The 144,179-nt window shown below is 40.1% G+C and overlaps 2 protein-coding genes and 3 pseudogenes across 2 annotated transcripts in view; 2 read left to right on the top strand and 3 right to left on the bottom strand.

Annotated features, from left to right (window-relative positions):
- Positions 1–15,655, bottom strand: part of Znf350 (zinc finger protein 350) — a 21,263-nt gene extending 5,608 nt beyond the window's left edge. The window contains exons 1-4 of the mRNA XM_020184019.2: positions 14,122–15,655; positions 5,136–5,315; positions 3,625–3,751; positions 3,269–3,358 (exon numbers count right to left, since the gene is read on the bottom strand). Coding sequence (XP_020039608.2) covers positions 3,269–3,358; positions 3,625–3,751; positions 5,136–5,150 — 232 coding nt within the window. The 5' untranslated portion in view covers positions 5,151–5,315; positions 14,122–15,655. The remainder of the gene's footprint in view (positions 1–3,268; positions 3,359–3,624; positions 3,752–5,135; positions 5,316–14,121) is intronic.
- A 13,058-nt stretch (positions 15,656–28,713) lies between these two features.
- LOC109699356 (uncharacterized) lies at positions 28,714–39,890 on the bottom strand (annotated as a pseudogene).
- A 5,360-nt stretch (positions 39,891–45,250) lies between these two features.
- On the bottom strand, positions 45,251–103,815 carry LOC109699364 (uncharacterized). Its single transcript, XM_074058137.1, is given in 12 exon segments — positions 45,251–46,558; positions 46,560–47,444; positions 55,957–55,965; positions 68,585–70,254; positions 74,388–74,480; positions 74,743–74,869; positions 91,958–91,986; positions 97,312–97,404; positions 97,679–97,805; positions 99,427–99,627; positions 102,939–103,060; positions 103,523–103,815. Coding segments are annotated over 10 exon segments (3,372 nt in total). The 5' UTR covers positions 99,442–99,627; positions 102,939–103,060; positions 103,523–103,815; the 3' UTR covers positions 45,251–46,234.
- An 8,260-nt stretch (positions 103,816–112,075) lies between these two features.
- On the top strand, positions 112,076–113,263 carry LOC109699365 (uncharacterized; annotated as a pseudogene).
- Positions 113,264–126,140: 12,877 nt separating this feature from the next.
- On the top strand, positions 126,141–140,007 carry LOC109699360 (uncharacterized; annotated as a pseudogene).
- Positions 140,008–144,179: the final 4,172 nt, after the last annotated feature.

The following is a 144,179-nucleotide window of genomic DNA, read 5'->3' as shown; positions in this document are numbered from 1 at the left end:
AAAAATAAATAAATAAAAATTAAAAAAACAATGGAATCAAAGTAGGCATGAGTTATGCCCTGATCATAATTTTCCTGCTGTTAAAAATGTTTGAGTTAAAACATCATCAATAGCTACAGCAAGGTAGCAGGATATAAAATCAACATAGAAAAATAATTAGCATTTCTATACACTAATAATGAGCCAACTGAAAAAGAATGTATGAAAACAATTCCATTTACAATAGCCTCAAAAAAAATCAAATACCTAGGTGTAAACCTAACAAAAGATGTGAATGACCTCTACAAGGAAAACTATAAACTTCTGAAGAAAGAGATTGAGGAAGACTATAGAAAGTGGAGAGATCTCCAATGCTCATGGATTGGTAGAATCAACATAGTAAAAATGTCTATACTCCCAAAAGTAATCTACATGTTTAATGCAATTCCCATCAAAATTCCAATGACATTCACTAAAGAGATTGAAAAATCTACCGTTAAATTTATATGGAAACACAAGAGGCCACAAATAGACAAGGGAATACTCAGTCAAAAGAACAATGCTGGAAGTATCACGATACCTGACTTCAAACTATATTACAAAGCAATAATGATAAAAACAGCATGGTACTGGCACGAAAACAGACATGAAGACCAGTGGAACAGAACAGAGGACCCAGATATGAAGCCACACAACTATAACCAACTTGTCTTTGACAAAGGCACTAAAAATATACAATGGAGAAATAGCAGCCTCTTCAATAAAAACTGCTGGGAAAACTGGTTAGCAATCTGCAAAAAACTGAAACTAGATCCATGTATATCACCCTATACCAATATTAACTCAAAATGGATCAAGGATCTTAATATCAGACCCCAAACTCTAAAGTTGATACAGGAAAGAGTAGGAAATACTCTGGAGTTAGTAGGTATAGGTAAGAACTTTCTCAACGAAACCCCAGCAGCACAGCAACTAAGAGACAGCACAGATAAATGGGACCTCATAAAACTAAAAAGCTTCTGTTCATCAAAAGAAATGGTCTCTAAACTGAAGAGAACACCCACAGAGTGGGAGAAAATATTTGCCAGCTACACATCAGACAAAGGACTGATAACCAGAATATATAGGGAACTTAAAACACTAAATTCTCCCAAAACTAATGAACCAATAAAGAAGTGAAATAAACAGAACTTTCTCAAAAGAAGAAATTCAAATGGCCAAAAAGCACATGAAAAAATGCTAACCATCTCTAGCAATAAAGGAAATGCAAATTAAAACCACACTAAGATTCCACCTCACACTTGTTAGAATAGCCATCATTAGCAACACCACCAACAACAGGTGTTGGCGAGGATGCAGGGAAAAAGGAACCCTCTTACCCTGTTGGTGGGAATGTAAACTAGTACAACCACTCTGGAAAAAAATTTGGAGGCTAATTAAAAAGCTAAACATTGATCTACCATTTGATCCAGCAATACCAATCTTGGGGATATACCCAAAAGACTGTGACACAGGTTACTCCAGAGGCACCTGCACACCCATGTTTATTGCAGCACTATTCACAATAGCCAAGTTATAGAAACAGCCAAGATGCCCCACCACTGATGAATGGATTAAGAAAATGTGGTATCTATACACAATGGAATTCTATGCAGCTATGAAGAAGAACGAAATGTTATCATTCGCTGGTAAATGGATGGAATTGGAGAACATCATTCTGAGTGAGGTTAGCCTGGCTCAAAAGACCAAAAATCGTATGTTCTCCCTCATATGTGGACATTAGATCAAGGGCAAACACAGCAAGGGGATTGGACTATGAGCACATGATAAAAGCGAGAGCACACAAGGGAGGGGTGAGGATAGGTAAGACACCTAAAAAACTAGCTAGCATTTGTTGCCCTTAATGCAGAGAAACTAAAGCAGATACCTTAAAGCAACTGAGGCCAATAGGAAAAGGGGACCAGGAACTAGAGAAAAGGTTAGATTAAAAAGAATTAACCTAGAAGGTAACACCCACGCACAGGAAATCAATGTGAGTCAATGCCCTGTATAGCTATCCTTATCTCAACCAGCAAAAACCCTTGTTCCTTCCTATTATTGCTTATACTCTCTCTACAACAAAATTAGAAATAAGGGCAAAATAGTTTCTGCCGGGTATTGAGGGGGTCGGGGGAGAGGGAGGGGGTGGGGGCAGGGGGGAGAAATGACCCAAGCCTTGTATGTACATATGAATAATAAAACAATAAAAACAAAGTCTGAGTTAAAAACTCATCACAAATAGCACCGACCTTTCAACAGAAGAACTGTGTAGGCAGGGAACATCTGAGGTAATGTGCAGATAGTCAGAATTTCAGATGTGCAGAAGTAAAGCAGAATGCAAACCTAGAGGGTTTTCTTGGAGGGAAGATGATTCTACCCCCTTCCAGATATTAGGAACTTAAGGTAGATGTTATCAAGATTAGCAAATTGAAAAAAATTAAGTTTATGCTAGATAACACCAGAAAGATGTCAGTTTAAGAGTCTGATGTAGAGAACAAAAGGAGCTTATTAGAATAAAGGAAAAGGTGAAAAGTGAGAACAGATGAGAAGATGGGAAACAGAGCCTTTAGGGAAGCTCAGAGTGAGAAGAAAAGCTCTGGAGGTCAAGGCCTGCTGAATCAAGATCACCTCAGCACAGGACCTGAGCTGGGATGGAGTCAAGAACAGAAACAGCAGTACCTGAAGGGGAGGAAGGCACAGCAGTCACAAGACATGGAGCATTCAAAGTTTCCTCTTTGGAGAAAGGTCAAGAAGATGGAATTTCATAGCACAGGGAGAAGGGTATGAAGAAGAAAGATATTTGGGATTTGTATAAAAAAATTATGCAAACAAAACATCAAGATGTGGAGTAGAGCTGGGCACCGGTGGCTCACACCTGTAAACTCTAGCTACTCAGGAAGCAGAGATCAGGAGGATCATGGTTTGAAGCCAGCCCAGGCAAATCATTCATGAGATCCTATCTAAAAAAAAAACCAATCACAGAAAAGGGCTGGTGGAGTGGCTCAAGGAGTAGGCCCTAAGTTCAAACCCCAATACCACAAAAAAAAAAAAAAAAGTATAGCAGTAGGAGGGATTAGATCCAAGAAGAAACGAAAGTGAGTATTTTCCTTTAAATATACCCTTGGAAAAAAGGTCTCCCATTGAGAGATGTGTGGAGGCGTAGCTCACATGACTTCAAACCTTTCACAGCCATGATGCCTACTTTGACCAAAGTGTGGTATTCCCGCATTCCCCCAGCCAGTTCTCTCACCAGACTGGGTTCCGCAGCAGGTTTCACCATCTGTCCACAGTTTTCCTAGGAGCAACCTGGAGAGGAAACTAGGCTCGCTGGCTTGATAACCTGTTCATGGGGAATAACAGAAGTCTTCGGCTCAGCAAACTGGGATGGAAGTGTATTCTCTTTTAGGAACTAAGTGGTTTATGTCTGCAATGCAAAACCTTTCCTCAGAAGGGGACATATTATGCCCTATCGTCTGGGGTCCAGAGAGGGACTGAGAATCTACCCCCTAGAAACACTACAGGTCCTCTAGGATCTGTCAGACTCTGAGAAAGGAAAGGCCACTGATGGGGGGCACCCTTTGAGTGATACAGCGCTGCTATCCATACCCACTGACACCAGGCTGCTGTAGTTCTCCAGCATCACATCTCGGTACAGGTCCTTCTGCTCAGGGCTCAGGAGCTGCCACTCCTCCCAGGTGAACACCACAACCACATCCTCCAGGGTCAGCAGCTCCTGTAACAACACGGCTCTATTAAGGAAGTGATCTCCTTGTGATGATATGGAGGAAATGTTAGTTTTTCTGTTTATTTCCACTGAATCTGCCAGTTGCTTAATACATTGTGGAAGTAAAATTCTAATAAAAAGATCTGTAATTATACAGATTCCATTATATCAGTCATCCATCCACTCATCTAACTAGAAGTTTACATAACGTGTAGAAGTTACATCTTCTACTGTCACTACAAATTCCACCCCCAAAATGAATAGATGCTAAAAAAAACATTTATAACTTTCCTTTCTTTTTTTTTTTTTTTTTGGGTGTACTGCGGTTTGAAATTAGGGCCTCATGCTCACTGTAGCCACATATCCCCAGCCCTTTTTGCTTTAGTATTTTTTTCAGACAGGGTCTCACACTTTTTTTTCTTTGTTTTTGGTGGCACTGGGGTTTGAACTCAAGGTTCCAACCACTCCACCAGCCCTTTTGTTGGTGATGGCTTTTTTTGAGATAGGGTCCTGTGAACTATTTGCCTGGCCTAACTCTGAAACACAATCCTCCTGATCTCTGTCTCCTGAGTAGCTAGGATTACATGCATGAGCCACCAGTACTCAGCCTGGGTCTCACACTTGTGCCAAGGGCAGCCTTAGACCAAGATCCTCCCACTTATGCCTCCTGAGCAGCTGGAATTACACGCATGAGCCCCCATACTCAGCGTTAAATCTTCTTACTAAGCTAGGTATCACATACACACCCATACATCATAAGTTGTTTAACAATGGGAATATCTTCATAGAAATGAGCCGTTACACAATTTTGTCTTTGTGCAAACATCTTAGAGGCTATCTTATACAAAGTAAGACAGCTATGTCATCACTCGCAATATAATCTTATGAGATCACTGTGGTATACATAGGGAAGTTTTAGTCTGTGTGTGCGCACATGTGTGTTATATGGAAGGAGGTGGCACAGTGTACACCTATAGTCCTGGCAACTTGGGAGGCTGAGTGGACAAACCTGGACAACAGAGTAATATTCCCATGTCAAAAAAGGAAATGGAACAGACAACAAAAAGACTAAGTTGCTAGGCACTGGTGACTCACATCTGTAATCCTAGCTATTCAGGAGGCAGAGATCAGGAGGATCACAGTTCAAAGCCAACCCAGGCAAGTAGTTCCTCAAGATCCTATCTTTAAGAAACCCATCACAAAAAAAGGGCTGGAGTGGCTCAAGATGTAGACCCTGAGTTCAAGTCCCAGTACCACAAAGAAAAAAAAGACTAAGTTATTTCTTAGTTCATATTTTATGAAATCTATACTTTTCATATTAATGGAACTAAATATTTAAAGGCCTCTACAAAGGAAATAAAGGAAAGATTAAAACATACTAAATGTTGGTTACCTGTGCCTGGATCATTGTTTTCTACTCTCAGAAAATAGCTGGCCACTGAGATGCTCTAGATCCACTTTAAGTTGCTGTTCAGAAATCTGCCTTCAAGCCACTGTGTGCCCAGAAATGCTATCTCTCCAGTTCTGTGATTTCCTCTTTCGTGTGACTGGTTTGCTCCTGAGGAGTTAGGACCTAGAGGTTGACGAGAACCTAAAGTTGAATGGTATTTCCTCTGGGACAGGTACTGTCACTGTTCTTAGGTACACATCTTAACACAATGTGCCAATACTGTTAACTATCCCTGTATTTGGTGCCCCATCAGATTTTTATCTTGGTCCAAGCAAGCCTAAGATTCTGAGTATAATAGAGGTATTCTTTTATTCTGTGGATTAAGTAGGGTGACTTAAGGAGTAAGGGAAGTGAGACCTACAACAGCACCAGGCCTCAGGGGCAGGTAAGTTTAGGCATCTTTAATATCCTTGTGGGGTTGGAGGATAAAGATGAAATCCAGCCCAGAATGCACACAAAAACCATTCTGGGGTCAACTATTAGTCTTAATGGCAAAGCAAATCAATAAAGCTTTAAGAAAACAACATAGCAGAGTGAATGTTATTAGAGCATGGACAGTATTTTAAACAGCTGACATAACTGACACAACCACTCTGGGAAAGTCTGACATCATCTATTTAGACTAAGGTCACTCGTGCCCTATGATGTAGCCATTTCTCTCCTCGGTTTACACAATTAGGTCTTTGTTTCCTTCCTTCCCCCAAATAAGGGCACATTTGAACCAGAAGATGTTCATAAGATTTTCCATAGCAGCATCATGCATAATAATCCTAAGTGCAAGCAACACAAACGTAATTAATAGTAGGAAAATCTGCTATATATTCAAATAATGGAATGAGATAGAAAAATTACCAGCTTTGGCCCAGCCTGCAAGATGTTTTCATTTCTAAAGGATTGCAAAATACAAGCAAAAAACCATGCAAGACTATTACTAGCAATGGTTAACAGGAACTGCCATGATTCATACACATCAAACAAGATTCACTAGTAAACTGCAACAGGGATCACCTGGCCAGGACACTTAATGAAATGGACATTCTAACAGCACAGTTACAGTGTAAATGTACACCAGGCATATAAGCAAAAGTGTCCCTACTATCTATTAAGAGGCAAGTGTGGGAGGTGGCAGATATTTTCTCTAAAGGGACAAATGCTACATATTTTTCACTTTGCAGGTCATGAAGGTGAGACCGAAGGGCCCCTGGAAACTTCATTATGACCTCCCTGTGATCTTAAAGGGTGGAAAGCAGGAATAGTAGGATGGACAAAAGTAAGAATGATGTGAGGATTAGAACCAACCAATCAGAATGTTACAGGTACAGCCAACCAGAATGCTGCGTTCTACACACCTAATTAGCATACAGGTTTGAGGAACACCCTGGAGAAAATGGATAAAAGCCTTAGACCATATCACTTTGGCACCCTCTCTTGGGACCTCCTCCCCATCTCTAGGGACTTCACTCTTGCACTTTACACTTTTTTATCTCAATAAACTCTCCCACTTCACTTGCTTACATTGTCTATGAAGTGCCTGAGACAAGAACCTGGAACTCCAATCCTCCCTCAGGCTAAACACCTAAGCCAGAAAGGTTGAGTGAAGGCATTTGGTCTTACACAAATCTCCCATTTCACAGGTCTCTGTCAACAAACACTCAGCTCTGACTCTGAAGCTTGCAACCAGTCACAGACTGATTCCTAGTAAATTACTCCCGGATTAAAATGTAGATAACATGATTTCAACCTAGGGCCAAGTTGCATGCTTACTGTTCCAGTAGCTGATGTTGGAGCCTCAACCCTACCTCAGCAAGGACTAGTATGACTCCAATGCTTCAGGTCTGTTAGAAATAAGACTTAGGAGTCAGTCAGCAAGGCAAAAAGTTTTAGTTCTGCAGAAGGGTGTGTCACCAACATAAATCTGATAAGCAAGCACACCAAGCAGGAAGTCCATTTGGGTTTTCTTCCCTGGCACAACACTGGCCCCTTCTCCTATTGGTAGCAGTCAGGGTTCACAGTCTTTCTCTATTAACTATAGATGAGATCTGTTTTAAAGTAGATTTACTTGGGAAAGGGTAAGGTTAACACTTAACATTCTGGGAAGCCACCAGTTAAGCAAGCATAACGAGCCGTTGTTTTAAAGTGGATTTACTTGGGTTGCTATTTCTTTGATGGAAAAGACAAGTTATCCTTCACAGATCCCACAGCCTTTGGAGCAGACACTGCCCACACATGGCGCCTTCGTTAAAATGAGAAACCTGAACCTGACATCTCATGTGATGCTCATCCTCCCAGCTCCAACACCACTGAGCCCCACATTAAATCCCAAACCTGACTCAGACACTGGGGTACAAGCAGAAGACCTGTCACCAGGGGATGGGTAAGAAGGCTCCCACAGCTTCCCAGTTTCCACACAAAACCACAGGTCCTTGACACCCACAAATATGAAAAGCATTTCAAGGTGTCTCACAATAAGGACTCTTGCTAGGTATAACAGAATAAAATATAAACAAGGTGGGGGGGTGGAAAGAGACAGAAATATTTCCTCTTCTCCACACGGGAAATGGGAGCAAAGACTCAAAATGGTGGCCCCCATCTCTTAGTCTTATACTGGAGAGCTGGGTGAATACATGTGGTCGAAGATAATGGGTCTGGGTGGCTAAGATGGCTGTTAAAACAGGAGGGGTTTGTCTTGGCCCACCCAAATCACAGGGACAATAGGTGTTCTTTGGAACGTCCCTTTGTTAGACAGACATGATCATGCTCCACCCATCCAAGGATCCTGGCAGCTTGTTAACATCTCAGAGAGGAAAGCAGAAGCAGGCAGCTCCTCTTTGTCTCCCAGTTCCTGTAACTTACCATTTAAAAGGAGATGGGAGGGGGCTAGTTGCTCTGGCTCGCCAGTCTTTACGTCCTTGTTCGAATGTCAGAGTCTGGCCCTCTAAATATTTATTAAATAATATCATTTCCCTGTCTTCTCATCTATCCCTCATGCCTCACTGCCCCACCGCCCCCCAAAAAACTTTGGTCCCTTTTAATCTTAAAAGGAGTGCAGCTTCCTGCTGAGTTTGGGCGCTGCCCTACCTAAAAAGGAAACCAAAATGTTGTTTCCCTATCTTAAATTTAGGAGGTGACAAAGAAAATTTAGTTGGCAGAAAATTGATGGGCTGTCAGGATCAGGACCAGGAGACATCAAGTTATTCTTTTACTAAAAGAGAAATCAGTGACAACCATTCTTTAAAGTACAAAAAAAAAAAAAAAAAAGCCTTTTAGGTGGATAAGGCTAATAGGATTTTAAGAAGAATTATAAAACATTAAGGAAATGTATAAAGTCTATAGATTTAAATACTGAAAACACCTGCCATCCATAGCAACAGCACAGTAGATTGAGAGCTTCTATAAAGATGGCAACTGTATTCATCTGTTGTCTGTTTTAGATGGCAACAGTTAAGTCACAGTTATCCTGTGAGGATGTTTTTTCTGTCAAGTGGGTGCTATTAAGAGTTAGGTTGTTATGAAAAATCTTAACATGATTTTTGTCAGGGGGGTTCTGGATTGAGTAATTTACACTAGACCTCACATCACATTTAAATTACCTGTGGAGTCACTTCATGTGACTCTGCAAGGGTAAGTTGTTTACAGTGCCCACCACTGTTATAATATGCCCATGAGCAAATGTTATAGCGTAAAAAGCTATACAGTACTAGCCTCATAATCAAATATAGAGAAATTTTCATCTTTGCTGAAAACGAATAATACTCCTTGAACTATGGCTCCCCTAAATACTTTTTCTGTCTTACAGCTGGGATAACCTTGGAGGCCTTCAGGGGGAAGAGGAATGCCTCCCCAGGTCTGAGTGCCTTCTACCCTATACCAAGTCACATTTGCTTCTCCATGGTCATAAGGAAATAATTTTGGTGGGGGCCCATCATAGCAGAGGCCCCAATTTTAAGAAGGCCCATTCTTTTAGGGACAAGAGTTAGCTCCCCAGAGTTACAATGTGGCTAGACAATTTACCTTTGGTTGGGAGATCTAGGCCTTTTTATGGAGAGGTCCAGTAGTTTGCAGACCCCAAGAATTTAAGATCAGCTGCTTGTTGCAGGAAGGTCCCACAGTTTGAAAAGGACCTTAAACAAGCTTAGAATTTGACATACTACATTCAGCTATAGAGAGAAAAATTTTATCAATCTCCAGCATTTAATGTTTCTACCCTTTGCAAAAAAAAAAAAAAAACCAAAAAAATAATAATTGATGCACTAGAACCTCTAATTAAATTGTCTACCCAAAATACCCCACACATAAGGACCCATTCTTTTTAACCTCTTGGCTTTACTTGGGAAGGGTTGGCAGGAGTGGCTCCATTTTGCTGTTGGTGTAGATACAGGGTCTCACATAGTTTAGGTTGGCCTGGAACTCACTATGTATCCTTCTGTTTTAGCCTCCCAATCACTGGGATTACAGATGTACCACCATGCCCAGTGTGACTTTATTTTTATTTTGTAAACTTTTCTTTTGTTTCTCAACAGTTTTATTTTGAAGATATACATTGACCACTCTGGTTTTAATTGTCCCTCTTGGCTGGGATGAGATCCCTGAATAGTCTGATGTAATCATGATTCTACATCGGAGGACAAGTGTCAGATGGGTAGAGAGTCAGTGCCAATAAAAGCCCTTTTTACCTGGCCAATTTAAAGCAAACTGAGAGGTTTAGAAGTGGCTCATAGGCTGGGCTTATAGGATGCTCATTTTTAAGTTTAATTTTTTGCTCTGTAGGTAATGTGGTGGCATTTTTTTAAAAAAAAAATGCTACTTTTGCAAAATGTCAACAGAGAACAGTAAGTTTTATAAGGAAAATACAAAACAAAACCATTGAGAGCAACTATTTAAATAGACAAATGTTTGAGAAATAGATACTTTTCTAGAGATGTTTTTGGGGAGTTTGACTATAAATGCCTTAGAGAAGGATCTAAACTATAGATGACAAAAACTTACAACAGTTATCGTTAGAATGTTTTTAAATATTTAGCAATTGAAAAACCAATTTTTATTTCATACAGCATTTTAGGATAATAATTATGATGGGAAGATTAATTAGTACCATTAAGCTCTCAGCTCAAGTATATATGTAAGACTCATGTTTTAGTGTAAAAAGATGACATAACATACAACTTATTAATAGACTAAATCCCCCCTTTTTAATTTTGCCTTTATAGTAAATGAATTTTAAATAAGTTACAATGTTTTTTATTACAAATGTACTTTATGGGTGACCAATGTCTAATTCTTAAAGTGGCACTGTTTTTGATTTCACAAATCACATACTTACAGAATGTAAGACAACAACAATTAACATCACAGCTACAGGGTTTTTTTTTTTTTTTTAATCTTTTGAGTAGAATTGAGAGTCTTTGGCTGAGTACGATATTGTGTAGCACTAACAAAATCAAAGCTTTTAGATCTCTTACAAGTTTAGGGAGACAGTGCCAGTGCCCAAGAATAGACTCATTTTCTACTGATCCAGTGCAGGTCACTTTGTATTAAAGTTTTATAACTATAACCCTGTAGATTTTATATAATTTTAACACTGCAGACTTTTGTATAGCATTTAAATGAAGTTTAAACATATCACCCACACATTTTTAGGGTGTTAAATGTATTAAAATCACTGAAAAGACAAATATTAAATAAACTGATTTTAGTTCAAGCTCAGTTTCCTGGGGAGTCAAAAGCTTGATAAATTCTACAAGCAATTAATTATCTTGGTAAAACATAAAATCTCTCCTATAAGCCAGTTTTTAGTAAATATTACTAAGAGAAGAATATTTTAAAATTAGATGTTAGTTTTATATTAGTTTACAAAATTTTGACTTTAGGAAATCATTTAGTTAACCTTTTAAATTATACCCATATTATGGGGGTAGGGGGCATAAAGGAGAACAGTAGATGGGGTGAATTCAACTGCAGTATATTTGATCTATTGTAAGAACTTTTGTAAATGCCACAATGTACCCCCACTCAGCACAACACTAAAAAAATAAAAAATATAGCCATATTAATTAGATAAATGAACCTTACGAGTTTTGTCTTTTATATACTTAAGACCTACTCATAGATTTTGCTACCTTTTAAACATTGAGGTTTTGTCCCTTTTTATTTTGGAGCAAGCCTTTAGAACAAACCTTATCCTACAAAAGTCCTTTATTTAAAAGTCATTTTCTTCTATCTTTAACTTTTTTTTCCCCAAAAACATACCCATTACCTTTTTTTTTTTGGTACTTGGGTTTGAACTCAGGGCTTCACCTTGAGCCAGTCCACCAGTCCTATTTTTATTAAGGTTTTTTTAAGATAGGGTCTCATGAACTATTTGCCCAGGCTGGCTCTGAACCATGATCCTCCTGATCTCCGCCTCCTAAGTAGCTGGGATTACAGGCGTGAGCCACTGGCACCCATTACCTTTTTATATTTTTCTTACTTGCTGAAATATTTAAATTTCTATTAAATGTTTAACAACTTAAATAACTGTTTCTCCAATAAAGTACTTTTAATATTACAATTTAATGAAGATCTGTGAAGATAACAATCTTACTTCTTTAAATGACAATTTATAAAAACACACTTGCTAGTTGACTCAAATACTTTGAGTAGGATCTGAATTATAATTTCAATAGAATGAAACACATTAAGATCACATATATTTTAGCAGTTTTATATACCTTCATTTAAAAATAATTTTCACTGTAATTCTAAATACCTAAGTTACCTCTTGAATACCTGTTTGTTAACCTTGAATATCACATTAACAGCAGCTTAAAAACCATTTTGAAGGTGTTTACATACCCATACACACACACAAAAAGGTTAGGCATGCCAAAAAAAATCCCCAAAACTGTCAATTTAAGAATGCATAAGATGAGCTGGAATTCCAGGAGCAAATTAAGTTTTCCCCAATACTATTCTAGACTCATTTTGTTAGAGGCTTATCTTGGTGGGCAAAGCAAAAGTAAATCTCTAACAAGACTGTTTTTGTAGCCTTTGGAGTCTTAGCCTCCATTAAGTCAGTTATAAACACAAGACCAACAGATATACACAAAATAACACATAATATCAATTAGCATGCACTCTCAGAAAAACCTTTCCAACCAGAGGTGCAAGTTAGAATCTTCCTTAAGGTAGGGTCAAGACAGGCTCAGGGCAGCAACAATATAAGCCCAGGGCCTTTCACTTTTTATGCAAATTACAGGTTTTCCTTAAACTTCTTATTTTAGTATGTAACATCCCTTTCTAGCTAAAGACTAACACAGAATCCAAATTTCCCTATTAGACAAACCGCAGAATATCAAAATTAATAAAAGTCCAAAAGTGGTTCAAAATACCAAAGTTGCAATTGGAGTTGTTTAAGGCCCCATTTTCAGGAGACCTAATGTTAGATTTGGCTATATATTATTTTTCTTACTCCTTCCAGCCTAAAAATTTTACACACTTAGTATGACCCTCAGTGCAGTAAGCAGAGCTCATAAAATCCTAAGGGAGAATGACCAGGACTGTGCTTTCTCCTATACTGTCTCAATTTGTGCCTGGAGAAGAAAGATAGAAGGAAGAAAAGAAATGGAGACATGCATAGCTGCATCATTCACTGGGAGATTGTGGAAGTTTCTTCCCCCTCTTTCCTATGTACCCTGTCCCTTATTCAGAGCAATTAATCCATACTCTTACGGACCGATGTCCCCTCACACCTCAATGAATATGATCAGTAAACCTACAGTGATTTTTATGGAGGCATCCCATCCTAATCATGCCCTTCCCAGGACTTATTGCTGGGTCCTGAATTTTCCCTGTCAACGAGGGAGTCCATATTGCGATCTAGGAGCAGAATCTTAACTTATAATAGCCTCTGTTAATATTTAAAAGACTTTAGATTCACCCCAAGAGGGTGCTTTTTAAATAATCTCTAATAGTAGTTTACCTTGGACTACAGGATCCTAGTTTTGGGTGCAGAGCTGACATCCTATATCTTCCTCCAGAAAAACAATACAGGATGTCAGAATTTACATGTCAGGTAGGGAAAGGGTCAGGCTATTGCTGGTGAAAAGGGTTACATCTCCATTGAAACTGGTGATTTCTGGCTATCTTGGTAAGCATGGAAAAGGAAGGATGACTTCGCCCCTTGAAAAATTTATTTAATCTTGAATCTTATAATCTTGAAAACCCAAATACCTTTTGAATCCAAAGCAGAACCCAAGAAGGGGGCTGTCCTTGTTGCCTTTTAGTTAATGCAATAACCTGAAATACAATTTTATATCCACCGGACACTTAAAGGAGATAAAGAAAAACTTAGAAAACTGAAATTCTCTCTTTGGTCCCTCCAGCCTGTGCACACCTGTGGCTGAGGGTGTGGGTTTGTAATCCTGAACATGTGGTGCTTGGACCAGGACACAGGTCAGCAGATGGGCCAGTCCAGGACTGCCTCCTGCAATGACCTGGACAAGACCTGTTTCCTCTCCCAGTCTAGACTTGTCTGTGATAGGAAAAGCGGTCCCTCTTGAAACCAAGACTTTAAGAACCAAACTGTTAGTAGAATTTAGGCAGATTTAGAGGCTTAGAATGAGGCGGAGGAAAAAATCCAGGAGGCTGGAGCAGAGAAGCAGCTCCAGTCCTCAGCCACGTGCTATTTAGATTTCCAATTGATTTTATGTTTTAACCCCAGGGCTGTGTGAATCATTTGGGAGGCTGAGAAAATTGACAATGGGACTTGAGCAGGATTTCTCTCCCTTCCCCGTTCTCCTCGTCTATTTTTGCTTCTGTTGTCCTCACTCGGGTGGCCAATCCAGGAAAGGTGACAGGAGCAGCTTATGGAGCAGGAGAGGTGAAAGAAACCACCACCATGGCTAAATCAGATTTAGAGAGAAAAGTTTCCCAAGCTAAACGCTTTCCATACCTTGTGAAATTCAACTCCTGGCTGGCTTGTCAATTTATGTCCCTGGAGCACCCATGAGGGGGGCTTCCACAGCTTCCCAGGTTCCAGGCAAAATCACAGGTCCTTGAGATCCATAAACACAAGAAGCATTTCAAGGTGTCTCACAACAAGGCATCTCAAAAGGTTGAGGATTTAGCAAAGAATTATTTTATTATAATAGGATAAAGTAAAGACAAGGCTGGAGGGAAGAGAAAACATTTCTTGTTCTCCACATGGGAAAAGGGAGCAAACTCAAAATGGTGGCCCCCATTTCTTAGCCTTATACTGGAAAGCTGGAGGAAAATATGAGATCAACCATATGAATCTGGGTGGCTGAGATGGCTGTTAAAACAGGGAGAGGGTTATCCCAGCCCACCCAAATCACAGGGACAATAGGTGTGCTTTAGAACCTTCCTTTGCTAGACATGATCATTTTCCACCCATCCAAGGATCCTTGCAGCTTGTTAATGTCTCAAAGAGGAAAGCAGGCTGGCAGAGTGGCTGAAGAAGTGAGGCCCTCAGTTCAAACCCTAGTACTGCCAAAAAAATAAAACAAAGAGGAAAGCAGAAGCATATAGCTTCTTGAAGTCTCCTGCTCCTGTAACTTAGCATCTACAAGGAGATGGGAGGGGGTTGGCTGCTCTGGCTCTCCAGCCTTTACTTTATGATTATTTATTAAAATAATAATTTCCCAATCTCCTCATCTATCTCTCCTGCCTTAGCATCTACACTACCCATGTGCACTGTCTGCCCTCCCCCTAAAGAAATAAGGTAAGCCCTCTGCTAAGGAAAAAAACCAAAACCTAAAACGCACTAGTGCAAAAGAACCTTCAGGCTAGACTGGTCTGACTACATAAGGAGTCGAAGGCCTGCTTGAGCTACATACCCAGGCTCTCTTTGAAAGAAAAAAACAAAACATTGACCAGATTTCTCCACACCAAGAGCCTAAACGTTGCACTTCCGCGAACCGTTTGCACAAATCCCGGTCTATTGCTCAGAGTCTAGGTCCGCCTACGGCAGCCGAGGAGGGTGTAAAAACATTTGAAAGTGCACCGACAACCAGCATCAGCAAGCTAGTTAATATGGCCACGCTCAGCCCACTCTGTCAACTTGGGGGCGGCCATGTTTGAGTATTGCCGTACTGAAAGCAAATTGGCAGGCTTGAGAGCCAATCGCCATGGAGGGACGGAAAACCAAAAAACCAATGAAATTACCTCATTTCCCAGCACAACCGCTCCCGCGGAAAATGGGTGGATTTCCAGAGACTCAATATGAAGCGGGCAAAATTGCGGTTTGGGAATATGTCCGATTTTTTTTTTTAAAGTTTTACAAGTAGGAAATCAAGTCTGGGTTTGGCAGAGAACCGCTCCTGGGAAAGGAAAAAGTAACGTGCGGAGAAAGGAAACCAATCAAAGCCTCAGATGGAAAATAGCCTCAGGTGGAAGACGGCTTACTGGAAGTGTTTTTTGTTTGCTTTTTTTTTTAAGAACCAAAAAAGAGCCTGTGCTGCTGTGAGAATTGTACTCACCTGGCCAAACTCAAAGAATGGACTCTGAGACACGAAGCACAGCGAAAGCAAGACTTTAATGACAGCCTTGGAAGGCCAGGTGTCACCTAAGCAGGAACACCCAGAACATTTTCTCCTGCGCGCAGGTCCCTCTCCCGCTTCCTCATTGGCTGAGCGCGGCGGGGCGTACAATCTCGTTTAAATTCCCCGTCAATTGACCCGCCCCTAACATCCTGTTTGTCTTTTTCTGCGCGTGAGCTTTGTCACCTACTCAAGCTGCTATGCCAGCAAGCAGCCCGTAATTTTCCACTCAGAGTTAAATGTCTTGTCCTGAAAAGGAACCACCACTGACTGTATTTTCAACATTGGTGGCTCACACCTGTAAGCCTAGCTACCTGGGAGGCGAGATCTGGAGGACCAAGGTTAAAGTCCAGCCTGGGTAAATAGTTCTCTAGACCCCCATCTCCAAAAATAACCAGAGCAAAATGGACTGGAGGTGCAAGCATGAAGTTCCTGAGTTCAAATCCCAGTACCACACACAACAACAAAAAGATTTTAGTAAACTAGTGCTATATTGTTGCAGGAGTATGCTAGCTGAGATACAGGACTCTTGAGGCAATTAGCAGAAAGCAACATTTTATTGTGCCAGCACAGGCTCAGTGGACTCATATCCAAAGGCTGAGCCCCAAGAACAAAGGGTTCTCACCGTATATACCCTCGCAAGCAGGTTAAGAAGCAAAAAGCAAGGTTTAATCCATATTTGGTTGTATTTAATTTTATTGGCTATACATGACTTTCCCCTCCCTGGTGCTACTTGACCTTCCTCATGTTCAGATTTCTCAGGTTTTATCTCTGCTCTGCCATCCCTACCTCCCTGCTACTTTCTGAGGACTGAGGCCTAATCTGTTTTCTTTTGATCCTCCTCTCTGCTACATTATTCCCCCCTGTGATGCTCAGACCCACTTAGGGTCAAAGAACATCATCTTAATTTAGGGGTTTGTATTTTTATAACATCATTACATGTAAAGCCATATGTCATCCTTTTCCCAAGCCAAATGGTCTCCCATGTTGGTACCCCCACAAGCAAAGAATGAAGTGACATTTAGTGTCTGAGCAATAGACTCAGCCAGTGAGAGGAACTCTCATGGGTAACAGTTACTAATTTGAGGTGTATCAGACTCTCAGGGTCAAGACCCTTTTATCTATTTTTATACTAGTTACTTTTCTCCATGTTTAATCAAATGGCTTAAGTACAGTGAAAATTACAGGGTTACAGGGGCCACAGGTGTAGTTAGGGACAGCTTTCCCTTATGAAGGAGGGCTGCATATTTAGCCCTCTGTTAAAGCAGATCAGTAGTAATAAGTAGTAATCATGCATTCTGCTCAAAAGAGATAGAAGAGAGCAAATAAAAACCTTTCACAGTAAGGTCAATCAGTGAGGGTGGTTTCTGCCAAGCCTATAGCAAAGACTAGGGTGAGAACAATGGCAGCAGATACAGACAAGGGGTGACAGTGAGATAACTGGTGTGAAAAACATAGCCTGTTTGTCCCGTTGGAGAGTTGACTCCTCAAACTTCTGCCATGTGTAGACTAGTCAGCTTCCAGTAGTGACTAGCGCAGGGCTGTCATCCATTGTTCTTGGTCCCCTGTTGTTTCCTGGGAAGCAGAGTCCTGCCAAGGGAGGGCTGTCAGGTCCAGAGGGTGATTCTAGACAGTAAAGCCAGAAGGTCAGGTGTCACCTAAGCAGGAACACCCAGAACAACATTTTCCCCTGGCGCTCAGGTCCCTCCCCCGCTTCCTCATTGGCTGAGTGTACAATCCAGTTTACAATCCAGAAATGCATTCCCATTCAAGAGAAGCTGACTTGACTTGACTGTGGTGGATTCAAGGAGCAATCACTGCTACTTTAACTATGGTGGGAGTAGACAAGATAACAACAAAAAGGCCCCTCCAATGGGGTTTTAATGGTTGGACAGTTTAGTTAGTTAGTTAGTTTGTTTGTTTGTTTATTTTATCCAGACAGTATTTTTTTAACTGAGTAGAATTACCTTGGCGACAATATACTGTTAGTATATATGTCCAAGAACTAACAGAACAGTATCAGTACCAGTAACTTTTTGTTACCATGTTTAACTAAATTTTGTATTTTAGAAGGCTTGATATACTTGTAAAACATAAATATATTTAATATATGGGAACAGCAACAGCATCACAGCTCTATAGAGGTTATATATACACGTTAGTTTAGTTTTTGCTCTTGAAGTAAAACCTTAGATTTTTTTCATCTGTTGGGGGAAAGAACAGTTTTAGTAAACAGAAATAGCCCAGTCACAGACACATATAGGGTACCAACTGTATTAGAATCACCCAGGACAACAGTTGTTTAACCATGAGGTCATCTAGAAAGTTTTATATAAACTGTTAGAAAATAAGAGGTATGGAAGAGGCAGAGAGATGGCCCAAACACCTGTACAGGGCTTATTGTTTAGGCAGGAGCCCTGTGGAGGGAGACCTCAGCAAGAGAGCTAGAGCCCATTGCCATACACAAGCTTGGGCTAGATATAGGGGGCTAGTGGAAAAGTACCAGGAAGGTCACTAAGGGATATTGTTACTGGGCAACCAAGAAAGGTAAGTTGTAGTTAGGTCACTGTCTGCCCAACTCTTCTTGGCATCTATCCAGGAAGATAAAGGTAAGCCATCTGCAATGGGGGAGGGGAATCTAGTCCCAACATGGCTGGCTTCATTGTTAACCCCAACATAAACCAACTCTTAAATGAACATGACTCAGTTAACTTAGTAGTTAAAACCCTGACAGAAATCACCAGAGAACACAGGTAAATATTTATGGGGACTAAGTGTGGAGTTAGGAAACATAGTGGCCAAGAATCATGGCTCAGATGTTGATAAGGGAGCACATCCCAGATTGTTGACATTAACATATGGCTCATGACATACAGCAGGATCCCACCCACCTATAGTCAGTGGAGCCCCACTAAAATAACAGGTCCAATTAGGACATCCGTGGCCAAAAATTCTCTCCATTCAACATGTGGAAGGAGTAGGACTAACACCTTCATTCTGTTAAGTCGAATAAAAACTGGAGATCTTGACTTCCAGTGTAGTGTTTCTTTTTGAATTTTTTTTTAATCCTATCTGGCTTTACATAAGTAAATCTGTCTCAACCCTTACATCAGTGCAGCAGTACTCCCTGTGTTCAGCTGCCTATTGTTTTTCTGTGTTTTAATAAACTCTTGTTGTCTTGCCAAATTTGTGGATTAACCTGTTGCACCAAAAACTCCCTGACAGTTATCTTGTCAAAACAAAAACCATTTTAAGAAAATTTTTTGTAAACGTTATCAAAAACAATACAATATTTTAAAGATAGCCTTGTTGTTATGAGCTTAGAGAATTAAGTTTTTAGTTTAACATCAGTACATTAAAATTTGACCTTATAAAACCTTTAATGTAACTCTTGGATTTTAGTTAACTTAATCACTTACATAAGCATCTATAAGCTCCATCTTTTTATGACAACTTATTCTGTATCATTATGCAACTTATTTTGTATCCACTGGGGGAGCTTGTCTTTATCCGTTTTTTCAAGTATTTTTTAAATCCTCTTATTGTAAAAAATCATATATTTAATATCATGTTATTTTTGAAATTAACTTATAAAACCTTTTTATATTTATATGGAAAAACCGTAAAGAAAGCAACCTTAAAATTTTTTTGTATAAAAACAATTTATAGAAAGCCCTTTTGTTAATAGACCCCTGTATTGTAAGAGAGAATTAAATTTCACATAGTAATTATGGCAGAATGAAACAGGCGAAGGTCATTTAATTACCCAAATTCCTCTGCAGGCTGTGGCCTCCCTTTTCTTTCTTTCTTTTTTTCCCTCTGGTCTGAGCTGGAGTGTTAACCACTGAATGCCTGTATCCTAGTAAGACCTGATTGAAATAAGTTTGAAAACCTGTTTTCTTAAAAAGTAGCAGCAGAACAGAGTAGTAATTTTTACACTGACTCTATAATAAGAACTGTTCTCAATATGTTTACATATCTTTAAAACAAATACCCAGGTTTTTTTTTTTTTTTGGGTACCTTGAGTATCATATTAACCTTATACCAGTAGTTTAAGAACGATTTTGAAGATGCTTACATACACACACACGAGATGGATGCATAATCTGACCAGCCATTAGCAAGGGAAACATAAACATCTCATGACTGTCTCAATAACAGACTAAGCTTACTGCACCAAACTTTTGGAACAGTTTCTTTGCTTTGTTTTTTTTTTTTTTATTTTACCAGCAACAGTTATTCCTTTTCCCACCCTTTTAGGTACGTTCTCCCTGTTTATGCTCCCTAGAAGTAAAGGTGCCAGCAAGTTTAGTATTTCTGGCATATTTTAATAATCCTAAACTGTTTTTTATTTACTTTTTATTTTTAAGACATAAAAACTCAATTGAAGAAGTGTATTAAACCTTTCATCCTTTTCTGTCTCTAAACATTTTATGACATTTTTTCTTTCTCTCTCCCCTCTTTTTCTCTCCTCTCTCTCTCTTCACTTCATCCATGAAGACCTCATCCCAATGTTGTTTCCATTTCTCCATTTCCCCCTCTCTACATTCACAACCCTTTTGTAATATTCCTTTTCTTTCAAGTCAGACCAGATCTTATGTATCAGTGCAATTCCATTCTTCATGTGTTAATTTTTGTAAGTGCTCAGTTAGTGCTGAGCCTCAGTCCTCCTTCAGGAGACCCAATAAATTACTACCTGAATTTAAATAAACAACAGAGTCTGGTTGAAGACCAGTTTTAGCCTCTTGGCTTTTCCCATTCTCCTGGGTGTTAGGGTTTTGGGTTTTTTGTTGTTGTTGTTTGTTTGTTTGTTTTTACAATAGTCCTGTAAACTTCATTAATCACAGTTTTATCTAGTGACCCTTCCATGGGCCATCCTACACCAAAAGCAGGCCAATCTACTTTACAAAGGACATTTAGCTTGTTAGGAGTTAACTCCGTAGTCTCCATTAAATCCTCTTTTAAAGTTATTAATCATACACTCCAAGGGAGTGTTTTTAATCTGATTTCACTCATCTCCTCCTGTTACCAGACTATGAGATAGACACAGAGCGGGAGGGAACTCCTCACTCACTGTGTCTCAGCTCACATATTCATATACTCTCATACTTCCATACCACTCCCTGAACCTGAGAGACATGGTTTTACTCCAAAAATGGTGGTTACTAGGATGTCCCTTTGGGAGGTGATCAAGCTCCCCTTCTGTCTCCTGGTGCAGGCCTGAATTTGAACCCCAGTTCTTACCAGTCTGATGAGCGGTGCTTCCTTCCCCTTTCTGGATCCTGCGGCTCACTGGGTTCTGTTGTGGATCTGAGGCTCTCACCCTGACTCACCAGGAGGAGGAATCCCCCTCCAGATCAATCTGTCTGTTGGCACCCGGAGGGATCTTCTCCTGGCAGTCTGGGGGGATGCACCCCAGTGACAAGGGAGGTGATAACTCACCACCTCTGCAATCCCAGATGAGCCCCGCAAGAAATGTTGCAGGAGTTTGCTAGCTGAGATATGGGACTCTTGAGGCAATTAGCAGGAAGCAACGTTTTATTGTGCCAGCACAGGCTCAGTGGACTTATGTCCAATAACGGCTGAGCCCCAAGAACAAAAATGTCTCACCTATATATCCTTGCAAGCAGGTTGCAAAAGCAAAAAGCAAGGTCTAATCCATGTATGGTTATATTTAATTTTATTGGCTACTTTACCCTAGTGCTATGTGACTTTCTCCTCCCTGGTGCTATGTGACCTTCCTCATGGCTCAGATTTCTCAGGTTTTACCTCTCTGCTCTGCCATCCCTACCTCCCTGCTACTTTCTCAGGGCTCAGGCCTAGTCTTTTTTTTTTTTTTTTCTGATCCTCCTCCCTGCTAAGCATGAGTCTGGCTGTCACAGACTAGGAGAAAAGAGCAGATGGGAGAAGCACAAGTTATGATCAGAGTTGGGTTCTTTGGGAAAGGCCACAAAAGTGAGACCAGTAAAGTACTGAAGCAGGATAGGTAGAAGATGGGGAGATAGGAAAATTATTTTAATAAATATTTCAAGGGCCAGACTCAGGCATTGGAATGAGGAAGTAAAAACTGAAAATCCAGAGCAGCTATCCCCCTCCCATCTCCTTTCAGATACTGTTACAGGAACAGGGAGACATAAAGGAGGTACCTGCTTCTGCTTTTCTCTTTGAAAGTTTACAAGCTCCTAGGTTCCTTGGATGGGTGGAAAATACCATGCCTGGCAGAGAGAAGTTCTAAAGCACACCTATTGTCCCTGAGTTTTGGATGGGCCAGGATGACCCCCTCCCTGTTTAAACAGCTATCTCATCTACCCAGATCCATTATCTTTGCCCATGTATTCCATCCAGCTCTCCATTATAATCTAAGAGATGGGAACCTCCGTTTTGAGTTTCTACTCCTATTTCCTGTATGTGGGCAGGAATGTTTCTCTCTTTTTCTTCCATTTCTCCATACTTTTATGCTGCTATACTAAATTTCTTTCCCAATAAACTTTACTATTATTTTTACTACATCTTTTGCATCTTGCTTGAATTCTATTCCTGCCAGATGCAAGAACTGAGGTATTTTTCTGGTAACAGGGCCAAGGGGAAGGAGAACCAGAACTGAGTCCACAAATAAGGCTCAGAATTTTTGACACAATTCAGTGGGGACAGCTTTTCAGTAACATCACTGGATAACTGGACATTTATATACATAAAAATGTTTTAAAAGTTTAATGACTGAAACTTATGTTTAAAAAATAAGTAAAAGTAAGTCAGGCAGGCACGCTACACCTATGATCCCAGCTCTCAGGAGGATCAGAAGTTCAATATCCAATACAGGGTCTGAGGGAAGGGTAAAGAAGAGTAATAGAGGGTGTTAGACTGTAAAGTACAATATAGCTGGTGGAGTGGTTCAAGCTGTAAGAGCACCTGCCTGGCAAGCATGAGGCCCTAAGTTCAAACCCCAGTGCTGCCAAAAAAGTACAATATATTTACAGGTAAATTACCAAGGCAAAACCACACTTAAACAATGAAGGACAGGAATGTAAAATGGGTCATGTTAAGGGGAAGACACTAGCGGGAAGGGGAGAATAAATGAAGAGGGTAAAGGAGGGTGAGTATGACTAATGTATTTTCTTTCTTTTTTCTGGTGGCACTGGGGTTTGAATTCAAGGCCTAATGCATGCTAGGCAGATGCTCTACCACTTGAGCTACCCCACCAGCCCTGTTTTTTTGTGTTTGTCTGAGGCTGGCTTCAAACCTTGATCCTCCTGATCTCTCTAGGATTGTGAGCCACTGGTGCTCAGCTTGGCTACAGATGTATGATTATGGAACATTGAAACCTATCATTTTATGAAAGGGGGTGGGGAGGGGGAGAATTATGGAGGGGATGAACCAAACCAGGGTAGAGTATATGTATATATGGAAATGTCACAAAGAAACTCCCTGTAAAACTATCATATACTAATAAAACCTTTTTTTAAAAAAGTTCAATATGAAGAGATTATTGTGATTCTGTTTTTTAAAAGGTCAAAATGGTCATAAATCTAAATATATATGATGCATAGCATTGGTATTTAGCAATTGTGGGCAGTTTCACTTTAGCTCCTCCTCAGCATGTAGACACTAACACCTGACCATGAAATTTCTATGGTTTATTTTTGCAGACGAAGCATTATTCACAGATAGCCAAAGGTTTTCTTACTAATACCCAGATTGCTCGGTGACTGAACCCAAATAAAACTCCCAAAGTGTACATTCACATCCATTGCACCTCATGGACCCTACTGGCCTCACCCTGAGAATCCACATGCACAAGCAGGCTGATCTGGATACAGTCAAGTTCTTAAGACTCCCCTAGCAGCTGCCAAAGGCAGAACTCATGACCCTTCTGGTTCCAGCTGTGGTGTTTCAAACCTTCCTTGGCCATCGCCTGGGAAGGTGAGAACCCAGAATAGAAGCTTCTGATAAGAGCTATAAGATGCTTCTCCCTCCCATGACTCTAAAATAAAGTGGCCATGTCACTTCATAGAACCATCATGGTGTTTCTTACTCGAGTGGGTCACTCAAGTGGAAATAAATGGAACTGTCTTTGGGACACTCTGGTACCTTTTCCTTTTCCTTGTAAGAGATGGTCACCCACACTGTACTGACTGAGAAGGTTTTCAGAGGACAGAGCCAATCTAATCCAGATGAGTGGGTCTGAGCTGTTAGACATGACAGCCATAGCAACTGACACTTAAAAGAAGTTTGTGTGAGGCCCGTGGCTCACACCTGTAATCCTAGCTACTTAGGAGGCAGAGATCAGGGGGATTGAGGTTCAAAACCAGCTCAGGCAAATAGTTCATGAGACACTATCTCAAAAAGTCCCATCACATGCAATTGGAGGACATCATGCTAAGTGAAGTAAGCCAGGCTCAGAAAGACAAAGGCCACATATTTTCTCTTATATGTGGAAGATAGATGCAAAAGATAAAACATATTCACAAAAACAAGCATGATCATATACAAACTAATATGTAGAACATGCTCATAATAGTGGAACTACTCTACGGAACACAGGGAAAGGAAAAGAGAATGACAGAGTGTCAGTAATATTGTAAAACATAACATCTGTGAAGGTAGAGGATATAAGGATGTATACTGAATGCTGCTGAAAAATAGGCGGTGGGAGGTAAAGGGGTCAGGGAGAGTAATAAAAGGGGTTGAACAGACCAAAGTAAAGTATATCCACAGCAGGGATACATTGAGAAACCCCTTTGAACATAACTCAAATAATGAAAAACAGGACTGTAAAATAGGTATAGTGTGTGTATGGGGGAGTACTAGTGGGAGGGAGGAGGATGAATGAAGCAGATTAAGGTGATGGTAATGGTTGACGGACTTCATATACCTGTATGAAATAGGGCTAAAAAACCTCTTGCAATTGTCTAATTGGGGTGGGGAATGGGTTGAGGGGGAGAGACGATGGGGGCAATGTAACTAAAGTACAAAATAAGCCTAATCAGAATTGTCAGTATGAATCCCCCCATATAATGAATATATCCTAATAGAATATCTAAAAAAAAAAAAAGACCCATTACAAAAAATGGCTGGTGGAGTGGCTCAAGGTGTAGGACCTGGATTCAAACTCCAGTACTGAAAAACAAAAACAAAAACAAAAAATCCAAAGTTTGTGCGACATAACATGCCTGAGGATGGACATGGTGGGTAAGTCTGATCTGGGAGGAACTGGATTAGTTGTTGATTCTAGGAAAGGAATGAGGAGGTGAAGATGAGAATAAATGTACGTGATGTTCTGTGTGATGATGCCTAGGTCATCTCTTGGACAATAAGACTACATCAGTGACAGCCCTATCTATTCCATTTGAGGCCTAAGGGGTAATGGAAGCCATCCTTCATTCAGCTCAAGCCAAGCCAGCTCAGACTAAACAACGCACCCTTCAACCTGCACAACTGAAAGGATTAGTACATGTTTACTACTGTGGCTATTAAGTTTTTTGTGTTAGCCACTTAAAGTTTGTAATACTGCAAATGCTAACTGATACAATCATGGAGATCGATCTCTCTCTCTCTCTCTCTTCTCTCTCTCTCCCCCGCCTATATATATATACTTGTAGGTAATTATATAAATGACAGGTCATCTCTTCATGAAAGCAGCAAAAATAACAGACTTGAAAATAACAGATACTGTTAGTATACATGAGGAAAATAAGGGTAATAGTTGTGAATAGAAATGAATAGAAAAAGAAAGAACATTCTGCATGACAGTGTGCATAGCAGGAACACAGAAGGAAAAAATTATAAATGCACATGCAATTCAAAGTTCTCAGTGGATGTAAAACAATTACTTATGGTCATTCAAGGCTGGGGTTGTGATATCAAAGTTGACATAATTCTAACTTAAGCAATTCTCAGGAGTTAGATTTTGGTTTGTTGTTCTTATCATCTCCTGTTTGGCTAAAATCATTTGACTCTTGTGACAGGATATTTACCCACTGGTCTGTGGTTCCCAGATTCCAAGGTGACTACAGGAGAGAGTGGCTCAGAGCAAAGGAGACAGATGCAAAATGGAGGCAGAGATGCCTTATCTTAATCTAACTTTTAGTTAACTGTAGGCCCAGGTGAGAAGCCAGTGCATTTTAGTAAAAGCAGTTCCTAACAACGTGCTACAAATTTGACTTTTAATGAAATGTCAATAAAAATCCCCAAAGCAGTTTTTATAGACACACACAGGCTTTTTCTAAAATTTACATAGAAAAACAAAGGAACTAAAATAAATTAAAAGATTTTGAAAGAGAAAGCTGAAAGAATATGACTATTCTCTGACTATAATCACTGTAGTGTTATTTGTGAAGCTAAAGACACACATCAATGGAATACAACAGGCAAAAATAGATATTAGAATGGACAAGTAGTTTTTACAAATATGCAAAATCAATTTAATGGAAAAAGGACAATATTTCCAATAAATAATGTTGCGCCAACTGGACAATCATAGGGAAAGAAAATAAACTTTAATCTTTACCCTACATACAAAAAGGGACTCAACATGTACCATCATTCTAAGCATTAAAAATAAAACTTACATAATCTTTGTAAGATACAGGTGAAAGTAATCCTGATACAGAGTAAGGAATACTTAGATATAACAGCAAAATCACAATCCATGAGAGAAAAAAGTGAGCTTTATAAGTAAAATATTAATATCAAAATTACATTAAAGTATATTAAAATACTTTAAGGAAAAAATAAACCACATCTGGCAGAAATATTTGCAAATGATATGCTCAACTTGTATTCAGCATACATAAAGAGATCTCTAAATGCCATACTATGCAAACATCCCCACTGAAAAATGGGCAAAAGATTTGAATACCCACTTCATTAAAGAAGATATTTGGGCAGCAAACAAGAACATGAAAAAGTACCAGTTTAAAAAATCAGTAAGGAGGGCTGGCAGAGTGGATCAAGTGGTAGAGCACCTGCCTGGCAAGTATGAGGCTCTGGACCACCAAAACAAAAACAAAAACACAACAACAACACATTAAGGGCTGGAGGTGTGGTAGAACAAGCATGAAGTCCTGAGTTCAAACTCTGGTATTGCCAAAAAAAGAAAGAAAGAAAAACAAAACAAAAAAAGAACCATTAAGAGAGCCAGGAATGGTGGTGGCTGCCTGTAATTCCAGTACTCCAGAAGGCTGAGTCAGGTGGATGGAAAGTTCAGGGCCCATAAGAGTCTGAGGCCACAAACCAAACTCTTCTGTAATTAGACAAGTGAAAAGGTGAGCATATGCAAGGCCTTTGTACAACAATGTTCACAATTTCATTTGTAACAGCAAAAACCTAGAGACAACCCTAAAGTCCTTCAGCGGAAGAATAGATGAGCAACTGTGATATATCCATATCGCATATTTTTATTCACCAATTCAGAATAAAACAATACTGATACACACAACAACTTCAATGGATAGTAGGCTAATTTGCTTTCAGTCAAATAGCCAAGTTAGGGCTGAGGAAAGGGGCAACTACAAAGCAGCATTTAAGTTTGTGTTGATGCAATCATGACTGCTATAGTGGTTACATGAGCCTATATATATGACAAATGTTTCTATAGCATACGTTAAAGGTAATCAGGGCATGTTAAAACTGGTGAGAGCCAAATAAATTCTGTATTTAACAGTATTGTAGTCATTTTACTTTCCTGTATTTGATCATGAACTGTGGTTATATTAAGTGTCACCTTTGGGAGAGGCTGGGTTAAGGGCATTCAAGTAGTCTAGACTATTTTGATTAAGCAATGTGAATCAAAATTCATTTCAAGGGCTGGTAGAGTGGCTCAAGTTGTAGAGTCCTGCCTAGCAAGCCTGAGGCTCTGAGTTCAAACCCCAATACTAAAAAAAAAAATTCATTTCAAAATAAAAACATAGTAAAACACTGCATTTTTACTAATTGCACAAACCACTTGATGCTACTTATAACTTTTGTTAAAGACATCTGAATATGTTCTTATAAATCATTCTTTTGGAACTATTTCAATTATTCTGAAAACACTTAAACTTAGACTCACAGAAATGCAAGAGTTAATCATCTCATGAAATGAGACAGGCACAAAAAGACAGGTGTGATGTGTATTTTAAAATGTAATCCATGATGGGAAGACCAGTAATAGCTTAAAAATTTGTAAAATCAATGACAAGGCAACTAGAAATGGCTCAAGGTACCCTGTCCCCAAATGCACATCAGGTGTACTATCTCTTAAGGACATTATTTGAGGGCTTCTTTCCTTCATTAACTTCTGTGATATTTTGCTAAAGGTCCTCCACATTGACCATGTCCATAAATGTTATTTGCTTGAGCGCCTGTCAAATGATAAGACAATATATTACAGAAAATCATGTCCCAGAAAAGTATTTCTCTACTGCAAATGCTCTCAATATTACTGAGGTCTTGATTTCTGGGTCAACGTTTTCCCATAATTATAACTCTATCAACTGGCCATTGATGATCATTTATAATAAGGTGCAAAGGCTTTCCCAGTCTGTCACATTGATGGATTTTTTCCCGGTATATACTTTTTAGACATACAATATCTGGAAATATTTTCACCAACGCTATTATCAGTTGTTTCATACATGCTTTTTTTTGAAATGTCATACAAAGTAACTGATCTCTAAATACACCACCATATACTCTGCACTCATTAAGATATTCTTCAAATGCTATCTCTAGCAATAAAGGAAATGCAAATTAAAACCACACTAAGATTCCACCTCACACCTGTTAGAATAGCCATCATTAGCAACACCACCAACAACAGGTGTTGGCAAGGATGCGGGGGAAAAAGGAACCCTCATACACTGCTGGTGGGAATGTAAACTAGTACAACCACTCTGGAAAAAAAATTGGAGGCTACTTAAAAAGCTAAACATTGATCTACCATTTGATCCAGCAATACCACTCTTGGGGATATACTCAAAAGAATGTGACACAGGTTACTCCAGAGGCACCTGCACACCCATGTTTATTGCGGCACTATTCACAATAGCCAAGCTATGGAAACAGCCAAGATGCCCCACTACTGACGAATGGATTAAGAAAATGTGGTATTTATACACAATGGAATTTTACGCAGCCATGAAGAAGAACGAAATGTTGTCATTCACAGGTAAATGGATGGAATGAGAGAACATCATTCCAAGTGAGGTTAGCCTGTCCCAAAAGACCAAAAATCGTATGTTCTTCCTCAAATGCGGACATTAGATCAAGGGCAAACACAACAAGGGGATTGGACTTTGATCACATGATAAAGTGAGAGCTCACAAGGGAGGTATGAGGATAGGTAAGACATCTAAAAAACTAGATAGCATTTGTTGCCCTCAACGCAGAGAAACTAAAACAGATACTTTAAAGCAACTGAGGCCAAGAGGAGAAGGGAACCAGGAACTAGAGAAAAGGTTAGTTCAAGAAGAATTAACTTAGAAGGTAATACCCATGCACAGAAAATCAATGCGAGTCAAATCCCTGTATAGCTATCCTTATCTCAACTAGCAAAAACCCTTGGTCCTTCCTTTTATTACTTATACTCTCTTTTCAACAAAATTAGAGATAAGGACAAAATAGTTTCTGCCAGGTAGCGAGGGGTAAGGAGGGGTAAGGGAGGGAGAAAGAAGGGAGAAATGACCCAAACATTGTATGCACCTAAGAATAAAATAAAAGTTAAAAAAAAAGGGCAAAATAGTTTCTGCTGGGTAGCAAGGGGTAAGGGGGGGTAAGGGAGGGAGCGGGGGGAAGGGGGGAGAAATGACCCAAACATTGTATGCACATATGAATAAAATGAAAATTAAAAAAAAGATATTCTTCATAAATACTATAATATCTGAAGGGCCAAAATTAGCAAGAGGCTTTCCCAAAATGACTACCTGTGAATGCTCTTGTGTTTAACAAGGATTGACAAATGGGCAAAAGTTTTCCCGTAATTGTTACACCCATAAGGCCTGTCTCCTGTGTGTTTTCTTTGATGGACACTGAGCCCTGATTTTGTAGTAAAGGCTTTCCCACATTCATTGCATTCATATGGTTTCTTTCCTGTGTGAGTTCTCTGATGGGTGATGAGATCATTTTTGCATAAACAGAATATTCCACATTAAGTATATGCAAAGGAAGTCTTTCCTGAGTGAAATCTCTGATGTTGTATGAGGCATGAAGGATTTTCCAGTCACTGCATTTGTGTGGCTTCTCTCCAGTATGAGTTTGCTCATGAGTCCCTAGAGTAATCTTCATGGTGAAGCCCTTCCCACACTCACTGCATACACACAGTTTCTCACCAGTGTGAATTCGCTGATGTGCAGTGAGCGTGCTTTTCCCAGTTAAACCTTTGCCACATTCACTGCAAATATAGGGTTTCTCTCCTGTGTGAGTGCAACGATGTATGCTGACATGACTCTTCTCCGTGAAGCTCTTTCCACATTCACTGCATTTATAAGGTTTCTCTCCCATGTGACTTTGTTTATGTCCTATCAGCTGCATCTTTGCTGGAAAGCCTTTTCCACATTCGTGGAACTCTGAGTTTGCTGATGCATGATGAGATCACTCTTCATGGTGAAGTCTTTTTGACACTCAGTGCATACGTGAAGTTTCTCTCCTGTATGTGTCTGCTGATGTCTGATGAGGGGGCTTTTCAAACCAGAGCCTCTTCCACACTTGTTGCATATATATGGTTTTTCTCCAGTGTGAGTTCGCTGATGTACAAAGAGACAGTGCTTCATGGAAAAGGCTTTTCCATATTCACTACATGTATACAACTTCTCTTCTGTGTGGGTTTGCTGGTGTGTTATAAGACTGTTCTTCAGTGTGAAGCCTTTCCCACAGTTATTGCGTACAAAGGGCTTCTCACCAGTATGAGTTCGATGATGTGTGATAAGACGCCTCTTCTCAATAAAGCCTTTTCCACATTTGCTATATATATATAGGGTTCTCTCCAGTATGAGTTTTCTAATGTGTAGTGAGACTGAACTTTGTAGGGAGGGTTTTCCCACATACACTACATCCATGGGGTTTTTCCTCCTGTATGGCTTCACTGGTGATACATGAGTTAACAATTTTTGATGAAGGTTTTCCCACATTCAGTACATGTATACAGCTTCTCTCCCATATGAGTTTTCTGATGCATATTACGTTATGATTTCTTGAGGAAGGATGTGTCACATTTGGTGCATTCATATTGTTTCAACCTTGTGTGACTTCTCTGATGTTCCACTAGCATGAACTTTCTGGAGAAGGCTTTCCCACACATACTGCATCTATGAGGGTTTTCTCCCATATGGACTCTCTGATGATCAGTGAACTGAGACATCTGGATGAAGGTCTTCCCACATTCACTGCATAAATGGGCTTTCTCTGTGCTGTGAGTTCTTTGTTGATTATTGACCTGGGACTTATGGATGGTGGGTTTTGCACTTACAGGGAATTTAATTTCATTATAAAATTGTTCTTGGTTAGCATGGACCAAGGATTTCACATCTCCTCTAAACTCAGCAGAGTTCTTTAAGTAACAGCTTCTATTCTGGTTTTCAAAATGTATGTTTGATTTTAAAGGCTTTTCACAGAAGTAGAACACATGATAACTTTTGCTTTAATGGAAAATCATCTTTGTTCTGATTACCAATTTTTCCAAACGCTTTATGTTCCTGGCATTGTTCCACACTCTTTGGAGTTGTATGATTTTCCAAATGATGATGCAGAGGATCATCAGCTCCTCTGATTTCTAGGAAAGAAGACAACAATGAATAATTTCATCATCTTGCTTCAGAATAAAATTACTTTAAAAATGCCTTTGTGAAGTGGCTCTTTTGATAACACTGTAGTAATGTAAAATAATGGGTTTTTTTGTGTGTGTGGGACTGGGGCTTGAACTCAGTGCTTCTTGCTTGAAAAGCAGGTCTCTACCACTTGAGGTGTAACTCCATGTATACATATCCCTTATTTTACCCTCACTGGCAACACAGTCATATAAACACACTAAAGGGAAAAAGCATAAGTGTACAAACAAAGGTAGATAATTCATGCTAGGCACCAGTGGCTCACACTTGTAATCCCAGCTATTCAGGAGGAAGCGATCAGGAGAATCTAGGTTCAAAGCCAGCCTGGGCAAATAGTTCAAAAGACCCTATCTCAAAAATACCCAACACAACAAAGGGCTGCTGGAGTGGCTCATGTGGTAGAGTGCCTGTCTAGCAAGTGTAAGGGCCTGAGTTCAAACTCCATAACCACCAAAAAAGAAAAAAAAAGGTAGATAATTCATAATTTATACTATTTTGTCTGCTTTGTAAATAGGTCTTAAAAATAAATACACAGTTAAATAAAAAAAGTACTTTTAGCCGTAAACACCAGAATTTGGCAGGACACCAGACCACAGGACTACATTCATTTTTTCTATAAATATTTGTTGAATATCAGCTATAGATGAGTAACTTTGTAGTTTTGTTTGTTTTGAGAAGTTTTTTCATTGTACTGGAGACAGACCCAGAGCCTTGCACATACTAGGCAAGCACTCCACTGAGCTATATCCCCAACCTTGTGTTCATGATTGCCATACAAAAACATATTCCTAAATTGGGCACTGGTGGCTCATGCCTGTATTCCTAGCTACTTAAGAGGCAGAGATCAGGAGGATCATAATTTGAAGCCAGCCTGGGCAAACAGTTTGAGAGACCCTATCTCAAAAAAACCCTTCACATACACACACAAAAAGTGATTCAAGGTGTAGTCCCTGAGTTCAAACCTGAGTACCACAAAAGACAAACAAACAAAAAAAACCCATATTCCTTATTTTCATATAGGTTAGTTCTTGGAACTAAAGGAAATAGGAATTATGGAAAAAAGAATTAGCAAGGGAGCAAAGAAGTAACAAATGTAACTGCAATTTGTTAAATGTGGTTAATAGGGCAATAGATATATAGGAGGTGGAGGAAATCAGGATCTAGCTAAAGAAAGCCAAAGTTCACTAATGGACTCAATAGGACAAACATGAAGAGGGTAAATGAAAGTAAAGATACAAAGATGATGCCAAATTACATGGCTTCAGCCACCAGGTGGGGAGAAAAGCCTCAAATCAAATAAGAACTATTATTGCAATCTGGAAAGAAGGAAAAATCTGGCATTTATTATAAAACACAAAGTTTCAGATGACTACTGCATATACTAGAACAAACATGAAGAAAATGGTTGAGTATATAAATACTTAAAAAGACATCTGGAAATAGCAATGTGGATGTCATCAGCATATACAAATTATTCAAAGAAAAAGTACTGCATGGGCTACACATTGTGGTGCCTATCTGTAATCTTAGCCTCAGGAGGCAGAGGCAGCAGAATCATGAATTCAAGGCCAACCTGAGGTACATAACGAGGCCATGTCTCAAAAATAAAAAACATAATTAAAAAAGCAAAAAAACCAAAAACACAGGCTGAGAATGTGGTTCAGTGCTTTCCTAGCATGCCCAAGGCCCTGGTTTCAATTCCCAGCACTGGGGAAAAAAAAAATTGTATTTGCAAACTTGTAGGAAAAAAAAAAGGTACAAATGCATGGCATAGGATTTAATCACTCTAATATTGTGAGTTTTAGAATTTAAGCTCACCAAAATGAACTACAGTGATCAGGTATATACCTGAACAAGTGTCTCAGCGTGATGAATAAGAATATGACAGCCAAAAGAAAAAAGAAAAAAAAAGAATGTGAGAGGCCCAAAACGTAAATCTTAATTGTTCTCAACACAAATAAACAAATAAATAAGTAAATAAATAAAAATAGGCATGAATCTCAACTTTGTCTTTCTTGTAGTGCTGGGGATAGAACCCAGGGTCTTGCACATATCACTGAGTCATGTGTACCAATCTCAGATTTAGTTGAAGGATCTATAGTCAAGACTCAAATTAAAAGCCTAGCTGGTTCATACTCTCCTACATTCTTACACAAAGAGGGTGCAATGATGTGCCATAAAGTGTTAACTCAGCAGAATTGGGTTATTCCATCCCTGCACATTCTAAAGAAAGACCTGGCCTTCAGTGGTTCCCATAAGATAACCTCTGAGTCCCTGGAATATATGTCTGATAAAAGTCCTTTCATGGCTGAGGTCTTTGGCTATACCAGATAGTTTATGCTAGCAATATGATTTATGATGAACTCCTGTTAGTGAGGCTTTCCATCCCACTGTGTCACTTTGACACTGGGGGACTAGAGACACCAGGTTTGGTGAGCTTCTTGAATTGGCAACACTTCAAATGTGTTGTCAAAGACTTGCTGGAAAAGTTCAGCATTGTGTCACTGTTTACTTCACTAACAGAAGACAAGTGAAAGCTTACACCTAGTTTCTCCTGGATACTTCCTTACACACTTTTCATTTGAGGATTTCAATTTGCATTTATCTATCTATCTATCTACCTATCTATCTATTACACTGGGTTTGAACTCAAGCCATTGTACATGCTAGTTCCAGTCCTTTTGCTCTGATTATTTTAGACACAGCGTCTCTCTTTTTGCCTAGGCCAGCCTGGACTATGATCCAGTTTATAGCTCAAGCTATCACTGAGATGACAGGTGCCACTACCACATGCAGCTTGCTTCTTTTCCCCAGTACCACGGGTTGAACCTAGGCAGGGCCTCACACATGCTAGGCAAGTGCTCTACCAGTGAGGTACACCCCTGGCCTGGTGATCTTAATTTATATTGTTTCACTGTCACAAAATGTATTCAGAATGTTTAAAATGATTAAAATGGCAATATTCCTCAAATTGGTATACAGACGCAATACAATCCTTATCAAAATTCTAGTAGGCTTTTATGTAGATCACTCATAGACTGATTCTAAAGCAAAAACTGAAATTTAAAGAACTCAGAATAGGCAAAACAATCTTGAAAGAGAAGAACAAGCTGGAGGACTCACAGGTCCCAATTTAAAATCATATTACAAAGCTATACCAATCAAGACTGTTTGACAGTATGCCAAAATTGATTGTGTTCAATGAGGTAAAGGTTATACAACTAGGTGACTACACTAAGAAAACCTCTGGATGGTACACTTAAATGGATGAATCCTTGGAGGGACATAATTACGCAAAAGAACAAAAGCAATCGTATATAAAATAAAAAGGATGCGTGCGATTCCAGAAGAAAAGAAGGGCATATTTCTTCCACATTCCTACAAGGAAACAGAGCTCTTACATGGGCAGGGAGGGATGTGGAAAGGTTGGCTCTATGTCCTCAGACCCTCTCACTGCTTTGTCTCTGGCTCTGAGTGAGAAGTACATCACTTTGGTGGCTGCCCACTTTGCTGGCTTCTAACTCACCTGAACAGGTTGGCCATGGCTCCTCCCCTCGTTCCAACTTGGAGAGAGCATCTGGTTTGCTGCCTGGATACCCTGTTCATGGTAAATGTAGAAGATTTAGACAGGTGGAACTAGGCTGGGGTAAGTTAAGAGAAGGGAATACATTTTATAGACAAAAGTTTCACATCTATAACTCCTGGCTTTTCTCTCAAGATAGGATGTGGGGCAAAAAAAGGACTTGAGAGTACTAGAGGTGCTCTAAGGAGACAAGCAGCTGAGTTAGGAAAGGCTACAAATGTGCACCTGCTGAGTGACACATGGCCGTATCCTCGCCCACTGACACCAGGCTACTACAGATCTCCAGCATCATGTCCTGGTACAGGTCTTTCTGCATTGGACTCAGCAGCTGCCACTCCTCCCAGGTGAACATCACAACCACATCCTCCAGGGTCAGTAAGTCCTGTAACAACAGGATTGCACTGATTTTTAAAGGCCTCTACAAATTCATGCAGGGAATAAAGGAAAGAGTATGTCAAGCCAAAAGTAACCCGAGCTTGCATCCTGTTCTTCCGAACTTGGGAGATGGCCATTGACCTAGCCTAGCAAAAAAAGAAAATGATAATGAGTATTCTTTTAATTTTTTTGGAGGCACTGGGATTTGAACTCAGGGCTTCATACTTGCTAGGCAGGTGCTCTACCACTTGAGCCACTCTGCCAGCCCTTTTCAGTGTTGGGTATTGTGAACTATTTTGCCAGGGTTGGCTTCAAACCATGATCCTCCTGATCTCTGCCTCCTGAGTAGGTAGGATTATAGACATGAGCCACCAACGCCTGGCACTAATGAGTATTCTTAAAACAAGCAGAAAAGAAATCTCAAGCATACACAAAGTGCAAGCAGTGAAGAGGAAGTAAGGTTATATCTAAAGAATTACCAAATGGAAAAATAATAATGGTAATATCTCAAGAGGTTTTAATACAAGGCCAAGAGCAGTGGCTCAGGCTGTAACCCCAGCTACTCAGGAGGCAGAGATTGGGAAAAATCACTGTCCAAAGCCAGCTCAGGCAAAAAGTTCACAAGACCCTTTCTCAACAAATGAGCCTGAAAGTGCTGGCACTTGACTATGATAGCAGTTATGGAGAGGCACGGATAGGAAAATCACAGCCCAACGCTGACCCAGGCAAAAACATAGGACCTTATCCAAAAAATAGCTACAAGCCTGGAGACATGGTTCAAGTGATAGAGCATCTGCCTGGCAACCTCAAAGCACTGAATTCAAACCCCAGAACTGCCCCTACCCCCTAAAGAAAGTTTTAATATACAAAGAGTTAAAATATACCATAAAAGCGTATAAATTAGAAGGATGGTAAATAAGAAGGTATATCTGCTTAGTGATAGAAGAGCATAAAAGTGCTAATTACTATAACAGTTACAAAGTTTGTATGTTATTTGTAGTTTCTGCCTTATGCAACAAAATTAATAAGTTTTAAATATATATATAATTTATATGTTAAGAGATTAACAGTTTCTGTGGCAACTACTCACCTCTACTATTATAGCTCAAAAACCGCCATATACCAAAAATATAAACTAATGGGTATGGATGTGTTCCAATAAAACATAATTAATAAAAACAGGAACTAGGCAGGATTTAGTGCATGGGCTCTAGTTGTCCAAATCAGCACAGAAAAGTCATATGTCCGACTAAAGCAAGGGTCAGTAGCAAAGTATCCTAGGGCTTGGACCATCCGCTTTGTAAATAAAATGATGTGGGAACTGCCAGATCTAGTCATTGAAATATTATCTTGGGCTGTTTTCATAGTACAATGGCAAAGTTGAGACACTGAGTCTAGAAACAATGCCTCATGCAATGTAATTTGAAAAAATAATCAAAGATGACTTATGAACATAAGAAGGAGAAAATTATTAGTATTTGCCTAATATGTAGCTGTGCCTCTTTAGACAGGCGACTTTTACAAAATTTCAATAGGAAAATCCTACATTGGGCCAGGTGTGGTGGCACATGCCTCAATCCCAGCACTAAAGAGGCTGAGGCAGAAGGATAGAAGGTTTGAGGTCAGTCTGGTCTACATAGCAAGACCCTGTCTCAAGGGAAAAAAAAATCCTATACCACCCTAGAACCTACACAGGTCAAGAGTCAAATTAAAGAGGAAGACATGCCTGGAGAATAATTTAACTTTCTATGGAACACTAACAACAAAAGTATCCCTGGAAACTCAAAATTCCATTTCTAGGATTTCTGAAAAGGAAGTATTGACAAAATTGTGATATCTGAAGGATAATTTTTACTTTCTTCACTGTATTTTTCTTAAGTACACGTTTTTAAGTGAGAAAAATATTGGCATCCTACATTAAAAACAAAATTGCTGTTGGTAAGTTGTTAATGTAAGTTCATAGCTTTAAATGTTTATTGAAAAGAGAGAAACAAGGAGGAAAGGAGAGAGAAAATGAGTTACAGACAAAAATTTTAGAAAAGAAAAAACCCAGCTGGGGATTTAGCTTACTGGTAGAGCACTTGCTAGCATGCATAATGTCCTCGGTTGGATTCCAAGTACTGAAAGAAGAAAAATAAAGACAAAACCACAAATAACCTTGGAAGGCTAGCCAAAGGAAGAGATTTTAATTTCCTTTTTTGCTAATGAGGAACAGAAAATCTCACCATGAGCAACAGGCAGAAACAGGGTTGAAAAACCAGGTTCATTTTATTTCAAAGGCCAATTTTATACCATCTTATATCTACCAAACTTTTGTAAACAAAACAATGAAAAGGTTATTAGTAGAACTCTACTTAATTACATGATTGCAGAATTACATGGAGGAATAGTACCAATATCTGTTACTTTGAAATGTACTAAAATCAATAACCAAAAAGGCCTGGTCCATGAGCAGAGAGATGGACAGATGCTCAGATAACTGGTAGAGCTAGTCTAGCACAATGCTGATGGTAAAATCTAGGAGGGAGGCATTTGAGTGACAACTAAACTTCTTTCAATAATTTTATAGGTTTGAAAAATTTTCATAAGTACATATTAAGCAGAAAAAATATTACAATATTCAAAGTTTAAGGGCTGAGGAGTTGGGGGGGTACAGTTCAGTAGTGCAACATTTGTCTAGCATATAGGAGGCTCTGGGCTCAACCCCAGTACCACCAAAGCAAAAAGATTATATTTAAAAAGTTATTATGATATATATATATATATATATATATATATATATATACACACACACACACATACATATACATATAAATACATATAAATACCTAAATTAATTGCTCTTTTATTATGGAAAGATATGAGGAAACAGGAATCTACAATAAAAGTAGGTAGTCTAGACTGGAAATGAAAGGTAGGAAAACAAACTCTATAACCCATCTATATAATCATAAAATGTCCCAAAAAGTGATACCTAAATATCTTTAAACATTTCATTTGTATCCAAATGTATGCATACACTTAATTCTCATTAAGTTCACTCATACTACCACTGGTTCAAACATTAAAAATAATTTTCAATGCTTATTTTATGAAATAAAGCAAAAAAGAAAACTAGTACTATTTATGCAATTTATATGAATTATGAATATCAAGCACATAATATCTATGTCTAAAATTGAAATTTGACAAGGTTCATCTTTGAGTAACAGAACTCACCATGATTGAGATCCTATTATTTAATCTGTGTCAGAAAGAACCAAAAAAGAAACATCAACAGAAAATGCTGTAAATGTGGACAAAGTGTAAAAGCCACATCTGAAATATAACAAATACTACTTTTAAATACCTTGGATCACTGATCTCACCAAAACCTTTCATTTCAGAGGGTTCAAGAGAAAGTGGTGAGTGCTGGAGGCATGGCTCAAGTGGTAGAGTGTGTGTTGAATAACTGCAGGGCCCATAGTTCAAGCCCTAGCACCACTAGGAAGAGAGAAGAAGGGAGGTGAGAGGAAGGGAAGAGGAAGAAAAAGGGAAGGGGATGGAAAGGGAGGGAAAAGGAGGGGGAGAGAAGGAAAGAGAAATGGGAGGGAAGAGAAGAGGAAGGGAAGGGAAGGGGAATGGGAAAGGAAGGGGAGGGACGGGGGGGGGAGGTGAGATAGGGGTGAGGGGAGAGAAGGAGAAAGAGGAAGAAGGGAAGGAAAGGGGGGGGAGGAGGGAAGAAGAGGAGAGAGAAGAGGTGCCAAAGGAGATTTAAAAAGAAACCAAGTCAGGAGTGTCAGGTACCTAAGTCTGTTCCAACAGACAAGGTCTGAGCTCAACCCACCATCAGCCACGGTACCCAGGCCTCCAAAGGTGCAGCGCAGGGCTGATGGAGTGGCTCAAGTGGTAAGAGCACCTATCTAGCAAGTGTAAGTCCCTGAGTGCAAAGCCCAGTACCGCCAAAAAGAAAGAAAGAAAGAAAGAAAGAAAACGACAAAAGTTGCAGCCCATGCGCACATCTGTTACCACAGACACTTTACCACCTCCACCGGGGTAGACTCCAAAACCTAGACCTTCTAGAAACCCCTATACGTTCAGCCTCAAACAAAACCCAAACCACCTATTGCACCTGCTGACAAACACACCCTCCAGCTCACAATCTCTGAGCTAAGAGGTCAAAACCTGTAGCCTCGGCACTCAGCCTCCTTAAATCACAGACCACGTTCGCACCCTAAGGCTATGCCAAAGGTAGCCCATTACGGTCTCCTTCGGGCTCCGAGGAAATGAACATCACCCCAGACATCCTAGGATGGAATTTCACTTCCTTCCTCAAAGGCCGACGCAGCGCTCCTCACCCCTGTCCACCAACAGAACCCACTGACCCGATTCCCTCCAGAAAGCACATCGACCAGCAGGTGGCTGAAGTTACTTGCCTGAACTTCCTGTGCTTCCGGGCCCCGACGTCCTGCCTCACCGCAGTACCTGGGCTAAGAGGCGGGTCGGAAGCGCAAGGACTGCTGGGTTTCCGGCGTTTCCTCAGAGGAAGATGGCCGCGCCCTGATGCTCTGGCCCTCAAGGGGGCGGCCATCTTTGAGCGTTTAACGTACGGAAAGTAAGTAGCTGTTTTTGAGCTAGTGACCATGGATGACTAGGATGATGAAATCTCACTAAAACTATTTGTTGGCACCCAACCCATTTTAAAAATGAGTTGATGTCTGTAGACTCGAGTTTGCCCCAGACAAAAATAGCATGAGGATAGTCCCTGTCAAGGAGGCGAGTAGGCAATTAAGATGACTGCGACACCATCCTCTTTGGAAAAGGTATGGTGGACGGCACCATCTTACAAGAAGTTGAAGTATGGGTGCAACAGCACAGACTCACAGTTGGGAAAGGGAAAGATGAACCTACCATGAAGAATCTTGATTGCGTTTTTAGTGACTTAAACATTTGAACACAGAGCAGGGTTTGGAGAGGTTCTGAAGGTACAGGAATGGTGCCCCAAGACTAGGAAATGGAAACAGAAGGCGCCAAAGTTAGGTTTGGGTGAAGGGCAGTAGGAACAGGCCAGAAAAGTTCAGCGCCCAAAGCCAAGGTGAAAACCTTTGATGGAGGCTTTTCCTTTGGGTTAGATGGAACTCAGACTAAGGGCCAGAAATTAGGGTAGCAAGACAACATCAGGGAGTAAAACAACAAAAATTGGTTAATTGTATTACATGTATCAACTGCGAATAGAACTTACAAGTCATAAATGTGGATCCAACCAAACTTCTCCTATAACTGTATTGGAAGAGTGAAAGAAAACTAAATGCCTCTGTGAATGTGTGTGATACAGATGCAGAATGTCCAACCTAAATTGTTTTTTAATCAGTAACCACAAGAAATAAACAAGTCTTTTAAAAAGTCTCAAATGCTAGTCAGGCACCAGTGGCTCACACCTTAATCCCAGCAATTTTGGAGGCTGAGATTGGGAGGATCCCAGCTGGAGACCAGCCTGGGCAAATAGTTCCCAAGACCTCATCTCCAAAATAACCAGAACAAAAATGGACTAGAGATGTGGCTCAAGTGGTAGAGTGCCTGCCCTTAGTTTAAATCCCAGTCCTCCCCACTCCCCCACAAAAAAAAACCCCTCAAATGGTCCATTTTAAAAAATACCAGTCTTACTGACATTCAAATAAATGTAAAGTAAAAGTGAAACAAAAATATTTTAACAGTTAAGATTCATAATGATAGCCAGACACTGGTGGCTCATGGCTGTGTCACACACCTGTAATCCTAACTCAGGAGGCATGGATCAGGAGGATTGCAATTCAGAGCCAGTCTGGGCAAATAGTTTGTAACACCCTATTGCAAAAAAACCTATCACAAAAAAGGGCTGGTGGAGTGGCTCAAGGTGTAGGCCCTGAATTCAAGCCCCAGTACCACACACACACACAAAAATTCATAATGATAAATAATATTCAGATGATGAGGCCATGGAATAAAGATACTCTAGTGTTGCTATGCCTCTCTAAAGCTTTTCTCATCTGCATAGTGGAAATATGTAATTTTCCCACTGTACATACACTGTAATGATATTATGCTTTGGAGTTTGAATTTCTTAAGTGTTGCAACTGAGTGTTTTTAGGAGGTAGGAATGAGTGTAGAGTAAATAGATTTGCATAAGTTAGTTTATAATGTTTGGGGAAGGCATTCTGGTATTACCCAATTTAAACTTTTCATTCTTTTGAGCTAACAATTTTAAGAAGTAATTTCAGTAGAAATTATATTTATGAGAATAAGTATGTGCAAGGATATTTATAACAGCAGTTTGGATAAGGAATTAATCTTTTTAATTGTATATATTTATTCTTGCAACTTTTAATAATATCCTCCCCAAATGACTTTGACCAAGGTGTCCAATGGAACCATAGAAAGCGTAACACAAACAGGAGAGAAGTAGGTTTGCTCATTGAGACTTGGAGATTTCTCTCTTGGAGTTCTTCTAATACACTGTGATAGAACCCAGGTTTGCTTTGTAGGATGAAAGACTATGTGAATAATGGCTCCATCCCAGTGGAAGCTCAAATATATGAAAAAAACAAAAAACAAAAAAACCCAACAAGCTATATCATGTAGCACCAGTCAAAATCCGGCCTTCAACTCACACAACTCAAAGAATCAATTAAATGTCTATTGAATTTAGATGTCAAGTTTTAGGAAGGTTTGTAATGCAGTTTAAGGTAACAGATACCAGTATGAATGAACATTAGTAGGCAATTTAATAAATAAATTACTGGATGCTTCCTCATAACAGTATACAGACTTAAAAAAAGAAGAATTTCCAGACAGATAAGAAAAAGTAAGGGCTATATTGTTGAACTAAAAAATCAGAAGCCAGGGATGGAGCATAGTTGATGAGAGTGCTTGCCTAATAAGCAAGAGGTCGAGTTCAAAACCCCAGCTCTGCCAAAAAAAAAAAAAAAAAAAAAAAGCAGAAACCTTTATTTTAAAAGCCATTGGTACTGGACTTCTTTGTGTCCATGGTGGTCCCTGTCTCAGCGTGACTGAGGGGACATTTACACCTCTACCACCAGGGGTAGTTAACCTCTGATAAAATTCAGGGGTCAGCTTGCAAGGTAAAAGTCCTCAAAATTATCTAGGTAGATTCACACCTTCACCAGTTAATGAAGTGATGTCTACTTATCCTATATCCACCAAGTAAGAGGCCCGGCGTCTTACTGAACCCTTTGGGTATTGGCGAGTATGTGCTTCAGCCAGCATTTTACTTGACCCCTTACTGATAGAACCACAAATAGAGTAGGCCCTCTTATTTTAGTGGGTCCCACATTTACAGGCACACTGCAAGCCATCAAGAGGACTGTAGCATTCTGCCTCAAAGTCTCACATCCCTTATGGCTTGAAGCTTCAAGTTTCTGTGGCTTGTCATTTTTAATGACTAGAGTACATGGCAAAGGAAATGGTCAGTCTTTATTTTTGTGGTTCTGGTGTTTGAACTCAGGGCCTATACCTCGAGCCACTCCACTAACCCTTTTCTTGTGAAGGGTTTCTTTCGAGATAGGGTCTCAGGAGCTATTTCCCCAGGCTGCCTGTGACCCACAATCGTCCTGATCTCTGCCTCCTGCGTAGCAAGAATTATAGGCATGCACCGCTGGGGCCCAGCGATGGTCTATCTTCTGTTCGGAGTTTGTATTCATTATCTCACTGACACACTAGACAGATACATCACTTTAAAAAAAACTGCTATTAAAATATTATTAGGTTTGGTTGAAACTCAATGCCATATTTGAGAAGGCCTGTTACTTACTCTTCAACTTGACATCTCCATTTTAGGAAAGATCAAGTCAGAGACCACAACTAACAAGGTGGACAAGCTCTACATCACTGTCACAAAGAAATGCATCCTTCAGTTCTTCGTGAGGAAATGGCAGTTATATCAGTGAAACACATTCTATCTGTGTGCCACATGAAGGCAAGCCAATTGCTCATTGAAGACAGTATTTTAATAAGCTTCCCTAAAATAGCTAAGCATGGTTTACTATGGCTTAGAAATTTTGAAACCTGCCAGGTACTGGTGGCTCCAACATGACTCTTATTTGGAGATAAAGACTTTTAGTGATAAAGTTAAAATTGGACCATCAGGCAGCTGTCAATCCAATCTGACTTGTGTCTTTGTAAGAGAAAATTTGGAGAGAAACCACTAGGAACATTCCGAGGAAATACCATGGGAGGATACAGCAAGGAGGCAGCATCTGCAAGCAAGAGGCCTCAGAAGAAACCACATCTGCTGGCACATGCACCTTCTACGTCTGGCCTCCAGAACTGGGAGAAAATGAAGTTCTATTGTTTCAATCACTCAGTCTAGTATTCTGTTATGGCAGCACTAGCAAACTAGCACACATGCTGTATTTCTACTGACTCTGTCAGAAATCACTTATGTGTTCAGTTTGCCACACATATCTTTTTTTTTCAGGTACTGGGGTTTGAACTCAGGGCCTACACCTTGAGCCACTCCAGCAGTAGAAAAAAAAAAATCACTCTCTTTTGTGATTTTATTTTTTTGAGATAGGGTCTTGCAAACTATTTTCCTGGGCTGGTTTAGAACTGCAATCCTCATGATCTCTCCCTCCTGAGCAGCTAGAATTATAGGCATGAACCAGTGGTGCCCAGCGCCACACACCTTATTTTGTAAAATTCCTTTATGTCAACCACAGCAGTGTTGGTAATAAAAAACCACACAATTTAGGAAGATTGAATGCACCTCAAAATAAGAATAGTTGAGTATGTTACAGAACATCCGTTTGAAGAGTAGCCATGAAAATGTTCAGTTGAAGGCTGGTGGAATGGCTCAAGTGGTAAAGCGCCTGCTTAGCAAGTGTGAGGCTAAGTTCAAACCCCAGTACTGCCCCCAAAAAAGTCAGTTGAGATTTTAAAAAAAGATAACAGCTTTAATTCATAAGCTAAAAAATTCACCCATTTACACCATACACCTCAGTTGTTGTTAGTATAGAGTTGTGGAACCACAATCACAATTTTTAGACCATTTCCATCACCTCCCAAAGAAATCCTATACCCATTTCCTCCAGGTTACCTCTCCTCTGGTTGTAGGCTACCATTAATCTACTTTCTCCATATATTTGCTCATTCTCAACACATCATATTAATGCACTCAAACTAGTATGTGGTCTTTGGTTTTCACTTGACAGTGTTTTCAAGATTCATTTATGCTACATGTCATTGGTTCATAACTCCTTTTTTATTACCAAGTAATGCTGGATTACATAAATATACCATATTGACCCATCAGTTGATGAACACAAATGCTGTTTCCATTTTTTTGTTTGGCTATTATGAAATAATACCATTCCAAGCATTCTTGGACAAGTTTTTGTGTAGACATATGTCCACATTTCTGCAGTGGAATTCTGGGTCATGTGGTAATTCTATGTTTGATCTTGGAGAAACTGCCAGATTATTTTCCAAGTTGCCACAACACTTTATACACCCACTAGTGGTTTGCAAAGGTCCCAATGTCTCAAAAACTTCAGTGTCTCACACCAACTGAGTGTTCTGTCATTCAATTCTGACACTACCTAGAGTCAGTGCAGATTCCATAAACTAAAGGGCTCAGTACCACAATCTTGACCACAATGTTCACTTCATTTCTGGTGATTGTCACAAGTCTCAGGCCACCTGGACTTCTAACCAAGTGCTTATAAATTGAGTTCCCGTGACCCTTTACTCACATTCAACAATTTGGTAGAATGACTCACAGAACTCAAAAAAGCAGGTTACTTAGATTTACTGGTTTATTATAAAGGACACAAATGAATAGCCAAAAAGGTACATAGGGCAAAGTATGGAAGAGTCCAGAGCTCAGAAGCCTATCTCCATGGAGCTGGGGTGCTTGATTCTGAGACATCATTTTCACAAATTGGAAGCTATGTGAATTTCACCACTCAGTTAAAGTCTCCCCTCCAGGATTCCACCCTATAATAATTTGATCCTTTATTACCTTATTAGCATAAACTTGGTGTGATTAAATGGACCTCATTATGAATAAGCTATTCCTATCACTTATGAAATTTCAGGGGTTTTAGCTTTGTGCCAAGAACTAGGTACAAAGACCAAATGTATTTATCATACCTTAATTGTACATAACAATTAAAATTAATGTGGACTGCTGTCCACATCAGACAAAATCAGGACTGAGGGTATAGGTCAGTGGTAGAGCAATTTCCTAGCATGCTTGAAGGCCCTGGGTTTTATTCCCAGCATCACAAGTAACAATAAATAAAAAATAAATTATGGAATCATTGGCAAAGCAAGTAGACATGAGCTTCAAAGTAGTCTGAAAATGCATGCGAAGTGTATTACGGTATGCATAATGAGGTTAAACTTTTGCACTTGAACATTCATCGTTTCCATTCATTCATGAGCTCTGACATTTTGCTAAAGGTGCTCCACATTTAGCATGTCCAGAAAAATTTTATTTTCTATTTGATTTCCTGACAAATGATGAGGTGGAATGTACCACCAAAATCCTGCCATATATACAGCCATCTTAAAGTTATTCTCCAGTGTAAACTCTGACACTCATTGAGGTCTTATTGCTGAGTAAAGGTTTTGCCACAGTCATATTTATGTCAACAATGAACTCACAAGAAACCCATGATGAATCCTGAAAACAAAATCACTATCTTTCCACAGAAGGCTTTCTTATTCTTCACATTCACAGAATTTTCTCATTATACAATTTTCAGATTTGAGCTAGAAATGTTTCCACAAGATATATCCACATTGAATGTATGAGAGGTGAACCAACATGTTTTCAGTGACAGAAAATGCGAGGTAAAGGATCACCAAAGGCACTACCAAAATTACTGAAACTAGGTTCATCTCCTGGGCAAATTCTTTATTCTCCTGAGGGCACACAGATGACAGTACCATAATCACATTCCAATCTGTTAGGATCCCACTGAGGTTTAGTGAAATCTGAGTTGCCACAGAGACACTTCCAGTCTGCAGGAATAGGGTTTTTTTTTCCCCCAAGAGTTCATTTCTGAGTAGTAAGTGGTGAGTCTGTACTAAAGGAATTTTCAACTTGATTGAGTCTATCCATTTCTCTTGTGTGCATCTTCTTATGTTTAACAAGGTTTGACAAGTGAGAGAAAGCTCGTTCACAATGACTGCAGCTGTATGGTCTCTCTCCTGTGTGAGTTCTTTGATGTACATTGAGCACAGACTTTGTGGTGAACGCTTTTCTGCATTCGTTGCACTCATAAGGCTTCTCTCCCGTGTGAATTCTCTGGTGGGTAATGAGGCCATATTTGTGTGAATAGGATTTTCCACACTCAGTACATACAAAGGGAGTCTTTCCTGTATGACATCTCTCATGTTGTACTAGGCATATCTTCTGGCTGAAGGCTTTACCACATTCATTGCATTCATAGGGCTTTTCTCCTGTATGAGTTCGCTGATGTATAACGAGAGTACGCTTTGTAGTAAAGGCTTTTCCACATTCATTGCATATGTACGATTTCTCTCCTGTATGAGTTCGCTGATGTATAATGAGCGTGCGCTTCACAGTGAAGCCTTTTCCACATTCACTGCATATATAGGATTTCTCCCCTGTATGAGATCTCTGATGTACAATCAGATTGCTCTTCACAGTGAAGCCTTTTCCACATTCATTACAGAGATAGGGTTTCTCTCCAGTATGAGTCCGCTGATGTACAACAAGATAGCGCTTCATGGTAAAGCCTTTCCCACATTCACTGCATACATAGGGTTTCTCCCCAGTATGAGTCCGCTGATGTACAATCAGATTGCTCTTCACAGTGAAGCCTTTCCCGCATTCACTGCATACGTAAGGTTTCTCCCCACTGTGAGTTCGATGATGAGCAATTAGATAGCGCTTCATTGTAAAGCCCTTGCCGCACTCACTGCATATATAGGATTTCTCTCCCATGTGGGTTTGCTGATTTACATCAAGACTGCTTTTCACGGTACTGCCTTTTCTATATTCACTGAGTATAGAGGGTTTGTCTTTTGTATGAGTTGTCTGACACTTAGGGGACATGACACTTCTGAATGATTTCTCACAGTCATCACTTCCCGGTTTCTCTCCTGTGTGAATGCTCTCATGGTAAAAGAATTTAGACTCTCTGATGAAGGTTTTCTCACCTTCATTGCATGAATGGGGTTTCTCAGTTTTGTGGGTCTCCTGATGACTGAACTCTTGGAATTTAGTATCTGTACATTTTTTACTTTCACAGAGTTTAACTTCAGTAGATATATGTTCATCTTTACCACATAGGAGGGTTTTCTCACCTCCATTTAATTCAACAGGGATATTTATTTCATGTTCTCTCTTTTGGTTGACAAAACTTAATTCTGATTTCAAAGTTTTTCTATATAAGTCAAACATACGATTTTGCATTAGAAGACCATGTGATGTGCTCAGATGAACATTGTTTCGAAGTGCATTTTGTTCACTGCACTGATGCATGCTCTTCAGAAATCTTTGGTTTTTACAGTACTCTTGCAGATCACTGTCAACTTCCCTGATTCCTATGAAAGGGGAGAAAAGAATTCTTCATGAGAGTGGCATGGAATAAAAAAAAAGCTTTGAAAATGATTATTGTCAACTGAATGATTCCAGTAAGAAGAAAATAAGATGGAAGATGAGCCAGACACAGATGGCTCATACCTGTAATCCCAGCTACTTGGGATGCAGAGATCAGGAAGATCTTGGTTTGAAGCCAGCTCCAGGCAAATAGTTGAAGAGACCCTATTTCAAAAATACCCAACACAAAAAAGGGCTGGCGAGTGGCTCAAGTGGTAGAGCACCTGCCTAGCAAGCATGAAGCCCTGAGTGTTCAAACACCAGTACCACAAAAAAAAAAAAAAAAAAAATGTAAGATGAAGATGAAACAAAGGACTAGATGCAAGAAAAGAGGAATATATTTAAAGATGAACACTTAAAGAAAAAAAAATTCTCATAGGGAGAGATGAATATGTAGGGTAGAAGAGCTGGTTAGATATCTGCGGATGCTTCATAGCAGTGACACTTTCCTTTAATAACTAGACTCTAACTTCTATAGCCACTCTCCTTGCTGGTTCTGTTATGGTTTGTGTACCCCCAAAAGCACAAGTCAGAAACTGAATCTCCAATACAATAGTATTAAAAAAGGTGGGACCTTTGAGACATAATTAGGCTATAAGGGTTCTGTCCTCATGAATGGATATAATGCTGACATAAAGGGCTTGATAATACAAGGTGATCTCTTGCTGTCCTTCTTCAATTTTTCTCTTTTTTTTTTTGGTGGGGGAGCAGTACTGAGGATTGCCTTGTGCTTGCTAGGCAAGTGTTCTACCACTTGAGAAACACTCCCCAGCCTTTTGTTTTTGAGACAGGGTCTCACTAAATTTGCCTGGGCTGGCCTTGACCTTGCAATTCTCCTGCTACTATCTCCCAAGTAGCTGGGATTACAGATGTGCACCACTATGCCTAGCCTTCTTGCTATTTCTCATGCTTGCTTTCTTGCCCTTCCATCTTCTGCCATGGAATGATTTGACACAAAGGCCCTTGATGGATGCAGGCCCCTCGATTTTGGACTTCCTAGATTCTAAAATGGAGTAAAAAATTACCTCTGTTCTTTATAAATTACCCTGTCTTAAGATATTCTGTGACAGCAGCACAAAAGGAACTAAGACCCCACTTACCTGTACAGGTTCTATTCTGGATTTTATCTTCTTTTATCCACGGTTCCTCTGTTTGTTTCGACTTGGAGCGTTCATACGGTTTGGTAGCTTGATATCCTGTTTGTGAGAAAAGACACAGTGAGTTTGTCAAATGGGAAAATACTACATTGAGGGACAAAATAACTTCTCATATGCAAAGCAAAAGTTCTTTTTCAGAATAGGGGAAGTTAGACTATTTTGTTTGGGGCGAGAAAGGGAGCTGAAAATCTCACACTTCAAAATACCACAGTAATTACAAAGGTTTCATTAGGTAAGAAAGGAAAGGATAGTGTTGGGGTACTAAGTGATGCAAGTAAACTGTCTTCACCTAGTGACACCAGATTCCAATAGTTCTCAAATATCACATCCCAGTACAGGTTCTTCTGAGCAGGGCCCAGGAGCTGCCATTCCTCCTTAGTAAATTCCACGGACACATCTTCCATCGTCAGTGACTCCTGTAATAACATAGTCCTGTTTAATGGAATCACATTCTTGTTTTTAACATAGACGTATGACAAAAATTTTCCAATTTTCTCCATACAGTCTGCCTCTGTATACCTTTTTCTGATAGCAAACATCTTTAGTTTTTTTGTTTGTTTTGAGACATGGTTTCACTATGTAACCCAGGCTGGCTTGGAACTCACTATGTACTTGTCTCAAACTCTCAATTTTCTTGTCTCAGTCTTTTGAGTGTTGGGATTACAGGTGTGTTCCACTATGCCAGCTTCCTATCTTTGTATCCATACATTTTACCATTTATTTCTGAATACTTAACATATGCAAATGAGAACAAGTCAAATAAAACATTCCTACATTTCCACAGGCTTTGTGGATCAATATAAGAATTGATCATAAGCAGATTCTATATTCTGAATTTATAAGATAGTGCTCATATTGATTGTCTGAATGACAGGGTCTCACTTTGTAGGCCAGGCTGCCCACAAATTCATTATCCTCCTGTCTCCATATCCTGAATGCTGGAATTAAAGGTGTGGGCCACCACCTCAAGCAATATAGTGCTTTTAGACAAATGTAGAAGAATAAACTATGTAAGATATAGCACAAAAGACCCTTGAAGTTGATTAGGAAGATTCTGGTTAAAGACAGTTATGTGTAAGAATATTGTCCATCCCACTGGGGAGTTCCTAAGACCTAAGTGACATAAAGTATGTCACTGAGAAACTGGTCTGCATTCTCTAACAGTCAACATAAATAATGGAGCTTTTTGTGTTTCTCTGGTTGTGACAGATGTCAAGAGACATGAGACGCAATGTAACAGCTAATGTAACCCACAGGATCCCCCAGTCACATATTCAATTCCAATATTAGCCAATTAATAGGACTGCTATAAATAATATATTCCTGATCTTACTTCACCCTGATTTTGAAATTAAGAGTCTAAATTAATTTCTTCTCAGAGCCCAATTATCACAATTTATAAATAGTTGGAGTTATTTTTTTTCTTCTGGCCACACTACAAGTCCATTGGAAAACAAAGGAAAAATACAACAAACCAAAATTCACCTGAGGCTCAGCCATTTTCTTCTGTACACAGAAAATAGTGAATAACATGGAGATGACAGTATTTCTTCTATATCTGCTATGGAGTTCTCATAGTCATAAATTTTGGTGTTCAGTTAAAGTTGTCCTCTGAAATGATAATTTTCAAGTACAGGAACTTCCTCCTTCTTCCTTAATTCCTTTCCTTGATCCTTCTAGGAAGCCATCCTCTATGAGCTGAAGAGAAAATTGACTTTAATCATATATTCTATCTGGGTCCAGATGCTGTCACTGCTGCTGTGATTTTACTTTAGAAAAAGGACCCTAGTAGTTCTAACTTTTCCTTTATTTTGTGCCTCAGAGGATTTCTGGGGCAATAAAACAAGATTCTAAATGTAGGAGAGGTGGCCTTTCTTTTGTGAATTGGAAGTTGGCATGCCTATTAAAGAGAAGGTGACAAAGCACAACCAGTATAGCACATGCCTCAGAAGCAGATGAATTCTTAGGCAGACTGATGTTAGGGAAGAGAACATATGGAAGGTTACAAGGATTTGGACATTGTCTTTTTTGTGTGTGTGTGTGTGTGAACTCAGGGTCTCACACTGCTCAGCAGGGGTTCTACCACTTAAGTCATGCCCCTAGTCCTTTTTTACCAGATAGGGTCTCACATTTCTTCCCCCTAGCCTGGCCTCAGATTATTATCCTCCTACCTATGCCTCCCACATAGCTAGGGTGACATACACCAGGCATATACAACCATGCCTGGTTTATTGGTTGAGATGGGATCTCACTCACCTTTTGCCAGGGTTGGCCTCAAACCTCAAGCCTCCTCAGTAGCTAGGATTACAGATATCTGCCACACCTGGCCATTTATATCACCGAAAAGAAAATCACATTGGAAATTGGATAGTATTTTGAACTGACTAGAGACAAAAATACAACATGAAAATTAACTGGATATTCCTAATGTAGTACTTAAAGAAAACACATAACTTTAAATCAGACAAGAAAAACATCCCAGCAAAGAAAAAAAACTCTCAAATCAAAAACTTGAGAACCCAGAAAAAGAGCAACTTAAATCCAAAGCAAGCAGAATAAAGACTATAATAAAGGCAAAAGTGGAAATCTATGAAACAGAAAATGGAAAAAGAAAGAAAACATAAATTACCTAAACCAGAAATGAAAGATGTGACATTACCACTGTTGATCCTACAGAAATCAAAAGGCTTACATAGAAATGTCACGAACAACACTGTGAACACACAAATCCATTGAGATTTTCATAAACTTATATAAAAAACTTTTCTAGGCATTTGCCCATTAAATAACATTTGTTGAAAGGGAAATGACAAGATAAGAGTTAATAAAACTTCCACAAAGAAAAGGCAAGACTGAGATGGCTTCATTCTATAAAGCTAGTACGTGTTATCAACATATAACCTGACACCAAAGCCAGACAAAGGCCCAGCAGGAAAAGTAAACTACAGATCAACATCCTTCATAAACACAGGTGAAAAATATTAACATATTAACAAAACAAATGAGGCATAATATGCAAAGGATTATATACAATGATTGATAGAGATTTATCTCAGGAATTCTAAGTTAGTTTATCATGTGAAAATCATAGTGTCATTTACTATTAACACAATAAAGGATTAAAAACCACGTGACCTCAATAGATGCAGAAAAAGTATTTGATAAAATCAACTATCTACTCATGATTAAAACACTTGGAAAACTCAAAATAGAAGAGAAGTTATTCAAACTGATAAAGGGCATGCATGAAAAGCCAAAACTAACATTAAATTCAATGGTAAAACCCAGAATTCTTTTGTATTAGAAATGAGAACAAGGTTGGTTTTCATCACTTTTGTACATTACTAAAGGTTCTATCTAGTTCAATAAAACAAACAAGTCATCCAGATAGGAAATGCACAGTAAATCTGTCCTTATTCCTTACAACATGATCTTTATATACAAAATCCTAAAACAAACATGCAAAACCTCCCACAAAACCCTATAAGACTAATAAACAAGTTTAGCAAGGTTACAGAATACCAAGATACTAAATTAAGTTTTACATGTGTGTGTGTGTGTGCGTGTGTGTGTGTGTGTGCGTGTGTGTGTGTGTGTACACTAATAGTAATAGCTTTAAAAAGGTACTTATATATAATGGAATTTTATTCAGTCACAAAGAGGAATGAAATTTTGTCATTTGCAGAAAACTGGAGAACATCATTTTAAGTGAACTTAGATTCAGAAAGCCAAAAGTCATATGTTTTCTCTCATATGTGGAATACAGACCTAATACAAATACAGCAATAGGTCACACTAAGGGAAGTTCACATATGAGGCAGGAGAGTAAAACAACAAAGTTAAGAAGGAGAATATGGTTGATGTACTCTCTATACAAGAATGAATACAGAATTTTTAAACTGGTTGAAACCAACATAAGAAAGGGACTCAGGTAGAAAGAAGAAAAACAGACATGTACCAAACTGGACAACAATGCATATATACACGAAGTGCCACAAGGAAACTCCCTGTGTAGCTATCTTAAAAAAAACAAAAATGGTATTTTTTTCTTTTACAAAATTGGAGAACAGAAGGGTGGAATAGGTCCTGCCTTGGGGGGGGTGGTGCCAGTGGGAGGGAAGAAGGGAAGGAGGAGGTGGGAAAGGGTGTAGGAGAGTGAACATGGTGTTAATTCTGTGTACACCTGTATGTAAATGGAAAAATGATACCTGTTAAAATTATTCCAGGCATAGAGTAAGGATAAAGGAGAATGGTGGAGGAAGTGAATTTAAGTATGATATATTTGATAAATTGTAAGAACTTTTATAAATGCCACACTGTACCCCCACCCAGCACAACAAAAAAATGAAATTTCATGTAAAACAGCATTAAAAAGAAAAAACAAGGTAAACAATTCTATTGTGAGACTTGTATACAGAAAACCAAGACAATGTATATTTTGTCTGTGACAAATTTAAAGAGGGTTAAATAAATGGAAAGAAGACCGCAGCTGCAGCTCAGTGGTACAACAATGTCCTAGCATGTGTGAGGTCCTGGGTGCAATCTCCAGAACCACAAAAAATACATATATGTACATATGTACAAAACACACACACACACACACACATAAATATATATAAATATATATACATATTTAGAGAGATTCAATGTAACCTTCACCAAAATTGCACCAGGAATTTAATAAATATCAAAACTGATTCTAAAACTCATAGTAAAAGGCCAACAACCTAAAATAGTCAAAACAAATATAAATTGGAACAAAAGGAGTGTTTATATTAATTTATTGCAAAATTTACTATAATGCCAAAGATAGAAGTCATAGCAACAAACTAAAAACTGCTTTGGGCTTCATAAACAGTAAAAATTGCTCTTTAAGACACCTTAAGAGAAATGAAAATATAAGCCAAAAAACTGGGAGAAAACCTTTGCAAAGCACAGAACTGGTAAAGGAAAGACTTGTCTTCAGATTCTGTAAAGAATTCTTAAAAATCAGCAATAAGAAAATAAGCAATCTGTGTAGGAAGATGGCTTAATGAAACATACTGAAAGCTGTAGAATAGGCAAAGGTAAGGGAGAATAATTAAGGGAGTTAATCTGACTAAGGTACAGCTGAAATACCACTGTGAAACCCTTTTTGAACAATGAATATGGACTTAAAAATGAACAACAGGATTGTAAAACAGGTGCTGTTAGGGAGTGGGTACTTAGGGAAAGGAGTGAATGGAAAGGATAAAGGAAGTTGAATATGGTTGATGTACTTTACATTATATGAACTAGAACAATGAAACCTGTTGCAATCATTTTAAGTAGGGGGGAGGAGGATGAGGGAAAGAGATTGTGTGGGTGAACCTAACCAAGGTACATTGTAAGTACACACAGAAATGTCACAATGAATGGCCCTCTAATATATGCTAATGAAAATGCTTTAAAAGAAATACCAACCAAGAGAAAGTTGGCAAAGGACTTGAACACATACTTCAACAAAGAAGATAGATGGATGGCAAATAAACACATGAAAAGATGCTTGAAATCATGAGCCATTATTTGACATAAATCAAAACCACAAAATACTGGTCTACATCTATTCCAGTGCCTAAAATAGCAAGTATTAGAAAGGCTGTGGAGACCCCAGAATGCTCATATGCTTCTGGTGGGAATACTAAGTACAACCATATTGGGAAATTGTTTAGCAGTTCTGCCTACCACATACTCTAGCCATTCAACTAGAGATTTGCCCCAGGAAAATGAATGTAACTATGAAGACTTTAACATGAGTATTTACAGAAGCTTTATTTCTAACTGTCAAGCTTTGTGAATACAAACACCCACCATTCAATAAGCTAATAATTCCTCATAATGAAACTCATTATTTTGTATAATAAAAAATAAATCTTACAGAATGACTTGCTATCCCTACAATGGAATACCAAGCAAGAAAAAAGCAACTATTGATACAAACATGAAATGTTAATGTCCTAAAATATTAATGTCAAGTGAAACATATTAGATAAAAGAGTACATACTGTATGATTCTACTTAAATAAAAGTTCAAGAATATAAGCCAATCTGTAGTAATGAAAAAAGGTATCAGTACCTCCTTGGGGAGGGTCAGATAACAGAGATAAATTAGAAAGAGGCACAAAAAGCCACGCAAGACAGTCCACATCTGTAACCTCAGTACTTAGGAGACTGGAGGACTGGGAGCTCCAGAACATCCTGGACTACAACAGTGAGACCCTGTCCCAAAGGAAAAAAAAAAGAGGCACCAAAAACTCATGGAGGTAATGTGTACACTTTCTTCACTGTGGTGATGGTTTCTCAAATAGTACATATCTAGACAGATATATCTACATCAAATTTACTCATATGTCTGCTTTAAGTATGTGCAGTTTATTGTCAATAACTCAACTGAAAAAAGGAAAAATGAAGTGATAATTGTAACATACACTGACGTAAAAATATGCTCAATTAAAATGGCCACAAAAGGCTACATATTTTATGATTCTGTTTATATGAAATGTTCAGAAATTGCCAATGTACAGGAGCAGAAAGACCAGTGGTTGTGTGTGTCTGGGTGTAAGAGCAGACTGAGTGCTAGAAGCCCAGGAAATTCTGGAGTAGTGAAGCAAAAGCTTTACAACTGGATTATGGTAATGGCTGCACAATTCCAAAAACACAATTAAAATAACTAAAATGTATATATATACTTGGTGAATCTGAAACCTCAATAAAACTTCAAAAGATTCTTTTTCTACAATACAAAAAAGAGTGAATGAAAAAGTACCAAATGGGACTGGGTATGATACAGCTCAGTGGCAGCACATGTGTTAAGTGTGGGCAACATATATTTAACTACAAAAACATGTCAAGCAAAAAGTTTATTAAGAAATAAACACAGGGAGGATACAAGATGGCGACCAGGGCACGGAAGCAGAAAGCCTAACCTCCATGAATCCAAAACCTCCCTGAGAAGTTGGAGCCACACCTGGGTAACTCTAAGACTGCCTCTAACCAAAATAATAACTGCCATCACACTAGGTGCAGGAAAAAATTCAAACACTGACCCACAAATCAGCCTTTAATTGCACCTAACAGCTGCTACCCACTGCACAGCCAGCAAGATGGCATTCAGAAACCCTTCTGTCCCACGGTGATTCTTTTTTCTTTCCTTCTCTTCTCCTCCTCCATCAAGCAGAAATAAAGCACCAACTACAATCAAACCTTGGACACCTGAACCCCTAGACCAGGGAAAGCTTCCCCACAACATATTACAATAAGAAAATATGGAGGCTGCCACCGCCACGGCCACTGCCGTCGCCGCAGCTACCACCAGCTCCAAAGCTGCCTGTGAGACATTCGACAGAACAAACAGGTGAGGGCCACGTGTCAAGTGGAATTCCCCCAGCCACCATGGGGATAAACCAGCACAGCCCCTGGACAAACTGTCTCTCCCCTCATTACTGTAATTAGCACAATAGCAGGAAGGGCAGGAATGCTGAAAGTGCACCCAAGAAAACGGGAAGGGCAAGGAGCTAATCTCAATGTGAACTATCAGTAAACAAAAACTGGAAATGTAGAAAGGCAGAGTGGGCAGGTGATAAGCCACTCCCTGAAGCAGGGCAGGTAGCAGATCACAGACCTCATCTCCTGAGCCAGTGAGCAGCACCCAAAGCCAAACTGCCCAGCAAAAGTGAAAAACAAACAGTGAACCATCATAACACACTGGCAGCAGAGGAGGCTAAGGAACACTGAACCTGCCCCAGAGAAAGGAGTGAGGCAAAGAAATAAACCCCCCTAGCAAGGAAATCCCAGTAAACAAGCACAGTGAAAAGCCACCTCCAAAGCAGGGCAACTAGTGGACTACAGAGCTGACCTTCTGAACCTGAGGGCAGCATTCAAACTTGAACTGCCCCACCTCACTGGGGAAGGAGCTGACCAAGCAGCTGCAGCTAAAGGGTAACACAGCTATCAGCTGGGGAAATCAATAGCTCTGACCACCCTGCATGATCTGGCAAAGCTACTTAGCATCAAAATTTCAATTTAACTGGTAGACAGAAGAACAAAACACTACTCACAAGCCAATCATCTGATGAGACCACTGCAGAGCTTCTGCTTATATGCCAATACCAGCAATGGATGTCAGTGGAGTAACTCCAGAAATTAAACTAAGACTGAAATTCTACTGTTCCTGAACCTGGTGTTTTTCTTTTTTTTTTTTTTCCTTTGTGTGTTTTGTTTGTTTGTTGTTTCCAACTGTTTTTTGGGTTTTTTTTTTGTTTTTTTGTTTTGTTATTGTGGGTTTCTATTTTTAATTCTATTCCTATTAACTTTTTTCTTTCTAGACTTAACGATCAACTTAACAATCTTCATCTTGTCATCCCTATTCTCACCCCCTTTACTCTCCCTCATTCTCCTGTGCTACAATCCATTGCTCTCCTGCCCAACAACTCATTCTGCCCCTTCTCACCCACTCTCCCCTGCCCTCACCTTCCCTTCCCATTCTCCCCAAACCTGTCACCAGACTACCCCTCCCTACTATACACTCATCACTCACTGACAAACCTACTATACCAACTTTACACAACCCCAACCCCTGCAATCCCTGACACAAGCACCCTCCACTACAACAGAAATACACCCAAACACACACAAGGACCACAAAAACCAGCAGCCCCCTGCACTGCTTTCCCCACTCACCTACCCCACCTCCTGCCTCTGTTCAGTGCCACCCTATCCAACTCCCCAAATTTCTATAGCTAGCCTAACAAACGTTAACACCCCAGCTCTTACTGTTTATAGATATTACCACTAAGGATTCTTCTATATAACATATAAACTATGGGTAGGATATTAAACCTGTGAATTAGGTATTACTAAATTACACCCAGACCAGGGATAGTAATAGCACACCAACTTAGCTAAAAACCCAAAACAGTCACAAAAGAAAAATTAGATCAAGGGAAAGAAAACAGGTGATTAAAACCACCAACTAGCCTATCAAGAAGAGTTGCGCAGAATCAAGTGGAGTGATGGGAAGAAGAAAAAGGGATGGAAACCACAAAAAATAATTTAATACAGGATTCAGAGGAAAATTAAGAAAATGGATACCCAGTTCCTGACTCCAACAAAACAAAGATAAATGACACCAAGGAACCCAGTGATGCCAACAAAAATCCTCAAAGAAGATATCCTGCAAGTAATCACTGAGAATTTCATGGAGATACTAGACATGGTTAACCTAAATGTACAAGATGCACTCAAGAAATTTCAAGACAACAAAAATAAAAGGATACGAGAAGACACAGAAACAAAAAAACGAACTCATAGAGCCCTAAATAAACACCAAACTGAAACAGAGAACACTATAAGTAGATATATGAACCAAAGATGAAAATAGAAAATATTAAAAAGGAAGTGACCCATGATATGGAAAACCTCAGAAAAAAAAGTCAAACAGAAACACAAAACACAGTAGAAGGCTACTCCAGCAGACTGGAACAAGTGGTAGACAGAATCTCAGCACTTGAACATAAAATAGAAATTAAAGGAAAAACTGTTAGTCAAACAACTCAAGACCTGCGAAAGGAATATACAAGAACTCACCACTCACCGACTCCATCAAAAGACCAAAAGTGAGAATCATGGGCATTGAAGGAGAAGAGGTCCAAGTAAAAGGGATTCATAATATATTCAATAAAATAACAGAAAATTTCCCAAATATAGAGAAAGTTATGCCCATTCAGGTACGGAAGCCTCCAGGACACCAAACAGACTTGACCAAAACAGAACTTCCCCATGACATATTATCATTAAAACAACAAGCACAGGGAATAGAGAAAGAATATTGAAGTCTGTAAAAGAGAAAAAGCAAGTAACATATAAAGGTAAACCCATTAAAAATCACAGCAGATTTTGCAATGGAAACCTTAAAAGCAAGAAGAGCATGGAGTGAGGTATTCCAGGCACTGAATGAAAATAACTTCAACCTTAGGATATTATACTCAGCAAAACTACCATTCAAAATAGATGGAGCAATAAAAGTCTTCCATGATAAGCAGAAACTAAAACATTACATGACCATCAAACCACCACTACAAAAGATTCTCCAAGGAATTCTGCACACAGAAGATGAAAGCAAACAAAACCATGAGAGGACAAGCAGTATCAAACCACAGGAGAAAAAAAGACAAGTAATCAGAGAGTAACATTGATTTAGCTGCACACAATCAAACACTTAAACAACAAAAGCAAGTAAATGGCAGGAGTCACCACATACCTATCAATATTAACGCTGAATGTCAATGGATTCAACTCCCCATCAAAAGACACTGGCAAACTGGATTAAAAAGGAAGATCCAACAATCTGTTGTTTACAGGAGACCCATGTCATTGACAGAAACAAACACTGGCTTAGGGTGAAAGGCTGGAAGAAGATTTACCAAGCCAATGGCCCCAAACAACATGCAGGAGTATTAATACTTATCTCAGACAAAGTAGAATTCAAACTTACATTAATCAAATAAGATAAAGAAGAACACTTCTTACTAATAAAAGGGGAAATACACCAAAAGGAAATAACAATTATCAACTATATGCACCCAATCTCAGCACACCCAATTTCATCAAACATACTTTAAAGGACTTAAAAGCACATATAGACTCCAATACTGTGGTAGTGGGAGACTTCAATACACCACTATCACCAATAGATAGGTCATCCAAACAAAAAAATCACTAAAGAAATTCTAGAATGAAATCACACCACAGATCAAATGGACTGAGCTGATGTCTACAGAATATTTCATCTAACACCTGCACAATATACATTCTTCTCAGAAGCCCATGGAACTTTCTCCAAAATTAATCATATCTTAGGAAACAACGCAAGCCTCAGCAAATATAAGAAAATATAATCCCCTGAATTGTATCTGATCACAATGCATTAAAACTAGAAATCAACAACAAAAACAACAGCAGAAAATATGCAAACAATTGGAAGCTAAACAACGAATTGCTCAATGATCAATGGGTCACCGATAAAATAAAAGAGTAAATTAAAAGGTTCCTGAAAATTAATGAGAATGAAAACATGACCTACCAGAACCTATGGGACACAGCAAAGGCAGTCCTAAGAGGAAAGTTTATAGCCATGAGTGCATATATTAAAAGGACAGAAAGAGCTCAAATAAATGACCTAATGCTCCATCTCAAACTTCTAGAAAAACAAAAACAAGCAAAACCCAAAACAAGCAGAAAGGGAGAAATAATAAGGGCCAAAATTAATGAAATAGAGACAAAAAAACCATACAAAGAATCAACGAAACAAAAAAGCTAGTTCTTTGAAAATATAAATAAGACTGACAGACCACTAGCAAATCTGATTGAAATGAGGGAAAAAACCCCAATGAGTAAAATCAGAAACGCAAAAGGGGAGATAACAACAAACACCATGGAAATCTAGGGAATCATCAGAAACTACTGGAATATATTGGAATATATTCCAATAAATTTGAAAATCTTGAAGAAATGAACAAATTTCTAGATACTTATGACCATCCAAAACTGAACCAAGAGGACATTAACCCACTAAATAGATGCATAACACAAAATGAAATTGAAGCAGCAACAAGGAGTCTCTCAAAAAAGAAAAGTCCAGGACCTGATGGATTTTCTGCTGAATTCTATCAGACCTTTAAAGAACTAATACCAACTCTCCTTAACTTTCCACGAAATAGAAAGCACTGAATACTGCTTAAATCATTCTATGAAATCAGTATTACATGCATCTCAAAACCAGACAAAGACACATCTGAAAAGGAAAACTATAGGCCAATCTCCTCAATGAACATTTATGCAAAAATCCTCAATAAAATAATGGCAAACCAAATCCAACAACACATCAGAAAGATCACTCACCATGACCAAGTCAGCTTCATCCCAGGGATGCAGGGGTGGTTCAACATATACAAATCTATAAATGTTACACAGCACAATAATAAAAGCAAAGACAAAAACCACTTGATCATCTCAATAGATGCAGAAAAAGACTTTTAAAAGATTCAACTCCACTTCATGGTAAAAGCTCTAAGAAAACTAGGAATAGAAGGAATGTACCTCAATATTATAAAGGCTATATATGACAAACCTACAGACAACATCATATTTAATGGAGAAAAACTGAAACCATGTCCCCTAAAATCAGGAACGAGACAAGGGTGCCCATTCTCCCCACTCCTGTTCAACATAGTCCTGGAATTTCTAGCCAGAGAAATAAGGCAAGAAGAAGAAATAAAAGGAATAAAGAAACTGTCAAAATATCCTTATTTGCAGATGACATGATCCTATATCTCAAAAACCAAAAAAACTCTATCCCAAAACTCCTAGACATTATAAACAGCTTCAGCAAGGTGGTGGGATACAAAATCAACTTACAAAAATCATGAGCTTTTCTATACACCAACAATGAACAAATTGAGATGGACTATATGGAAACAATTCCATTTACAATAGCCTCAAAGAAAAAAAAATCAAATACCTAGGAGTAAACTTAACAAAGGATGTGAATGACCTCTACAAGAACAACTAAAAACCTATGAAGAAAGACTACAGAAGGTAGAAAGATCTTCCGTGCTCATGGATTAGTACAATCAACATGATAAAAATGGCTATACTACCAAAACCAATCTACATGTTCAATGCATCTCCCATCAAAATCCCAGTAACATTCATCACAGAGATTGAAAAATCTACCCTAAAGTTCATGTGGAAACAAAAGAGACCACGAATAGCCAAGGCAATACTCAGCAAAAAGAGCAATGCTGGAGGTATCACAATACCTGACTTCAAACTGTATTACAGAGCCATAGCAATAAAAACAGCATGTTACTGGCATAAAAACAGATATGAAGACGAATGGTACAGAACAGAGGATCTGGATATGAATCCTCACAGCTATGCCCATCTTATTTTTGACAAAGGTGCCAAAAATATACATGAAGAATAGACAGCCTCTTCAACAAATATTGCTGGGAAAAGTGGTTATCTGCCTGCAGAAAACTGAAACTAGATCCATGATTATCACCTTGTCCTAGCATCAATCAAAACGGATCAAGGACCTTAATATCAGACCCAAAAGTCTGAAGCTAGTACAGAAAAGAGCAGGGAATACTCTGGAAGCAATAGGTACAGGCAAGGACTTCCTCAATAGAACCCCAACAGCCCAGCAACTAAGAGAAAGGATAGATAAATGGGACTACATGAAATAAAAAACCTTCTGCACAAAAAAAGAAATGGTCTCTAAACTGAAGAGACTACCTACAGAGTGGCAGAAAATATTTGCAGGCTATATATCAGACTGATAACCAGAATATATAGCAAGCTCAAAAAACAAAACTCCTCCAAAATCAATGAACCAATAAAGAAATGGGCAGCTGAACTAAACAGAACTTTTGAAAGGAAGAAATTCAAATGGCCAAAAAACACATTAAAAAATGCTCACCATCTCTGGCCATAAAAGGAAGGCAAGTCAAAACCACAGTAAGATTCCACCTCATCCCTATTAGAATAGCCATCATCAAAACCACCACCACCAACAAATGTTGGCAAGGATGTGGGGAAAAAGGGACCCTCATACATTGCTGATGGGAATATAAGCTAGTAGAAGCACTTTAGAAAACAATATGGAAGCTTCTTAAAAAACTAAACATAGATCTGCCATATGATCCAGCCATCCCACTCCTAGGGATGTACTGAAAGGAATGTGACTCAGGTTATTCCATAGGCACTTGCACACCCATGTTTATTGCAGCACTATTCACAATAGCCAAGTTATGGAAACAGCCAAGATGCCCCACTACTGATGAATGGATTAAGAAAATGTGGTATTTATGCACAATGGAATTTTACTCAGCCATGAAGAAGAATGAAATCTTGTCATTCGCAGGTAAATGGATGGAACTGGAGAACATTATCTTAAGTGAAGTTAGGTAGGCTCAGAAGACCAAAAATCATGTTCTCCCTCATATGTGGACTTTAGACCTAAAACAAATGCAGTAATATTACTGGACATGGGTCACACGCTAAGGGAAGAACACATACAGGAGGAACAGGGAAAGGTAGGAAACCCAAAATTTCAAAGTGTTTGATGTGCCCATTGTAGAGAAGTTAATATAGTGACCTTAAAACGACAGAGGTCACTATAGGAAGGTGACCAGGAAGTAGTGAAGATGTCTGGTAGAGATGAACTGATTGGGGTTATAATACACATGTGCAATGGTTATAATACACATGTGCATGGAAGCAAAGCTAAGAATCTCTCTGTATAGCTATCCTTATCTGAAACTAGCAAAAATGCTATGTCTTTCTTATTAACTCTTACCTCTTCTCTTCAACAAAATTGGAGAAGAGGACAGAACAGGTTCTGCCTGAAAGCAAGGGGTGGGGGGAAGATGGCCCAAACAATGTATGCACATATGAATAAATGAATAAATAAACCAAGAAAAAAAAAGAAATAAACACAGGCAGAAATGTTTGGAACCCTCCTCTAACGGAACCTCCTCTAACAAAACAATCTCAACACCTCTTTATGTAGGGGTGGAAGAATTTGTATTACTGAATCATTGTGGATATTTTCCATTGGTGCTACTCACATTAATTTACATGACTCAAGACACTCATTCACCAATCTGTGGGGGTATTTAAAAATGTATAAATATCATCTCCTTTGCAAATATGCTCATGATGAAAAATTAAGTGACAAAACTGTCCTTATGTGTATACAGATTATTGTAAGCAAAATTTAAAAAAAAAAGGGGGGGGGGAAGGCTCACATTTGGGAATAGAACAGAATATAGGTTTATAATGAGATATTTTTATATTGGTCAGAATGACCCTACAAAGAAATAGCCAAAAGAACTATATTTTAGAGGCAAAAGAACAAAACCTACACATATAATGGCAAACATATAACTAGACCACTTCAAAACAAACTGAATTTTGGGGAAACCGTGAAGTGATGTGGAGAAACAAAAACGTTTCTAGTAAGGCCCATGAGAACTGGAACTTGATGGAGTGAATTCATGGGAAATGCAGCCATTCCCGGATTCAAGGTTTGAGCCTGAAGTCACCGACCCTCCAGAGGTCCTGGACCCTCAACGTCATCCCTAACCCCAAACTCGTCCAAGAAACCGCCATGGTGTCGTCCCTACCGCCCGGCAAACGCCAACGCGGACGCAAACTTCCCAGATTTCACATGGACCCACACCCTGATAGCGACGGTCGCTTGGCCGATCATCTTTTTTCACTTATAGCCAAACGCCTCATCCCTAAAGGCTAACTTCCTCAGTGACTGCGTTCAAACGCCTCACGGGCGGCGAGCCCACGTCCCGATATCGGCTCACCTGCTCCCGTACCGCGGCACACACATCCGGCAGCTGCAGATCCCCGTCTCCCCAGCGAAACTACTTCCGGTCCGGAAGTTCCCTCCGCGGTCGTGCGTGTGGTGTGTGCGTGTGTATTTGTGTGGGGGGGATGTTATGAAGAGAATCTCAGATCGTCGCCGGAAGTCCGAGTTCCGGCCGAGGGCCTGGCTAGGTGGAGTAACAAGGCCACGCCCATCGTGACGTTGCTAATGGGCGGGACCACAACGGCAGAGAAGAAATTGAAATCACTCTTGGCCACCTTGATGCCTTTCTCTCCTGGTTACGAAGGACGTTTTATAACGCTATTCTAACCGAGAACGTTTTCACAGACCAGTGCCTGTCCAAGGCCGGCAAAGCGTCAGCAGCGTCCTGTTCAATTTTCGTTTTTCGCGGGGGTGGGGAAAGATGGCGTCGCCCACGTGCACGTAGTACGTGACGTTCTAGCCGAGCACCGTGGGGGCAGCCATCCTGGAGGAAGGCCGTTGTCCGTATGGCAGAGATGACGCTCTAATGCAGGACAGGTAGAAAGATAAATTAGGTTTACAGACGTCCATACGTTACAGGGAGACGGTGCTCACCGACATGATAAAAACAGGTCTGACTATGACAGAGAGGCATTTCAGAATATGAAATTATGGGAATGCATAAACAAATTCGAAAGAAACGCACGTTTTAGAGTAAATGCTGCTCATGAAGTGTAAGAGGTGTAATTGTAGCAGATTTAAGTAGGTATTCCATTTTTGGAAGACTACCTAGATCCAATTTAAATTTTTCATTCTCTTCGATACAGCAATTCTAAAATTTTATTTGCTAAGCAGCTTTTGTAATTAAAACATGGGGGACATACAATGACTACTTTGATAAATTGTGGAACATCCACTCATGCATAACAGTATATACCAACTAAAAAGAACGTACAAGTGCAGTATATAAATAAATTATTCAGAGGACAAAAAATATAATGTGTATATATATGTTATGATACTGTTATTGGAACAAATAAACTTTATCTTTTTGAAAATTGTGATTGGCTAAATAAAACATTTGGATTACGTTTGGGGTTGTCTTCAAGGTAGAGAATGTCTTTTAAGTTTTTACTCAGAACAAATTCCAATTTTTGCAATTCTCATTTGTTAACATAAAGATGTCAACTTTTAAAAGTTTTAATGACTAATGATGTAGAAGTTCACCATATAGTAACTATAAAGTAGATTTGACCCATATTTCATAAGATATATTTACATGCCTTTGAAGATATGGGAGGAAGATACTAATTCTTGAGTCTTAATTACAAATTAAATTTTCATTTTATGTTTTCTAATTTCTATACAGTACGAATTGTTTAATTTCCTAAGAGTATTATGTTCTCACCAGAACTAAATTGCAGACCCATTCATCTACACTACAACAATCTGAAAAGTAACTTCAGCACCTGGTCCACCAGGACTCAGGGCAGTCCATCCTGGGACTCTTAATTGGTTAATTCCAGAAACAAGCTGACTGGAACTTGTGGCAGGATTAGCAGGTTCACAGGACAAGTAGAGGGGATCCAAGGGCCTCCTTGGGAGAGCACATGAGACTGAGTCTTTGCTGGAAAAGTATCTGTCCAGAATCTATCCTGTTACAGTTTGGGAGTAGTAATGGGAGGATTAATCCAGAATTTTGGGCAGAGATGCTTAAATTTAATATAGATCAGAAAGTTCTTAGAAATGGACTCTTGGGTCCCAGCCTACTAAGTTCTAGGTCTGGAATGTGACTTGGGATGTTGTCTTCTTTTACAAACTTTTTAGAGAATTTTGAGGCAGGAAGGCAATAGGAAAACTAAGGCCCAGTCTTGTACTTACAATTATTATACCTCCCCTCAGTACATTTAAGTCTTGGCTCAAATGACATCTGCCCAGAAGCCTTTCCTAAAAAAATCTTGCTAAAATAGATCTTTAATTATAATCTATGAACTTAGTAGGCTTTGTATTTCTTCCTAGCACTTATCTTGGGGTTTGAACTTAGGGCCTATATCCACCAGCCCTTTTTTTTTTTTTTTTGTGGTACTGGGGTTTGAACTCAGTGCCTTGTGCTTGTTAGGCCTAGCACTTATCTGAACTGAGCTCTACTTTATATTTAACTCAAGTCTCCTTCATGCTCTACCATCACTTTACCTGCTTTGTTCATTGATTTGTACCCAGTGTCTATAGCACTGCCTGGCATAGTTTAGAAACTCAAAAAATTTTAGGGATGAATTACTTAACAGAGTTGTGATTGAATTCTGCCACACACTATAAATGACCATATTTATTTTTGCTATAAAGAGGGCCCACCATTTATAAGGTGGATCAAATATCCTTAATAGATAAAAGAGAAATAACTGCAGAGAGAAGAAAGAACAGAGCTCAGTTCCTAGGAAAACTTAAGAATGCTTTGGCCAGTAGACCTGCTCAAAAAGAATTGATAAAGGAAGCGAGGTGTGGTGGCACAGGCGTTATTCCAGTATTCAGGAGGCTGAGGAAGGAGGATTACAAGTGTGAGGCCAACCTGGGCTACACAGACCCTGTCTCAAAACAGAGAATTGATAAAAGAAGTGCTGATAGATGAAAAGGAACTAATGGAAGGAAACAAAATATCAGAAATGAAGAAAAAACAACAAAGAGTTATATATATGTAGATAAATATACACATATATATATGCTTTTGAGTTTTTCAAACTTTGATAATTGGAAGCAAAAATTAGATATTGTACAGGGTTCTTGGCAGAGATGTTGAGCATCATTTGGCATCAGGGAAACATAAGTTAAGGCCAAGACTGTGTACCACCACACAATAGGAAGGCCATAATAAACTGTGCCAAGTGCTAAAAATGGCATAGAACAAAAGAAGTGCTCTCATGGCTCGTGGAGATACAGATTACAGCCCCTACTGAAGCAACTTGACAGTTCCTTATAAACACAAACTTACCACAAGAATCAGAAATTGTTCTCTGTGGTGTTTACCCGAGAAACCAAAACTTATGTTTATAGAAAATTAGGTATACAAATGTTCATAACATCTTTATAACAGCAAAACACTGGAAATAAGCTTGGCATGGTGGGGCAAGCCTGTAAACCCAGTATTCACAAGGCAAAGGCAGGAGGCCAGCATGGGCTACATAGAGAGCACACACTGATGATTTATTGGTCTGTCTTCCCACAGAAGGCTTTCTGAGTTTCTTCATTTATATTTATTTCAGTATACAGTATTAAGACATATAATTATTTAGAAATTTTCCTTCAAGACTTTCCTTCCTCAAATGTATCAGAAGGTTTTCTACATTTGACATACAATGTGAAGTATCACTGAAGGCACTAATATATCCTCTATATTCATTAAATTTCATTCCTATGCAAAATGCCACAACTTCCCAAGTATTCATCCTTTTAGTAACAGGCTTCTCTATGCTAATTATATTTACATATGCTAGGAGCATACTGACACTTGATGAGTTCAACATACTAATGTGGTTTGCCCCTGCATGAGTTTCCTTGTACATAGGGAGTTCAGATTCTATGCAAAGGATTATGTACTTTGACATATAGTTTGTACACATTACAATATTTTAATGAATTTTGACAAGAGGAAAGTTAATCCCAATTACTGAATCCAGTTTCTTCTCTCTTGTGTATGAGTTTGTTAGTACACATTGGGTGCATCAAAGAATTCAAAGACTAAGACTTTCTCTTACTGATTGCATTAATTGTTTGTCTCCTGTATCAATTCCCTGATGGACAATAAGACAGACAGTGTGCAGTAGAATTTATGTATACATAAAGGAAGTCTGTCTTATGTGAAATCCCTGGTGATGCACAAAACATATTTTCTTCCTAAGGACATGACCAGGTTTGATGCATTGTTAGGGTTTGTTTCTATTATGATTTTGCTGGTGTACAATGAGATTTCTCTTTGAAGAGAAGCCTTTTCCACATTCACTGCATATAAAGGGTTTCTCTCCTGTATGAGTTCGTCGATGAACTATTAGGCGGCTTTTGACAGTGAACCCTTTACCACAGTCATCACATGCATATGGTTTCTCCCCAGTATGAACTTGCTTATGCAAAATGAGCTCTGTTTCCACAGCAAAGCCTCTTCCACACTCATTACATATATAGGATTTCTCTCCTATATGAATTTGCTCATGTACGATAAGATAGCGTTTCATGGTAAAGCCTTTTCCACATTCATTACATACAAAGGGCTTCTCTCCAGTATGAGTACGCTGATGTACAACAAGATTGCTTTTAAAGGCAAACCCTTTCTCACATTTACTGCATACATAGGGCTTCTCTCCAGTATGAGTTCGCTGATGTAGCACCAGTCCACTATTCACAATGAAACCTTTCCCACATTCACTGCATTTGTAAGGTTTCTCTCCAGTATGAGTTCGCTGGTGTACAATCAGCCGACTCTTTAAGGGAAAGGCTTTTCCACATTCACTACAGATATAGGGTTTCTCTCCTGTGTGAGTGCGCTGGTGTATGATGAGCATGCTCCTTACAATGAAGCCCTTTCCACACTCACTACACAAATATGACTTCTCTACTGTATGATTTTTCTGATGTACAATGAGATTACTCTTCCTGGGAAATCCTTTTCCACATTCATTGCATACATAGGGTTTCTCCCCTGTATGAGTTCGTTGATGTTCAATTAGACGATTCTTCATGGTGAAACCTTTCCCACATTGATTGCATACATATGGTTTCTCTCCTGTGTGATTTCGTTGATGTATGATGACATAGTGCTTCGTGGTAAAGCCTTTCCCACATTCATTGCAGATATAGGGCTTCTCTCCTGTATGAGTTCGCTGATGTACAATAAGCATGCTTTTCCCAGCAAAGCTTTTTCCACACTCACTACATACATAGGACTTCTCTCCAGTATGATTCCGCTGATGGACAATAAGATTACGCTTGCCTGGGAAGCCTTTTCCACATTCATTGCATATGTAGGGTTTTTCTCCGGTGTGAGTTCGCTGATGTTCAATCAGACGGCTTTTCATGGTGAAGACTTTTCCACATTCATTGCATATAAAGGAGTTCTCTTTTTTATGAATTCTCTGATGTTCATTGAGCCTGGACTTTCTAGAGAATACTTTTCCACAGACAGTGCATCCATAAGGTTTCTCTCCTGTATGAACTCTCTCATGATCAGTGAGCTGAGACTTCTTGACAAAGGCTTTCCCACATTCACCACACACATGGGTTTTCTCTATTTCATGAGTTCTTTGATGCTTGAACACTTGAGTCTTATTGTTAATGGGTTTTCCACTCACAGGAAAATTAACTGAAGAGTGCAATTCTTCATACTTGCCATTCATAAATGATTTCATATCTTCCTTAAGTTTAGTAAAGTTCCTTATTTTATAGCTTTTGTTCTGGTTGACTAAACTTAAATTTGATTTCAAAGTTTTTGTACACAACCCAAACATATCATGATTTTTCCTGAGAGGGAAATGATGTTTGCTTTGAAGAACAGTATTTCCAAATAGACCATGTTCCATATTCAGCATTCTTTGATGTTTCAAGTGACCTTGAAGATCATTATCAACTTTGCCACTTTCTAGGAAAGAAGAAAACAATGAAACCTTTCAAAACTTGTGTAGAATAAAACTTAAAAATCATAGGTGTTAGCTGAGTGCCCATGGCTTATGCCTGTAACCCTAGTAACTCAGGAGGCAGAGATCAGAAGAATTGTGGTTTGAAGCCAGCCTTGGGCAAATAGTTCGCAAGACCACCTCTTGAAAAAATCCATCAAAAACCAGACCTGGGAAAATTCAGGTGGTAAAAGCACCCCCTTAGCAAGCATGAGGCCCTGAATACACACCCCAGTGCACCAAGAAAAACAAAACAAAACAAAAAAACCTCAGCAGTATTTTAAAATATGGCTTTTAGACTGAGGCTACAGATCAGTGATAGGATGCATTTCCTGCATATGTGAGGCCCTGGGTTCAGTGTCCAGCCTAAGAAAAAAAAACAAAAAAAAAGATTTTTTAGTGACAACAGTATGGTAACAGAATTAAAGCAACTTCATGTGTAATTATTCCTTATTTCTTTCTTTTGGCCATAGCAATATATAAACAACACGAAAGTTAAAAAAAAAGATAGTAAATAAATAAGGTTTGGCAGTTGCAAGGTTTGGTTTCTTTCTAAATAGGACCTTGCAAACATGTACACATGGTGAAACATAAAAACATAAAAGCAAGTCACTGTTTGCAAGTAAATGAAGGTTTGGGAGAACACTAATCTACAGACCTTGGGGAGACATCAGATTACAAGGATGGAAGAGATACTGGTCCAAAATGATGATGGCTATATTTCATCACTATACATTTATTAAATGTATCATGTGTACAAAGCACTCTACTAATGTTTGAGAATACAAAATATGCCTTATTTTCATGATCTCAAATTGTAGTTAGGGAAAACTGAGTAAAAAAAAAAGGAAAAGAGGAAAGAAGGTAATTGGAGATAGTTAAATGTGGTTTGAAGGAACAATGGAGATGGAGATAGAGGAAATGAGGATAAATTTTTATAAAAAAAGATGAGGTTAAATAATGGCTTCAAAGGCAAAAGAGGTTAAAGAAAGTAATGATTCAAGGATTTTTTAACTATGTGATAGTCTGAGCTACTGATGATTTGGAAGCATTTTATAATAAGATGGGGAATAAAACCAAATCCAGAACATGTAGAATGAAGTATGCATTGTGAAACATAAATTTTGAAATTTTTTTTTAGATATTATGCACTAACATGAAGAATCTAGCTAGAGCTGGGTGCCAGTGGCTTATGCCTGTAATCCTAGCTACTTGGGAGGCAGAGATCAGGAGGATTGAGGTTCAAGGCCAGCCTGGGCAAACAGCTCTCAAGACCCCATCTCAAGAAAATGGGGCTGGTAGAAGAGCTCAAGTGGTAGACTGCCAGCCGAGAAAGCATGAGACCCTGAGTTCAAACCCCAGTACCATCCAAAAAAAAAAAAAACAGGACTGAGTCCAAAGAGAGGTGTGGCCTCTCCTACCTCTGGAATGTCCTGCCTCAAGGTAGTGTATATTTGCCTGGTGGTTTTTGGACTGGGTGATCTAACCATGTGAATTTTGGACTGTTCCATATAGCACTAGCTTCACAGGAACTAAAGACTACAGGTATGACTTCTGGGAGAGACTGAAAACCAAAGATTAGTCATGTGAGCAGTATATAATTAAGTCCTAATAAAACCTGAGTATACGGGTCGGGTGCCAGTGGCTCACACTAGCTACTTGGGAGGCAGACATGGGAAGGATCATGGTAAGAAGTCAGCCCAGACAAATACTTCGTGAGACCTTATCTCAAAAATACCTAACACAAAAAAGGGCTGGCTGAGTGGCTCAAGTGATAGAGTGCCTGCCTAGCAAGCATGAGGCCCTGAGTTCAAACTCCAATACTGCCAAAAAAAAAAAAAAACTTAGTACACAAATCTCTGATTGCCAATGTCTGTAATGTACTGTCACACATCATGGCTAGGAGATAATGCTATCTATGTGCCCAACAGGATAGAAGGACCAGAGCAGTGAATTTGGAACCCCCCTGTATACCCTATAACCCAAGAATTCCATTTCTAGGTGAATACTCAAGACAAATGAAAACATATGTACACGTGTATGTGCACACACACACACACACACACACACACACACACATGGCACGTGAATGTTCACAGCAGCATGATTCATAAAAGCCAAAGAGTGGAAACATACCAAATGTCCATCGATAGATAAATAGATAAATAAAAGCTGACATAGCCACACAGTGGGCTATCATTTGGCAATAAATGAAGTACTGGCCCATGTTAAAACATGGAAAATAGCTGGGTGGTAGGCCACACCTATAATCTCAGCTCTTGGGAGACAGAGGTAGGAGAATGTAAGTTTGAGGCTGCCCTGGGCTACACAATGAGACCCTATCTCAAACAAACAAACAAACAAAAACCCCGAAAAACATTATAAATATATTAAATGGAAAAAAAAAGTCAGATAAAAAAAGATCACAAGCCAGGTGTTGTGGCTCACACCTGTAATCCTAGCTACTTGGGATGCTCAGATCAGGAGGACTGTGGTTCAAGGCCAGCCCTGGTAAAATGTTCATGAGACTCCACCTCCAAAATAATGAGAGCAAAAATAGAACAGACTGGAGGGGTGGCTCAATCTGTAGAGAGCCTGCTTTGAGAGTGAGAAGCCCTGAGTTCAAACCCAAGTTCCACCAAAAAAAAAAAAAAATTTATTTTATGATTCTATTTTTAGGACAGGTCCAGAACAAGAAAATTGGTAAAGCAGATTAGCCAGATGTGGTGGCATATGCCTGGAATCCCAGCTACTTGGAAAGAAGAGGCAAGAGGATCAAGGTCACCCCAGGAAAAATGAGAAAGACCATATCTCAAAAATAAAATACAAACAAAAGAGCTGGGGGCATAGCTGAAGTGGTAGAGTACTTGCCTCACAAGCCTGAGGCCCTGGGTTCAATGCCCAATACTGCAAAGGAAAAACAGAAAACAGGTAAGTGGTAGCCTAGGACTGGGGCTTGGGAAGAAATTGTTTTCTTTTTTTTTAGTGTGCCTACAAATCTTCCAAAATTGATTGGGGAAATGGTTACACAATTCTGTTAATATACTACAAAGTACTGAATTGTAAATGTTAAATTGGCCAATTATATGGTAAGTGAATGATCTCAACAAAGCTGTCAATAATAGATCATGAGTTCCAGGCTAGTCTGGGCTACATATCAAGACCGTGTCTCAAAAAACCTAAATAAATAATGTGGAAAAACAAATGACTTAGAGAAAAGAATACAATCCTAAAATCTAAGATGAGCTGAAGGAAAATCAATATAGCAAATGTATAAAGTAAGTAAACTGAGGCAGACATAGTTACAACCTGGTTTGGACTACAAGTGATATAGGATGCAAAATAGTCCTGTCTCATTAAACAGAAAACAACAGCAGAGAACTAAAAGAAGAGGATTCTCTGCCTACCTAGTAAGCACGAGGTCCTGGATTTAAACCCCAGAACAGAAGATTCTACTAAAGGAAAACCTAACTTTAAAATGGGATGGGAGAAAGGGTTTTTTTGTGGAGGGAAGATGATTCCTACTTCTCACCCAAGATCTGGAAGCTGCCACAGAGAAAAGAAAATGTAGTACTAACATATACATAGACATCAATTAGGCCTCATCTACAGAACAAAGAAAGTTTAATCATAAGAAAAAGAAATCCTTTAAGAATTAGGAAAGCAGCCCAGAAAATGGAAAATAAGACTACTTAAGAATGGGGAATGAGGCCTTCCCAATGGGGTGGGAAAGCATAAAACACGATGATGAATTCAAAGTTCTCTATATGGAGTGTGGTCTGAAAGGACAAACTTCAGTCCAGGAGGTGGAAGGAACAGGCAGACACTAGGACAGGGTATAAAGAAGGGGAAGATGATAGAATCCAAGGAGGAAGAAAATTAGGCAAACAAAGAACAGGATATAAAGCAAAATAAGCAGGGATCAGATTTCCAATGAGAAAAAAGAGGTATATTTCCCTCTAAGGACCTAAAAGTAGTGTTCTGAGACAGAGAGTGACCTTTGGAGGGTCTCTGTCCATGCCCTCAGATATCCACACAGCCGTCTCCAGCTGACTAGGATACTGCTCTGTGCTTATGCATCTTGCAGTTTCTTACTCACCAGGAAAAATTTGATTGTGCATTTCATCAGTTGTCCATGGTTCTTCTCCACGTTCCAACTTGGAGAGGGTTTCGGGCTTGCTGACGTGATACCCTGATTGTGAAAAATGAGAGAAAACTTGGGCACAGCAGCTGAGCGGAGATGTGTCAATACAAGAGGGGGTTATGTTTAAGGACGAGACAGTTTTCACATCTGTAAAGTAGAGGATTTTCCCTCAGGAGAGGGCACATTGCATCTTCCTGCTGGGAGCCAAGAATCTATCACTTGAAAACACTGCATAGAAGCAGCTGTTAAAGGAATAGCCACTGACTGGACATGCTCTGAAAAAACACAGGGCCACTCTCCTCATCCTCACCCACTGACACTAGGCTGCTATAGTTCTCCAGCATCACGTCCCGGTATAGGTCCTTCTGTGCAGGGCCCAGGAGCTGCCATTCCTCCCAGGTGAATGCCACAGACACATCTTCCAGGGTCAGCGAGTCCTGTAACAACACGATCCTGCTCAATACAAGTGTTTTTCTTTTATTGGTTCATTGGAACATAAAGGAAGTTTGTCACGATCATATTAACCATATAGATTGCATCTAGAAGACTATCATGTTTTTTAATACATTGTCATAGAACCAATCTCCAGAAACTTTGTAATTGTACAGTGAGCTATTTATTTAACATAGTGTTAGGTTTTATAACACATCACCATCAACTCCTCATTAAAAATAGGTTTTATGTATATTTTAGCATCTATTGACAAAGTGTTGAATGTTAGTGACATCCAGATACATGCTACACATTGCTAGACTCTTTAGACATTTAAGTGTTCAATGACTAAAGGAATAAAAAAACCAAAATACATACAAAGCATAAGTAACTGTTAAGGAGCAGGCAAGGTAGTGCATGCCTCTAATCCTGACACTTGGGAAGCTAAGGCAGGAGGATTGCAAATTCAAGGCCAGCCTGTGCTAAACAGTGAGACCCTGTCTCAAAATTCCCCCAAAAAAGAAAAGAAAGAGATTTTTTCACTGGAAAAAGAAACGCATTTACCTTAAGTTTTTGTACACACAGTATGTGCACACATATGAATATTTACACATATATTTGTGTATTTTGCAAGCACGTATAGGCATATATTCACAGAAATACAAATACTGAACTGGAATACACATTTTTAAAACAAACTGAAAAATGAAGACGAGACTCAAAGAAAATATGAAGGAGAGTTTAATAAATATGGAAGACAGAGAGGGCCTAGTGTCAGACTACACGGTTGTAAACGTGCAATTTAAAAGATCTAAGGAGTTAGAAATCTTCAGAACTCATTAAATACCCCGTGGCTCAGCATTAGTAAATCAGCAAAGCCAAGGCAGAAATCTGCATTTAGACACATCAGATGGGAACTACTGAATACCAGATGCAAATGTAAAATTGTGACAACTAGAAAGCTATTACCACTGAAAGATAAAACTGGCTGACAGCTGGCTTCTCTACAAATAGAATATAATCCAGAAAAGTGTAGAATGGATTCTTCAATGTCATGATCCTGGAAAAAGCAGCCTGGGGAGTGAACTGAGACCTGCCTGTCAACTGAACTGCCCGTCTTAACATGGCTTGCAATAATATGGCAGTGGGAGTCTAAGGCACGGAAAATATAGGTGAAGCTGATGAGACAGTCTATCGTCATGTTATTGAAGATTACTACATAAAGAGGTCAGACTTGGTAGTGGTTGCAATTTTACTTGTTTGTTTGTTTGTTTATTGTGGTGCTGAGAATTGAGCCCAGGGTATCACACATGCTACATAAGCGTGCTGCCGCTGATCTATATTCCAAGTGCAAAGTGGCAATAATGTTCTCTCTCTCCCTCCCTCCCTCCCTCCCTTCCCTCCTCTCCCTGTATGCCCTCCATCCCTTTTTCCCTCCCTCCCTCCCTCCTTTTCTTCATCCGTTCCTTTTCTTCCTTTTTTTTTGGTGGTACCAGTGTTTGAACTCAGGGCTTTATACTTGCTAAGCAGGCACTCTACCACTTAAGCCAAATCTCCAGCCTTTTTGCTCTGGTTATTCTTGAGATAGGGTCTTACTTTTTGACCAGATGAGCTTGAATATGATCCTTCTAACTTATGCTTCCAGCCATTGATGGGATGACAGGCACATACCACCACACTCAGCTTTTTCCCACTTTGATAGAGAGTCTCACAAACTTTTTTGTCCTAGCTGGACTCAAATCATGATCCTACCAATCTCAGCCTCCCAAATAACTAGGATTACACTGCATGAGCAACTGGCACAAGCTTACAATTTCTTAATGATACTGATCTTATCATAGTCTGAGTTATTCACATGAAACTAATCCATTTGGAAAATGCACAAGCCAAAAACCATATAAAGGAAATAGTGTGACAAACTTTGTGAGAAGAAAATTAAAAATGCTTCCATTGGAAAAGATACCATAAATAAAGCTAAAAGAAAAGTGATAGGCTGGAAAAGTATTTGCAATAAACAAGAAAGAATACCAATATATGGTAGAAGATATGAAACAACTCCAATCAGCAGTAAGAAAAACAAGATTTTGGAGCCATGATGGAGGTATGGCTCAAGTGGTAGAGTCCTGAACAGGTAGCTGATTGCAAAAGCACGGGCTTTGCAATCATAAAGTCCTGAGTTTAAACCCCAGTCCCACCAAAAAAGAAAAATGAGATTTTAATGTAAAAATACATTCTCTTGTTTCACAAGAGAAAAAAAATCCAAATCACCAAAAAATACACGAAGAAGATTTCACCTTCCTGTGCAATAAGGAAAATGAAAAATAAGGCAAGAAAATTTTAGGACACTCAGTTAAAATTATGCAATTTGATAATGTCATTAAGATTGGAAGGCTTTTAAGGCATGGATGAACCCATATTTCACTTGCTTTGTGACATGTACTCATCTAAATGCTTTATGTATGTTAACTTTTATTTTTATTTTGGTGGGACTGGTGTTTGAAGTCAGGGCTTTACTGCTTGAGCCTCACCTCTGGTCCATTTTTCTCTGGTTATTTTGGAGATGGGGGTCTCATGAACTACTTGCTTGGGCTGGTCTTGAACTGTGATCCTCCTTATCTCTACATTAACTTTTTTAGTATGTCTACAGACAGACGGAATTTTATGTATAGTTAATATTCAATCAGTTGAAGCTATTATTCCTTTGTATTTGTAAAATATATCACCTTAGGCCAATAGGTTATGCTCTTTTGAATTTCATTGGTGAAAGAAAGTTAAACTTATGCTTAAGTACACAAATATGTACATAAACACACACACATTTGTAAATACATACATATGTAGATGTATACACCAGTTTAGTGACAGTTAAGCACACACTACCAAACATTTACTCAATCAGTATTAGGAAACTAGAAGGCAGTTGTGAAAAGACAATTTGCCTTTGTCTATGTGTACTTCATTGTTGAAATATTTTTAAATGTTATCTATGAATAATTTTTATAATTACAAAAAAAGGAAAAATTTGATGTGAAAATGGAGGGATTCTACATATTCTGAGATGAAGTTATAAAGTAGACACAAAGGAATTCAACAATTCAAGCCTTTTTCAGATGCTATCCCTTACAACTTCCAAATGCTAAATCTGTAAATGCCAGTTCAGCTACCTGTTCAGGACAGGTGAAAGCCCTACAATCCTCCCATTTTCTTAGGCCATGTAGGGTTTATTCTGAAATTTTTTGGTCTAGTACCACAGGCCTCTGAGGAACCTTGAAATAAACAGCAGTAGAAAATCTGTTTCTGGCTTTATAAGAATACTGTTGAAAACAGTGACCATCCCGTCACTTGTATGAAGAATATCAAATTTTTCCTACGACCTAAGTGGCATGAAATATTGATATCCCCCAAAGAACCTGTCTGATTATTCCTCACAGTCACTGAGTATCAAATGACTTAGCAGCATTCTCATGTCAAGTTGGCTGTTGGAGATATTGGATGCAGGGTAACGCTACCATTACCCACAAAATCCTCCATTCATACACAATTTCCAACACTAGTCACTTAGTGGGAATCCTCTCTCTCTCTCTCTGTCTGTCTTTCTCTCTGATGCTGCTGTGGATTGAACTCAGGGCTTCAGGCTTCATTGGCAAGTACTCTACCTGAGGCATGCCCCCAGTCTTAGGGGGAATCATATGAACACCATATTCCTGATCCTATCATGCCACAGTATTGGAGCTACATGTGAAGTTTATTTCTCTCTAGATGCTGAAATGATTTTTATATGCATTTACCAATTCAACAGCAAATATAGGAAAGAATAAAACAAGACAAAAGTCACCTGAACATTGATCATTTTCTTCTGTTTAAGGAAATGGTCAGCAAATGGAATACTCTTTTGTCTCTTGTGGATATGCCCTAGCATTCTTGTTAGAAATCTGTCACCTGTGAAGGGTGTCTCCAAAAATGATATTTAGGACCTGGAATCGACTCTTTCTTCATTTACTTCTTGTGTCTTCCCAGAGTACCCAAGACCTGTGAGCTAAAGAGCAAAGCAACTTTCAGGGGTAGGTACATTCTCTCTTGCTGTACACTCACCTTAACACATGGCACCCAATATTTTTGTTTCTATTTGGTACCCCAGAGGACTTCACAGTCCTTGGCTGTGTGGGAAGGATGCCTTTGTTCTGTGAAGCTTGGAATTAGTGTGAAAGCAAAAGAGGAGGTGGCAAAGGAGTCATGCCTCATTCAGTGGCGATTCTAAGGTTAATTTTAGAAATGAGGCCATATGGACAGTAAGAACTTTTCCATTAAGCTATATTACCTCATACCCCTTTAAAAGTTTTTACATACTGTTTTCATACACACTTCAATATAAAAAACAATGAGCAAGCGGAAAAAAGTAGAGGGGAAAATATGACCTACAAGTAAAATTTTAAAAAATAATTCAAAAATATAAATACTGGAATATCAGCCTTTATACAGACATGTAGATTAACATGTACAAATTTCATGTAATAAGAAATTAACGTACAAAGGAAATATTCAGTAAACTTGTCAGAAGAAGGATTAAAAACAGACTATTAAATAGAAAATTTCCCTTCTTCTCCCCCTAAATCTTAATTCTTGAGTATTCAAGAGAATGGGACCATGTTGGAACACAATGGATTAGAAAATTAGTAACAGAGGAGAGAGGTGAACTTGAAGTCTTTAGGGAGTGTTCACGTTACTCAAGTCGCTCCAGCAGCCAAGGTTCAGGTTCAACACTCACCAGCCAGGGCTCCTGGTCTTCAGCTTTCTCAAGTCTTTGCACAAAGGACAGTGACCACCTCCTTCCCCATCGGATTCATGACAAAAAACTGTACTAGACTCATTTCTACCGTAACTCTCTTAATGGTTCCTCGATCGCTGGGCCCCAAATTAATGCACCGCAAGAACAAGATGCCGCATTCCTTGACAAGCCACACCCCAACAGATGTCAACCACTGAGTCCTTCCTACATGCCGAGGGACCCGCGAAGCCCCCAACACCGACCTCAGGATTCTCGGTTGCTGGTCTGTTAAGGCTTTTAATCACTGACAACCAGAGCCCACCATGACTGCCCAGAAGGACACCCCTTTCAGATCCCCTACAACGTCCATCGACCAGAAACAGCAATCACCTGCTAGGTAGACGCCGGTAGAATGCTACCTCCGCGAGCCATTTCCACGGACGGGAATTCTCTCTCCCCAATCCGCAGATCTTTTTTAGGGTGGAACTTACTTTAAACTTTTTCCACCTCTCGCGGGGTCGCCCAGCCCCTGCTCCAGTAAATGCCCCCGGAGGACCTGCAGTGTTTCCATGGAGAATGGAATGTAGACTTCCGGCTTTTACTTATGACGTAATAAGCCCTCGCTACATGGCGACTTGGGGGGCGGCCATCTTTGAGCACAAACGTACAGGAGGAGGAGCCTTTGTTGCGGACACGCCTGTGGAAGGCCCCGGAAACCGTCCCATTTCCAGGTATCAAGGTAGTGGTGGAAAGTAGATTAGGGGCTCGAGCTTACACAAGGCAAACAGCATGTATGTAAATCCTTTTCCATGAACTGAGCACAAAAATAAGATAGTGGCCTTCTGGTCGTCGCCAGGCGCCTTGAATTTCAAAAGCTGGGACCGGTCACAGCCACAAAGGGGCCAATGTGCAGTTTTAGCAGCCATTACGGCTGTGATGTCTGAGTTCGGGCGGATATTTAAATGACTGGGCACCTCAGTCACTATTTTAAATGAGAACCCCGTATATAAAAAAAGTTTTAAAGTCTTGGAGGTATAGCTGAGTGTCGCTCTTGCCATTTCAAAGGCCTGGGTTCCATCCCCAGCACCGAAAAAATAAAAATAAAAAATAAATAAAATTCAGTGATCCAGTCCCTTACCTGAGATACTGGAATTGTCACTGCTTGCACCATTAACCTATACTATCTAGTCGCCAAGCAGGGAAGAAGATCCTTGTAAAACAAATCAAGCACCAAAATTTCCTATTTTCAGCTACCTATGACTATATTGTAGAATAAATCTTGAGTTTTGAGATGGCCTACTAGTTTGGGTGTTTAAAATACTTCTTAGGAATGAAGTCCCTGATCAGGATTTGTGTTGGAATAACAGACATCGCATGCCAAGTTTCCACGTCTTGTTCTGTAAACAGACTGATGGTTTCTTAGGATATCCGTAATGAATCAAGGGAATGACAAAATAGAGGCGAGAAAAACCCCATTCCCAAGAGAATAAGAATGAATGGTAAAGAAATGGAAAGTTAGCTAGACACAGTAACACGTGCCTGTAGTCCTAGCTGCTCAGGAGGCAGCTTGTGAAGGAAGAACTTGTGAAGAAGCACAAGTTCCAGGCCAGTCTGGGCTATATATTAAGACTCTCTCTCAAAAAAAAAGAAAACAAATATTATATGTACTAATTAAGCAGATCAGAGGATAGTGGGAATTTTGAAATGATGGCAACTCACTAACTAGTTAATGTAAAGGTTCTTCTCCTTGGGATGTGTTGTCATATCTCTATACTTTTCTCCACCCTAAACTGAGATTTTCATCCTTATTATTCTGAAGATGCTATTCTTTTTCTGCTGTCTCCCTTTAATATTTAGACAGATAATCTCAACACACATAAATATGGGAAAAAATGGTCTTCGGGACTATTCATTTCTTAGTATTGCCTTTCAGTGATCCAGTCCCTATAGTGATAATCATTTCTTTGTTCATCTTTCAAATCAATTATTTTCATTTTTATATGTCATCAGGAATATACAGTGGTATAAACCAGCACCATTCAACCCGTGGTGAAGAGATACTCTGTCTATACTGTTCAGTATTTATATTACTCTCTATGACTACTGAAATGTGGACAGTTACCATTTTTCTAACTTCTTATGCTAAACACACATGCCTTGATCCGATTATTTCATGTCCATTTCTCCTAATGAAAAGTTTATATACACCGAGTAGGTTAAGTAGAGTGTAACGATACTACTTACCTACTACATTAATCTATCTAACTCAGTGCTCCTTCCAAGAGGGAAATGATAGCTCAGAAGTGGTGCACTTGGCTAGCATTTGTGAGGCTATGGAAATATCTGGCACTAAAAAAGACAAAAACAAATAAATAAAGTTCAGCCCCATACCCTCATCTCGTAGGATAATGCCAGGTATACAGGAGGTACTTCATCAACATTGAATAAACAATGTAAAGCTATTTCTTCATTGGTGCCTTGCATAATATAAAAACCTGAAAATTTGTGGTAGAAAACTTCTTTAGATAGTCCGTTGGAAATTGGATATATTAAATGTACCCAAAACTCGGCACACAAATAGTGCCTCTTTCCCACCAGCCAAATCCTAAAGTTCTTTGTTTCTAGAAACATTATCTCATCTTTTCTTAGTGAATATTTGATTTCATTTAGATGGTCTCTTTTTTTAAACTTTTTTTTTTTTTTGGCAGTGCTGGCATTTGAACACGGGACCTCACTCTTGCTAGGTAGGCATTCTTCTCTTGAGTCACTCCACCAGCCCTTTTTGTTTGATGGGTTTATTCAAGATAAGTTCTCATGGGCTGGCTTTGAACCCAGATCCTCCTGGTCTCTGCCTCTTGAGTAGCTACTATTAGAACAATGAGCCACTGGTGCTCATTGACAAAATTGAGAGATTGACAAAGTTGAGCCAATCAATGTGAATGGGTCCTGGGATTCGCATCACCTTATGTCTCTGTATCAATGCATATATTTCTATAGGATGAGTTACTGGGCTCTCTGCAGTCTCTGCAGTCATAGGACTTCTCTCAGTATATACTTACCACCTACATAATGAGATGGGTTTCTTTTCAATCTTTTTCTGTATTGAATATATCTGAGTTTCTTTTTCATGTTTTTCGAGACTTAAAATGTAACATAATTGATAACTGAAGGTACATTCATATTTGCTGCAATTATAAGTTTTTAACCCCTGGCAAATTTTTTGCAGTTTCCTAAGGGTGTACATTGAGCAGGAGGCTGCTCTAAAAGTACTATTTTTCTATTTGATTGGAGCTCAGTAATATTTAATGATATCTGAGGAGTTACAGAAGGCATTTCACAGTCATTGAATTAACAGGGTTTCATTTGTACGAAGGAGCTGTGACACACTGAAGGATTTTCTAACTTCACATAATCAACATATTTCTCCTTGCATGGATTTTCTTATTTTTAACAAGGCAAGACTTAGAGACACAAGCTTTCCCACACAAGGCATTCTCTATCTCTCTCCTGGATTGATTGATTGATTGAAGCAGTACTGGCACTTGAACTCAGAGCCTTGCACTTGCTAGGCCGGTGCTCTATCACTTGAGCCATTCCTGCATCCAGTTTCTTTACAATGAACTGTTTCTTTGTGACCAAAAAAAACAAAAGTTCCTACATTAAATAAAGTTATAAGATTTCTCTCCTGTGTGAATTTTCTGATGTTTAAAGAAACCTGAATTTGTGAACAGAATTTTCCACATTTACTAGAGTCTTTCTTGTGTAAAGTCTCTGAAGTTCTATCAGGTCTGTCTCCTGGATAAAACCTTTTTCTCTGACACTGTACATATAAGGTTTTCTGTATTGAGTTTACCAATATACAATAAAACTGATATTCTGCATGAGGCCTTTTCCACAATCAATGCATAACAGGTTTCTCTCCAGAATGAGTTTTGTGATGTAAAATGAAATGTGATTTAATGAGGCAGGCTTTGCCACATTCAGTGCTTTTATGGACTTTCCCCTTCTATTTTCTATCATGTATAGGGAGTTCTAAGTTCCCACAAAAGGCTTTGTCACATTCATAGGATTGCTCTCCTGTATGATTTCTGTGGTGTTAAGTGAGCCTGGACTTTGTGTATGCTTCCTAAAATACATTGCATCTATGGGTTTTCTCACATGGGCAAATTCTGTAATTTTTTTTTTTTGGTGGTGGTATTAGGGTTTGAATTCAGAGCCTCACACTTGCTAGGCAGGTGCTTTACCATTTGAACCACTCCACCAACTCTGTTTTGTGCTGGGTATTTTTGAGATAGGGTCTCTTGAACTGTTTGCCCAGGCTGGCTTCACCTGATCTCTACTTTCTGAGTAGCTAGGATTACAGGCTTGAGCCACTGGTGCCCAGCTCTCTAATTTGAGCTGAGACTTCTTAATGAATTCCCCATATTCACAGCATACATGAGGTTTCCCAATTTTGTGAGATTTCTGGTTAATGAATTAAGACATAAAACTTAATGGTTTTCCAATTAAGTTTGAGGAAATATAACATTAGTATGAATGTGTCCATGATTTCCATGGAGAAAGGCTTTCCATCTATACTACACTCACTGGAGTTCTTTATTTCACTGCTTTTGTTCTGGTTGATTAAATTTGATTTTACAATTTTTCCATGATATTGCCTTAAAAGAAAATCATGTTGGCCAGATGAACAATATTTGCAAAGGTATTATGTTCATGGCATTTTTTATTCTCTTCAGAAGTCTTCAGCTGTGCAAGCATATTTGCTGATGACCATTAGCTTTCCTGACTTCTAGGAAAGAAGAGAACATGAATGGCTAGGTAGGTTCTTTACAGTCAACAGTATGATCTGGGGATAAAGAATCTTCAATAATGTTCCTTATCCCTTGGACACTGCTAAAAACACAGTGCACACAAATTCAGCTGGCAAAAGAAGAACATATACAAGTAAGCTTAAGTAATTCACTATGAATAAACATAGGTTGGCTATTTTATAAATAGCACATTGCAAAACATGCAGCATACAAAATAAGAAAGTTGTTAGATGAGAAACATCCATATCCTGGTTCAAAATTACTGGTACATTGTTAATGTGTAAGTTCTTATTAGATGTGTAATATGTACTGGCCTTGGCAGTGGTGTTAAGAAATACAGATATTCATTATTCTTATTGAAATTTCATTCCAGTTGAGAAAACAAAATATGTAAGCAAGCAAAGAAAGCGAAGCAGTTTCAAATTATGAGACACAGATTGAGGAAGCACAGATTGAGGAGGCCGAAGGAATGAAGATATATTATGGAGTCAGACAAGGCTCACGGATGAGTTCAACACGGAGGGATAAAGAACTAAAATTTACTCACAAGTATCTCTGGTCTGAGTCAAGAGATAAGTGAAAACTGCCTTTGAAAAGATAAATGTTTTTGAGGTTCGAAATGGGGAAAGAAGTGGGCTTTTTGAACTGTATACGTATTTATATTTTTATTTGACATCCAAGTGTAATGGTACCCAATTGAATATATAACTACTGAGAAAGGCCAAGAGTGGATATAGTAATGTGGAAAATACCAAAATATAAATACTTAAGGATAAAAATACTAGAAAAAATAATGCTCAAGGAACAGAAAGAGCACTGGAAGGTTCCGCTCAGTGGTACAGTGCTTTGTAGCATGCCAAAGGCCCTCAATTTGAACCCCAGCACAGTGAAGAAGAAAAAGATTGAAAGAAGGTTAAGGAAAAGAACCAAAATCTTTAATATTTGATTTCAACATATCTTTTGGGTATTCATTCTATTTCTAAAATTTACCCCTTTTCTTCTTTCTATAATTTTCACAAAGCACTGATCTCACATTTAGAGGGAAACTCTCATTCTTAATATACAGTGTTTGCTCTAGCTGTAGGAACATTCTTATGTTTCTAAAGAAAGAAGATAAGAAATAATGGTTATTGTGCAGTGTTGGGGTGCAGGCCTGTAATTTCAGCTCAGAGGAGCCTGAGGCAGAAGGATCTCAAGTTTGAGGACAGCCTGGGTTACACAGCAAAACTGTTATAGGAGAGAGGGGAAAGAAGGGAGAGATGGAGTGAGAGAGTGTGTGTGTGTGAAACAGAAGGAAGGAAGAAAGGTTACCTGGGAATTTTTGCAACAGGCCATTGACTTCAGGATTATCTAGAAGCAGATGTGCTTGTGAATCAGATAAGAAAACTGCCGCCTTCTTGATATTCTATGCTTTGCCTCTGAAGATGTTGCATCTGAATTTTTCCCATTTCAATGTCCCTAAAACACTAATCTCTCACCTTGCAACTAACAGTAACCCCTGGCAGAAGGGAAAGCCTTGGTCTTGGGAAAGGCTCTTTTCACAACCTTCATTGGTTCGATTCTTCCCATTGGTTCTTGAGACTAAAGAGAATAATTGTCCCTCATTGTTAACAGTAATTTGCCACTACATCATTCTCAAATTTATAGAGAAAGAGAATGATAATGTAGGAAGGCAGGAGTTTTTCCTTGGCATTTTTTTTTAAACACAGGGATCTGGATATATAGCTCATAATGGCCTGAAACTCATGATCTTCCTGTCTCAGCCTCATGAGTGCTGGAATTACAGGCATGCACAAACATGCCCAGCTTTTCCCTATCATCTTCAGGGTGAGGAACTGAACATTTGGATCAGCTGAATAAATATACTTTAATCATGACTGTTACCAGCAGCCAGTGTTAGAGCCTCAACCTACCCTCCAGAGGCCTTGGGCCTCCAAAGGCCTTCAAACCTCTACAGCATGAACACATGTAGGGCCTCTCCATTGACTTCAAATTACATGTGACCCCTGAAAGAAACAATTTTAACATCACTTTCCTTCCCCAAGCTTCTCTATCACTGAGCCCTACATTAAATGATAAGCCTGAACTGGACACCACATTCATTGCTACTGTGATTTTCAGCCACTTACTCATACAAAATTACACTTAATAATCAAAGTACTTGACAGTTGGACTCTTGATCATTAATTTCTTCAATACTCTTCATCACTGACCACCAAAGCCAAGATTCTCTATCCACTAACCTAGGAGAAAACCCCTAAACAGGTTTCCTTACAGTTCTTGAACACAGTTCCCTTGCACTGACTTCCACAGGCTTTTTCACTCCTGAGCTCTGCATTGAACCAGACCCACTCTCTCCAGACTCCACTAGTGATGACCAAAGGCTGACCCACATCCAGATCCACCTTGACTACAGTGCACTTCCTCCCCAGGGCTTCTGGACTGTGCCCACCTGGGCATTTGGCAGGAAACGTGGTTGGCAGGAAGTCTGAGTTCTGCATTTGGCTGCAAGTTTTGAGGTTAATGGCCATGCCCATTGAGGGGCTCCTATCCCACCCCTCCCCAACTGCTGCTACTATTCAGAACTGAGCATTGGCACTGTGTTGAACTAACTTCACAGTACCATAACCACTGTTCTAAGTGCAGAAATTATTAGAAGGGGCATAAAAAGTTAGTAGGCCAAGCAAAACCCCAAAATGGCTGCGCACTGAACCTAAGTAACGAGCTGTTAGAAGGGAGTATTATGGACAAAGGCATCTGTCTTCCATGCCGCAGAAAATATTGTCTGTTGGGGAGTGTAGGGGGAAGCCTGTGAATACCCCAGAGGGCCTCTGGCTAGGAAGCAACCCTGGAGAACCAAAAAGATGCCATCAAGCCAGACAGCTAAAGGGTGGAGAGGCATCAGAGTGGACAAAAGCAGCTGACATTTTGAGGGTCCATAAAGGATGGAGAGAACTCTTCAAAGGCCAAATACAAAGATGGTCTCTGAAAAGACCCAGTAGAACTGCATAGGGCATGTGGTTACTTGTAACAAGATGAAAGAGATGCAGCCTCAAATGTAATCAATTTCCCCAAAGCATATGAAGATAGAAACATTAAATGAATAATTCAGCTTTTGTTTGGCAAACAGCATGCTTAACAAATGTAAATTTTACAACTTTTAGGACAGTGAAGGGGCGAAGGAATAAAGGATATAAATTGGTATTGCCCTTTTTATTTGTTTTTGGAGACAGGATCTTGCTTTGTGCTCCAGGCTGGCTTCAAACTCTCTGTTCTCCTGCTTCTGTCTTTCAAGTGTTGGCATTACTGGCACACACCACCATGCCAAATTTAGTATCTTTTCAAAGAGGCAATCTGTCCAGTTTTGTTTTTTTTTTTTGCTGGTTGAGAGTTTGAACTCAGGGCCTCATGCTTGCTAAGCAGTTGCTCTACCATTTGAGTCACTCCGCCAGCCCTTTCTTGTGTTGGGTACTTTCAGGATCACATAAACTATTTGCCCGGGCTGGTGTCAAACTGTGATCCTCTTGATCTCTGCCTCCTGAGTAGCTAGGCCCCTGGGGCCCGGTCAATTAAATTTTTTTTTTAATTTGGTATACCAACTTCTGAAAGGTGAACTCTGAATCTGGTTCGCTGGGCAACTTTGGGAAGTCCATTTGGGAACTTAGGTTGATGAGTTCATGAAGCAGTGTGCTATGATTGACACAATGGATTGCACAGAATCACAAGGCAGTAAGTGAAAAGGATCTGTTTTGGGTTGAAGAGTTTTTTTTTTTTAAGCTGTATAGCATGTGCACTGAATGCACTCTTCACAGGCCATTGTTTACAATTGTGCCTGACACAGGGCAGGTTAAACATCTGTAGCGAATTACACAATAACGCAGCTTATGGAATTGCATTGTGAGGCAACAACTTTATAGCGAATTTCTACTTTCTTCCCTTATAAATAGGAAAGCTGTGTGTATTTTTATTGAATAAGGGTAAGAACTCTGAGAATAGGAGACATGGCAAGCATTCTATTACTCAGTCAAGGAAATTTTTTTTCTTTTATTTTGCAGTACTGGGTTTGAAATCAGGGCTTCGCTCTTGCTAGGCACCACTTGAGCCACAGCCTCAGCACCCCAGAGAAGGAATTCCAAAGCTAAATCATGTCTCGACACAGCATGTTACAGGAGTCTTATCTGTGAAATCATGACAATTTTCAAAGTTGATACATGTGTTGTATCATATCTACGTGTTCTTCTCCAAGACATTCAAAAAGAGTCTCTGCTTCACTCATCTCACATTCTGTCCTATAATTTTAGTGAGTTTTCCCCCTTTAATTGGGCCTATCATAGTGTTTTTTTGTTTTTCTTTGGTGTGGGTGTGCTGAGTTTTGAACCTTGTGCATTCAAAGCACAAGATATACCCCTAACCTCTTTGTGGTATGATTCAATTCCTTCTCTGAAATGCTCCTTTTACATTCTGACAAACAAGGGCCTCTATTCAGGGTTTATTTATTTATTTTTTGTAGGGAATACTACTGATCCTTAGGATTTCTTTCCACTGGCCCCTTTCCTTCAGTGACAGAGGTTATGATAAATCCACTAGATCATTCATGCAACTTCATTTTTCAAATCTACATATAATCAATTTGTTTTGCTATGTACTAGGGAATATACAATCATCTTCAAGGTATCAAGGAACTTATAGGTAGAGATTAGATATGAACATTTAAAAAATATTCATACCATTTCATGTAAGTAAAATTAAATTAACCCTTTCTTTCTCCCATTCCAAATGACAATATCCCCATTGAACAAGAAATTATCAGGATCCTTTAATTCCACTGTCTGCCCCTCTGAACCAGTGCAGTAAATAGTTGTATACATCCTTTGACTAATATGCTGGTGGGTAAAATTGTTATATGCAAATAATCCAGTTTAAAAGAAATGCTGACTTAAAACTGCCAAGGACTGTTGTTCATCATTGTCATTACCTACAGTTTCTAGAGCAGCACCAGTAAGGGAAATAGTTGATATAGTTTCCTTTTCTGAGTGATATGTTTACCAAAATTGAGTCAGACTACAGGGTTAGAAGGAGAATTACCTCATAGGGTGTGTGGCTGACTGTTCACAAGTTTTGAACTTCACTCCCCTGGGATGATAGTTACAAAGTTAAACACACCCAAACATGTTAATTTTGGGTTTAATTTACTGGATTAAATCTATTCAGTATTCTGTTGAAGGACTTCATTTTTTAGAACTAAAGAAATGCAAGAGCTAACCATATAATAATCCTGCACGGGAACAGAAGACTCTTGCCAGAAAAAATGGGAGAAGGGTGTATTGTGTTATAATTTTAACCAATGATGTGTCAGAGAAAGCATCTCCTTTTAATGATTCCAGGTATACTGTCCTAAAATGGACATCATGTACCATTTCATGTATAATGTTAGATTTGTGCCAGTAATATCTAAGCTATTCTTCATTTTCACAAGGCTTATTTGATTCATGTCTTCTCTGACATTTTGCTGAAGATGCTCTGATTAGCGTGTTTGGTTTTATTTCCATATAACTTCCTTTGATAATAGATGAGGTAGAATGTATCACTTGCAACACTGCCACATTCAGTGCCTTCAAAGGTCTTCCAATCATTTTCTCTTGCAGAAACTGACACTTAAAGAAGTCTTCTAGGCAAGGACTTTGACATGGTCATTATATTTCTACCAATTATGAGCTCAATGATTGGTGACCTATAATCAACAATGCTATGGTCTATCTTCGGATAAGACTTTCCTAGTCTACATTCATTTGTTTTTCTCTCAACATACATTTACCAGCCATATATAATGGGCTTTTACTCAAGGTTTTCTACCTTGAACCTATCAGTTTTTACTTGTATTTTTTTTTAATGACATAAAATGTGGTGACAAAGTCGATCACTAAAAGCACTACCATATTCACTGAATTCGTAATCTTTTTCTTTTGTGCAAATTCTCTTCTCTGCTGAGAGTGAACAGATGGCACCTGATTCCCATAGTGGCTACTTTCTCATTTGCTTGGAACTCACTGTTTAATAAAGTTCTACATTGTTAAAGAGGCATCTGCACAGATACCATGTTAGCAGGATGTTTCTCCTGAATAAGATCACCTACATGTGATAAGCTATGACTCTTTTGAGAAAGTATTTTCCAACTTGACTGGATCAGCACATTTCTCTCTTGCATGCAACATTCCCTTATGATAGACAAGGCATGACAAGTGGGAGAAAGCTTTCCCACAATCAGAGCAAACATAGGGTCTCTCTCCTGTGTGAGTTCTCCGATGTCTATTGAGGCATGACTTGTCTCTAAAAGCTTTCCCACAGTCTCCGCATGTATAGGGCTTCTCCCCTGTGTGAATTCTCTGGTGGTTAATGAGACCCGACTTGTGTGAGCAGGACTTCCCACACTCAGTACATACAAAGGGAGTCTTTCCTGTGTGAAATCTCTGATGGGATATCAAGCATGTCTTCTGGCTGAAGCCTTTTCCACATTCACTGCATATATAAGGTTTCTCTCCAGTATGAGTACGCTGATGTATAAGGAGATTGCCCTTCTGGATGAAGCCTCTTCCACATTCATTGCATGTATAAGGCTTCTCTCCAGTATGAGTTCGCTGATGTACAGTGAGATTGCCTTTCTGAATGAAGCCTTTTCCACAGTCACTGCATATATGTGATTTCTCTCCTGTATGAGTTTTCAGATGTGCATTGAGCTGTGATTTCCAGCGGAATGTCTTAATACATTTAGTGCATTCATAGGGTTTCTCTCCTGTATGAGTTCTCTGATGTTCCATGAGCCTGGACTTTCTAGAGAATGCTTTCTCACACAGGCTGCATGCATGAGATTTCTCTCCTGTATGAACTCTCTGATGATTAATGAGCCGAGACTTCTTGATGAAGCCTTTCCCACAATCACTGCATACATAGGGTTTCTCTCCTGTATGAGTTTTCTGATGTGCAATGAACTGTGATTTCCAGCGGAATGCTTTGTCACATTCAGTGCATTGATACCGTTTCTCTCCTATATGAGTTTTCTGATGTTCATTGAGCCGGGACTTTCTAGAGAAGGCTTTCCCACATATTTTGCATCCGTGAGGTTTCTCTCCTGTATGAACTCTTTGATGATCAGTGAGGTGAGATTTCTTGAGGAAGGCTTTTCCACGTTCAGTGCATACATGAGATTTATCTGTCTTTTGAGTTCTCTGAGGTAAACTTGTGTTCACATAGTTTGTACATTCAGAGAATTTAATTATAGCATGAAATTGATCATGCTTGTCATGCAGGAATGATATTCCATCTCCATTAACCTCAACAGGATTCTTTATTTCATGGCTTCTATTTGGATTGGCTAAACCTAAATTTGTTTTCCTGTGAAAGTCAAATATACCATGATTTTGCCTTAAAGGAAAATTACTCTGATGAATGTTGTTTCCAAATGCCTTACATTTATGGCACTGTTCCACAATCTTTAGACATCTTTGGTTTTGTAACTGTACCTGCAGATGATCATCAATTTTCTTAATTTCTAGAAAACAGGAGAAAAAAAAACACACCATGAGCACAAAACAGAATAAAATGACTTCCTAAACTTTCTGTAGTCTGACCCTTTATTCATAACATTATTACCTCAAGTTAAAAAAACCTTCATGTAGGTATGCTCATTGTTAATTGGACAAGGGTAAACCATAACAATTTAAACAAAGAAAACAAAAGATAAAAGCAATCAGAATATAAATAATTTTAGATCATTCAAAACGAGTAAATACCAATTTAACTGCTATCTATATGTTACTTCCACCAAGCATGTTGAAATTTTTTTGTTTGTTTCATGGTACTGGGGTTTGAACTCAGGGGTTTGCTTGCTAGACAGGTGCTGTACCACTGTTAGCACTGGACCATAGAAGTTAGAGAGATACTTGTTTCAAAATGAGGAGAGGCGTATTTACACATCAACAAATCCTTATTAAATTATGCCTCAGTACCAAGCATCATGCACAATGCTTCAGTATGAAACATCATAGTAACATTCCTTATTTTCTCTGAGCACACATTCTAATTAGGGAAAATTGAACAAGGAAGCAATGGACTATAGATAGAAGATAAGCAGAATTTTGAAAAGTGGTTTGAGGAAGCAATGGAGAGGGAGGTGGAGGAATTCAGAATATAATTTGGATAGAGGAAACACAGGCTCACTCAGGGTTTCAATATGGTGACATTAATAAAAGTGAGGAAATAAGGATTATCCCTAATTGTTTGGTTTAGACCGTTAGTGTAGTGCCTCTTTTGTGAGATGGGGACTAACACTGAGGAGCTGAATTTGGAGGAAATCAAGTGCATTTTAAAGAGTATCATCCTTGAGAAGAGTTTTAGATATTCAAGTACAGACATGAAAAATCTGACTGGATATATAAAAGACCTTAATTGGAAGCAATGTGGAAATCGACAATATATAAATATTAAGAACAGAGACTGTATAAGATCATGGTTAGAAAAATATGACTGAACAAGATAAAAGTACAGGCTCAAGTTTATGATTGGTACAATAAGCAGACATAGATATTAGGAACTATTTCCCCAAAGATGTGAGTTAGAATATTGTAAACTCAATATTTGATTTCCAGATAACTAATAGATTCTTGGGTGGTCATCGTACTCTTCGTACGAATACTCTTCGTATTCCTTCTTCATTCTATAGTATGCCATCCATCCAAGCATATTTCCCATAGCATCAATTTCACATTTAAAGGAAAACTTCTGTAGTCAATACTTCAGCAGTTTAGACTGCTGTGACATAGTCTGTATCAATACAGAAAGGGAAAAATATTGATCCCCAATGGAATTCAGATCACACAAAACTCAAACAATGTGCTGCTACACAGGCCAGGGAACTGACACCTTTTTCAGTCACATTTTGTACTTATTCACATGTAATATTCTAACTGATCCTATTTCAGAACCTCTGATGAAATAATCAGGAAACTCATGTCTTGTGATAATCAGAATTGTCTTTTAAAATTCTACATAAATATCTTGGTTGCCACCATTTAAAAGACTCTAAAGGATCACAATTCTGATCTCAGATCAAGACTCCTGGCAGCTTTGCCTTCCATTTTTCTTAGACATACTGGATGTACCTTACTATTACTATACTTCTGCCACCCAGTTAAAAGTAAGATTACATATCCAATGGTAATACAAAGAAACGTTACACCCCCCACCATTCTATCTCAATTATACATTAAACAACCTAGTAAGAAAGTTTACCATGATTACCCCCACTTATTCATGTTCATCCTCAATTAGTTAACCTACAAATACCTTCTGACCTTCACATGGCTAGATTCAGGCCAGTCTTCTGGCAGTTCTTCAAAAGGCTTTTCTCCCTTTCAACTTTACATCATTCTTTTTCTTTTTCTTTTGGTGGGACTGATGTTTTGAACTCAGTGCTTCAGTTTTGCAAAGCAGGCACTCTACTGTGTGAGCCACACCTCCAGTCCATTTTGCTCTGGTTCTTTTGGAGATGGGAGTCTCAGCAACTATTTGTCTGGGCTGGCCTCAAACCACAATCCTCCTGATCTCAAGCCTCCCAAGTTGCTAGGATTAAAGGTGTGAGCCACTGGCACCTGGCTACTTCTTTTTCTTTAATCAACAGCTTGATTGAGATATCAACAACATATGAAGATTGTATACATTTAAGGTGTACAATTTGGTGTTTTTAATGTATGAACATTGTGAAATGATCACCATAGTCCCACTAATTATCTGTTATTTTATCTATTATATATTATCTATTGCCTCTACATAGTTGCTGTATATGTGTGTACCTTTCACTCTTTGACCTTCATCATTTTCTTTAATTCAAATTCTAACTATAAGGCTGGAGGTATAGCTCAGTGGTAGAGCAATTGCCTCAGAGTTGTGAGACTCTGAGTCTAATACCCAGCACTGCAAATTTAGAAAAAAAAAAAAAATATATATATACTAGATATGTCTCCTATATATCATGCTATCACTCCCTATTCCAGGTAACTTGAAAGTTCTGTCTTCCCTAAGTTTCAAAAGCATTCCCTACCTGTACAGCTTGTTTGAACAGTTAACTTGATAAGTCCTGAATTGCAGCAAAATATACCTCAAGTTTAACGGCTGAATTTCTATATATTAGACATAGTTTTGTTTTCTATTTGCTACTAAAATCTTTTTCTTGGAAGTATTGTTTTATTGCTCAGTACATTCAATCTCTTCAAGCATGTGATTCATGAGCTAGGCTCAGGAGGTCCTGTCTGCAGCATCACGAATCAACTAGTTCAGGCTTTCACCCCAATTCTAATACAAATAGACTCGGAAGAAAAGATCTTGGATATGCAACAGAAACCATGCACTTAAGAAATACTCAAACCTTTTTTTTTTTTTTTGTAGCACTGAGGTTTGAACTCAGGGCCTTATGCTTGTAAGGAATGCTCTTACTGCTTGAGCCACTCAGCCAGCCCCAAACTTCTTCTTTATCTGTATTTCATTACTGAAGACCTTACCTTGTCCAAATTTCTTTCTATCTTTAGTCCTAACCTCTCCTGAATTTGGGACATCCAACTGCAGCAGAGTGTACTTACATGAAAGTGAACAAGCTCACCTAAATTACAATATCCAAAACAGAATAGCATCTTCATCTCAGGAAAACTCCATTCCTTGGGACTCATGCCAAAATCCTCACCTCCATCCTTCATTTGTATGTTTTCATTTGAATGTTTCTTTGATCACACCCTTTGTTTACATCAATAGTAAATTCCATCTGTTCTTCTTTGCAAGTATATGCAGAAAATGACTAACACCACCCTCACTCTTCCACTTAAGTCAAAGACAAGGGCCCTGTCTAGTACTATAGCAATAGCATCCCAGGTGGATTTCAGGCTTCAACCTGTGCTTGCTACTGTCTACTTTCTACAAAGTTGCCAAACAGATCCTTTTAAGTATAAATTACATTGTGTTACTTCTTTACTTAAAACTCCCTCGTTTCATGATTTAAAAAAAACCCCAATCCTTGAAATGTCTTTAAAAGGTCTTACATGACCTGTCAACTCTAAATTCTAGCTGCCTTATCTTAATATCCATATTATCTTCAACCACTACTGTTCCTGTTCATTTTTCTGAATTCCAATAAGCTTCCTTGGAGTTCCTCAAACATACACCTGCCCTGGGCCTTTGAACTTGCTATTTTGTCCAGGTCAAAGGTAATTCACCCAAGTTATCTACTAGTGTGCCTAATACTTCAGATCAGAGACTGCTCACTAGAGCCATACCAATCCTAAAGAGCAACCCCCAGACTCCTCACACACTATTCCATCACACTGTTTTACTGATCTTTCCAGCACTTTCTACAAGACATGACTTATTTTGATTATTTTTCCCCCTTTAGAATGTAATCCATAGAATTTTTGTTGTTGTTCACAGCTCTCAGGACCAATAAGTAATATGCTATCAAAAATATTTAAGATCTGGGGGCATGGCTCAAATGGTGCAGCACCTGTCTAACAGGCATGGGGCCTTGAGTTCAAACCCTAGTACTACCAAAAAAATAGACAAATAAGTAATGGGGTTAGGGAATGTAGGACTTGCCTCGTATGTGAGAGATCCTGGGTACCATACCAAGCACCACAAAACAAAACAAGCAAACAAAACAACAATTAAAAAAAAAAAAGGAAGAGGAAAGCAAACTCTATAAGCATGATGAGCCTGTATCACGGACATCTCACTGAATATCACTTCACAGAAGAGAAATTTCTCTTATGTGGTTGCCGTGATTAACTTGGGACTTGATTCCATCAGACTATGATAAGAAAAGCAAAGTTTTAAGGGAATGAGTCCAGTTATACCACTTAAGAGAAAGTAAAGTAATGAGAAGAATTAACAATTATACAAGGAAATGAAAGCAAACCTGGTATGAGCAAAGCTGGACTGGAATGGGAAGATGAGAATTCAAATAAACAAACACAAAACCCAGGAAGAGCAAAATCTTTTAAGTAAGGAAGCTGAGATGGTAGGGAAGTTTTAAGGTACTTCTGGATTGGCCAGGATTAGCTGGTGAAGTTTTTATGGGAATGGGTAAATATAACTGCAAACACTTAAGTTAGAAAATACTCAGGGGCAGGGCACCCTCTCTTGGGACTCCCCTGCCAACTCTGGGGGCTCTACTATCCCACTTTATACTTTTCTATCTCAATAAACTCTCCTACTTTAATCTTAAAAAAGAAAATATTCAGGGGTGTATCCACCTAAGAGTCTCTACAAAGAAGAGCTTAACTCATTGGAATGATTGAAACTTTTTCAGGATTTAAAACAGAGCAAAACGTGGAAAACAAAATGTTTGTAGGATCTTAAGAGTGGGGGAAAGAGCAGCTTAGGGGGCAGGTGTGAACAGAATAAGCTATTTTGAGGTACAGAATCTAAAGTAAGGGTGGATATTAGGAAGGGAAAGCCATGTTGCTCAAGTAGAAGGAAGGAGCAGTAAGAAGACAGTGCTGAAATGAAAGATCTCTCATTGGATACAAGCATGTAAGGAAGAACTTCATAGCAAGAGAAATAGAAGAAACAAGTAGGGAGAAAAAGAATAAATCTTGAAGTTCAAAAAAGAAGAAACCTAGCTAGAAAAATCAAGATCTAGAGAAAAATTAACAGTGGTCAAATCCAAGAGATAAGGTGTAGGCTGGTCTAAATACCTTAAAAGAAAAAGAGTTTAGTTTGGGGAGAATGAGATGTGTAGGCTCTGTTTACATATCATCAGACACTTACGGCTGTTACACCTCTGATGAGCAGAGTATGTCCTGGGCCACCTTCCTTGTAGGTTTCACTCACTCACCTGGATGGATTCCACTGTGAATGTCACCATCCACTGTCCATGGTTCTCCTTGGAGCAACTTGGAGAGGGTATCAGACTTGCTGGCTTGATAACCTGTTCATGGGAAATAACAAGTCTTCGGCTCCCAAAACTGGGGTATGATCTATCTATCTGGGAGAATGTTCTGTTTTAGAAACTATGTAATTCATGTCTGCAAAGCAAAAGCTTTTCTCAGAAGGGGTCATATTATACCCAATTATCTGATGTCCAGAGAGGGACTGAGAATCTACCCCTACAGACACCACAGGCGCTCGTGAGCTGTCAGATACTGAGAAAGGAAAGGCCACTGACTGGGACCCCCTAAGTGACACAGGGCTGCTGTTCTCACCCACTGATACCAGGCTGCTGTAGTTCTCCAGCATCACGTCCCAGTACAGGTCCTTCTGCACAGGCCCCAGGAGCTGCCACTCCTCCCAGGTGAACACCACAACCACATCCTCCAGGGTCAGCAACTCCTATAACAACATGGTCTTTTTTAACTTGAAGCCTTTCTCTTTTATTGACATGGAAGGAACATGAAGGGCAGTGTTCTGCTCATTTACACCATATAAGCTTCATCTATATTCCTAGGTGTTGTGATTTTTAAAAAGATAATGTTTTGATAGAAGTAAAATCTATCCCCAAAAATCTGTATTCAAAATCTATGTCTAGGAAAACATTCTGCAATTATGTAGTAATCCATCATTTAACAAATAAGAAGTATCTGTGATAACTAATCATTAACCTTCTTGTTAATTTTCCCTTTTTGTTTGTTTTGAGCACGTCTTCCAGGTACTAAACATAACCCAGTGATATTAGAATGAATGAAGCATATTTCTACATTCACCACAATTCTTCATACTGAATATCAGAATGAATCATTTAAAAACAACTCGAGGGCTGGAGGCGTGACTCAAAAGGTAGCACGCCTGCCTCCCAAGCACAAAGCTCTAAGTATCACCAAAAAACAAATAAACTCTAGACATTCTAATTATAAGATGCTATATATTGAATAAGCATATTTTATATGTTAGGAAGAATAAAAGAATCTTTCAAAACATGTCCAAATAAAAAGCAACTATTAAGTATTATTAAGCAAATCAAGAAAATCCATAGTATTACTCAAAAACCATACACATGGTTTTTTATTTGTATTATCAGGCATGTTAACAGTATCCATTGAAGACATAATTAGTGAACTGGAAAGTTGATCTGAAGAAACTACACAAAATGAAACATAAGGACAAAATGGTGAAGTATATAAACAAGACAGAACTTAGGAAATTATTTTCTACCTGTTTATTATAAAAGATAAGCCACAGAAGGGCCAAATGGAAGAGATGCACAGGGCAAGGTCTGGGGGTGTAGGGATGGCATGGATTTCTACTGTGCACCTCAATCCCAATCCCAGCACCTCAATGTGGTTACCAACCCAGAACTCTTTGGACCCCGTCATTCAGAGGTGGCCTTCCTTCCTTCCTTCTTTCTTCCTTCCTTCCTCCCTCTCTCCCTGCCTCCTTCTTTCCTTCACTCCCCCCTCCCTCCCTCTACTGAAGTTTGAACTCAGGGTCTTGCATTTGCTAAGCAAGCACTCCTATCACTTGAACCATGTGTCCAGCCCTCAAGAGGTTTTTATGTAGCTTTCATTACATAGGCATAATTGATTCTATCATTGGTCACTGGTAACTGAATTCAATTTCCAGGTCCACTTTTCTCCCTAGAAGTTGAGGTATGATCAAAAGTTCCAAGCTTACTTACAAACAAGGTGTGCTCTTTCTGGCAACCAGTCTCCCTCCAAATCTGTTTTAGGGGTCTACTAAGAGTCACTTTTCTAGAACAAAAGATGTTCCTATCACTAGGAAAATTCCAAGGCTTTTAGGGCTCTGTGCTAGAAGACCAAGTATCTTTCTATGATACCACACACATGGATAATATATTCCTAATTCTATTTTGCCTTGATGTTGAAATTAGCATCTATGTGCATTTTGGCAAAAATTCTATCTAATAAAATTTTAATTTTTAATTTAATTACACTGACTTTGAAAGTCCTCCAGAAAGTGAATAATGGAATGAAGAATAAAACAAACCCAAAGTCACCTGGGTTTTGATCATTTTCTTCTGCCATTGGTAAATAGCCAGAATCTAGCAGACTGTGTCTTTAGTCTCTTCTGAACTGCTCTAAATTTCTCAATAGAAATGAGTTTCCACAGTATCTCCAGAGACGATGATATCCAGGGTCCTGGCACATCCTTTTCACTTCTTCTGATGTGTCTTGCTCTAGAAGTCAGGACCTGTGGTCTGAAGAATAAACTCACTTTAAGTGTACAATAAGCCTACCTTATTTGTACATTTATTATATGTGTTTTTGACCTATCATGGTTGAAAAAGTGATAAATTAAAAAATAAGAAAATTTAAGAGCAAAAATTTGAAACTCCCACATGTGTACAAATGCAGCTCAGCTGATGTGAAGAAGTTCTCGGTTATCCCACATTACTTTTAGTTCTGTTTCAATCACTGTGTGATCTGCTCTGAGGGTTTCCTTGTCATTAATTTTGTAAAAATCTGCTTCCCACAAAACAAATGGTGCCCCAAAAGCTAGGTAAAAATTAATGTGCTTAATTTAAGTGAGAAAGTGAAAGTTTGCAATTTGTTGTAAGTGACATGTCTTTAGAAGTTGGGCAGCATCATGGGAAAAATAAATGAAGTATCTGTAGTATTTGAAAGAGCATGAAATAAGACCTAGTTTTTGGTGAGCAGTATTAATGTATACAACAATAATTTTGTGACAGTAATATAGCCTATTCCATGCAGTCTCAAGTTATGGATGCTCAAACCTACTGTACATATGGTATAGGTAAATTTGAGCCATTTTAGAATACTGAATTCTATGCATCCTGAGCATTGTGATTTTTCCTCAACTGTATTCTCCTTGGAACCACATCCCTGCAGACACCAAGGGTCTGTGGTAAATTCTCCTGGGCCCATATCCTAGCACAGCTGCATTCATTCACTTTAGTTCAAGACCATCTCTAACTGTTCCTTTATAGGGAGCCCTATAAGCTTTTACACTGAGGGTAATAAAACAGACTATTCTAAAAGTATGGGCAACATGTCTTTCTTCTGTGAAGTGAAAGTGGAGTGACTGTGAATGGAAAAGTGGAAAAAAAGAACCAGGAAGGTACCAAAGGACTTCTCAGACAGGTTCATTTTTGAAAGAGGACATATGTAAGGTAAAGATTTAGACATTTGTTTCTTAAAAACCATGTATGCTCAGGTACCTGTTCAAAAGTCTGTGCACATCTCACGTGTAGTCATACCTCAGGTTAAAAACAAATGTACTGGGCAAACGACAGGCATTATCTTAATTTTTCACTACCAGTCACTTCATTATACCCTTATATTTAAGCATTTCCTACTTCAGCATCAACCAAAAGCTTATAGATAAACCATGTCATCTAAAAACACAGCATACAGCAGAGCTAGAATTTCAACTCAAGTCTGCCTGTCTCCAAGAACTCATGTTCAAGCTGGGACCTGGTGGCTCATGCCTGTAATCCTAGTTACTAAGGAGGTAGAGATCAGGAGGACTGCAGTTCAAAGCCACCCAGGCAAATAGTTGAGACCCTATCTTGATAAAACCCTTTCACCAAAAAGAGCTGGTGGAGTAGCTCAAGGTATAGTCCCCAAGTTCAAGCCCCAGTACCACAACAACAACCCCCCCTCGAAAAAAAAAAAAAAACAACTCATGTTCATTACCTGCTGCTGCATTCACTTAGCCAAACACTCTTATAATACTTCACTCTCTCCACTACTACCTTAAGGAAGTTTAATTCCCACAGCATTACCTGGGGGATGGTGATGTTATTTGAACTTGAAGAATCAGCCTGTTAATAGTGACACACACACCACCTTCTTCCACAAACACAAACGGAGAAGCTGCATACTCACTCGTCTTGAAAGCAGCAGTTCAGAGATAAGCAGTACTAAAGGCTTTCTATAGGCCAGATTGTTTTCTTTCTCTCTTTTTTGGTGGTCCTGGGATTTGAACTCAGGGCCTTGCACTTGCAAGGCAGGTGCTCTACCACTTGAGCCACACCTCCAGTCCCTTTTGCTTTCATTTATTTTCCAGATAGGACTTGTATATTTGCTTGGGCTGATGTCAGACCATGATCCTTCCACACAGCTGGGATTATAGGTATGAATCACTATGCCCACTTCTTTTTGTGTGTGTAGTGGGACTAGGGTCTGAATTCAAGAGCTTCACATTTGCAAAGAAGGTGTTCTACTGCTTGAGCCATGCCTCTAGTCCAAGTTTGCTCTGGTTATTTTGGAAGTAGGGGGTCTAATGAACTATTTTCCCAGGCTGGCCTCAAACCATGATCTTCCTGATCTCAGTCTTCCAAGTAGCTAAGATCACAGGCAGGAGGTATTGGTATCCAGCTCCACTTGTTTTTTGACATAGGGTCTTGTATCTATGGCATGTGCCTGATCTCATCTGAACTCGGAAGCTAAGCAAGGTCAGGCCTGGCTAGTACTTGCATGGGAGATAGGGTCTTGATAACGCTCCCCTCTCCAGTCCAATCCCCCCCCCACCCCAGACAATTGACTTTAAACTGCATTTCTATTGCTCTCCAGTGTATCTAGAATTACACCCAGCCAGAAAGGCTTTTTTTTTTTGGCAGTACTGGGATTTGAAGTTTGGGCTCCACACTTAAAAGGCAGGGCTTTACTGCTGGAGCCACATCCCCAGTTCTATTCTTCAGCTTTCCTCCAGTGATAAACACAAAGGATGAGAGCATGCACTTGATGGAGTCATCATGAGGTCTCCCTCTAGCTACCTGCATAGAAACACTGTCACAAGCTACATTGTAAACCATGTGCTACTTATAAGTAGAAAGCAATGGATGCAACATTTTAGTGCCATCCAGAGTGTGTACTTCAATGACAAGGCTTCCTTTCCATAAGTCTCCACAGCTCTTTATCCAAAAGTATATAAAAAAAATTCTACCTCAAAACCTTTTTATTAGCATACATTAATTGTACAAAAGGGATTCATTGTGATATTGCCATAGATGCATAAAATACACTTTAAGCAGATTCACCCCTCTATTGCCCTCCCTTAGCCTTTCTCCCTCTCCCCTACTTTTCATACAGTATTTCGTGGGTTTCATTGTGTTGTCTTCATATATATGTATATATTACATATAACATATATATAATGAGTGTTCTTCAGTGATGTTCACCCTCCAGTACCTTCTCCTGTCCCCCTTCCCCTTCCCACTGGTACCCCTGTCTTCCTTTTACAGTCATTTTTGACAAGCACTTTCTGTGGAATGTAATCATTTCTGTTTTTTTCTAGTGGCTAGGCCTTTACATCAGAAGGGGGAGAACTGTTCCTGAAAATACATGTATGTACAGCAAGCCACACACACACACACACACACACACACACACTCACACATAAAACCTATAAAACAAGAATATATGTGATTTGTGCATACACACATATTTAGTAAAACATACATTCTACAAAACAAGTTCCAGAGAACAGTTATTCCTGGGGAAGGAAGGAGGATGGACCAGAGGATATCACTAAACGTGCACTTACATCTTTTAACCTTCGCATTGTAGAACACACCCTTAATCCCAGCACTCAGGAGGCTGAGGCAGGAGGATCCTGAGTTCAAGGCTAGGTTCAAGGCTAGCCTGTGCTGCACAGTGAGACCCTGTCTGGAAGGGAAGGGAAGGGACGAAAATCAAATACATTGTAGAGAAAAATCCCATTGAGCAAAGCATGGCAGGAAATACAACCTTAAAAACACACAGCAACCAGGGTGCCAGGTCCTCTTGAGCCTTCACAAGCCGCTCAAAAGACTGGCACACCTGGGCCTCCCTGAACCCCTCGGGTTAATCTAAAACGTGGTCCCCACACCCGGGTTCTCTGATCACGCGTCCCAGCTCCCCCATCATCGAGCCGCACAAGCCCTACTCCAATTCTCAAGTCACTGAGCCCCACAAGCAGGGTCTCGCAGAGACAGGAGACCCTGACAGACCCTGCATCCCTGACCTCCTAAAAGCACCCCTGCCACAGGCTCCCATATGTTTCCCCACCTCCCATGGCTCTACCCTACAAGGGCACCCACCGACCCCCCGTCCTCTCCTTCTGTTCCATACAGAGGATATGGAACTGACCTCATTCTCTCCAGAACCCACCGGGATCGCTCAGAAGCAAAACTTCGCGAATTCTACCATTTCTGGGCGGTCGCCCAGCATTCGTGCCCGGTTTACGGAGGCCGACGAGTATTTAAAGCATTTTGAGGAACGCGAACGCCTAGACTTCGGGCTTTGCCTTGGGAAAGGTAATATGTCCGCACCCATCTCGACACGTAAACGGGAGCGGCCATCTTTCACCACTGGGCATGCAGGAGGTAAAGTGGCCGTTTTTGCCCACGCAGCCTTAAATCTTGCGCCCCAGATTGCGTTGGCTTTCGGAAGCTTTATCTTACGCACAAGCATGAGAAAAGCCACCCACTTTGTACAAAGAATGCTTTGGAAACGGCATAGTGGGCGCGGCCATCTTGGAAGTTAGGTGTCCGTACAAATGCAGGAATGGGAGACTACCGCGTGGGGGCGTTTCTGGCTGCGCGTGGAGGACCGCAAGAAGATCTTGAAAACAGAAAAGGGTCTGGAGAAGCAATTGTGGCACAGGGTCAATGGCTACGGTCAAAGAAGAGTGAAAAATAGCATCTAGGAGGCACCTTCTTTAGAAAGTAGTAACGCGTCAATGGGAAGAGCGAATCCAGTAAGAGATGAAATTTTTCTATGTGGAGCCAATATGTAAGCATGGGGCTTTGTGAGAACTGAGGGGCAGAAAATCTGAAAGCAATTAATAGGACAAGCCCAGGGAGAATAAAAAAGCACAAGAAAGGAAAAGTAATCCCAGTACACTATATAGCTGAGCTATACATTGTATTTACATAAGTCATCGTAATGTAAATTCTAAATCTAGTCCAACCAAAATTAAGGTGGACCTCTACTGAAAGAATAAGCAGAAGAAAATTACCGTGTGTCATAGAGTGTAAGAGTTATTTTGAAGTCTCCATCATGATAAATCTATAGACAATTGCCCCAAAACAAAAAATCCATTTTGGCCCTATAGTTAAATCATCAAATCCTAAAAAAAAAAGTTTTGCACTTAAAAAAATCCTTGCAAAACTGTTCCAGTCCTTAACCTAAGAGAACTGTAAAATAAAAGCAAGAACCTTACAATGCAGGAATTCCACTCCTAGATATTTATGCAAAAGATGTTCATAGAATCTTTCTTTTTTCCATAATAGCTTCACACAAGAAGCAACCCAACTGTCTATCAATAGATGAATGGATAAGCAAACTGTGGTACAACTACACTATGGAGGCCTACTCAACAATAGTAAAAGAACAAATTATAGATGCATACAACAGCATAGGTAAATCTCAACAAGAGCCAGGCGCTGGTGGTTCATGCCTGTGATCCTAGCTACATGGGAAGAAGCTGAGATGGGGAGGATCAAGGTTGAGGCCAGCCCTGGCTAATAGTTTGGGAGACCCCCATCTCCAAAATAACCACAGCAAAATAGCCTGGAGGATTTTTATTTTTAAGGTTGCCAAAGATTAAATTATTGATGAAGCTGTGAGGAAATAGACATCCTTTCTTAATCTTTTTTTTCCTATGCAAAGTCAGGGTAATTTTTAGGTCCACCATTATAGCTTTTAATGCAAGATAAAACAATTATTATGCTTGTAATATTGTCCTTGTTCAAGAAATGTGTACAGTACACTTAAACATTAGCTATTAGTTTACAGCTTGAATTTTTGCAGGAAAATGGATAACAATGAGCCAAGTGTATTTTTAATAGAATGTTTTTGCACAGCAATCTGGAAGATAAAAAATTTCCTTCCTGGCCCAACAATTCCAATTCTAATCATTTATTTAGTAGAGATTATATGTGCAGACACTTAATTCAAGATAAATCCTGTGCAGGGATTTCTGCCAATACTTTGTGGGGGGTTTTGGTTCTTGTTTTTGAGACAGGGTCTCCTTGGGCAGCCTATGCATCAAACTTGTGATCCTCCTGCCTCAGCCTGTAGATTACTGGGATTACAGGAGTGTGCACCACTACTATAGGATCATTTTACCTTTTTCTAGCCTTGCCTAGGTCAGCAGCAAAGCTTCACCCTCACTGTTTTCTCCCCCCTGCCATCCATCATTTCCCTTCACCTTTCACTCTGGACATATTAACCTATCCCCATCACTGATGGAGAGCTTTTCCTTTATCTATCTTTGCTTAGTCTGAGCCCACAGTAATATCCAAACTCTGTACTGTACTAATCTCCAGAAGCATTCCTGTAGGTCATCTCACTTTCTCCCCATTCCTTAAACCCTTTGGATGAAATGAATGTGGAAAAACATTCTCCATTAATTTCATTCTCATCCTACACCAAAGAACTCTCACAGGTGAGGAAACCCTATGAGTACAGTCAGTGTCATAAACTTTTAACCCAAAAGTCACACCTTACTATTCACCTGAGGTCTTACACTGAAGAGATGCCTTATGAGTGCAGTGAATGATACTCACTTCTTCAGCAGAAGTCCTATCTCCTTATTCATTAAATAATTCACTCAGTAGAGAAAACTTGTATCTCCAATGTGAAGAAACTTTCTCTCACAAATTTAGCCTCATTATTCATCAGAGAATCCATACAGGAAAGAAACCGTATGGATGTAGTGAATGTCAAAGACTTTCCCCATCAAGTTTAGCCTTATTTTGCATCAGGAAACACATACAGGACAGAAACCTCCTGAATGAAGCAAATGTCAAGATCTTTTGTCCAGAAGTCCCATCTTATTATATATCAAGGAATTCACACAGGTAAGAAACCTTGTGGATGCAGTGAATGTCAGAAAATATTCTCTCAAAAGTTTACCCTCATTCTACGTTAGAAAACTCATAAGGCAGAGAAATCATGAGTGAAATGGGAGCAACAGAATAGTGTTGGGTAGAATGCCAGGGAGGAGGTAATGCCTTTTCCAGTAAATGTCAATTGAATATAAGCCAGAGGAACCAATCAGGAAGGAAGATCTATGTAGGTGTTCATTAAGGGGATGTTGCCAGCATAAAATTCAACATGCCAAAGTACAGTGAGTAAGCTGGGTGCAGTGGCTTAAGGCTGTAATCCTACCTACTTGGGAGGCTGAGATCAAGAGGATCACAGTTCAAGGTCAGCTTGGGCAAATAGTGAGACCCTGATCACAAACAATTAAAAAACTGGGCATGGTGGTATGGACCTGTCTTCCGAGTTAGATAGGAAGCATAGATAGGAGGATTGTGGTCCAGGCTGGCTTAGAGTTAAAATTGAAACCCTATTTTAAAAATCACACACACACACACACACACACACACACACACACACACACACACACACACACATGCTGGTGGGTGACCCAAGCAGTAGAATGCCTGCCAACAAGTGCAAAGCCCTGAATTCAAACTCCAGTACTGACAAAAAAAAAACTATGATGAGTAAAATATAGTGAGAAGATATGTTGGTATTGGAGAATTGATATTGAGGAGGAAATTCTTTAATGAATCAAGGGAATTTTGCTTTTATAAGTGTCATTTTATGGGGGAACTTTTCTGCTGTTATAATATAGGCAGTATCAAATATGTAACTAAATACTTATCAGAAAATAAAGCAAGACATATCAGCAATATCTGAGTATACAATCATTTTGTACCTATTTTTAAAATTAAGATGACTATTCACATTCAGGAATTGCATGTGTTAGCATACCATGTGTGTGTTACCATATCTTCCTGCATATCTACCGTTTTGGGGTATTTATAAATGGGTATGTAACATTTTGAGGCTCCTTGACTAAAACTTTATCACATGAATTATAATATGGACATTTCTCTTTAATGTAGGACCTTGTTGGCTGCATTAACTATCAGATTAAATCTGATATCTCTGTCAGCCATACCACTAGAGAATCATGGCAAGTTACAAGACATGTACTGCCTGAAGAGACAGCTCAGTTCCACAGATGTCTGTATTTCATGGCACTGAAGTCTAAGGAGATTTCTTTGGTGGTTTTTCCTAGAGGTGATGTGGTACACTGTCCTTAACAGCATTTTTCTAAAAGACGTACCAGCAGGTTTTGTATTTCTCTTTTCTTTCTTTCTTTTTTTTTGGCAGTAGTGGGATTTGAATTCAAAGCCTCAAATCCAGTGCTTACTAGGCAGGTGCGCTATCACTTGAGACATACCTCCAGCCCTTTTTGCTGTAGTTCCTTGTCAGATGAGGTCTCACATTTATGCCTGATTGTCCTAGTTCATGATCCTCCTATTTACTCTCCCTGTGTTGCTGTAATGACAGGTGTGTGTTACCACTCAGCATTTGATTGGTTGAGATGGGGTCTCAAACTTTTTGGTTTTGTTGGCCTCAAACCACTCTCCCAATTTCTGCTGAGTAGGTAGGATTATAGGCGTCAACTGCCACACATGGCTGTATGGCTGTTTCTTACATGAGTATTCTATGTTCTCAATGGGTCTAGACCATATAGAATGCAGTGAACACAATTTTTCAAGGGCTCACAACCTTGTTTCCCATAAACCCAGTCTTGTTTTGCACTCTGCTTATCCATTAATAAAACCCTAATTGCCTGAGAAATGAAAGGTTCCTATGGCTTTCAAATGTCCTGCATGAAAGGGTTTCTGAACTGGTGCTTGAGTATAGATTTAGTCACAGGGAGTTGAAAATCCTGTTTGGTGATGGCCTGGGTTGTTGATCTCAAGCTTCAGAACTTAAAACCTTATTTGGGAAAATACAGAGCCCTGCCCTGTGTTCAAATCCAGTTATTAACCTCTCATCTCTTGTCTTAGTTTTCCATTACTATGTAAAAATATCTAAGATAATTAACTTACAAAAAGGAAAGTTTTGTTTTGGCCATTGTTGCAGAAGTTTTAGTCCCTGGTTGGTTGGTTCCATTGCTTTTAGTCCTGTGGTGAGACAGAACATTATGGCAGGGAGTGTCTAGTGGTGCAGTACTGCTTACCTCAGGATGTATGTCAGGAAGAAAATGGAGAGACAGGAAGGAGCTAGAGTCCCAATATCTCTTCCAAGGGTATGTGCCCAAAGACCTACCTCCCAGTGGTGCCACAGGCTAATGTCCAAACTTCAGTCCCACCCCAACTTCCTGGTTCTGTCACTAACGGTCAATGATTTCGTCAATCAGGCCTGCCTTATGGAAACCTCTACAAAAATCCAGATGAGTTTTGGAGAGCTTCTGAAGTAGTGAACACATGTAGCATGGGGAGCACAACCCCATGGGAATAGAGGCTTCTGCGCTTGGGATTATTTTAGGCCTTACCCTATGTACCTTTAAATCTGGTCTGGGTGAGTTTGTATCCTTTATAATAAATTAAGTATAACATTTTACTGAGTTCTGAGTTTCATCCTAGCAAATTATTGAATCTGAAAGGACAGTTTGTAGTAACCCCCAAATTTATAGTGAAGTCAGACAGAAGTGCAAGTAACCTGGGGACTTGGTACTTGTGAGTGGCATGTGAGGTGAGGATAGTCTTGTGGAACTGAGCCTTAAATCTATGGAGTCTGATGATAACTCCAAAATTAGCATCAGAACAGGATCAAAGTGTGTAATACCCAGTTGGTGTCAGAAGCAAAAGTTGGAGAATTGTTGGGATGTATGTGGTGTCAGAAAGAACTGACAAGTCATGGATACATTTTCAGTGTGAAGCAAAGCACATAAAAATAAAGCAAAACTTGTCCCTGTACATTTTTTACCTAATTTGCTAATGCATCATTAACAAATGCCTGGTTTTCTTGTATTTTGGATGTCTATGTGTGTATTTATGTGTGTGCATACACACATGCTTGTATACATACATACTTTTGTTTAGTTTTTTGAGTCTTGTTTTTAAAGTAGGGTTGTCTGACTATGTAGCATAGACTGGTCTTGAACTTAGGATCCTCCTGCCTCCACCTCCCAGGTGCTCAGATTACAGACATGCATCACCATGCACAGCTTTGTGTACACTTTTGTACATAAAAGTTTATGTATATTTGGCTTTTTTTAAGGCCAACAAATACTTGTTGTTTTGCTTGACATCATGATGTCATTTACATGGTAGAATCATACTATATCCTCTGTGTAAACTGTATGACTTTTGAGTGATTCTGTGGCGTATGGTTCAGTGATTGGCAAACAGTTGCTGAGCTACAAATACTACAAGTGCTCTCAGGTTAGCAAGATGACTGCATAGTTACAGAATATTTAAACATGACTTTGCTTTTTTCACAGGCCCACTAGCTGGGGACCAATTGTTCAACACAAGAGCCTCTGGGGGACATTTCATATTCAAACTGTAAGAGTTGCCTTTTGTTGTTCCATATGTTGAGCTTCTCTGGAAGATGCTTTCATTGTCTGTACTGTCTCATAGGCTTTAAAACCATTCTTCATTCACAGTTGCTCAGCTCTTGCTCTCTGTTGGGATTCCTAGCCAACATCTTTTTTATTTTTTTGTGCTGGGGGTTGAACTCCAGGCCTGATACTTGCTAGGCAAGTACTCTACCACTTGATCCAAGTCCCCAGTCCTTTTTTTGTTTTGTTTGTTTTTCAGATAGGGTCTCACACTAACTTTGTCCAGCCTGGCCTCCAACTACACCTCCCTCTGTCTCCCAAGCAGCTGGGGCCATAGGCCATAGTTCCTGGCATTTTCTTTTTTTTTCTTTTCCTTCCTTCCTTCCTTCCTCCCTCCCTCCCTCCCTCTTTCCTTCCTTCCTCTTTCTTTTTGCAGTACTGGGTTTTTTGTTGTTTTTGGCAGCACTGGGCTTTGAATGCACACTTGCTAGGCAGGCACTCTTAGCACTTGAGATATTCTGCTAGCCCTCAGTACTGGGGTTTGAACTCAGGGCTTTGCACTTGCTAGGCAGGCACTCTATTGCTTGAGCTACACTTCCAGCCCATGGCTTGTTTTTAAGATGAGGGTTTCAGTAGGTTTTGCCCAGGCTGACCTTGAACCAAGGTGTCGTGTCTGTGTCCTGAATAGCTGGTAGTCTAGGTGGTCATGGTTATACATCCATGCCTGGCAAGTTGACATATTAGCATTGTCTTATACAAATGCTAGTACTGTATATCTTACCTGTCTTCATGACAACTCTACTCTGAATTTACACTCTTGATTGGGGAAATAGAATCATCTTCCTTCCAGGAAAACTCTTTTCTCCTTCATTCATTTTACAGTTGAGATTTTCTTATACTTCTGTACATGCTAAATCCTGGTCCTCCTGGTGTTTCCTTGACTATTCTCTATCATCTGGGATTCAATATTTAAGTTCTCTGCTGTTCTTGTCACTTAATTAGCATAGTTCTTTATAAAATTTCTCATTCTCAGGCTAGAGATATGGCTCAACCTGTAGAGTGCCTGCTGAGCAAGTAGAAAGCTCTGACTTCAAACCCACCAAAAAGATAGCTAAATAATTTCTCATTCTCAAACCCTACTCTAAACGAAATCACAACTTTAAGCCTGCTTTTCTGTAATTCTTTTGTGCATTTTTAATTCTAATTGTAATCTTTAATTTAATGTAATCTTTCTGTTAGTCCAATTATATTTTGCTACTATCTTCTGTTCCTGAAGCTCTCCTTTCCCACCTCATAGTCAGAGGACATTGTGTCCTAGTTTACTAGATTGGCCTGAAACCAACTACGTGGAGGCCAATGTTAGAGGGTGTTTGTTTGGAAATGGTGGAGGGGAAAATTAAAGTGGGCACATCATATTAATGTACAGTTGTATTGTTTAGCTTCCTGTTTTGAATATTGTGTTTAGTCCTGATGGTGGAGGTTAGGTTTTGTATTTTTCTAGCTTTTATGTAGAGCTTACCTTTTACTTGGGTTACAGGATTGTAGCCATACATTATAACTACATGGTCTAAGAAAAACTAAAGGTAGAGTTGTTTTATTCAGAAGGAAGAAGGTGGTCCTTAACTGAGCCACCACAGACATAAATGCAGACTCAAGGGAGAAGGTGGTGTTACCATCAAGATGAAGGATTAGTATATAAGAGACAATGAGTTCGAAAAAATCCCAGTATTGTTTTGAAGGTGACTGTGTTGTGCCTTTATCTTTTTTCAGTGTTCACATTCTATGAATGTAATCATCCAATAAGATGACCTTAAATAATATTTTTATACTCACACTTTCCAAATTGTTATCTCTATTCAAGACCTTTCTTAAATACTATATATCTGTATCTTGATATCTAATATCAAAGTGCTAATTTCCAAAAGCACACTTGATTTCCTTATATTCTGAACCTCATAATATTCCTTATCCTTTCATAAATCATTTCCACTTACCGATCAGCTCAAGCCTCATGGGTAGGAAGACCTTTTGATTCCCTGTTTGTTACTTCTTCCAACCTCAGATCCATTAATGAGCCTTGTCATCTTTCTATATAAGTTCTGGTTTTATTCACTTATCATTCCTTTGCTATTCAAATGGGGGTCTTGTGAACCAACATCCTTCTGATCTCAGCCTCCTAAGTAGCTAGGATGGTAGGTGTGAGCCATCAGTACTCAGCTCTCAGCCATTTTCAAAGCAGTTTTATTCCACATAATGCTCATTCATTGAATCAGAAAGATTCATTTTTTCTTTCCCAGAAGCTAAGAATGATGAGGATCATCTGCAGCAGCAATTGCAAAATCAAACAATGCTGAAGACAATGGAGCAGTGCCCTGAACAGAACACATTTGGAAATGTTCAAAGTGACAGAGTCATTTTCCTTTAATGCCAAATCATGACATGTTTGATTTACATGGAAAACCTCAGAGGCAATATTTAGGTTTGATCAACCACAGTAGAAGATGTACCATAAAGGAGACTACTGAGTTTAATATAGATGGGAGATCCTTTCTCCATGATAATTGTGAAGAAACTCAAGCTGAAATTAAATTCCACGAAAGTAAAAAAACCCACCAGCACTAAGTCACAATTCCTTAAACACTAGAAACACACAAAACAGAGAAAGGCAATACATGTCCTGAACACGGAAAAGCTTTTCCCCAGAAGCCTCTGCTCATTGAACAAAAGAGAATTCATTTAAGAAAGAAACACCATGAATGTAGCATGTGTGGGAAAACCGTCAAGATGTTCAACCTAACTGACCATCAAAAAATTCACAAAGGAGAGAAATCCTGTGAGTGTGGTGAATGTGGGAGAGCCTTCCTCAGGAAATCTCAGCTTGCTGAACATCAGAAAACTCATACAGGAGATAAGTCCTATGTATGCAGTGAGTGTGGGAAAGGTTTTGCCAGGAAGTTACTGCTTATTGCACATGAGTGAACTCATATACATAAGAAACCCTATAGACATAGTGAATATAGAATAGGCTGTGTTCAGAAGGGCAACCTTATTATACATCAACAAACTCACACTGGCGATAAACCCTATATATGCTCCAACTGTGGTAAGGCTTTCATCCAGAAGGCTGGCCTCCTAGCACATGAGGTGTGTCACACAGGCAGGACTCCTTTTGTATGCACAGAGTTTGGACAGTCCTGTTCTCAGAAGTAAGCACTCATTAGACATCAAAGAATTTACTCAGAAGAGAAACCCTACAAATGCAGTGACTGTGTAAAACCCTTCATTAAAAGGACAATGTTCATTGACCCATAATAGAACTCATACAGAAGAGAGACCCTATAGATGTGACGAGTGTGAGAAAACATACACCTATATGTCTTCCTTTGTTAAACATGAGAATACACAGCAGGGAGAAATGCAGAGATTCAATAAAGGTAGAAAATCTTACAGTAAGACACAGCCTACTGGATACTAGTGCCTCATGCAAGTGGGAGACCCTGTTAATATGGTGACTGGGCAGACACTTTCCATGACCTCAAAGATGTCACTGAATAGCAGTGGGCGCCTAGAAAATAGAAACATAGTCCTTGTGGGACAGCCGGTGGCCACATTCACACCCTCAGGAGATAACAGAGAATCTGCACAGAGAGACAACTCATGAACGCAGTGAATGTGCTCCTGCCTTTAGTAGTCAATTACATCTTTTATGTCACAAAACATAGGAAGAACACTATACATTGAATGCGGAAAGCCTTGAGCAAAAAATGTCTAGCTGAGAGTCTGGTTAACTGTAAATTTTGAAATCTTACACATATGTAAAGTAGGAAATCCTTTTCTGGAAGACAGATCCTATCATGAGTGATCACCAGGCATCATGAAAGAGGCTATGATACAGTGATAGTGGGAAATCCCTTGCCCTCAAGGTGTCAGTTCATGTCAGAGAGAAACTGCTGGGAGACAGTGAATGTATCAGGTCTTTATAGAAAAACCACTATGAACACAACTGGAGTGCCTTTAGTACAATATTAAAGTGCTCTTGAAGCAAAGAAATCCTGTGAAAATGAGGAATGCTTAATAGTTTTTCATTTCTGGTTTCATACATCAGAAAATACACCTGGTATATATTTTTGGAATGATATCTTGAACCATGTTCTTATTTAGTGCATTAACAATCCCATAATTCAAAAGAGACAGCCTCAGGGGTAGGTGTGTAGCTTAGTGGGAGAGCACTGGCCTAGAGTGCCTCAGGCCCTGGGTTAGATCCCTCCCACTACAAAAATAAAGAGCTTCTGTTTCCACATCACTTGGTTAAGGTTATTGTTTTGTGTTCACTTTTTCTATTTGTGGATTCTTTTGCTTTTTTAAAAAAATGTCTTCCATGCCCACTAGAGATCATATGATTAGCTGTTACATTTTTCTGACTCTAAACTTAGTCAAACATTACTTCAGACAACTGAAGTCCTTCAAAAAGATGGTGTGGGGAATAGAACCAAGGAATACTGGGGTGCTAGGGTTCTTCTAATGGCAGCAGGGGCATCTTATCCTTTGAGCTAGGTGGGCAACATGAGACATGACCCCTCTTCCTGGAGTGAGCAACTGAGGTTGAAAGGTTTGAGTCAAAGAACATGGAATGGTATGACATACTGGGACTACACCAACTCAGTCCAATCTCTGTCATATAGGATCACCTGAAGTCCCAGAAAAGATGGAGGCTAATTTGTGCATCTGTTCTTTCCATAAGGACTTGGCAGAGGAGGCCTAGAGACATCTACTAGATATCTAGAAATTTGGCTGGTATAAAGTAGGCACTCAGTACACACTGTTAAATTAGTTGACTGAATCTCACCCAATAAGCAATCTGGTCTTGCTTAAAAGCAAAATGTAAGAGGATCAAAATTGGGCTTGAGGGACATAGCTTTTTTTTTTTAATAAGTAGGAGTACATCATAAAATAATGAATAAAAAGTATAGCAAATACATAAACTGCTTGAGCCATGAAAGGTGATTTTAAAAAAATCAATGTAACATGAAATCCATTACAACCTGCAGTTAACATCTCAACTATTTCTTAAAGATTTTGATATGAAATATTTAAAGACCGTGTGTAATTTATAAACCTTACAGTTGAAATGATGTGCCCTTTACCCCAGCAGATCCCCATAGCAGAAACCAGTAAAGCCAGCACAGGATGCCCCGTGCAGGATAAGATAAACAGGATGGGGGCAGGTGGAATGTGAGGAATGTGAGGAATGTGAGCAGATTGCGAAAGATGACTAGAAGTACGTGCAAGATGTGCCCTGCCTGCTTGCTAAATGTAACCGTGTGCGCGAATACTGACCCTTGAATCTATAGGATAAGAAGTAATGTACTCTTAAATGGATAGGCTGGAAATGTATGTGGTGTTACAAACTCATTGGCTATGTACTGTGCGGGCTTTTGCTGTAATGGCCGGTAGGGGCCTATATAAGATCTTCCCTAAAGAGGCTCGGGGTCTTGTCTGCCCAATCGGACCTGTGTGTCTGTGTGGGAGCTTGACCCTGGCTTGCCAGCTCAATAAACTCTGCTTTGTTGATTGCATTCACACGTGACTCTCTGTCTCTCGGAAGAATAGGATTCTCGGACCCTAACATTTGGAGGTTCCACCGAGATACCCTTTTTCGAGAAGGCAGACCGTCCACGAGAAAGCAGAGGTGATTCCAAGTCCTAGGCATTGGGAGAGTCTGAGATTCTCATTTGGAGGGAACTAATTGGTAGATGATTGTTCCCGTTTGGGCCGCGGCAGGGATTTGGCCAATCCCCGGGGAGATTCATTCTGGGAATCTCGTTAAGGAGACCACGAGGTCCTGCTGGGAGAGGCTTTCCTCTCATTTGGGCTCGAGCATTTCAGGAATCCTGGCGCCAGGTGAAGAACTAATTGAACTAGTCGACCGACCACCCGTCAAGTGGATGCCTTTCGGCCTGATATCCAAATTGGACGGTGAGGAGATTGAATGGGGTGTGCACCAGCATGAGAGAAGGACCGGTCCAAGCGAGTGGTGGAGAGTGTTCTGTGTGTGTGGAGTTATTGTTGCTTTCACCCTTTTTGTTCTATCTCTCCTGGTGGTTGCTTCTCATCCCACAATGGGACAGGGACAAGCAACCCCAAAGTCTTTGATTCTCTCTCACTTTCCAGAAGTCAAAAAAAGGGCATTAAATGCAGGTCTGGTCATTAAGAAAGGTAAGTTCGACACCCTTTGTTCTGCAGAATGGCCCACCTTCAGAGTCGGATGGCCCATTCAAGGTTCCCTCTCCCTAGACCTGATCACTAAGGTCAAGGCTGTCATTTTCCGATCAGGCAATAAAGGCCACCCAGATCAGGTCCCCTACATTTTGGTTTGGGAAGACTTAGCGGGGAACCCCTCCCCTTGGTTAACAGCTTTTCTGACTCACCCCTCCAGTTCGGCTCCCGGGGCTAAAACCCCAGTCACACCTGCCTTGGTCATAAAAGAGGAAGAGAAACCTCCCCTTCCCTCCCTGACCAGTCCTCAAAATAGGACACCCTCTTTACCACCCCCGGTCTTACCGGAGAGTTCCTCCCTTTACCCATCCCTTGCGGGGGTAGAGGAAGATCGGCCGCCCCCATATGTGACTCCCCCTGGTCAGGCCAGTGCTCCGGAGGAGGAAATTTCCTCATCCTCCCCAACAGGACTGGCGGCCGGAGGAGGAATGGGTCGAAGACTCCGCCCCCGAGGGGTACGGGAAAGGGAGGGAGAAGATGGGCCCTCCTCATCAACACATGGGGAGGAAACTGTCCCCACATTTCCAGTCCGGATGGTAGGCCAAGGAGGACCGGGAGGGGGGCAACAGTTTCAGTACTGGCCCTTCTCCTCCAGTGATCTATATAACTGGAGGATGCAGAACCCACCCTTTTCAGAAGACCCTAAGTGTCTCATAGATCTCCTGGAGTCCGTCATGCATACACACCGCCCTACATGGGATGACTGTCACCAGCTGCTCAATACTCTTTTTACGACGGAGGAGTGGGAGCGCATCCTCCATGAAGCTAGAAAGAACGTCTTGGGGGACAACGGGAGACCCACAACCCTCCAACTAGCCATAGACGAGGCCTTTCCCCTACGCCGCCCTGATTGGGATTTCGGGACCGCAGAAGGTAGGGAGCGTCTCCGAATCTACCGCCAGACTCTTATGGCAGGTCTCCGAGCGGCCGCTAGGAGGCCCACCAACTTTGCAAAGGTAAAGGCAGTTGTCCAAGGGGAAAATGAAAGCCTGGCCGGTTTCTTAGAGCGCCTCTATGAGGCATACCATCAGTACACCCCTATTGACCCCGAGGTGGAGATCCACCGGTCTGCTGTGGTATTCTCATTCATTAATCAGGCAGCTCCAGACATTAGGAGAAAACTCAATAAACAGGAAAACTTAGGGGAGATGACCATTAGGGAAATGTTACAGATAGCGGAGAAGGTCTTTACCGCAAGGGAAACTCCAGAAGAAAGGGAGGAAAGGCGGAGAAAGGAAGACAGGGAGGCCCAGGAGAAATTGAGAAAGGAGGACAGGGAGTTCCAGGCTAAGGAGAACCGAAAGCAACAAAGAGAAATGGCCCGTATTTTCCTAGTGGGTGTCCGGGACCAACCCAGGGAAGGGGGCCACGCCAGGACCCTGGATAAGGAACACTGTTTTTACTGTAAGGAGACTGGGCATTGGAAGAGAGAGTGCCCTAAGTTAAAGGGAAGAAGAGGGTTTGGCAGGAGACCGGGAGGTAACAGGGAAAGGGAACGAGCAGTGGAGCAGGCCAGAGTCCTTCTAGCCGGAGAAGAGGACTGAGGGAGACGGGGCTCGGACCCCCTCCCTGAGTCTTGGGTAACTGTATGTGTGGAGGGGAAGCCGATGGGGTTCATGGTGGATACCGGCGCCCAGTATTTGGTCTTAAACAAGGCATGTGGGCCTTTGAACAAGGAACGAACAAGTGTCGTTCAGGGGGCCACGGGTACACAGTTATGCTCATGGACTACCAAAAGAAAGGTAGACTTAGGAAAACACCAGGTCACACACTCCTTCCTGGTCGTCCCTGAGAGCCCCGCTCCCTTGCTCGGACAGGACCTGCTCACCAAAGTAGGGGCCCGTATCTATTTTGAACCAGATGAAATAATTGTGACTGATCGGGAGGGGAGCCCGATACACGTCCTGTCCCTATCATTGGCTGACGAATATCAACTGTTTGAGAGCCGACAGGAGCCAGGAGGGGACATGGCCCAATGGCTAAAAAGGTTTCCCACGGCCTGGGCAGAGACTGCGGGAATTGGCCTCGCCAAACACCTCCCTCCCGTAGTTATACAATTGAAGGCTTCTGCTCTTCCCATTCAGGTAAAACAGTATCCTATGCCCAAAGAGGCTCGAAGAGGCATAGCCCCTCATATCCGCAGGCTAATAAAGGAAGGAGTACTGCGGCCTTGTCGGTCCGCCTGGAATACTCCTCTGCTCCCCGTCCAAAAGCCAGGAAGCGGGGACTATAGGCCTGTGCAAGACCTGCGAAAGGTAAATGAGCGGGCGGAGGACATTCATCCCACTGTACCGAATCCCTATACCTTGCTCAGTCACCTACCGCCCTCACAAGTATGGTATACAACGCTTGATTTGAAAGATGCTTTCTTCAGCATTCCATTGTCAGAAATCAGCCAGCCGCTATTTGCATTCGAATGGCAAGAGGATGGGGGCCGGACCAGACAGCTCACTTGGACCAGACTGCCACAAGGATTTAAAAATTCTCCCACCCTGTTTAACAAGGCCCTGAGCCAGGACCTGGAGCCCTTTCACCAGAGTCACCCGCGAGTCACTCTACTACAGTACGTTGATGACTTACTGTTAGTGGCAGAAACCCGAGAGGAGTGCAGCGAGGCTACTGAACACCTGCTAACGGAGTTAGGTGAGCTGGGATATCAGGCGAGTGCCAAGAAGACCCACATCTGTGAAAGGTCAGTGACATATCTGGGTTATTGGATCGCAGATGGGGCAAGATGGCTGACTGACGCCATGAAACAGACTATTTTGACTATTCCACCCCCCACATCCACTAGGGGAGTGAGAGAGTTCCTGGGCTCCGCAGGGTTCTGTAGACTCTGGATTCCGGGATTTGCGGAGATAGCCAGACCCCTATATGAGGCCACCAAAGAGGCTCCGGATTGAAGGTGGGGAGAGGAACAACAGCGGGCCTTTGACCAGCTAAAGGCCGCCCTTCTCCAGGCCCCTGCCTTGACCCTACCAGACCCCACAAAATCGTTCACTCTGTGGATGAAAAAAAGGGGGTAGCCAAAGGAGTCCTGACCCAACAGTTAGGTCCCTGGAAGAGACCCGTGGCATATCTTTCCAAGAAATTAGACGCAGTAGCATCAGGATGGCCCCCCTGCCTCCGCATCATAGCGGCCGTTGCCATGTTAGTGAGAGAAGCAGACAAATTAACCTTTGGACAGGCCCTCTGGGTCACGGCCCCTCAACCGGTGGAGGGAGTCCTTAAACAACCCCCTGGGAAATGGATGATGAATGCCAGGCTCACCCACTACCAGGGGCTCTTGCTGGATTCCCCTCGGATCACCTTCACAGATCCCGTAACTCTGAACCCTGCCACCCTGTTGGCCAACCTGGAACTACAGACACCTGTCCATGACTGCAAGGAGTTCCTCTCCGAAGTTACCCAGGTACGGGTTGACCTAAAGGACACCCCACTGTCCGGCTGTAAATTAAACTGGTACACTGATGGAAGCAGTTTTGTCCAAGATGGAGTCCGAAGGGCAGGGGCAGCAGTGGTTGACCAAGAAGGAAACACGGTATGGAGCAGTGCCCTCCCACCCGGAACCTCAGCCCAAAAGGCAGAATTAATTGCCTTGGCCGAGGCCCTGGAAAGGGCAGAAGGAAAACGAGTCAATATCTACACCGATAGCCGCTATGCTTTCGGTACTATCCACGTCCACGGAGCCATCTATTGCAAAAGGGGATTTCGCACAGCAGAAGGGAAAGGCTTAAAAAACCTGGCCGAAGTCCAGTGTCTATTAATAGCAGTGGAAAAACCGAAGGCAGTGGCAGTGATGTATGTCCCAGGCCATCAGTCTGCCAAGACTCCAGAAGCTGTCAGTAACAACAGGGCAGATCAAGAAGCTAGGAGAGCAGCAATGGTGAGTCCCTCCATGGTCGCGGCTATAGATGTGCCTGTCCCCGAGCTCCCTTCGCTACCTCCCCGACCAGAGTACTCCTCGGAGGATTTCACTTGGATGAGAGCCCACTCCCTCACTAGAAAAAGGGAGGATGAATGGAGAAGCAACTTGGAAGGCAAGCTAATCCTGCCCGAGAAACTCGGCCGATTCCTGTTAGCTAACTTACATAAGTCCACCCACTTGGGGCGGAGAAAGTTGCTAGACTTGCTGACATCTGCACAACTCCGATTTCCGAACCAGACCATGGCCGTCCGTCAAATTGTGGAGGACTGTGCTAGCTGTACAGCTATGAAACCAGGATGAAGGGAGGGGCACCACACAGGTATTCAGGAACGGGGGAGGGCCCCGGGAAGAAGCTGGGAAGTGGATTTTACCGAGGTAAAACCAGGGAAGTTTGGGTACAAATATTTGCTAGTGTTCATAGATACCTTTTCGGGCTGGGTGGAGGTATTTCCTACAAAGAGGGAGACGAGTCAGGTAGTGGCAAAAGCCTTACTAAAGGAAATCATACCCAGGTATGGGGTGCCTGAGGCAATTGGGTCAGATAACGGTCCAGCTTTCATTAGTAAAGTCCTGCAGGGACTAGCCCAGGCTATGGGGGCCAATTGGAAACTACATTGTGAATATAACCCCCAGAGCTCAGGGCAAGTAGAAAGGATGAATAGGACACTAAAGGAGACCTTAGCCAAATTGGCCCTGGAGACTGGTGGTGATTGGGTGACACTCCTTCCCTTGGCCATCTTCCGAGTCCGGAACTCCCCTTATGTCCATGGGCTAACCCCTTTGAGATCCTGTATGGGGCTCCACCCCCCCCATCATTCAAAGGACCTTAAGCCCGGGACTAGGTGATCTGGTCCCAAATTACCTGACTATGCTACAGGCTCTAGCTAAGGTGCAACAACAAATATGGCCCTTAATTCAAGCGTACCATACTACTGAGAGAGTCCCGACTCCGGAACATGGCATAGTCCCGGGTGACATGGTATGGGTTAAAAGGCATCAGTCCAAAACCCTAGAGCCTAGATGGAAAGGACCTTGTACTGCTTACTACCCCCACCGCCCTCAAGGTCGATGGAATTGCACCATGGGTACACCACTCCCATGTGAGACGGGCACGTCCTCAGGAGGAGCAGGGAAATTGGACTGCACGAAAGCATCCCACAAATCCACTCAAGCTCCGGCTGATACGAGATGCTCCGGAAAACGAAAACACCCCAGATGCTCCGCAGCCCTCCTAGAATGGGATCATCACCTGGGTCCACTACACCCACATCAGACCGGCAGACCTGGTAGCTGTGAAGGAAGAATTCCTGCCAACAAGAAGGGTGTCCCACCACAAGGACAATTCCTTCAGACTCAAACTTCAGCAAACTGGACCTCGGTAACCTTATTCCTTTTTCTAACCCTGTCCACCACTTGCTTGGGGCATACAAATCCACATCAACCTTTTAACCTGACCTGGATGATTGTAGATGTATCCACAGGAGACATTCTTAACCAGACCTCCAAGGTGACCCCTCCCAGCACCTGGTTCCCAGAATTATACTTTGACTTAAGAGCCTTATTCACTGGCAGGGGACAATGGGATTTGCGCCAAAGTTACTTCTATGTCTGCCCCGCTCCCCAACCCAACCACAGAAAAAAATGTGGAGGAATCGCAGACTATTATTGTAAGTCATGGGGTTGTGAGAGCTCAGGGGACATATGGTGGCCACCCCCCAAACAGGGGGACCTTATTCAGTTAAGTAGAGTCTCTCAATCTGGTATTACATACCACCAACCTAGACCTATAAATAAGGGATGCCCAACTCCCCCCAATTGTAATCCCATTATGATAAATTTCACTGATTTAGGAAAAAAGGCAACAAATTGGGAATTGGGTAAATCCTGGGGAGTCAGACTCTACAAAACAAATCATCCAGGAGCCCTTTTTACCTTGCGGCGTGTGCGACAACCAGTCTCTGCTCTAACAATAGGACCTAATCTCGTGTTAAGGCCTAATCCTGTGTTAAAGCCAGAGTTGTCTGAGGCAAAATTGGTTCCACGCACAACTCCCCGGACGCCCCAGAACACCACTCCCAATGACTCTCAGAGTCCCAAAGTGACACCCCCAGAACCCACAACCACCGTTCCCTTCACTGTACCACCTAGCCCCCTGGAGACCTTGCTGTTTGCTACATTTGAGACCTTGAATAGGACAGCCCCTAATCTAACTGAGGCTTGCTGGCTTTGCTACAGCCCTTCGCCCCCTTTCTACGAGGCTATTGGAATCAATTCCTCTTTTGTAGTTAACACCACTACTCCAACGGGTTGGGAGGCCTGACCCGCCGGCCTGACCATGGCTCAGGTCAGTGGCCAAGGGACTTGTGTAGGGCAGGTCCCAAAAGGAAATAAAAAATTGTGCGCTACTATAATTGAGCGCCCAAACTGGAATGCCTCCCATTGGATAACCCCGGCCGGAGGTGCCTGGTGGGCATGCTCGCTGAACGGACTGACCCCCCACTTGGCTGGATCGGTCTTTAATGCCTCCCGGGAATTCTGCCTGATGGTGATAGTGGTGCCAAGAATCCTCTACCATTCAGCTGAATATCCCATTCTTTACTGGTCCGACCGCCCCCAGGCAAAAAGGGAGCCCATTACCACCCTAACCATCGCTACCCTATTTGGAATAAGCCTGGCAGGGGCAGGTACCGGCATAGCCTCTCTGGCCACTGAGCACTCCAGCCTCACCTCCCTCAGGGCGGCCATCGATGAGGACCTAGGCCGTATTGAAAAATCCATTAGCCACCTTGAAAAATCCCTAACTTCCCTATCCGAGGTAGTCCTCCAGAACCAGAGGGGACTGGACCTACTGTTCCTTAAGAATGGTGGCCTCTGTGCGGCTCTAGGGGAGGAATGTTGCTTTTACGCCGACCACACCGGGGTTGTTCGCGACTCTATGTCCAAACTTTGGGAAGGCCTAGAGCAACGAAAAAGGGAAAGAGAGGCCAGGGAAGGCTGGTTCAAATCTTGGTTCAACCAGTCCCCTTGGTTAGCTACCCTCCTGTCTGCACTAGCAGGGCCAATAGTAATCCTCCTGTTACTGGTCACCATAGGACCTTGTATTCTAAACCGACTTGTGACTTTCATCAAAAACTGAATTAACACTGTCCAACTTCTGGTCCTCCGCCAACAATACCAGGCTCTTCATCCCCTTGAGAATGATTCCTCAATATAGCACCCCCCCAAAAAAAAGGGGGGGGGAATGAAAGGATGTGCCCTTTGCCCCAGCAGATTCCCATAGCAGAAACCAGTAAAGCCAGCACAGGATGCCCCGTGCAGGATAAGATAAACAGGATGGGGGCAGGTGGAATGTGAGGAATGTGAGGAATGTGAGCAGATTGCGAAAGATGACTAGAAGTACGTGCAAGATGTGCCCTGCCTGCTTGCTAAATGTAACCGTGTGCGTGAATACTGACCCTTGAATCTATAGGATAAGAAGTAATGTACTCTTAAATGGATAGGCTGGAAATGTATGTGGTGTTACAAACTCATTGGCTATGTACTGTGCGGGCTTTTGCTGTAACGGCCGGTAGGGGCCTATATAAGATCTTCCCTAAAGAGGCTCGGGGTCTTGTCTGCCCAATCGGACCTGTGTGTCTGTGTGGGAGCTTGACCCTGGCTTGCCAGCTCAATAAACTCTGCTTTGTTGATTGCATTCACACGTGACTCTCTGTCTCTCGGAGGAATAGGATTCTCGGACCCTAACACAGTAAGTATCAGTTTCAATATGAAGCACATTATAACAAATTGCTAAACTTAAGCTCCTGAATATAGGGTCTTCATTGTCATAGACTATAAGACTGTCAGCTTTATGAGGGTAGGAAATTTCATATTCATCCCTGTGTAGACATCTAGAAATTTGCCTGTCATAGAGTAGACATCTAGTATACACTTCAATTAGCTGCCTGATTATGTCCAATAAGCAATTTGATCTCATTTTACAAAGTTAAAAAATATGAAAGGAACAAATGGGATAAGGAGCATTTAAAAAATATAGAGTACACTGTAATGATAGAAAGTATAGTACATACACTAAAACAGTTCATTATGTCATATATTATGTTATGTACATGATTGTATTGCTACATTTTGATTGGCAAAGCAGTAGGTTTCTTTATGCATCACCACAAACTGGTAACTTGAAAATGCAGCAATAGAAATTATCCAAAATGAACTAATAGATTTTTTTTTGATCCATCCATCTAATGTACCACGAATCACATCTGTTTTATCTCAGAAATGTAGCTTTTAATCTCTAGAAATTTGACATGGGCCTGTTTGTATCTTTCATATTTTTATTTCACATATTTTTAACCTATTTTTTATTTCATATTTAAAGTGGGTGTATATTAGGCAGCATGTAGTTGGGCCTTGATTTTTTTTTTTTAAACCAGTTGACCACCACTGACTTTTTGTTAGAGTATTCAGATCATTTATAGGTGAACATTGATTTATGTAGGACTACAATACTCATTTGCTGTTATTTATTTTGTATTTTATACTCCCCCTTTCCTTTTCCTACCTTCTGTTAAAAGTAACCAAGTATATTTTATGATTCCATTTTATCTCACTTGTTGGATTACTTGTTAACTGATTGCTTTTAAGTTGGACCTTTTATTCCATGGGTAGTCACGGATGAGATGGTTTTGAGGAAAGACTAGCAGTCAACCTATGATGTTAACATGACTTGCCTTTTTGCCCTCTGTTGTCACATCGTTAGTGGGAAGCACAGTATACTTGCTGTAATGAAGAAATCATGTGAGCCATTCCATGTTAAATTTCCAAAAGCATGTGAATTTCCATAAAGGGTCTATCATTAACACATGGAACAAAGTTTGATGCAGCAGATTTTGTATAAACATTTGTTGAGTGAGTTTAAAGACCTTCTGAGCCTAGTTGTATAATTATGAGCAGAGATTGTGGCATTGAGAAGTCACTATCTTAAATAATCAACTGGGCGTCAATACTGAACAGAATCCCATTCCCTTTCAGATTTCAGATCTTTCCCTCTTTACGGAAAGTAACGGCTTCTCCGTTTGGCTACTTCCAGGTGAAGGAAGAACAAGCTTCTTCGTTGGCCCCGCCCCTTTTGACGGCCTCTGACCAACCATATTGCCCATTTTCCACCACCCTAATGCTAACAAAAGCTTTATGATGCCGTACCCGCTCTGTGACCGATTCTCAGGGCTTTCTGTAAACACAAGACTGTCCTCATATATAATTTCCTCCATCAAGCCTCTTCAGCCAGTGAAATCTCAGAATAAAAGCTGCCCCCCTTTCCTTCTAAAGGCTCCTCAGGGGTCTTTCCCACTAGAACTCCTCTAAGATTGCAGCGCCAACTCGGCTTCTGTTTATCCTTAGGCTCAAAGTGCCTAAATGTCCGTGTCCTTTTCTTGCCCAGCCTGCGAAGAGATGGGGCAGGCTTGAACCTCCCAGAAGCTAGGCAATTTGAACAGCGCTCATGTACGATGTTACCAAATCGAGACGTAGCAGTCCAGCTGGTCTGAAAACGGGTGAGATGAGTCGTTTCCAATCGTTTCTCCGTCCCCCGTGACTTCCTGTGCAAGGTAGGAAAGGAGGACCTCAGCTGCCACACTGCCGTTGGTTGGAAAATGGGTGCCTCCAGCTAACATCCTAGATACCGGCGCAGGTATATTGCGTCATAAAGGGACGGCGGAGTCCCACACGTGACGTTTAAGGGGGGCGGGGAAGGAACGCCGGCACCCACGTGAGCGCTCAGAAAAGTGAGTTCCGCGACCCGTTTGCAGCAGTGGAGGCGGAGGTTAGAGGTCAGGTCACCGTTGGGTTCTGGGCAGGGGAAGCGGCGTGTGTGAGAGGTCGATGGGGCTGGGGGCGGTGGAATTTGTGACGGGAGGTCGTGTCGGGGTCCCGGTGTTGGAGGAGCTTCTGGGCTCCGCGTGGGACGAGCACCTGGACGCCTTTGTGTAGAGAAGCGACGGATGGCGGTGTTTGGGGGAAGTGAGTCTGTCAAGTTCTTGCTCAGTGCTTATCACATGCTTACCTAAAAAGTGGGCGTTCGTGGTCCCGCTTTCTTTCTCCCTTCCCTCCCCGGGTTTACACCGTGAGTCACTCCGCCAGCGTCCCTGCCCGCCCCCCCCCCCCGCCCACCCCGCCCCGTTTTTTTTTTGCTCTGGGTTTTTTTGAGATAGGGTCTCGCAAACTAGTTGCCCAGGCTGGCTTGGAACCGCGATCCTCAGATCTCTGCCTCCTGAGTAGCTGGGATTACTGGCGTGAGCCACGGGCACCTGGCCAGCTTCATATTTATTGTATCGAAATTTTGCTATCGTGTTCATTCCGACCCAAGTAATTGACATCCCCATCATCCTAAAAACGTCTCGAGAATATAACTAATTAAAATTTAGTGTATTCCACGTTGAGTGTTGGGATCAGGCGTATAGCTGTTGGCATACTTTACGCATATTTAATCTAAAATACTATCAATTATTTCCATATTGCAAAGTCTTTGAAAGCTTTCTTTCTTTCTTTCTTAAAAACTGCTGCAATAATGTTCATGTGTGTGCTTTAATTTGGGTAGAACTGACCTAGATGTAAATAGAGCTTTCAGGACTAAGATAACTTTGCATTAACCCAAGTGTCTTGTTTTCATGCCTACCATAGTATTCCCCCCACATTTTCTGTACAGTCAGTGGCATCTTCTTTTTCATATGACCCCACTCTTTTTGGTTTTCTTCTAATTTTATGTAATGTGCAAGAGTGAAAGTTAATATGTGTTTATTATGATTGCATTCATTACTACAAATAGCTTATGAATTGATTCTTCTGTTTTCTAGGTGACCATTTTTACCATCTGCAAATAATTTTGGCTAGGTGGCAAGTGTGTGGACTGAACAGTAAGGAGAACCTGCTTCAGGCTCTGAATAGGATAGGTCGTTTTCTGAGTTGATTTTTTTCAATGGAAAAAGCTGTCATAATTCCTGCTTTGTAGACATATTATAAGCCAAGTGAGCAAATGTTCTTTAAGTACAAAGCGCATAGTATGTTCTGACTAAATGATAACTGACTTTTCAAGCTTTTATTTCTGTTAAGGGCTTTTTAACTTTAAAATTATTTTCATTCATAATTTTTCTGCCTTTAAATTTTTTCTTTAATTTCTGTAGCTAGATTTCTCAATATCTTACGTTTTTGAAAAAAAAACCCATACTTTATTAATTTTTTTAAGATACAAGACTGGATTTTATTGTTAATATTTAATGTAACAGTTTTGCACCTAGAAATGAAAAGATTTGTTGGATTTGCTTCAAAATAATTCATTGCTTAGAGGGGCAGTGAATAGAGACATAGATAACACATATACACAGATAGAAATTCATTGCTTTACTTTTACAGAAATACCAGATTGTATTCTACATAGTGAGTAGTAATGTGCTTTGTTCACTGATCTGGACATCTGTTTTACTATGTGTTAACTTATTATGTAATTATATTGTATTTCATTAGATGGGTTAAAATTATTCTCTCATTTAATTCTCTATGAGTAGGCCTACACAATGCTGTTACAGATATTTTTGCTCATTTTGCCAATTATTTCCTTTGCATAAGTTCCCCAAAACAACATTGGGTGACAAGTCATGTTTATTTTGGAAATAGCATGTTGGATTAGAAGATGCTTACTTTGAAAACATCTAGTACGTAATGTGAGAATATTCTCCAATAATGTTCTACCATGTAATGTTAACAGCATTTGGGAAAATGTTACCATTTTTCATATACGTCAGTCTTTTGCTTGTTTATTTTCAGAGACAGTGTCTTGCTATGTAGGCTGGCCTCAAGTGTGGGTGGTGCTCCTGCCTCAGCCATTGAAGTAGTTGGGATTATAGGTATGCACCACTGTACCCAGCTGCATGTCAGATTTAACCACTGACTAAACTCTTAGTTTTGATTATTTCCCATTCTAATTGTTGGCTTTTTTGGGTTTATGCTAATACGAGGCAGACATTAACAATGTGCTTCCTTTTCTCTAGTGCTGATAATTGCTACTTGATTTTTTTTCTCTAATTACACTGGCAGGCATGTAACCAGTGACAAGTGAGAATGGTGACTGTGCATACTTTCCAGACTTCATGGGAATGCTTCTGATGTATTATTGACTCTTGTAGAAGTATTTAATTTTGGGGTTGTCTTGGTTTTTTTGGTTAGATCTTTTTCCTTTTTTCTTTTGAAAAGAAATAGTGTTATAGGTACAATTAAGGTCCCAATTCTATTCGTTCCTCTTCCTCCCAGAGTAATCATGCATCAACCACCAGTAACCAAAATTGAAATTTCACATTATACTCATTTTTGGACTTTGTAGTGTTTGTATATCTGCAAACAATATATAATATTTGTGAGTGTTTAAAAGTCTATATAAATGGTATGGCATTTTATGTATCGTTTCTAAGAGATAAAAGATTTTGTTTATGTGTGTGTGTAGTTTTCTTCTTTTTTATAGTACTAGGATTTGACTAGAGTAGGCCAATGTCCTACCATTTGAGCCACTCCTCCAGGCCCCCTTCCCCCCATTTTTTTAAATCAGTAGTTACTTCATTCCTAGCCTCACATGAATTGGTATCACAAAAGCAATACCTGATGTTATGAAATGTGTTTTCAGTATCTATTTTGATGATCATATGGTTTTTCTCCTCTGATCTATTAATGTGTTTTATTGAATATCAACTTGACATCTGTGTTTCCTTTGTTTAAGAAAATTCCTATTCAGGTAGCCATCTACCTGGAAATTTTACCTTTCCTACTTAGTAGGAAATGCATTAGTCTTATCAGTCAGGGTGATTCTGATTCAGGTCCGCTCTGTTAGCTGTGAGGGAAAGTCTGCCATGAGCCTCTGGGAAATGATTGGGTCCTGAAACCTCCACCTTTAGAGATCTCATCCTCAAGCCATTCACATAATAACTGCCTCTTCCTTGCCCACCAGTTCTACATTAGGGTTGGTACCATTCTTTTTGGGCCAGTACTAAAGGGAGATTAGATTGAAGGGCTGGAGTGGGACAAAGCAGTCTCAGGATTGGAGATAGTAGCACTGTACATTTTTGCCAGCAGGACAGAGAGTGGGTTGGAGATGGGCTGCCTGGGAGTAGTTGATGGAGAAGAGCTTGAAAGTCTTTGAGAATAGCATACTGTCTTATGGATGAAGTCAAAACTCAAGTTCATCGCACAGTGTTGGCTTTGTAGTAAATGAGGCTCCAGAGGACACTGATCTCTGACCTGCCATTTCTGGAGTAAGGACAACACTGTTTTTGCGTTCCTGCTTGTGTAGAAGATGCTGACTGAGGATAGAGCCCATTCCTGGAGATGATTTTAAGGTCTCTGTTCTTGGAACTGTGAGTGTAATGGCTTCCCAGTGTGAGACACTGGGAAGTGAAGTTTGAAAAGTGAGTGAGAATGAGAACAAGTTTGTATTGTGAGATTGGTGCAAAGGGGAATGTCAGTGGGGAGAAGTGGATGTGGATTTGGATTCCTGCTGCTGCACAGGAAGAATAATAACCTGCACAACACAGGTCACCTCCTAAGCCCCAGCTTACACATGTTTAAAATAAGAATAATAGCGTGCTATAATGTAGTGTCAGAGATGAAATAAGACAATACTTGATTGTTTAGTGCCTTCATCTTCAAATTGGGGAATTACTCAGGGAAGTAATAAAAAATTTAAGACCATTTGGACAAAGGTGGTTTTAAGTCAGTTTGTGAAGCCACCACGCTCATACTTATTATTCCTAAAATTGATCTGTTAGAAATTGGAGGTGGACAAGAAGACCATGAGTTGGCCTTCATTTTCCATCTCCTTTGTTACACATATTTTATTCTGACTTTACCGCCTCATGATGTTAAGAGTTTCCATAGGTTAAAAGAAGGCATTTCTCCTCATGATGTGAAGTTCCCACAGATTAAGGAGACAGCTGAAACAAGTCCAGGTGGCAGTTAGAAAGCTGTGGCTTCAGTGAATGTCTTTGTATAATTGAATTTGCTCTTCAATCCACAGGTTCTAGTGTGTAGGAATAAGACATCAGTAATAGAGGAAAAAGGAGTCTCCAGGCTGGGAGATCATTGTTTCTGGCAGCAGCCTGTCCTGAGAAATTTGTCCACAACTTCTGTGCAGGTCCAGCGTAGACAGAAGACAGTTGTTAGCCCTTTCTTAACAAGAGAAGAACATGGTCAAGGCCAAGGTGAGATTGGTTTACTTATTTTATCTTTTATTTCCCAGTGGACCTGTGGAAGTTTATAAGACAGTCTGGTCTGGTGGAATAAAAAAATAAAAATAAGAACCAAACCTGTTGGAAAATAAGTTTGAAGTATAATCTTAAGATCCGGGTAAATTAAAAAAACAAGACATGTAGGTCATGGGATTGTGCAGAGTTCTTCATTTTGAAATATAGATAGGTGTGTAAGACCCTGAGGGTCATCTGAGCATTGAACTGTGTGTCATTTTCTTGGCAGCCATAAAAACAAGAAATACATGAAAAGTTCCATATGTAATGTCTGTGAAGTTAAAACAAGGTAGTTCTTCATAGGAAATAAACAGTTCATTGCTTTTAGGACTTAAGAAATTCCTGGGACTGGTGCAATTTCTCAAGTGGTAGAGTGCCTGCTTAACAAGTGTGAGGCCCTGAGTTCAAACACCAGTACTGCTTAAAAAAAAAAGAAAAGAAATTCCTGGAGCTTTTAGGCTGAAAGAATTAGTGGAATTCCAATGTCTTATATGAATTAGTCACATTGTATGTAATTTATCATGGGACAAATATGTCAGAACCTGTCCCTGTCCCTCTTTTCCACATCTTGTATTGATACCCACCTCAGATTTCACTGGGTGTTATTACAGGGAATGTTGTCATTTGAGGATGTGGCTGTGGACTTCACCAGAGAGGAGTGGCAGTTTCTGAACCCTTCTGAGAAAGACCTGTACAAGGAAGTAATGTCAGAAAACTACGAAAACCTTGTGTCAGTAGGTAAGGGAAGCAGGACAGTCAGTTGCCTTTTCTTTCTCGTGTAGTGAAATTTATAGTGTGCCTTATATGTTTGGTGGTTTGAACTATTACTTTGTATATCATGGGACTTCATTATTTTGCGGTAAAATACACATAGCAGAATGTACCATCTTAACAGTTTTCAAGCGTGCACTTCAGAGGTGGTAAATACTTTCACAGTGTTGAGCAGCCGTTACCACCTTCTCCATAACTCTTTTCATCTTGTGAAGCTGAAACCGTGTATGCACTAAACAACTTCCCAATCCCACTCTGAACCCCTGGCAACCACCTTCTAAACTGTCTGTGATTTTAACTCTCCAAAGTACCTCATTTAAGTGGATTGTGATTGGCTTACTTCACTTAGGATAAATGTCCATCTGCAAGGTTCATCCACATTGTAGCATAAAGAATTTCCCTTATAAAGGCAAATAATATTCCATTGGATATTTATAGTATGTTATATTTATCTACTTATCTATGTCATTTACACTTGGGTTGCTTCCATGTTTTAGCTACTGTGACTAATGCTGCTATGAACATAGGTTTGTAAATACCTCCTGAAAGCCCTGTTTTCACTTATTTTGGCTGTTTACCTAGAAGTGTAATTACTGGATCTTATGTTTTCCACAGCAGCTGCATTATGTACTTCCCTGCCAGCAGTACACAGAAGTCCAGTATTTTCATGTCCTTGCCAACACTTTTTCTTCTTTCTCTTTTTTTTTGGTGTGGGGGGAGTAGCCATCCTGATAGGTGTGAGGCATGTCAGTCTTATATTCTCTTCTTTATCTCTAGAGTATATGTTGTTCACTGCATTTGTAAAAGGTTTTTACTTAAATGTTGTTGTCCCTGAAATATAATTTTCCAGTTTGCATAGATTCTCTGAGCACCTGGTGCCAAGTGTTCAATGATTTCCCATTTACAGGATATCAAGGTACCAAACCAGATTCACTCTTCAAGTTGGAGCAAGGAGAACCCCCTTGGATGGTTCCGGGAGCAGCCCATTGTCAAACCTGTCCAGGTAAGTGAGTGAAAACTAAGAAAGTAAGGAAGAATGGCCTGAAAAACCCAGCTGATCAATGAAGGGTTGACACTTGAAATCTGGTTTAGAGAATTTTCTATGTTATTTGGTGACCCAGAAACTCAATTCTTTGCTCCATCTTTGTTCAACCTTAACAGGGCTGTTTTCTTTGACTGCCATTAAAGGATAGTGTCTTCCTCTTTCCTGTGTTCTGGATTCTTTTACAGTCCATTTCATCCAGGAACTTGATCTCTTACTGGTTCCACTCTTCTCAGTCTGCTTGTGCCTGCTCTGTTTCTTTTCTTTGGCAGTCTCATTTTGTTTTCTCCACCTTGCTTTGAACTTGCCCTTACTGTCCTCTTGAGCTCATGTCACTCAGCACTGCTGTCCCCTTAGGCTACCCTGCCCCTCTTTGAAGACTGATTTCCTTTCCTGACTGTTCACATCACCTTAATTAATCTGAAAGCCACACACACTCCTGCTTTGTTTCCTTCCCAACTTCTGTTTCTCTGTCTTCTGTTTAAGTCACATATTTAATGTTGAGTTCATTCCCAAAGTCTGAGCTTCCTGTTCTGTGCTGGAAACTCTCAAACTGCCCCCTTCTTATTAATAGGAGATGTCTAATGTCAAATCTGCACTCTGTTTTTTTGTTTTTGTTTTTTGGCGGGATTGGGGTTTTTTAATTTAGGACTTTGTGCTTACAAAGCAGGTGCTTGCAAAGCAGGCACTCTACCACTTGAGCCATACCTCCAGTCCATTTTGTTCTGGTTGTTTTGGAGATTGGATCTCTTGAACTATTTTCCTGGGCTGCCTAGAACCACGATCTTCCCAAATACAGCCTCCCAAGTAGCTTGGATTTGAGGTATGAACCACTGACATCAGGCTTAATTTGCACTCTTAGTTCCCTGTGTGGAACGAGTTACCAGGAGCAGCTGTCTGAGAATTTTATTCTCTGTGTTTTGATAGACCTTCTCAAGTCAGCATCTCCTTTCTGTCATCTGGCGTGCCCTCTCATTCTGTATTTTGCTTTCACCCATACGGTTATCTTGTGAAATCTTTTCTTCTGTCAGCTTCAAACCAGCTTTGGTCACTTTTTTTTTTTGCAGTACTGGGGTTCCAAATCATGGCTTCACATTTGTGAGGCAGATATTCTACTGCTTGGGTCAGGCCTTTAGCCCTTTTTTCATCTGATTATTTTTCAGATAAGTTCTCATTTTCTTTTTTGCCCAGGCTAGCTTAGCTCTGGTATGACAGGTATATATTATGATGTCCCATCTTTTTTTCCAGTAAGGTGGGATCTTGCAAACTTTTTGCCCAGGCTGGCCTGGAACCATGAGTCTCTGGATCTCAGACTCTGAAGTAGCTAAGAGTACAGGCCTGAGCCACAAGCACCCGGTTCCTACTGGTCATTCTTTTCACTCCTTGGTTCTTTGACTCTGCTCCACACTCTGGTGCCTCCTGGTTACCTTTACATTGTCTTGAGTCTTTCTTATTCTATCTGCTCTTTTGTTCTATTTGTGTTTCTCTCTCATGCAGTGCTGGGGATCAAATCCTGCGCTTTGCACATGTTAGGCTAGCACTTTACCACATGAGCTATGCCCTCTTATTTTTATTTTGCTTTTGAAACAGTTTTGCTGCTACCTTTGCCTTGGCTGGCCTTGAACTCGAGATCCTCTTGCCTCTGTGCCCTAATAGCTGGGATTACAGGTGTGTACCACCATAACTGGTTCTTCTCTGTTAATTCTTAGCACTTCAGCTGTTTCTATTAATATTTTTGTTTTGTAAAGTGCTCTTGAAAATTCCGTTTCACACTTCCACTTCAAAGTGGGCCGTGGTCATTTAGGCTTTCATTATCCCAGCTGAAACACACACTAACTGATTGCAGATTTTCTGTTAGCTGCTTTTGTAGTTATAACTGTGTCACTGTGTGTGTATGTGTTTTTTTTCGGGAGGGGTGGGTGTATTGCAGGCATGGAATTTGGTGAGGAACCTGAGGTGAGGGTGTGGGTTGAAAATGCAAGAGGCCCACATATATTTGGGATTGAGAACAGAAGAAACTGGCCAGGTAGAATGAGACGTGGAGGAGCTGTGATAAGAGAAGAGTGAGAAAATTATGTTCCAGGAGCAAGGAGGAGCAAATGGATGTGTTTTATTGACTGCCACAGATGGAGTCAGAGTCAGGTATGTGAGGACTGTGTTTAGCATCTAGATGCTGTCATTACTGACTACTCTACATATCTGCTCTCTCTCCTTCCTGACCTCTCCACTTTGAGTCCATTCCACACCAACTCCATAATGGTACTGTATGTGCATTGTTTTGCTGGTTGAGATGAAGCCTCTTTTTCCATATGGGAAAAAGGATCTGTCTTAGTCTTCCTTACTAGTTGTAGACAGCGTGGTAATTCATTGGCATCACTTGCGTGCATTTTTATTTGGTAGTACTAGGGATTGAATGAAACAGCACTTTACTTGGTCTGTAGCATTTGATCAAGCAGTACTTTATCTGTTCGATAATTCACTTTCTGCAGTCTTGCATTACACAAAATGCCTTATACTGAAATGCTCAAATTTTCAACTTTATTCACCTATTTCCTTTTGTTACATTGGATTTTCTCTTAGAGCATAATAAGAGTGGTGATTCTTCAGCCACAGGGATCAAAGCAGAATTGTTTGGCGAGCATTTCAAGCTTTGTGCTTGAACTTTCTTGTGACCAGCTTCTATGTTGAGGGAATTCAAGGATCCATTGAGAGTTGCCTATTTGACAAAAATGTGCTCCAATCACCTGGGAAACCCCAAGGAGTTTCAGCTTCATACCGAGTATGAAGACCAAACGTGCATTTCTTGTTATAAATGGAGCATCTAATCTGAAACAAGAAGTGCTTGAAAGTTTGAAATTTTTAAGTATCAAGTTTTGGATTTTGGAACATTTTACATTTCAGATTTCAGATTTTCAGATTAGGGATACTCTGCTAATAAAAACTACACAGATACTCCAAAATCCAAAAACCTGAAACCTGAAACCCTCTGGCTCCAAGCGTTTCACACAAGGGCTTCTCAACTTGGAATATCCTAACACCTACATAGGAAATTGGAGTATTGACTACAGTATTACTCTAAAGAGATGATTGGTGTTTTAGGAAAGTTTAGTTTCAGTGTGCAGTTGAAAATAGGGGAGAGACTTAGTGACAAATGATTACTGAATGTTTTATTGCAGTAATCTTTGAGTTGCTGTGGATCCTACATTCTGATTTTCTAAATCTAAACTTTTGCTGGGAAAACTCACTTTGCTCATGGATTACTTGAGACATTGTTGTTTCTAGTTGGGCTTGGCTTGTTCTCTGCACATTCCTCCTCTTTCTCTGTCCTTTTTTCCTGAGCGATCTCATCTAGTCCAATGCAGTTTCAGATATATAAATAATGTTTATATGCTCATGACCTGAAATTATTGTCTTAAGTGTAAAGTTTTCTCCACACTCATAGTCTGTGTACTTGACAAGTGGCGTAATTGATTCCCCCCAAGTACCAAACCCGTGCCCTTTATCTTAAAAAATATCACATATCGAGGAGCTAACCCTTTTCTAACTCTTATACTAACAGTGAGTCTTACCTTTTCCTCCCCCACACCTCTATTTCTTCCTTTACCTTATGTCCTTTGTTTCTAAAAATGTCTCCATCTCCAAGTAGTCATCCATGCCTGGACTCTGCCATGGCTTTTTATCTGTTCTCTTTCACAGTTTTGTCTCTTTATTCTCTATGGAATATCATGTGACTTTAAAAATGTTCATTGTCATATTGTCATTGTTCTTAGCCTTAAATCCAATTTCTAGTAATGTTTTCCTCAAGATCTATTTGCCACCCTTGCCAAACTCACCTGTGCTTACTCAAAGTGGGCATACTCCAGGTGCATTAGCCTCTCTCATGACTCTTTTTTTCTGCCTAGGTTTTTTTCTGCCTCTGGGTTTTTGTACCAGCTGTTCCCTTTTACAGTGTTCTTTTTCTAATTCTTTGTATAATGTCAAGTCTTCTTTTTCATGGATAACTGCTTTATCTCAGATTGACCCTCGGCTGTCAAGTTGTCTTTTTTTATGGATAACTGCTTTATCTCAAATTGACCCACGACAACTCTGCTACATCCTTCATACCAATTTTCACATTCTGTGATTTTCTTACATATCTGTTTTCTTCTTTTCTTGCTTATCTATTGATTTCTGTCTCTTTTTAACTAGAAAGTCAGTTTCATGGAGAAATACAACATATTGGCCACTTTGATGTCCCATATGACACTGTTTGTTGAGTAATGAGTGGTCTGTCCTCTCCATCTTCATTTGATCTTTTCCATTTGCAGTATTTCTATTTCTCTTTCTGCCCATGTTTTGCAAGTTTCTGTTTAGAAAGTAGCCCAAGTTACGTTTATTACTTATAGACTATTTCTCACAGCCAGCGTGAGCAGGTCCCTTGACCTGACTGGGAGTGACTGGGGATTGAGAAAAAAGACACAAAGACAGACATACAGAAAAGCTGGGCCAGTGGGTCCAGCACTCCTGATGAGAGATGCTGGTGACACCCTTGGCCTCCAAGAGCATTTATTTATACAGCATGTATGGGAAAGTGGGGTGAAATGCAGGCTGAGTTCTCATGGGTCTAGTCACTTAGGCAGTAGGAACAGAGAAGCCGTGGTATGTTGTTACTTACTACAGACTCTCCTGACTACGTCAGTATGTCCTGTTTTTCTTGCAAGGCAGCCTTGCTGAAGCTTGCCTCCTCTTGGCTGGGTCAGTGCCTATCAGCCAAGAGGTCATTTGACAGAGCCGTGCTCATGCCAAGGCTACTTCCACTGCCTCGTCTCCCCTCTGGCAAGGCAGCCTTCCTGAACCTCGCTCACCTCCTTCGTGCTGGGGCCTTGCCTTCTCAGCACAAAGGACTTTCACATGGCCTTGCTCACGTAAAAGTTTCTTCTCAGTCTGTTTAGTTACTGATCTCCCACACTATTCATTATTGTTTTAATAGTAGTTTTTCTTTTGGCAGTTCTAAAATATTGTCCTTTTTCACAGAGCATGGAGTACATTTGTTGTAGACTTGGATTTTATAAAAATCAGCCCCAACAACCCCTTCCCCTACCCAAAGTATCCTGGATATCGTTATTGGTGTTTTTTTTTTTTTTCCTAGAAGAAATGTGGGAGATTGGCCACACATACTATGGCATTCAGAAAACCAAAAGAAGCTTACAATTTGGAAAGATGTCAGCAAAGTTATGCTCTTGGGGTGCATTTTGATTTATGCAAAAGTCTTGTTCCTTTAAGAAAGACACAGTAAGTTTAGCTCACATTGTAAAAGTTTGAAATCTCTTTTAGGTTTTGTTGTCCAGAATACAAGATATGCAGGAAAGGATTCTGATGCATTTGGTGGATATGAGAAATCATGTCTCCACATTAAACCTGATAAAACTCTACCTGGAATTAAATACCATAAATGTATTAAAGCCAGTAGCACTAAATCACAGCTCAGTGACCATCACAAAACTCACATAAGAGATGCACACGAATTTAGCAAGTGTGGGAAAGCCTTCTCTCATAAAGCACAGCTCATTAGACATCAGAGAAATGAAAGAAGAGAGAAACCCCATGGATGCAAGGAATGTGAGAAAACATTCATGAGGAAGATCCAGCTCACCGAACACCAGAGAACTCACAGAGGAGGGAAGTCCCATGAATGTAGTGAATGTGGAAAAGCCTTCTCCAGAAAGTCACAGCTCATGGTACACCAGAGAACACATACAGGAGAGAGACCCTATGGATGCAATGAATGTGGAAAAGCCTTCTCCAGAAAGTCACAGCTCACAATACACCAGAGAATACATACAGGAGAGAGACCCTATGGATGCAGTGAGTGTGGAAAAGCCTTTATCTGGAAGTGCCGTCTCAGTAGACATCAGCGATCTCACACTGGAGAGAAACTCTATGGATGCAGCACATGTGGGAAAGCCTTCTCTCAGAATACTTACCTCATTGCACACCAGAGACTTCACACAGGAGAGAAGCCTTATGAATGCTGTGAATGTGGAAGAACTTTCTGTTTTAAGTCTGATCTGACCACACATCAGAGAATCCATACAGGAGAGAAGCCTTATGAATGTAGTGAATGTGAGAAAGCCTTTAGAAGCAAGTCACAGTGCATTCAGCACCAGCGAACCCATACTGGAGAGAGACCCTATGTATGCAGCAAATGTGACAAAGCCTTTGCCCACATGTCAGTCCTCATTAAACATAAGAAAACTCACACAAAAGAGAAAGCCATAAATTCACTGTAGGTTTAGAAACCTTCCTCAGAGTCCTCTATCTTTGTATCTGAGTGAACTATAGGGACAAAGCCCTGTGAGCCCAGTGCTGGTGGAAATGCCTTCTTTAGCAGCTCACCCCTTATTAAGCACTGCTGAACTACTAGTGAGTAAAAATGTTCTGATGTGGGACAACCTTTTGTAGGAAGTAAAGCCTCCGTAGGTAGCCAGGAACTTAGATAGGGAATAGACTTTGCAAATGCAGTGAATGTGATGCCTTCAACAATAAATTATGTCTTATATGTTACAAATTTTGTGCAGGGAGAAATCATATACAGAAATGTGCAAAAGCCTTTTAGAAAGAATCCTTCAACCATTATGTGTCAGCTCATTTAGGACAGAAACATTGCAGATACAGTGGTTATGGAGGATACTTCTGTGAGAAGTTACTTATTGAACACCAGTGAAATCATACTGGGTAGAAATACAGCTATTATGGGGAAACCTTTGGAGATGATATCTTGATTAGTATTAAAGAATTCTCACTCCAGGAATCCTTAGGAAATGATGTGGGTTTTTTTGGATAAGTTATGTCTCATGTCAGAGAAACATAGAAAGACTATTCTAGAGTCACTGAGTTTGGAAAATATTTTTAGTAAAATATGAGAGAACTTAGAAAAAAGGGAAACCCATGAAAGCAAGAAATGAAAGAAATTCGCCAAATTAACTCATGTCACCTTAGAAGTCTTGGAAGGACTTCACTTAGAATAAATGAAATCTTTAACACCAGCAATTATATTATTTAATGAAATTTATGGATATAGTGAATGTGGAAGTCCAACTATTATTTGTTTTTTCTGGATACTATAACAAACTCACAATTTTGATGGTTTAAAAGAACACAGACTTAATACCTTATAGTTCTGGAGGTCTGCAATCCAAAATGCTTCTCATTGGGTTAGAATAAATCTATTGGAGCTGCGTTTCTTCTTGGAAGCTCAGGAGGAAAATCTGCTTTTTCTCCCTTCCAGACTCTAGAAGCTGTCCAAATTCGGAGGCGTGAAGGCACTTTTCTTTTCCTACAAGTCTAGTTATTTGTTTTATTGCAATGGAAGCAAAACTTTGGGATATAGATTATACAGTGTAGGTAAATTACAGAGTCCCTCTCACATTATTCCATTAGCTATGCACAGACTTAGAGTATGAATTGGTCACTTTAGCATTGCCTTTTTGATCTCCTCAATGGCACCTTTAATCATCAAAGCTAGCAGTGGCCAGTCAGCTACTTTATCACTCCAACTCTGATTCTTCTGCCTCCCTCTCCCTTGTTTCAGGACCCTTGTAGTTATATTGGCCCTATCCAGATAAGCCACAAATATCACTTTGTTAATCTGATTAGTAACCTTACCTCCATGTGTTACCTTAGTTCCCTTTTACATTTAATGTGACATATCCTCAGGTTCTGGTGATTAGGACATCGATGTCTTTGGGAATCTGTTTTCTGCCCACTACACCATCATTATGTTCAGAGAATTTATTCCTGACCATTAAGTAAATTTAGAAAACCATGTTCTTAGAGAAGTAATTATCTGTAGTAACAGTGATCTAAATACATTAACCTCTTTTTTTCTATGGCAGAATCTTATACTGAATCTTATACATTTATGAATATCATGGAATGCTCTTGTAATGTGCAAATAAAATTACCAGCACTGGAAAAGAATTCTTAAATATCCTAAAAGAATATGAGAGTTATGCTGCTTGGAATGTTGCCAAACATAAATTTATATTTATTTTGAAATCTTGTAATTGATAACCTATTCCAAATTTGGAATGCATATGCCACAATACACCTAAATATTGGTGAGTATCTTTTATAATGACTTCAACAGCCCCTTTTTTCTTTAATAAATGTCTCATGTGTACACCCTCCCACTTTAAATAGTAAGAAAAAGTGTGTGTTGTGTGTGTCTGTCTAAATGAGTGGGCTTTTTTTTTAAAATGCACTACAGTCCTCCTGATCTTAACCTCTCAAGTTGCTAGGATTGTTGGCTTGAGCCACTGCACACAAGTGTATATATTCTTTTGATAACTGTTCAGTTTGCCCATTTATTGAATGGATTATTTGTGCTCTTGGTGTTTAATTTTTTGAGCTCTTTATATATTCTGGTTATTAAATCTTTGATGAATACCTTGCAAAGGTTTTTGCCAATTCTGTAGGTGGTCTCATGATTCTGGAAATTGCTTTCTTTGCTGTGCTGAAGCTTTTTAATTTGATGCAATCCCCTTTGTCAATTCTTCCTGTTATTTCTTGAACTATTGAAGTCCTATTCAAAAAGTCATTGCTTATTCCTGTGTCTTCAAGTGTTTTTCCTATAGTATTTTCAACATTTCAGGTATTTCATTAAGGTCTCGGATCCGTTTTGGATTGATTTTTTGTACAGGATGAGAGATAGGGAACCAGTTCATTCTTCTACATATTGATAACAGTTTCAGAATTTATTTAATAGGTTCTCTTTTCTCCAACATATTTTTAGTACCTTTGCCAAAGAGCAAATGGAAGTGGCTGTATGGGCTTGTTTCTGAGTCCTCTATTCTATTCCATTGGGGCACCTGTCTGCTTTTGTGCCAGTACCATGCTGTTTTGTTATGGTTTTGTAGTTTAGTTTGAGGTCAAATATAGGGATACCTCCAGCATTGCTGTTTATGCTCAGGATTGCTTTGGCTAGTCAGGACCTTTTTTGCTTCATATGAATTGGCTTCATATGAATTGGATTCATACTGATTTTTCCATTTCTGGGAAGAATGATCTGTAGCCAATGGAAGTGGATACAGTTTTGGGGTTTGGAAGATATGAAACTGGAGGGTCTTCTACTCTTCCTGACTGAGAAGTTTATCTTAAAATCCTCCTCTGAGATACCTTCCAGTGAGTGATTTGAGAAGTGCTGGGGACCCTTCTCTAGTGTCTGCTTGCTGCACAGGCTATAGATCTCCCATCTTAAATTTTTACTTTTTTGCAGGGTGTAAGCTGATTGTCCTCAGGTTGTGCACTTGTTGCGTCTCCCAAGGAGGCTTTCCTTTCCTCCTTTGTCTGAAACCCTGTTGGGGAGGACTCTTCCGCCTACCATACTATGTTGTTTAGTACTCTGTGTTATGGTCCTTTGTTTCTTTTATAAATCTAAAGTTCAGTATTTCTGGATTTCCCTAGCAATCTGTCTCCTGTTTGCTATTACCCTCTCTTGCCTTTCATGCCAGCCTCTTCTACAGCTGTGTACCTCAGGTTTTGTTTCAGATTTATGAGATTCAGGAAAGTGTTACGTGTCTTGAATCCACCACCTTGGCTTTTCTAAACTCACTGAAAGAAATGGAAGAGTAACTGTGGTGGCATACACCTGTGGTCTCAGCACTTGGGAGGCTAAAGCAGGACGATTGTGAGTTCAAGGCGGTCCTGGGATACATAGCCAGTCCACATCTCAAAAACAAACAACAAATAAGGGATAGGGATATGGTTCAGTGGCAGAGCATGTGGTTTGCATGCAATAGACCCTTGGTTCAACCCCCAGGATTCTTCCTACCCCCCCCAAAGAAATTAGAATAGGTATATATAAAGTAAAAGAAACCAATCCTGTGCAGTAGAATAAAAGAAGAATAAGTGGACCTGTATGAATCATCCAATTTGAATTCCTGTGAATTATCAATACTCATAGCAGGGACTCAAGCAGTAGGTAAAGTGCTCCCATGAGGTAGCAAATAAGGTCACTTTTGTTTGCCTTGTTGCTTTGGCCCCAGGACACGTGAAAGGATAAAATTGGGAATGGCCTATGAGGTGTGTGGGACAGGACTTTCCAGAGCTCCCTTGAGGAGGGGAGAATAGCCTGTGTCTTGAGCTTTCTGAGTATCTGCACATCCAGGTCCTCAGGCTGAGCTTGTGTTCCCTACAGTAAAAACACTTGAGTTTAGGGTCTAGCATGAACATGACAGACTTTATCCCTGGGACGCTGAGGGGAGCAGGACATGGAGATGAGTATCCACTGTGCGGAACCTGGTGGGACCATCCCAGCCCAGTGCTGGCAGTGTCTTGCCCACACTTTTCACTCCTTAGAGTTCACTGCGATGACCTTAGGGAAGTTTCCACTTGATGCTAATTAGTTTATGACTTAATAACCCCCAGGACCTGCTGACTTGCCCCAGATCTTAACATTTACAGCTTCTTTACAGATGCTCCATGGTCCCTTTGCAGAAGGTGTCAGTGCCCTGAAGGTGACAGGGTAATTTCAGCTCATACTGGGAAGATGAACTCAGGGAATCTCAAGACTTAAAACTGCTTTGGCTCCAGAATAGCCACTGTTAACTTATGGCCTCAGTTCTGTGCCTAATCCAGCAACAGAGATCAACCCTGACGAGTGTATTTCCTTGTGACTCAGACTCCAGCCTGGATTGAGAGATAGTATCAAGAGATGGAAACTTAGAGGGCAGGTGAGGAGTGAAGAGCTAGAGAGGTCACATTTTCCATTGGACTTCAGGACAGCTACACCTAAGCCCTGATCTTGTCAGCTGATAGTGATGGGAAAATGTGATGCACAGAAGGCAGGGATGGTCCCAGATACTCAGCTGAGTTGTGGTTTCTGTGCTAAAGCTGTGGCCGACCTGGGTCTAATTGTTGTGATGTTACCCTTTCGCCTTAAGGTAGGAGCTGTGCTGTAACCCAGATTACTGAGAATGGACCCGAGAAGTTGATACATTCTGATGTTTAGTGTTTAGGATAGGTGTTCAGACTGCAGCTGTGGTCACTGTAATCTGCACACACCTTGGCACAGACATACACAGTTTCCTGGTCTTACATTTATAGTCAGGTTCTGAATGTGGATGGCCCTTGAGAAATTGGATTGGGTGTGTATCTTCATGGAGTTAAAACATTGTCAGCTTTCTCCTTCACTTCCGAATGGGACAACTTAAAAGTAGCATTGAGCGAACCCAGTGTCTGGAACCAGGAACAGTATTGTCTAATTCCTGACTCCCCTCCTACAAAGTGAGGGGCTGAGAGTGGCCTTTCTACCCAAGAGCCAGGAATAGGAGTACAATGTCACCCTGACTGACAAATAGGATTTGTCATTGCCTGCACATAGCTGTCTTTTAGTAAGTAGTAGTTATGACAGTCTCTACTGCCTGATTTTATAGCCAGTACTTAGGAACAAGATAGACCTGCACTTGACCACAATCTCTGTGGCTATCTATGACTTTCTTTTTCTGTCTGCTGTCTTCAGTAGAATGATTCTTAGTTATCCTAAACTGTGTGTGAAAGAGAGGCAGAGACAGCAGCAGATGGAGACTGAATGTATACTACACCCTTGTTTACCAGGAAAACTGAGTGGATCTGCTCCAGGATATGTAAGCAAAAGGAGAGAGCACACAGGTCAGGTGAGACCTAGTCTGCCTCTTACTGTAATTGAGTTCCCTTGAGAAAGTTTTAGATAAACTGTTTTTCCTCATCTTTTATTTCCTGCTTTGCTATATGGCTTTTTTCCCTGCAACCATACATGCCTTTATTTAGATATAAGTATTTTTGCTGTGTGCTATATAGCTTTTTCAAAATATAATTGACCAGCCTTAAGCTGTTCAAGTTAAAGTGTATAGATTAAGAGTCATTGACATACTTACACTAACCCTTGAGACTAGTGTCATAATTGAAATTGTAAACACACCTATTATCGCTGTAAATTTCCTTATGTTTTTTCGGAAGCCTTCTCCTCTTCTGTTCCCTGCTCAGTCACAAGGGCAACTCTTGATCTGCTTTAGGTTACTGTAGTTGCGTTTTCATTTTTCAGATTTTTTTTTAAATAAATCTGTACCTCATTTTCTACCCAAAATATGATAAGAAACATTCAGTATTAACTT

Source organism: Castor canadensis, chromosome 16 (genome assembly GCF_047511655.1).
Source record: "Castor canadensis chromosome 16, mCasCan1.hap1v2, whole genome shotgun sequence".
NCBI classification, from domain to species: Eukaryota; Metazoa; Chordata; class Mammalia; order Rodentia; family Castoridae; genus Castor; species Castor canadensis.
Note: the sequence above shows the minus strand (reverse complement) of the source record. Positions and strands in the feature narration are given on the sequence as shown.